We start from the raw sequence: 144,179 nt of genomic DNA, 5'->3' as shown, positions 1-144,179 counted from the left end.
GAAAACTGGCTTGAGAGGATAATAGGAAATGCCTAAGAAAAAATACTAAGTACATAAAATGTCTTCAACTTGTCTTAACAAAGCTTGTGAAGATTTTTGTGCATATTTTGAGTTTTAGATCAAATTTACCTTAATAACCTTGAGGAAAAAAATTGTCTTCCTACTGTTTCTTTTATTTTCCTCAAGAAATGAGTGCTTTTAGGAATGACATCTATATTTTTCTCAAGGAAAGAATAGATGTAGATGACAAAAAATTCCTCTTTTCTCCCTATTTCCGAAAGAAAGCCATTCTCCTTGGTAGTAATTAAGTGAAAAAAGAACAGTCAAAGCAGCATGGTGACATAACTGCTACCATCCCGGTTTCCCTTCTAAACTACCACCAAACGGATGAGCTTCACTGTCTTCATCCTGGAAGTTACTCACAAGAGATGTTGAAATGAGACAAGGTGTCACATTGCATGAATTATTCACATTAACTTGTGATTATGGCAGTAGTAGAAAGACAAGTGTATGCAAGATGAAAAATTCTTTGTGCTTTCAGGCTAAACATGACATATGTATACAAAATCACAATCTTACCTCTGTTGCTTTTCTTTAATACACTCAAGATCCCCTCCCAGCAATTTCTTACTGTTCTGGACCACACAAGAACTGTTCTTATTTACTGTTCTTTCTATTGTGGTAGTATCTGTTGCTATAATATGGGCAGATCCAAGACAACTTCTTATGAATACTGTGGAGTCTTTCTTCTAAAAAAATATTGTTTTTGCTTTATGTGATCAAAAGAACTATATACTCTCTTGTTCACATCTTAATGCCTATTTCTGTTAAACTGAACTGTTTGTCTTTTCCCCATTTCTTTTACTTTTAGTTTTCAGTTTTGACTGAGAATATTTTCTTTTCAACTACTCTGCTTATTGCTAAGACTTCTAAAATCATATTAATCTGAATTTTACTCCTCACCAGCCAGTAACATTTTGAGACCACTCTTATTTTTATCCCTTCAGTGTATTCATGTCCTGGGAAACTTCCTTTACAGAGCTATAACAGAAGTTAAACTGGCTTTTGAATTCTATTACTTATTAACATATTTCTGACTCTGTTTTATCACTTTATACTGAATTAATTGGTCCATCCTACTGGATTATAATCTCTTAAAGGGCAGGTATCTGGTTGGTTTTCTTTCTGTAGAGAAGAGGCATATGATTTTGATGTATTCCACTTTCCTTTTCTGGTGTATGGGTCAGAGGAAATTCAACTAATATTTAATAAATGAATGAATGCTTTATAAATTAGGCTTTTTAAGTCAGATCTTTTAAATATTTACTTCTACCTTGGGTTGCTTTATATCCATCTAGAAACTGACAACTTTGAAAAATTAGCGGGAAATTATTTTTTTTTTTAGAAACTTAACTACAAACCAAAAGTTTAGTGTGTAAATGTGTTATACAATTTAGCTAATTTTCCAATTTTTAAAAGAGTTTGAAAAAATTCTGAATAGTATGCTTATATAATTATTGACCACAATATTTGTTATATAAAATTATATAAACATTTAATTGGTATTCACAGACAATAACTAGATGGTTATGAAAATCATTTTTATGAGGCAGTTTATTCCCATTCTTTTAAAAGTGTGGCTTCCTAAGGCAAACAATTTTCTATAACAATGATAATTTATGTGATTAGATGTTTTCTTATACCAGGTCATGAAATTAATTTTCATCTTAATTAGTGCCCACAGCAATAATTACATTAATAATCCATTTAGCTAATTGCATTTTGCTAAGTTAGTTGTGTTGCATTTTGGGCATTGCTGATATACCAAGGTCAGTATGTCTCCTCATCAGAATCCAATAACTGATGTGAAGTAGTAATTAATAGCATAGCTTATATTTGCAAATCCTAGATTACCTTCCTAGTCAGATTTCCTTTTGTAGCCTATAATTTTGTCCTTAAGGATCTCAATTTCAGGTCCCTTTTTATGATTGAATTGTTTATTTGGCCCTAACAGCCTGTTATAGGCTAACCAAATTCATAAAACACTAACTTGTTAAAGAGAAGGTCAGTAGATTCATTTTCCATGGGAATTATAACTACCTAGCTAATCTTACTTTTGTTTCCCATCAATGTATTTCTTTTTCATTGGAAAAAAACTTTTTAGAAAGCCAAATTAGGGTCATGAAATTGCCTTGAAAAATAAAGTCAGAAATAATGTGATGAAAGAAACTTCAGATAATTTCATAAAATCATAATTCTTCAAGGGCATAAATAGAGTAGGTCTCATTTCTCACTCTAGACCAACTATGCAAGTAGTGCATACATTATTTAAAAGGTCACAGTCTCTATTTTCCTAGAAACAGGAATCAAAGCACCACCCTTTCATTTAGTATCCTCTTATCATGGCTTTGTTACTTCAGGTCCAGGTTATAAATGATCACTTTCAAATGAAAGAATTGAAGTTTTTATATCTTTCCCCACAGGCTATAACTCCCATCTATTTAATCATCTCTGCCAGTTCTCTTCAAAATCCACTATATCTTTTTAACCTCATTTTTTGAATATGGTAGCAAAGAAGGGCCTAGTATTTTAATGCATTTCAGCCTCAAGTGCCTACAGAGAAGTTCTCAAACCTATCCATCCCCACATCTAAATTTGCAGAGGATTATTCACATTGCCTTTAGTGATAAAAACTTGCCAAATTTTGTTCTTTATTATGATTTCTAGGAGTAGAAAAAGATGAAAATAGGATGGTTGACTCAGAGGAGTTAAAGGAAACACAAGTTATTCTAAAATGTTGAAGGAGGGTTGGCAGGAAGGTTAGACAGGCTATATTAAAAGAAAATGGCAAATTTAATTTTTCATGAATGGAGGGAATCTTATTTTTTCTCTTAATTCCTGATTACTAAAGAACATGTATTAATTAATTTGTATGTTAATAGTACAGAAAAATATAAAACATTTAAATTATAACATAACTTTGGATTTTGGTTTTAGCTTCAACATGCAAAAAGTTTGGAAATTATCACTCCCTACCTTAAAACAAGAAAAAGTTGAACATACTGAATACCAACAATTTTTTAAGCCATCAAAAAACTAAGGTCACATGGTGAACTGTCATCCCAAAACTTTTTCCCAAACTGAGGAGAAAAGTATATTCAGAGTCACACCTAAGATCTGCTGACCTGGAGCAGAAGCTACTGGAGTCATAAACTGGTAGATATGGTAAAAACACATAAATGCTGATTTTGATAAACTGTTGGAAGCCAAGTGGGGATTAGTGTGAATGAGAAATTCCTAAAGACCATATAATCTTGGGATGGGGTCGGAAGTGGGGCACACGTTTGTGTGTTTCACCTCTGAGAACCCAATCAAGTTCATACAGTAATATTCCAGAAAAAAAAGTCCTCTCACCTTTGCCAGCAGGGGGAGAGTAAGGGTCTCTTGTGAAGTATCTCAAGACCTTTTCATTATCACCCAGGGCTACTCTCCAAGAGAAAGGATTCTTTTCCCCTTCTGGATCAGATCTTTATCTTTAGATCTTTAACTCAGCTCAGGAAAGAACACTTTTCCTATTTTAGCTCCCTGTAGCCTTCCTGTGTAGACAGATAGGTAGATAGATAGATAGATAGATAGATAGATAGATAGATAGATAGATAGATAGATATTACATATATATATATATATAATATGTCATCAGTAGTCACAAAAGCTTCAAGGCAATAGACTAGGAATGCTTCAGCCAGGGAAAGGAGGAAAAGGAGTAGAAAGTGGAGTGGGGCGGAGAGTGTGTTATATTACTGGAGAAACACTTGTGAAGGTCCCAGCCCTGAGATATTTGTTGAGTAAAAGATTAGATTTAATTGTAAGATTACAGACTGCTCCCCTTTAGTCTTCCAAACCTTGTCACCATACCAGCAGGTCTCCAGTATTATAACAGTGAATTATAACTGAAGGAGCTATAAGATACAGGCTTTCTCTAAAGTCTTTGGAAAGCACAAAGTAAACATAGGACACAAAACACAAGGCTACAAGAGGAAATGTGAAGCCTCTGGCACCTATAGCTGAGCAAACATTAAACACAACCCAATTCCTAGCCAGTTAAACATATGCACTCATATTAAAGGCCTAGTTTCCTCAGTTTCCATTACTCAATAAAACATGTCCAGCTTTCTGACAAAAATAAGGCATGCTAAAATAAACAAACAAGAAAAAAAAAGAAAGAAAAATCTTCTGAAGAAAGTAAGCAATCATCAGAACCAGATCCATATATGAGAAAGATGTTGGAATTATCACAATGAGAATTAAAATATCCACAAGTAATACGTTAAGAACTCTAATGGAGAAAGTAGAACATGCAAGAGAGCAGATGGAAAATGTAAACAGAGGGATACAAATTCTAAGAAAGAATTACAGGGATACTAGAAATCAGAATCAGAATACTGTAACAAAAATGAAGTATAACTGCAGTAGGCTCATCAGTAGACTTGGCATGCCCAGGAAATCAGTGAACCTGAATACAGATCAATAGGATTTTCCACAATTATTATCCTAAGAAAAACATTAAAGAAAAAACAAAAGCAAAACATAGAATAAAACTTCAAGGAATTATGAGATAAGTGAGAACAAAACAGAAGAAATGTTTGATGTATTATACTAATGGCAGGAAACTTTCCAAAATTATTGACACCATACGGCAGATCCAGGAAGCTCAGGCAACAACAAGCATAATGAATACAAGCAAAAGTTAAAACAAACAAATAAACACATAAGCATTTTATATTAAGTTTCCAGAAAACTTAAGATAATATCTTGCAGAACAAAAGTGCTTTATCTATAGAGGTACCAGAATAAAAATTACAATAGACTTCTCATCAAAAATCATACAAACAATATGATAATGGAGGGAAAATTTGAAGTATTGGAAAAGTAAAAATGCCAACATAGAACTCTATATGCAACAAAACTATCTTTCAAAAGTGAAAGAGAAATAAAGTCTTCTTCAATCAAACTATTGTGATAATTCCAACAAAAATTAATGGGATTCATTGTCAGCAAATCTTTTCTGAAAGAAATGTTAACAGAAATTCTTCCACTGAAGGAAAATAAATTAGAAACTTGAATCCACAGAAAGAATGAATAAGCATCGGAGAACAAATAAAGTTAAAGTATTTTATTTTATTATTTTTAATGATAATAAACTATCAATGTTGATTAAACACCAGTGTAGTATTATTTTGTAATGAACACTGTCTGTAAAATGTACTAAAGTAAAACTTTATTAATTCAATATGGTGCGATTATAGCAAGTGGATAATAATGTCTTTCTCAGAGCAGAGTTTTTTTTTTTTGAAGTGGCAGTTTTCTTCAGAAGCTGCCTAGTGTGTCCACGTACGTTTCACACTTTCACTATATCACTTGTATAACAAGTGTCAAATATTACTTCAAAGATTTTGCTATAGCTTCCTTGAAAAACAATTATGTCATATGTGTTTTCATATATTTATCAAATTCACCTAACCCAGATATCTGGTGGACAAGTTTTTCAGGACCCTACTAATTTCCTAGATCTTATTTTCCATATTACAGAATCTAACTTTCAATTCAAAATCTAACTTCAAAATAGAAAGAATCTATTATATTTCCAGTTCAAAGTCCATATAAGTTTGGGTCAGATTCCCACAATACATTATTTTGAGTCATCATTTAGTGCCTTTGCCCTAGTTCCCAAAACCTCAGGGCAGTACTGAGTCCTGCATGCTTATGAAGAATTGATTTGGTTTGTTCTCCCATTTATATCATTTGAATAGTAACCATAAAGTGGTCAGCAGTGAGATCTGTGTCATACTATTCTAGAGCCTCTATATTGACACTGCTTAATCCCTAAATGAGCCAGTATCAGGAAATAAAGTGAGTGTGACACTGATACATTTTGCAATTCAGATCATACCCATCAGAATCACTGCCTTGAGCTATTGTGCTTCAGTTCATTCCAAATCATATCTTATATGGATCTGAGATATTGAAACAAAAGCTTCCTGGACACTAGCAGAAGGCATGAGACACTTGGGTCAGAGACAAAGGGGTTTATTAGTCACAGAATGACAAGCAGCATAAATTTCACATGCTGACTGACTTCCCTGATGCTCCAAACCTCATGAGAGCAACATAGAGTGGTCAGGGTGAATGCTATACACACGTCGGTCGGTGTCACAGATGAACATACCCAAGCTTAGGAAACCCCCATCTTTTATAATGGGCTGAAAGCTAACCTCTTAATGTTGCTCCAGGTGAACACATCATCTTTATTGTACTAGACAGTAAACAAACCTGTCCTTTACTTTACAGAAATCATTGAAAATATGTTAATATTCTGGGACAAAGGTTGTTAGGGCTTCTGCTTGGAAGACATACAGAAATGTAAGAAACCCGTTGAGAACTATCTCCCAACAGCGTACTATATGGCAAAGGAAATGTGTTGAAATTCAGATAAACTACTTATCTGAGTATCCAGGTTTATAATACGCTCATTCGGGATCTCTTCTGATAAGATTGTATTGTTTAACCTTATATCCTTCAACTTTGCAATTGCTGACATATTCAAAACAAAGATTTTAACATTCACCAAATACCTCCCAGTAGGATGGCAGTTCTAGTGTCAGCCTTTCTCAGACTACCAATAGATGTCTGAAAATAGACTGCACTATCTACAAAATGATTGAATAATATAACAGATTTTGAAAATGTCCCTCAGCAGGGTTCCTTCAACTTTTCTATAGTGGAGGGATGTGGCACCTAGCATAAGATCATGAGCAAGGATATTTATACACTGTTAGACGTGTCCTCACACTGTATCTTTCACAACCATCATTGTTCATATTATTATCTATCCAGCTTCCTACTAGATTACCTATTGTGTTTAAAATGCGTAGTTTCTCAGTTTTGCAATGCAGTCCCTCATTGCCATTCTACAAAATATAAAATATGTAAAAACCCCACAGGAAAATTCCCATCAGCCTATGTGGCATTTTTAGTCTAAAAAATCCCCATTAAATACTTCAATAACTCAATCAACCTTATACAAAAATTAATTCAAGATGGATTAAAGACTTCCATGTTAGACCTAAAACCATAAAAACCCTAGAAGAAAACCTAGGCAATAACATTCAGGACATGGGCATGGGCAAGGACTTCATGTCTAAAACACCAAAAGCAATGGCAACAAAAGCCAAAATTCACAAATGGGATCTAGTTAAACTAAAGAGCTTCTGCACAGCAAAAGAAACTACCATCAGAGGGAACAGGCAACCTACAAAATGGGAGAAAATTTTCACAACCTACTCATCTGACAAAGGGCCAATATCCAGAATCTACAATGAACTCAAACAAATTTACAAGAAAAAAACAAACAACCCCATCAAAAAGTAGGCGAAGGACATGAACAGACACTTCTCAAAAGAAGACATTTATGCAGCCAAAAAATGCATGCAAAAATGCTCATCATCACTGGCCATCAGAGAAATGCAAATCAAAACCACAATGAGATACCATCTCACACCAGTTAGAATGGCCATCATTAAAAAGTCAGGAAACAACAGGTGCTGGAGAGGATGTGGAGAAATAGGAACACTTTTACACTGTTGGTGGGACTGTAAACTAGTTCAACCATTGTGGAAGTCAGTGTGGCGATTCCTCAGGGATCTAGAACTAGAAATACCATTTGACCCAGCCATCCCATTACTGGGTATATACCCAAAGGACTATAAATCATGCTGCTATAAAGACACATGCACACGTATGTTTATTGCGGCACTATTCACAATAGCAAAGACTTGGAACCAACCCAAATGTCCAACAACGATAGACTGGATTAAGAAAATGTGGCACATATACACCATGGAATACTATGCAGCCATAAAAAATGATGAGTTCATGTCCTTTGTAGGGACATGGATGAAACTGGAAACCATCATTCTCAGTAAAGTATCGCAAGGACAAAAAACCAAACACCACATGTTCTCATTCATAGGTGGGAACTGAACAATGAGAACACATGGACACAGGAAGGGGAACATCACACTCCGGGGACTGTTGTGGGGTGGGGGGAGGGGGGAGGGACAGCATTAGGAGATATACCTAATGCTAAATGACGAGTTAATGGGTGCAGCACACCAACATGGCACATGGATACATATGTAACAAACCTGCACATTGTGCACATGTACCCTAAAACTTAAAGTATGATAATAAAAAAAAGAAAAAAAAAGAAAAAAAATGCAAAAGAAAAAAAAAATTGTTCAATATTTTTATCAAAGTTTTACTGACATACCAATGACACTCTATTATGAATAATAGGTGATGGAGAGGCCAGGAGTACAGCTGATCAATAACAGTAGCTTATTCAAGTGATCCTAAGATGTGGAGTCTTTCAGTGAGGGTCCTAAGCTTGAATTTTAAGTGTATAGACCACTTGTATAAAAGGGATGAAGAAATAAACAAATGAATACACAGAACATAAGACATTGAACAGAGGAAAGAAGAAATGAGACTAAAAAAATGTGTCTCCATAAGTCCAGCAAGTATCTTTTTCTGTATATTTGCATAAGCTTCTATAAATTACATATTTTGGTTTATCTTCTGGAACTTTCTGAAAAAACATCTTTCTGAAGATTTATTTCTCTTAAAAGAAATTCTGAAGATTTTTTTCTCATGACAGAATATATTAAATTATGCTAATTGATGCTACAGTTCTATAGGCCTTCATTGTTGACCTTTCTTTGGAGGACAGGCTGGGTGCTTTAGAAGAATGTCCACAAAATTACAATACCAAATATGATTCAGGTATGATGATGTAAACTAGACGGAATACAGGTAGACCCTAATAGGGAGATCCAAGGCCTGGTTTAGATGCTGTGTGAACTCTTGTGTGGAATTAGACTACTCAGGATAGGGTCTGTTTAAATGACATATGGCATTTACAATATCTCATTGTAGATTACCCCACTGGCTAAATTTAAAGTAATATGTTAGAAACAGAAATGAATGTTAGAACCCATAAGTAGAGAAAAAATGAGACCAGCTACATACTTCAAGATTCTTAAAAAGGACAACTACAGAAATACTAGTAACCCAATGTAAAATGTAGGAGCAATTATAACTGTAATCTGTCCATTTCATAATGCATGTCAAGTAAATACAACGAGACATTGGGTTGCAGCAGAGAAAGAAGTTTAATTGTAAGACTACTAACTAAATGAGGAGCTGGAAGGAAATCTCAACTCTGTCTCTCCAAGGAGTTTGGAGCTAGGGTTTTTCAGAGTTTTAGCATGACCCAAAGTATTGAGATTTCTGATTAATCAGAGTGCTGGGTAAAGTCATGGGACAGGTGGTGAAGAAATTGAATTCTCCTACTGATTTTGTTTCTCTGTAGAGGTCTTTAACCTAGTTGGCATTAGCTGTTCTGCTGGAATTCAGGATCTGCTTAAGTAATTCTTAAACAAAGGCCTATGATTCTAATGTCAGAGATTCTATTTATAGGAATAATGGGGATACAAATAGTATCTAGTTGATACAGTTTGGATATTTGTCCCCACCCAAATATCGTGTTGAAATGTAGTCCCCAATGTGGAGGTCTACCCTGATGGGAGGTGTTTGGATCCTGGTGGCGAATCCCTCATGAATGGCTTGGGCCATCCCCTTGGTGATCAGTGAGCTCTTGCTCTGAGTTCACAATCTGGTCATTTAAGTTTGTGGTACCTTCCCCAACCCCCTTGCTTCTGCTCCTGCTATGTGAGATGCCTGCTCCCACTTCGCCTTCCGCCATGATTGCAAACTTCCTGAGGTTCTCCACAGAAGCTGAGCAGATGCTGGTGCTATGCTTTCTGTACAGCCTGCAGAATCATGAGCCGATTAAACCTCTTTTCTTATATATTACCCAATCTCAGATATCCCTTTATAGCAATGCAAGAACAGCCTGATACACTAGTTACATGATTTCCCATTATAAGCAAGTGAGTCAAAGTGTAACCTCATTAATATTTAATTATAACTATATATCTGTCCAGAATTCTTATTAATCCTGTGAGGATGGCTTCACAAGGCCCAAGAGGCAACGTTAAAAAGCATGAGGTCAGTATAAGGTTTGAAGCCTAGGAAAACTTAAGCAAAGCAGTTAAGACTGAACGAAGACAAGGAGACATCTCAAAAGTAAATGAGTAGGGATTTAGAAATAGTAAAGCCATGGGGTTTCCCAGAGGGACAGCCTATTCTAAGTGCAAATCATCCTGATTCCAGGAGCAGGCAGAGGCCGTAAAATTCATTAATTTTTGACTAATATATCAAGTCCAGACCACACCTGCATCTCTAGATATCATTTGGAACTTGATAATGCTATGGATATTTTCTTCTGTTCTTCCTCTCCTTCTCTTTTATGTCTAGCCAAATCTTCTATAACCATTTTGAAATTGCTAATGTACTCTTCAGGGAGTGATTCCCTATAGCACTGAACTTTTGAGAGAGTGCTTCTTAGTAATGTTTTGAATTTTCCCTCTTTCAGAGAACCATTCAGTTCTTCTCTCTGATTCTTTGTTTCCTGTTAAGTGCATTAGTCACTTTCTGTGACCCAAATCTAATAATGTTTCCTATTATTTTCCAAAATCATATTCAAAATAGTTAGATCTGACTTAAATTTATGGAGACACTTTTATCCATGTTTAGTTGAGTCTAATTCAACCTGTGAAACCTTGAGTCCCTTTGAACAATAGCCCTCTTTGATTCCTCAAAACGTTGTTTTCCATCATATCTAGAGATGAAAGTGTTTCCTAAATCATAACTGATTCATTATATAAAGTACTAGCTTTTATTATTTAACTATAATTCACACTTTATACATTTTATATAATGTTCTAGTGTACACACACAGACACACACTTGAGCACACACACACACTCAAATAAAAATTTCACTAAATGATTTTCACCAATATTAACTTGTATGAACTCTGATATTTTCTATTGCCTTCTGTTTCTTAAAAAGAATTCTAGAATGCATCCCACTAAGTTGATTTGCAACTGATAATTATATTTCACCTGGCATTTGGCATCTGGCATACCTCATCTGAAACTGATTTAAGTGTCATGCAATTTTTTTCTTCTCTGCCAGGCATATGCACAGTTTCAGTTGCAGCCCAATTCCTAAGAAACTAAGTTGTCAATGCTCCAATACTTTAATAATGTTTTGGCATTTGGATTTTTGCTGCTTTTATGCATATTTTTTTGCCTGAGTAAACATTTTATCTCCAATGTGACATGGACCTTTTACTCCTATTATTTGTATTTTTAGTAAAGCTATCCATGAATGTATGCATAAAATCATATTCTATATTTTCTTAAATAAATGTATAATATGCACCCAGGGTAGAAAAGGAAGGTTTCTGAAGAAATGTGATAGCAGATATACATCTTACTTTATGAAATAGTCCTATTGTGGCCCCTAATGGAAATCAACATTTAAAATCACAATAAGAAAGAAGAAGGGAGGAAAGGAGGAGAGAACAAAGGAAGAAGGAAAGAAGGAAAAAGAAATGAAGGGAAGAAAAGAAAGAATAGACTCTACACCAGGTTCAAAAACACAACAGAAGGAAGATTCTATCTACCAGAATCTTACCTTATGTCTCTCAATAGTCTTTGTGGACGGAGGGATATATTTTTATTTCTTGCCTTATTTCCTTTGTACATTAGTGTAGTCACTTACTGTAATAGGAAAAAGAACTACTTACAAAAAAGTATGTGAATTATATCCTTTTATTCTTAAATAAGTTAAATCAAGTGAGGCTTATAACTGTTTACTACTAAGTCCAGTGAGTTTATAAATTAATGTATTTAATATCACGTAGCTAGAAATATTACCTAAAACAATTGTTGAGAATTAGCTTTGCCTTCTTGGCTTTTAAAATTTTCTTTAAAATTTATTTTTGTCCTGTCCTTAATAATATATGAAGTTATAATACATATAAAGGACAAGAATCATTATGAAAAATCTAATATAAATTTTATTTTAAATAATGCTCTTGGTAATTCAATATTTATAAACTTTCTGGCCAACTTCCTGCCAAAAATGATTAGATTATGAATGGTTTTGATGTATTATGTTACCGATGGCATACGAATACAAAGTAACATGTTAGCTTACCCCTTTTGGTTAGTTTTGGTAATCTTATCAGTATTATCTTTAATGCAATATTTATTTAGAGGATATATAATATTTCAAGTTATTTGTGTACTTTGTAAAAACTAGATTAGGTAGTATTAGCTATTTTAAATCTATATGACTCCTAACCAGGACCACATTTACTGCAGCACGTTGCAATGCACTAAAAATGAGCACAAAAATGCTACTTTCACCACTTCAGTACTTGGGAACTTTGGTGTTTCCTTTGGAGTTCTTCAAATATTGTACTATACACTGCATGTTCTACCACATAGACCAGTGAAGATATAAGATCAGTGTATATATTACATATAAGTGAATATATTTTTCACATGATATAGTCATAATAGAGGTTGTGTCAGTTATCTAGAGCAGCATAGAAAATACAAAGTATCATATTTTAAGACAGTAACAGTCATTTATTTTGTTTGTACATTTTCATCAGGGCTTGGTGGAAATAGTTTGTCTCTGCTCTGTCGACTCTGCTTTGTCTTGGTGGAAATGGTGATGTCAGCTGGGGTAGCTGAATTGGGGCTGGTGGATCAAATTCCAAGAAGGTTCACTCCCAGGCCCTGCAAGTTAGTGCTGCTGCACTGATCCTTTCTATATGAGCCACTCCACAGACATGACACCTACATTCAAGGGTAAACATCCAAGAGAAAGTCAGAAAAAAATGACAGAGGTGGAAAATAATTGGGGTCAGGTTAAAATTGCCACAGAAATTACAACTTTTTTTTTATATGGGATCGTCTTCCACACTCTATTTTAAAAATCAGATAAAAAGAAGGATATACAGTGAGAAAATAGAAAAGTAGGTATTAATTTATTGCTATAGTCCATGCAGAGGAGCAATTGTAACAATGGGGATGGGGATTAGGTGGCAGTAACATGGATATTTAGAAGATAAATTCACAAAATGTGGTAATTCATTGTACAGTAGAGGGAGGATAATTAAGAGATCAAAAGCTAGGTAAAGTGTGATGAATACAGTGACATTCGTTAATCTAGATATATTGTACAAGACAAGGCATTATTTGGGGGGACAAGAAAAGTAGATAATGAGTGAATAATGATGTCGTTTAATTTGAAGTAACTGTGATAAATCTAGATGGAAAATGTCTAAAGAAAAATTGGAGAAGAATAGACTTAGATCTCAAGAACTAAGTATTTACATTTAGAAGCCATTAGTTTTTAGGTTGTAGATAGATTGGTGTGAGCAAGGTTTCTTTAATGATGATATATCATGGAGAGACAATAAGACTGAGACTGAAAAATTGAAAAGTACATCAAGAAAAAAGAATCTACTGACAGAGACTGAGAAGAGATGATGTAAAAGAGAAGAGTGGTGTCAAAATTGCCATGGCTGGAGAAATTCAGAAGAAAGGGCAACTGGCTGTTTATATTAAATTTATTAATTTGGAAAGTGGAAGATGTGTGCCAGCTGACTTAAGACATTCAAACTATGTTTCTAAAGCTGTGAAATGATGGAATAAACATCAACAAGTGGAAGAAGAAAGGAAACCTATGGTTCACCTTTTCTGTCACCATTTAAACTGGATTTAAGAGAGCACTTCTTCCTTCTTAATAATCTGTCCCAATCCTGCAAATAAGATTTTTTCCTTAACGTATTCTAGGTGAGATCAGTGTACACTTTACAAATGTTTGTGGATTGGGTAGAGATAAATAGTTCTAGCCAAAACTAAGCAATTATTTAATCTGACTTTCAGTTTGTGACCCAAAATGAGGCAACTTTCCTGCTACTGCTCTGCTTCTGTGTAGCAGAGAACATTTTATCCCCAATAATAGAAACAGTCTCAAAGATACCCCTCTCCTCAGAGCCTCAGAGGTCTTATACTCCTTTCTAAGGCCCACCTTCTGAGACAGAGTTTCCTATATGAGAACCCACTTAATGAATACAGGGTAGATTGTTATCTCAGGATAACCCCAGGAATAAGCCTACTCAAAATAGCATTGTATTAACCAGTAGTCATTTTGTTGATTTATCCTCAAAAAAATCCCTTATAATAATAACAGGTTCTCTGTGAAACTCAAGATAATGTTAAATACTTTCACAAATGACTTTTAAAAATCAATATATTCCACAATTGTTATAAATATGATGTAAAACTTATGTTATAATAGAGATATATGTATTTCGTCAAATAGAATTTCGGAAGAGAATGGATTAACTACAAGACATAATGAAGTAGCCAGTTGCTCACACCTATAGATAAGATCACCATGATTGTGGTAACTACCAATTCAGACTTGTTCAGATGTGTAATGGGTATGACACATATATTGTCCCATAAGCAATCTTGCTGTTGATAACACAATTTTATGAATGGTGAACAGCTCTTGGAAGCTCTAAGTAAAACCAAAGATAATCTTCCTAAATTTGTATAATTATTATATTCTTTGGGAATTTAGTGTATACTAAAATCATAGACAATTATTTGTGTTTATATGTTTAAAAAAAAGGTCTAGGGTCATAATTTGAAGATATTTTTCACATACACAAATGTCCAGAAGGGTAGTCAAGCTTAGTTTTTGACAATTCAATCATATGAAGCATTATTCTGTCCCCTACAATACCTCAGGTACCCTTCCACTAACTGCCTGTATTATTTCTAAGTCATTGCAACAACAAAAAACACCTCCTAACTTCCCAAAATGCTTTTTAGGGAGTTGAATAATAACATGAGGAATTTATGCCTTGGACCTTCCATTTTTCAAAAAAAACAAGACTCTTGTTGCTAGGAATTTGCCTTTACTCCACAAGTTCTACATAACAACTGTGTCATAATACAGCAAAATGAGCTTAATATTTATCTAAGAGATAAACAAGTACAGTAAATACTGGGAAGATTTTCTTATTGAGTACATGGATGATAGTAGCAAAAAGACATTCAACAATATGGTAAGAAAAAATGGTGTTAGTAGGCTTAGTAATTTTTTTAAAGACCAAGTAATTACAGCCAGCAAAGGTGTATACAACTCATGTATACAGCTTGGTTGCTAAGGAAGGTGAAAGTGTGTAACAGGCATTGTATAACAGAATTTTTCAGATCTATTGGGCGAAGGCAATGTTAGTAGAATTAGGAAATTTAAAATAATGAGAAAAATATTATTGCGAAAAATGTACTTAACCTAAATGTAAAATCCATTAATTTTTTAAATAAAAGGGTAGATCACTAACTCAGTTTTTCTGCTTATACCCAACTATGACTTTAATTCTATTCTTCTGTGCTTCTTCCTGGCTAGTATTTCCATACCCCCTACCTTTTATTTGTCTCTCTAGTTCTAAAAAAATGGCACGATGAATGTATTATTTATTTAAGCATTAGGAAAGGAACTCATTGACAATTTGTCAAATTCGTTTAAAATTTAACTTCACACTTTCAGGGTTATTAACAAACTTGTCTCATTTAGTATAATCTGCAAAACTGATGAGCAAATTTCCAATTGCTTTGTTCAGGTTATTAATAAGTATACAACTCTAAGAATAGATTAATCCTCAGAGTTTATTCTTCTGGAACTGGTCTCTCTAAGGACAAATCATTGATATCTCTTCTGAGTTCATCCTCAGTTCAGTTGTTCACCAAAAAGTAACATTTTCGAGATAAATAATGTCAATGTTATATCGACTAAATAGTAAGTTGTCCATTTACATTATTGGGTCTACTTTAATGGAGAGTTGCACTTAAAGCTAATAGAAAAAGGGTGTCGTGTATTTGTTACTAATATAATGTTAGAGATAGAGGTCAGTAATTTTTTTTGGATTATCTTGTTTATACTCTACAACTCTGTGTGTTGAGTGTCTCTATTTTCCCCATAAGTAAGATTTGAAACCAGAAACACAGTTTGAATTCTGAATCAAAATTACTTTATAAACAAACAAAACCCAAAATATGCCTCTTCAGATACCACTAAAAATTTTTTAAGCTTTTCAACATTTTTCTTAATGCCTCAAAGATAATGTAGAAAATAAAAAAGAGTTACAGCAAAAAGGAAAGAAGATATAATTACTAAGGACCTAATATATTCCAGGTATTTTAAATAGCTATTCAGTTTTCATTTCTTCATTCTTTCTGGGAAACATGTATTCAATGACTGTTTTGTGTCCAGTCTATTCTTAGCCCCAATTATTTAGTAGTAAACAATGGTTTTTTTCATGATGTTTAGTATCTAATGAAAGGTTGACAAATAAGTCATTATGATTTACTGTTAAAAAGTTATGACAAGATAATTTCAACATCATATAGAATCACAGAATAAAGAACCTAACCCAGGCAACGGGGGCAGGAGAGATGTCCTGCAGGCAAGGATGTTTAAACACTAACTTGATGGATGGACTGGAGTCAATCAAATTGTGAAGAATCCTGTTGCTTGGCTAACTAAATAAGTTTTCTTTTTGACACCTAGTATGCACTTCCATATGAAGGTAAGCTGTTTTCCAGTCCTACTTACAGTTAGGGGTCCCTATGAGATTCAGAGGTATTAGATGAAGCAGGCTTTAGTGGGTTGGGACAGAGGGCAACAAGGGTGATGTTATTTTTAGAAAACCTTTTGTCTCCAGTTAAAAGATAAGACTCATAAGAAGAATCTTTTCTATACCTCTTTCAGTGAATAATACATTTATTTTTTCCTCTCTTTTTTGGGAAAGCCTTTGAAAAATGTTTTAATCCACAATTTTTTTTCACTGAACATAAAAATGAGATTCTAAAGGGATATATAAAAATAAAATTTGCCCATGAAGGAAACTGGAAATTAAGAGAATCAGAATGACTTCCCTAATCACATTTTTCCTTTCAATTAATTGTATGTTACACAATTTGTAGGAGAATGACGGAGCTATGTTCTAGCTAGGGAGAAGCTGCAAATGCCCAGTTTCTGTGTCTCTCTCAGTAAAATAAAGAACAGTGGGAGGGTTGGTGTCTATGTGTTGTAAATTCCTTCTATGAAAACAGTAATTTTTAGGGATAGAAGATGATAAATTTAAATGAACCCTTAGTACAAAATAAAGTCACTCCCAAGTGATATGACACAATAATAAAAAGAAAAAAGCAACAACATTAAACTCATTAGATAAAATAGGAAAAGCTAGAAGTATCATATTCTTCCAAGGACATGGAATAAAGAGTAAATAAGAAGACATCTGTTATTTGCAAATTGTGTAAAATATGTTTACTGGTTTACATCCCAATATTATATTCACATTCTTGTATTTGAACATGTGAATTATTCAAAGAATTTAATGATGCTACTTTCAGTAAGATTTAGATGTTCACCTAAATATTTAATCTCTGTAAAGGCATTTTTGCAATAGTTTCTTGTATCTGATTTAAAATTACAGAGTAAGTTGCAGTATATGATAGCTTTTTACTTTATTATCTGTTTTGTGAATTCTGAAAATTTGCTTACCACACAAAAGAATCTCTGAATTGAATGCAATGTAGTGCAATTTTTAAAGCTTCCACAACTTCCTACATCCAATGTTGCAGAAAACATTGTAAAATACTTGAAATCATTAATATAGTTCTAGAATGTATCCAGGTGAATGTATTTTGAACATGAGACATGATGTTGGATCTAGACATAAGGGTGAATGACATGTAATTGTTCTGTTTATTTTTTGGTTTTTGAAACTGTTTTGTACACATACACACACACTTTAGACATAACATATTTTGACATAAATCATGTAGAAAAATTATTAATTTTTTGATCTGCTTTATCATTTAATAAGCCATCACTATCCATGGCTCAATTATTAATTTGGTCACAAGAGTTCATCAGCGAACTAAATGGAATGTATTGAGTTACACTTCCAATTAACTTACTTTAAAAGTGGTCCCATCTGGAAAGTTATTAAATAGAATTTTAGTGCTCAGACATGTTTATTTACAATAAAATCTTAACAATTTATATCAATGCTACCGAACTTCAAATACCCTTTTAAAAAATAGCTACAATGTGTCTTATATTATCACTAAATATGTAACACACGTTTTTAACATAGCTCATCAATGTAATCTTTACATTTAACATCAATGTAAATATTTTGTTAGTCTCCAACCCAAACTATGCCCATTGTCTGATAAGAATTTCTTGTCTCTCAGGCCGGGCGCGGTGGCTCACGCTTGTAATCCCAGCACTTTGGGGGGCCGAGGCGGGCGGATCATGAGGTCAGGCGATCGAGACCACAGTGAAACCCCGTCTCTACTAAAAATACAAAAAATTAGCCGGGCGTGGTGGCGGGCGCCTGTAGTCCCAGCTACTCGGAGAGGCTGAGGCAGGAGAATGGCGTGAACCCAGGAGGCGGAGCTTGCAGTGAGCCGAGATCGCGCCACTGCACTCCAGCCTGGGTGACAGAGCAAGACTCCGTCTCAAAAAAAAAAAAAAAAAAAAGAATTTCTTGTCTCTCTAGCAAATTTTTCTCACCTATTATGTTTTAGAATATTTCCAAAAAGAAAAAATGCAAGAATCACAGTAATCTTCAGCAAGAATAATTTATAGAAAAAATTAAAGTTTTGTTTTAAAATACCTAAAAATGTTTTGTAATAATACATGTGCTTCTAATTATTCATTGTCATGTAAGGAAGTACTCAGTAGGAGAAGATTCAAATTTTTATATTGGTCAAAATTAAGATTGGAACAATTTAAATAAGAATATTTGTACATGGCCAACAAGTATGTGACAAAATGCTCAACATCACCAATCATCGGAGAAATATAAATCAGAAATACAATGAGATATCATCTCACACCAGTCAGAATGGCTATTATTAAAAAGTCAGAAAATATCAGAGGCTGGCAAGGTTGCAGAGAAAAGGGAATGCTTTTATGCTGCTGCTGAGACTGTAAATCAGTTCATTCATTGTGGAAAGCAGTTTCCCAAAGAGTCTAAAACAGATCTACTACTTAACCTAGCAATTTCATTACTGAGCATATAACCAAAGGAACATAAATCATTCTACCAAAAAGATGCATGTTCTTATGTTCATCACAGCACTATTCACAACAGCAAAGACGTAGAATCAACATAGATGCCCATCAAGAGTAGACTGGATAAAGAATATGTGGTAAATATACACCAAGAAATACTATGCAGCCATACAAAAGAACAAAATCATGTTTTTGCAACAACATGGATGTAAGTGAAAGCCATCATCCTAAATAAATTAACACGGAAACAGAAAACCAAATACCACATGTTCTTAATTATAAGGGGGAGCTATAAATTAAGTATGCATGAATGCAAAGAGGGGAAAAATAGACACCAGGACCAACTTGAGGGTGGAGGGTGGGAGGAGGGTGAAGATCAAAAAACTACCTATTGAGTATTATGTTCACTACCTGAGTAATGAAGTCATTTGTACACCAAACCCAAGGGATATGCAATTTACCCATGTAAAAAATCTGTACAGGTACTCACTGAACTTAAAAAAGAAGTTGAAAAGAGTATATCAAGCAACACACTCAGACATGTGAATTATGTTTTTGTCTGATTATTTACTACCATAAACCTTATCATATGGGTCAGAAAGGAAAATATAAAATGCAAGGAAATAAAGTAAGAGCTGTTTTAGCTTTTTCGTTTTTAGTGCATTTTTTCAAATAGTCAAACTTTTTGCGAGAAAAGTTAATTGTGATTCCAATAGGTGGTTAAAATTAAAGAGTTTAACTAACTGTCTAATATAGTTTGGATGTTTGTCCCATTTCGTTCTATTTCACTGATATGGTTTAGCTATATGTCCCCAACCAAATCTCATGTTGAAATGTAATTCCTAATGTTGAGGGAGGGACCAGGTGGGAGGTGATTGGATCACAGGGGTGAATTTCCCTCTTGCTCTTCCTGTGATAGTGAGTTCTCATAAGACCTGATGGTTTAAAAATGTGTGGCACTTCCCCCCTTGCTCTCTCTCTCTCTCCTGCTCTACTACGTAAAGCTTGTGCCTGCTTCTCCTTCCAACATGATTGTAAGTTTCCTGAGGTCTCTCGGCCATGTTTCCTGTATGCCCTGCAGAACTGTGAGTCTATTAAACCTCTTTTATTCATAAATTACCCAGTCTCAAGTAGTTCTTTAAAGCAGTGTGAAAATTGACTGATACAGAATATTGGTACCAGAGAAGTGTGGCATTACTATAAAGATACCTGAAAATGGAGATCAAGACCATCCTGGCTAACACAGTAAAACCCCATCTGTACTAAAAATACAAAACAAAGAAAAAAAGAAAGAAAAAAAATTAGCCAGGCATGGTGGCGGGCGCCTGTAGTCCCAGCTACTCGGGAGGTTGAGGCAGGAGAATGGCGTGAACCCAAAAGGTGGAGCTTGCAGTGAGCCGAGATCACCCCAGTGCACTCCAGCCTGGGCGACAGAGCGAGACTCAGAGACTCAGACTCAAAAAAAAAAAAAAAAAAAATCCCTGAAAATGTGGAAGTAGCTTTGGAACTGGGTAACAGGCAGAGGTTGAAACAGTTTGGAGGGCTCAGAAGAAGGCACGAAATGTGAGAGAAGATGTTGCAGTTCTGCTGTATCACAGATCTAATTCCAAAGGTTGAGTATTTCCTTTAATTTATGGAGACAGAGGAGTACCTGGCTATGAGATGAAGACTGGAAATGAGACCTTAGATATTTGACATTTGGAATCTATGAGTTATTTCTACGTCAGGAATATGATATCTATCTATCTATCTATCTATCTATCTAATCTATCATATCCAAAAAAAAAAAAAAAAACCAAATTGGGAGGAAGAAAACCAACACAGAACATGTGATGTTTTAAGGGTACAGGTTTTTGTGACTATCAATATTTAAAGAAGTTATATGAGCTCATGAATTTATTCCAGGTAGTTATGGCTGTTACTCAGCTAATAAATAGATTGTAGCCAGTAAGGAACATAACAGTCAGTGTCAGCTTTGATTGGTTGTTAAATATTTGTAATATCACCCTTGTCCATAATTTACTAATTTCCCTGAAGGCAACATCTAAATAAAATAGAATAAAATCAACATAGTATTCTTTCTTCCCCAAAAACGTTTTCATTTATAGACCCCAAGTACAATATTTAGTGAAAGAGATATGCCTAAAACCTTTCCTGCCATTCTCATATAATAGACATAGATATGTCCAGGTTGGTAATCTAAAAAGAAAAGACTGGAATGTTTGCTAGGATAACTCTAATCTGTAAGGTTATGCTAAAAATAATTGGCTCCAACCAGGTGGTATCAAACATAATAGTAAACAAATAGGCAAGTTTGAGAGTCCAGAATTTGCAGAAAAACTCTAATAATTTTGAAAGTTAAAAAAACTCCTGTAATAATATGCTTAGAATTTTTAAATTTTGAATTTAAAAATTTCTGCCAAATATTAAAGATAAGCATGTTTGCAGGAGTTTATTGAAATAGCCCATTATGTAGTATTTATTTGTATGTATCTATAAAATATTAAAATGTATGATTGTTTTCCCAGTTGATGGCATAGTCTGCAACATGTCTAGGGAAACTAAAATATTTGTGCTGCAATTTTCTTCAGCAAAAGCCATCTGGTAAACAGAGGGCAGTCAAAGTTTTCTGTTCGTTATCTCTTCAAGCATATGTCTCTAAGTCTTTTGTAGGTACAATTTCTATGCAATCACTGAAAATTCTCTAAATAGACATGTAGAATATTAGTCCTAAAATACATCAATTTTAGAAATACTCTTTGGACTATGAACTTACCAGTTACACATTCTAACTGTCATATTTAAAATAATATAGCATTATGTACATTTTTGGAACTCAGTTTCTCTGGACTCAAATAAAACCATACTTCAACATAGTAATTTACTTGCTATTTGCTTATAGTCAGCAAATCCGCATTTTTCATTAAAACACATTCCATTTCATTGACAATGCCAACTTACAATACATACTAAATAACTATCCACACAGAATCTGAATTCTGAGGTAATAAAACTCAGAACAATTTACCTTGCCTAAGAGTAACCTCAGGTTCTAATAGTTTAATTACCAATAGTAGGTATATTATTACTGGCTGTTCCATATATGAAGATGTATCTTTCACTAATAAACACATTTTTATAAAGTATTTAATATTAGTTACACACTCCCTTTTTATTAAAAATGGGATTTTACATTTTTTAAAATATAATTCCTGTCGCTTACATCTCTGACTTCTTGAGTCCATGGTTAATTATTATAGTACAAATGGGATAAAACTAGCTTAAAGATTATATGGTGATGTTTTTTACAGGAAACTTTGGCCTTACTCTGCAAATCTATTTAAGAAAAAGTAATGAGCTTGCAGAAGGAAGAACTAGCTCAGAAAGAATTAGGACCATGTAAGGAACTGATTTCTTGCAAAGAAAAATAGTTGCATGAAAGAGATTCATGATAAGATTTAAGATGACAAACGTTTATACATAACATTCTAAATGGCTGAAGTCAACTATGTTATAAACCATCTGGCAGATTTAAGTCCTTGCTGAAATTCATATGAATTATTGTCATTTAATAAACTATTAAATGGACCTATGGAAAAAAATGGCAAAACAACAAATTTTCCGTAAAAACAATCAATCTGCCTGAAGACCAAACTTAGAGAATATTTCCTCACTCAACTATGAATAACGTACAGGATCAAATGAAATATTATTTGAATTTCAGAAAATAAGCCGTATTTATAATGTGTAAATAAAAGATATACATGTCAGTGTCAAAGATAACATTTAGCAGTGTGACATAGTGTAATCCAAGTCTATGGTCATCAATCATTAAGATAAATAAAGTCCCCTAGAAAAGAGGAAGATTTTACCTGCATAAGATTTTGGAAATAGCACTAAGATCATCTGAAGCATGGATTTTAAATGTACACAAGATTAACTTGTTAAATAATATTAAATCAATAATTTCATTCAATGATATGATAACATTCAATGAACATTTTAGTCAGTTGTTAATATTGGAATATAATAGAATTCACAGTTGATAAAAAATCCAAAACTCTGTTGTTTTCAGGGATTTTCAATTATTACATTTTCTGCATTATTTTCAAATAATCAAGCAGATGTCAATTATGTTATTGAAGCTGTGTGATTTTTGAGTCATTGATGCAATGATGTTCTTTAATGAGGTGAAATGCTTGTCTCAATTATTTCATGGTGTTTTGTAGCACTATGAACATTGATTTTTTTTTTTTTTTTTTTTTTTTTTGAGACGGAGTCTCGCTCTGTCACCCAGGTTGGAGTGCAGTGGCGCGATCTCGGCTCACTGCAAGCTCCGCCTCCCGGGTTCACGCTATTCTCCTGCCTCAGCCTCTCCGAGTAGCTGGGACTACAGGCGCCCGCCACCACGCCCGGCTAATTTTTCGTATTTTTAGTAGAGACGGGGTTTCACCGTGGTCTCGATCTCCTGACCTCGTGATCTGCCCGCCTCGGCCTCCCAAAGTGCTGGGATTACAAGCGTGAGCCACCGCGCCCGGCCGAACCTTGATTTTTTTTTTAACATGAAGCTAGGTAGAGGGACCCAGAGAAATTAATAAACAGTAATTATTTACATGCAGAAAAAATTGCATTGGCTGAGAGTATAACATGCTATTTTTGTTCTATGAATGCTTCCTGCTGAAGCTGTGAATTTAAAGCCAAAATCTACATATTACTTCATCTAAATAATTCTTCTGAATGTTCATAAATAACTAAATACTTGGAAAAACTAACTAGGATAGGAGCATGCAATGGAAAGGGAGAGTAACAAGCGTAGGTAGGTTTTAATGTCTGCTTGTAACTGATTAGTTGACTTATTAAGAGTTATATTTATGGGAAAAAGTATCATATTCTATTACAAAACACACAACCTAGTTAATAGAACCACCTGTCTAAACATAAACTACATGTGTTTTTGCTTATTTGGAATACGGTGAAAGAGAGTGAGGAAAAAATTGATTCATCAGGTACAGATTTATCACAGCTACGGGCACATTTGAAGTTAATTCAGCATTTATTGCTTATACACAAATGTCAGGGCATTATTTCCATACCCTACAACTGAATTTAGCAAACTATGGTCCCTTGTCTGTTTTTGTAAGTAATGTTTTATTGAAACACAATCAAGCCACAATGGTAGAGTTTAGTAGTTGTAAGAAACTACAAGGCCCTCAGAACCCAAATATTTATAATCTGGTTCTTCGCAGAAAAAGTTTGCTAAAGTCTCTGCTCTTACATAGTATCAGCTCTTTTATATTTCACAATACATCTATTTTTACTATGGCTTGGATTTTTTTTTATTAGCTAAAGTGGAAAGCCATCCTTTAATGCAACAAGCATATATTATTGTTGCCATTATGCCACGTGCTCCCTCTTCTGAGCACCAGAAACACAGCGATGGCAAGGCAAGCAAGGTTCTGATCCCATAAATTCTACCTTCTAATCTGGGGAAGCAAATAATAATAAACAAGTAGACATAATTGAAACAAGATAATTTCAGGCAGTGATTTGTAGAATGAAGACATTTTCAAAAGGACCAAAAGATGAAAACTTTGTGGGTAAGAATGGAGGGGTCATTAGATTAAATCATCAAGAAAATATTTGCGGAAGAGATAGCTGAGTCATTAACTGCATGAAGAGTGTTATCCATGCACACACAGGAGAAGTTTCCTAAGTGGCGGGAACAGCAATATGACAGACCTGAATTTAGGGACAAGCTGGTGAGAAATGCAGTCTGACTGAAGTATAATGAGTGAGAAGTTCATGGTGGTATTTGAGGAGATATAGGCAAGACATAGCAGGCATTTCCTTACTACACTGTTTGAAATATTAAATGAAATAAATGGTAACATACAATACCGGGTAGCATGGCATTAGCAAGAGAAAAATATTAACTGTCCAGACATCTAATTTTTTTAAGCTTCAGGAAATGATAATATAATTATATTAGCTCTTTCTTTTGATTCCTTTCAACTTTTGGCTCCTTTAAGGTAAGAGGTGCTGTCTTGCAGAGAAAGATGAAGGGAGGGTAAGAAAAGGCATGGATGAGCTCTCCAAAGGAGATCGTATTTAACATTCTTTCTATCCCTGTTCCCTTCTTTAAAATTCCCCCAGAGTGTCCAAAGGCCAACATCGACATTCAGCCCACACAATGCACAAGGCTGTACTTAATAAGTAGGCCTTGATCTTTTACAGTGTTTCTGCCAGCATGGTGAAGATCTTTAGTTTGTGCTCTGCATGTTTCCCTTTAATGTGCTCTCTGGTGATTCAGATTTATATTTACGAAGGCACACTATTTTCTCCAAATGAATTATCAGATACCCCAAACTTAATACATTCAGAAGTGATAGTTCTCTACCCAAGGACATTGTATTCCTTCTAGGTTCTCTGTTTACTTTGGGTAGCAGCTTTATTAAGATGTTTCCTTTGTTAAAAGCAGACTCAGCACTTGCAGAAAACTGGTGGCTGAGAATTAAATAGTTCATATTTACCCAACAATTTAAACCTAATAAACTGGCTTTTTTTCTCTATACATTCTATCTACATTCTGGCAGAATTTAATAGCTAACCAGCCTTTTAAATTAGAGAGACCTGAATGTTAGATTTTTAAATTAACTTTCTTTATGCACTTAAGCTAGAAAAATGATTTTCTGGTACTGATTTTGTTTGTATAAAGAACATAAATAACAGTAGTTAATTTGCACTGTACTATTTGGGATTAGAATTAATGATTATAGAAAGCTTGATGAGGTATCTATTACTTACTGGATTAAGAAGGAGAAAATAACAGCCACCACCATTTACTAAACACCTGCAATTTGACAAGCACTTCACTAAACACTTATATAAATATATATATATAATATATATACATATTATATATAATATTTATACCCTCACTTCTTTCTCTGTAAGGCAGCACCTATTACCTTAAAGGTGCCAAAAGTTGAAAGGAGTCAAAAGAAAGAGATAATATAATTGTATTATCATTTCTTGAAGCTTAAAAAAAATTAAATGTCAGGACAGTTAATATTTTTCTCTTGCTAATTATGTAATATATAATATAACCTAAATATTATATTATATAAATGTATTATATTATGTAATATATATTATATAATATAAATATTATATATAATACATTTTATGTAACATATAATGTATATTATAATATATAATATATACATATAAATAATGTATAGTTATATATAATGTATATGTATATATAATATATATTTATATATGTCTACTATAGATTATAATTGTATATTATATGTAATATGTTATATAATTATGCAATAATAATTATAACATATTATAATTATAATACTCATAATTATATGCATGATACATGCATAACTACATATATTATATATAATTATATATAGTATACATTACATATTAAAGCAATAATATATATTATCATTGGCCCAAATTACTAATGAGAAACTTAAGTTTTAGAGAAATTTAGAAGAAGTTGACAATTCTCTACTATATTCTGTATCCATGATTTATATACAGTTTGTAGTAATACGCTCCGTTATCTCTGTTTCTATGATTTGCATTACTCCTTTGCCTCATGCCTTTGATCTTGCAAATATATCTGTCTTCCGGTCAAGACATTGGCTCCTCCCCACTGTAATTTGACCCCTCTTGTTCATTAACACATCTACATGCCTCGTTCCCACCTGGATAGCTCCTGTCTTATATGATGAACCTGAATATTCTCTCTCTGCTAATGACAATACCATGGATCCCACACTGTCTTCAGTTATGAGACATCTGATGTATCATTCTCTTATGTATCACAGAAGCTGGGCATTGCCAATATTTTCCCAGCTGGACTGAACCTTCCTTTTCAGCCTCATCATACTTCATATAATTGCTTTTCTTGTCTAACAGATCTCACTTTTTCTCAAATACATAATTAATAGTCATGTCACCATGCTTTTTTCATCTTTCTCCTGGAAATATCTTAATTTTTCCCTCCTATAACTCATGAAGATCTACATTCCTCAAGACACAGAAAAAAAAAGGATTTTATTTCCCCCACTCCACTTCCCAGATCAAGATTATGGTCCCATATTCAGGTTTCTCTCAACATGTCATATGCAATTCTATTACAGAACTTTACTGTAAGTATTTGTCCTGTTTTATGCCTTGCAAATTACTTGAACACATGGATTTAATCTATATAACTTTTATATATTCAGTGTAAATCAGTGTGCTTAGTATTCATAAAAACTTGTGGTATAAATACATGATGTCATGTAAGTACATGCTTTGTTCGACTTTTACGTAGACGGCCCACAATGAACGACGCCTCCTTTGTAGAGTCCTTCTTACAACTCTGAGTTTGGTCATGAGACTTCATTTGACCTATGAGACATTATCAAGAATGATGTTAACAGAGGCTGGATAGACACTTACACACTGGGGCTTGTCTCCTTGGAATGCTACCTTCTTAAAAACCAGTGTATATTATGTAATAAAACTCAGTCTAGAATAATGAGAGATGAGAGACCATGTGAAGAGAGGCCATAGAAGACATGAGGCCATTGTGTAGATTCCAGCTGTAGCTGAGCTCTCAGCTGTTAAAACCAGATAACTTAACCTCAGTTACACCATATGGAGCAGAACTGCCCAACTGAGCCCTGTCAACTGACAGTCATGACAAATAATAAGTTAATGTGGCTTTAAGCCACCCTAAACAACAAGAAACACTGAGACAGTCCTCCAAAATCCTGCCTAAGGAATGCCTAATTTCTAATATCATTTTTTGGCTTCATCTTTCCTTTTAAAATTTAGTAGAGATAATACATATTTCTACAGCTTGGGGAAATTCTTATCACACTGAATAGAACAAGCATTTTGAAATGGCTCCAGCTATATTGGTCCAAAAATGTTCTAGAAAATGCCTTTCATTTTAAAGAAAAAGCTAAAATCAAATAAATAAGTGTCAGCAGCAATAATATAACCAATGAAGTAAGGTATTCTGGGATTCACTATATATTTCCACATTTTCCCTAGCAGAACATATAATTGTTTCTGATTTGTTTGTCTCTTTGTTTCCTAAATACATCTTCTCTATTTCTTGTCATTATTTCTTACTCTGCTGGATACCTTTTGCTTGCCCCTTAGTTTCTATCTGAATTTCCACATTCTGTACCCTGCTCTGTTCCCCGGGAGGATGACCAATACAGAATGCATCAATAAGCTACCCTGCTCTCTTACAGAAAGCAGAGCACAGCAGGACATCGGGTGAAGGCTGGGGATTTATACCCACACACACTTTCTTCCTCTAGGCATCACTTGAACAAAATTCTGTCATTCTCAGTAGCCTTCTCTCTTCATGTTTTGGGGACTGTTCTAGCCCATTGCTCCTTTAAGCCAAATGGTGCTGACAGTATTTTACTGTTAGTAGCCTTGGGATATTGCACAATCCTTTGAGCTTCAGGAGAGGTTGCCCACAACTTTTTAAATACTACTAACAGCAAATGGTCAAGTTGGCCAAATTTGGACATGCTGTGTATTTCCTTCCAAAACTCTGATTTATTCCTTAAGTGTATATTCCTAAAGGTCATTCACAAAATATTTCCATTTCATTTGCAATTTAGCCATCCCTAAGTGGACACGACAGCTGAGGTTCCAAATAATATCAGCCAGGGGTATGATAATTATACTCTTTCCTGAATCAACAACACATTGCGCTACAAATATCCTAGTAATGTGTAGGTGTTCAGTATTTTACATGTTATACAGACTTATATATTCATGTTCACTCATAGAAAAAGCAAAAATTAGGAATGCTGCAGAGGCGATTAATAAATAATCCTTTGAAAAAGTATTTTTGTTTTCCTTTATTTTCCTATTTTTCTTATTTAGAAGAAAAGTAGAGAGTTCACTCACATGTCTCAGAAATCATGTTAATGTCTTTGAGAGTGTTTTTAGAACATGTTTTGAATCTGCTAGAATGGCTTAACTGAACAACGCTTTATGCATTTGTAGATACCACTTACTTGACAAATTTCTATTTTTGATTATCTTTGAAAGGAATTGTCAAATGAAGTGTATATTCATCCATATTAAAATATTTTGTTATGTGGCATAAAGATTCCATATGAATATATAACCTATATATGTCTTAGCAAGAGCATGAGGTGAGCATGTCAAAGTCACAGCTTTTAAGAACCTGAAAGTTTCAAGGGAATACAGAGAAACTTCTGGAATTGTCATTATGAGAAACCTCTGAACTCTTCTTTGTTCATCACCCTAGAGTATTACTAAATAAGACACATTTAAGAATATATTACTGATCCCATAACGGTGGCGTGTCATTTATTCTCTTCTCTACAGACCTATATGTTTAGATCTTGTCTATAGATAATGGCTTTAAAAAAATATAGCAGTATCTATTACTATCTACTAGTGGAAATTTTTCTGTGCTTTTAAGAAGTGGCTATCAACTAAGTTGTTAAAAGAATAATGCAAACAACAGTAAATGTAGAATGCCCCTGAGGTTTTAATTTTCTTTTTTTTCCATTTTTTAAAAAATGTCCAACTTTAAAAGTTCAGGGGTACATGTGCAGCACGTGCAGGCTTGTTACACAGGTAAACGTGTGCCATGGTCATTTGCTGCACAGATTATTCCATCACCCAAGTATTCAGTTTAGCATCCATTAGTTATTCTTCCCGATCATCTCCCTCCTGCCACCCTCCACCTGATGACGGGCACCAGTGTGCATTGTTCCTCACCCATGTTTCCATGTGTTCTCGTCATTTAGCTTCTACTTATAAGTGAGAAGAGGTGTTAATTTGCTTTTCTGTTCCCGTATTAATTTGTTAATTGCCTCTAGCTCTATCCACATCCCTGCAAAGGACATGATTTCATTCCTTTATATGGCTGCATAGTATTCCATGATGTATATGTACCACATTTTCTTTATCCAGTCTATCAGTGATTTGCATTTAGGTTGATTGATGGGCATTTAGGTCTTTACCATTGTGGGTAGTGCTGCAATGAACATATTGTGCATATGTCTTTATAAAATAACAATTTATATTTCTTTGTGCATATACCCAGTAATGAGATTGCTGGGTTGAAAGGCATTTCTGCTTCTAGGTCTTTGAGGAATCACCATGCTGTCTTCCACATGTTATATGGTTTAACTAATATACACTCTCATTAACAGTGTAAAAGTGTTCTGTTTTCTCCACTGCCTTGCCAGCATCTGTTAGTTTTTGACTTTTTAATAATAGCCATTCTGACTGGTGTGAGATGGTATCTCATTGTGTTTTGATTTGCATTTCTCTAATGATCAGTGATGTTGAGCTTTTTCACATGGGTTTGTGGGCTACAGGTATGCTTTCTTTTGAGAAGTGTCTGTTTATGTCATTTGACCACTTTTTAATGGGATTGTGTGTTTTCTTCTTGTAAATGTAAGTTCCTTATAGATGCTGATATTAGATCTTTGTCAGATAGAGAGATTGCAAAATTTTTCTCCCATTCTTTTAGGTTGTCTGTTTACTCTGTTGATAGTTTATTTTGCTGTGCAGAAGCTCTTTAATTTAATTATATCATATTTGTCAATTTTTGGTTTTACTGCAATTGCTTTTGCAATCTAGTCATGAAATTTTTGCCTGTGCCTATGTCCTGAATGGTATTGCCTAAGTTTTTTTTTTTTTTTTTTCCCTAGGTTTTATAGTTTTGAGTTTTACATTTAAGTCTTTAATCCATCTTGAGTTGATTTTTGTATATGGTGTAAGGAAGGGGTCCAGTTTCAACTTTCTGCATATGGCTATCCAATTCTCCCAACACCATTTATTAAATAGGGAATTATTTCCCCATTGTTAGTTTTTGCTAGCTTTTGCTAGCTTTGTCAAAGATCAGATGGTTGTAGGTGTGCGGTCTTATTTCTGGGTTCCCTATTCTGTTCCATGCATCTATGTGTCTGATCTTTTAACAGTACTATGCTTTTTTGGTTACTGTAGCACTGTAGTATAGTTTGAAGTTGGGTAGCATTATGCTCCCAGCTTTGTTCTTTTTGCTTAGGAGTTTTTGGCTATGCGGGCACTTTTTTGGTTCCAAATGAATTTAAAATTTTTTTTTTCTAATTCTGTGAAGAATGTCCATGGTAGTTTGATGGGAACAAACTATAAATTGAATTGATAAATTGCTTTGGGCAATATAACCATTTTCATAATATTGATTCTTCCTATCTGTGAGCATAGAATGCTTTTCCATTTTTTTTGTGTGTCATCTATGATTTCTTGAGCAGTGGTTTAGTGTTCTCCTTGAATAGTTCCTTCACTTCTCTTGTTAGGTGTATTCATAGGTATTTTATTCATTTTGTGGCAGTTGTAAATAAGAGGTCATTCGTGATTAGGTTCTTGGCTTGCCTGTTGTTGGTGTGAAGGAATGCTAATGATTTTTGCACATTGATACTGTATCTTGAGACTTTGCTAAAGTTGTTTATCAGCTTAAGAAGCTTTTTGGCTGAGACAATGGGGTTTTCTAGATATAGGATTATGTTATTTGCAAACACAGATAGTTTTACTTCCTCTTTTCCTATCTGAATACACTTTATTTTTTTCTCTTGCCTGATTGCCCTGGCCAGAACTTCCAATACTGTGTTGAATAAGAGTTATGAGGGAGTGCAACCTTGTCTTGTGAAGGTTTTCAAGGAGAATGCTTCCAACTTTTGGCCATTCAGTATGATAGTGACTGTGGGTTTGTCACAGGTGGCTCTTATTATTTTGATATATGTTCCTTCAATACCTAGTTTACTGAGAGTTTTTAACATGAAAGGATGTTGAATTTCATTGAAAGACTTTTCTGCACCCATTGAGATAATCATGTGATTTTTGTCTTTAGTTCTGTTTATGGGATAAATCATATTTATTGATTTGTGTATGTTGAACTAGCCTTGTAACCCAGGGATGAAGGCCACTTAATTGTGGTGAGTAAGTTTGTTGATGTTCTGCTGGATTTGGTTTGATAGTATTTTTCTGAGAATTTCTGCATTGACACTCATCAAATACATTGGCCTGAAGTTCTCTTTTTTGTTGTTGTATCTCTGCAAGGTTTTGGTATCAAGGATGATGTTGGCCTCATAGAATGTGATAAGGAGAAATCTATCCTTTTCAGTTTTTTGAAATAGTTCCAGGAGGAGTGGTACCAGCTCTTCTTTGTACCTCTGATAGAATTCAGCTGTGAATCCATCTGGTCCTAGGCTTTCTATGATTGGTAGGCTATTCACTACTGCCTCAATTTCAAAACTTGTTATTGGTCTGTTCATGGATTCAATTTCTTCCTGGTTCAGTTTTGGGAGGATATATGTGTCCAGGAATTTATCCATTTCTTTTAGATTTTCTAGTTTATGTGCCTAGAGGTGTTTACAATATTCTCTGATGATTGTTTGTATTTCTGTGGGGTCAATGGTAATATTCCCCTTATCATTTCTGATTGTGTTTTTTTGAATCTTCTCTTTTTTCTTCTTTATTAGTCTAGCTACTGGTCTATTTTATTAATTTTTTAAATAAAACAACTCCTGGCTTAATTAATTGTTGAAGTTTCTCATGTCTCTATCTCCTTCAGTTCAACTCTGATCTTGGTTATTTCTTGTCTTCTGCTAGCTTTGGGGTTTGTTTGCTCTTGGTTCTCTAGTTCTTTTAGTTGTGATGTTGGGTTGTTAACTTGAGATCTTTCCAGCTTTTTGATATAGGCGTTTAGTGGTGTAAATTTCCCTTTTAACACTGCTTTAGCTGCATCCCAGAGATTCTGGTGTGTTATATCTTTGTTCTATTTAATTTCAGTGAACTTCCTGATTTTTGTCTTAATTTCATTATTTACCCAAAAGTCATTCAGCAGTAGGTTGTTCAATTTCCATGTAGTTGTATGGTTTTGAGTAAATGTCTTAATCTTGAGTTCTAATTTGATTGTGCTGTGGTCTGAGAGACTGTTTGTTATGATTTCAGTTATTTTACATTTGCTGAGGATTTGATTACGTGGTCAATTTTACAGTAAGTGCTGTGTGGTGATGAGAATAATGCATATTCTGTTGTTTGGGGTGTGGAGTTCTGTAGATAACTGTCAGGTCCACTTGATCTAGAGCTCAGGTCCTGAATATCTTTGTTAATTTTCTGTCTTGATGATATGTCTAATATTGTCAGTTGGGTGTTAAATTCTCCCACTATTATTGTCTGAGAGTCTAAGTCTCTTTGAAGGTCTCTAAGAACTTGCTTTATGAATCTAGATGCTCTTGTATTGAGTGCATATATATATTTAGGATAGTTAGCTCTTCTTGTTGAAATGAACATTTTACTATTATGTAATGTTCTTCTTTGTGTTTTTAAAATTTTTGTTGGTTTAAAGTTTGTTTTGTCAGAAACTAGGATTGCAACCTCTGCTTTTTCCTGTTTTCCATTTGCTTAGTAAATTTTCCTCCATCCCTTTATTTTGAGCCTATGGGTGTCATTGCATGTGAGATGGGTCTCTTCAAGCACACTAGTGCGTCTTGGTTCTTTAACCAGCTTGCCATTCTGTGTCTTTTAATTGGGACATTTATCCCATTTACATTTAAGGTTAGTATTGTTACATGTAGATTTGATCCTGTCATTATGATGCTAGCTGGTTATTTGGCAGACCTGATTATGTGGCTGCTTCATAGTGTCACTGGTCTGTGTACTGGTGATAATGAATTCCCTCAGCATTTGCTTATCTGAAAAAGATCTTATTTCTCCTTCGCTTATGAAGCTTAGTTTGGCCAGATACAAAATTCTGGGTTGGAAATTATTTTCTTTAAGAATGTTGAATATTGGCTCTCGGTCCCTTCTTGTGTAGGGTTTCTACTGAGAAGTCGACTGTTAGTATGATGTGCTTCCCTTTGTAGGTGATCTGGGCTTTCTCTCTGGCTGCCCTTATATTTTTTCTTTCATTTTGACCTTGGAGAATCTGAAGACTGTGTGTTTTGGAGATGATCTTCTCATGGAGTATCTTACTGCAGTTCTCTGGATTTCCCAGATTTGAATGTTGGCTTGTCGTGCTAGGTTGGGGAAGCTCTATTGGATGATATCTTGAAATACGTTTTCCAAATTGGTTCCATTCTCCCTGTCTCTTTCAGGTACCCCAATCAGTTGTACATTCAGTCTCTTTACATAATCCCACATTTCTCAAAGGTTTTGTTCATTCCTTTTCATTCTTTTTTTCTCTATTCTTGTCTGCCTGTCTTATTTCAGAAAGATAGTCAGATTCTTTCCTTCACTTGGCCTATTCTGCTATTAATACTTGTGATTGCATTGTGAAGTTTTTGTACTGTTTTTCAGCTCTATCAGGTCAGTTATGTTTCTCTCTATATTAGCTATTTTTGGCTGTAAGCTCCTGCATTGTTTTACCATGATTCTTAGCTTCTTTGCATCGGGTTACAATATGCCCCTTTAGCTCAACAAAGTTCATTTTTATCTACATTCTCAAGCCACTTCTGTCATTTCAGCCATATCAACTTCAGCAAAGTTCTGAACGTTTGCTGGAAAGGTGTTGAGGTCATTTGTAAGAAAGGAGGCTGTCTGGCTTTTTGAGTTTGCAGCATTTTTTATTTGATTCTCATTTTTGTGGGCTATCTCCCTTTGATCTTTGAAGATGCTGACCTTTAGATAGGGTTTTTATTTTTTTGTTGTTGTTATTATTGTTTCTGTTTGTTTGGTTTTCTTTCAACAGTCTGGACATTTTTCATACGGCTACTGTGCTAGATCCTAGATGCCTCGGATTTTCTAGTACTTGGAGGTATCACAAGTGAAGGCTGTGAAACAGTAAATATGGCAGCCAATAATTAGTACATTTCATTTAGGTTTGGCCGAGGGCCATCACCATGGCTGTAGGTGCATGGATATTAGCATAGGATTGCAACTGATTATATGAGAAGGCTTGACTTTCACATCTACATAGCATCTAGAGTTATTTTTCAAAATATAAGCCAATAGTGACAATAAACTGTTCAAACTTCTTCAAAATTTAGCATTTCTTTAGCATGAAAACCACAGTCCCTACAGAAGCCTAGGTCTTTAATCAAATACTCAAGTCCCAACCACAGCCACCATTTGGCCTCCTATCTCCTTTCAAACATGGATCAGATTACTCCAGTTGTAATGGTTTTATATTTATATTTTTTTAATTCAAAATGCTTCCAAGAGTTCTCTCAAATAAGGAATTTTGTACTTCAGTACCTGTCAGTTTTTTTGCCTGTAGCACTATTTTCCAAGATATTTGAAGTCCTGTTCCATGTCATTATAGACTTCCATACAACTTTACACAAAACAGCAACCACATTGGCCAGTATCTTATACCATCCAACATTATTACATATGGTATTTTATATATGGTATAATATATATTACCATATATGGTATCATATACCATCCAACATTATTGCTCTCCTCACCCCACAAGGGGACGAAATTTGGTTTGTTTACTCCCGTATTTTTTGTCCCTTAGAACAATGAGTTACTCTTACTACTTCGAGATGGAGTGTTCTAAGTCTTGACTTAGAAGAGTCTTATCTTTTCTTACATACAGTACCTAGCTCATTGCAACATTTATTGTGATCTTCATATTGACCTGGGTTTTTACTGTTGCTGTTGCAATAAAAGAATAAACATGGCCCTTTCTGGCCTTAGGGGTTTACTTATTTAGGCCAATCATAATGAGAAAAGGCAGTCAACACAATACACTTGAGGTAGAAGAAAATATAACTTGGAAGAATGTGGGAGCATCTGAAATATTGTAGTTTATGGAGGCTTGCTTGAGGAAATAATCATTGAGCTTAGTCCTGGATGAACAGAGTTACGGAGGAAAAGTAATGTGTCAAAATAATCCAGGAAGACAGAACAGAATAAATAAAATATTGAAGTAGGAAATATCATGGTTTGGGAGGGTGGTTTAACTAGGAGATGTTTTAGGCCTCATAAAATGTGGTAGGGGATATCTTTTTACTTTATAACACTCTCAAATAGATTTCCCAAAATGACATCTACAGACTCAAAGATGTTCCCATTTTCACGTTACTCTAGGCAACTGTCAAAAAGGCTGTTGGCCCCATAATAAAGCCTAATTATTTTAAGTTCCCATATTCTTGCTTCTTAAATTTCTTACATCGATCCTGACATTGAAATATAAAAATCCTTTGTTGGGGCCAGGTGCGGTGGCTCACAACCTATAATCTCAGCACTTTGGGAGGCCAAGGTGGGCAGATCGCCTAAGGTCGGGAGTTTGAGACTAGCCTGGCCAACATGGTGAAACCTGGTCTCTACTAAAAATACAAAAATAAGCCGGGTGTGGTGGCAGATGCCTGTAATCCCAGCTACTCAGGAGGCTGAGGCATGAGAATTGCCTGAAGCTGCAAGGCAGAGGTTGCAGTGAGCCAAGATCATGCCATTGCACTCCAGCCTGGGTGACAAGAGCAAAACTCTGTCTCAAAAAAAAAAAAAAAAAAAAATTTGTTGGACTTGTAATCTTTTTTTTTATGTTTTTATCTTTTTATTTTATTTTATTTTTATTATTATTATACTTTAGGTTTTAGGGTACATGTGCACAATGTGCAGGTTTGTTACATATGTATCCATGTGCCATGTTGTTTTGCTGCACCCATTAACTCGTCATTTAGCATTAGGTATATCTCCTAATGCTGTCCCTCCCCCCTCCCCCCACCCCACAACAGTCCCCGGAGTGTGATGTTCCCCTTCCTGTGTCCATGAGTTCTCATTGTTCAATTCCCACCTATGAGTGAGAACATGTGGTGTTTGGTTTTTTGTCCTTGTGATACTTTACTGAGAATGATGGTTTCCAGTTTCATCCATGTCCCTACAAAGGACATGAACTCATCATTTTTTATGGCTGCATAGTATTCCATGGTGTATATGTGCCACATTTTCTTAATCCAGTCTATCGTTGTTGGACATTTGGGTTGGTTCCAAGTCTTTGCTATTGTGAATAGTGCCGCAATAAACATACGTGTGCATGTGTCTTTATAGCAGCATGATTTATAGTCCTTTGGGTATATACCCAGTAATGGGATGGCTGGGTCAAATGGTATTTCTAGTTCGAGATCCCTGAGGAATCGCCACACTGACTTCCACAATGGTTGAACTAGTTTAAAGTCCCACCAACAGTGTAAAAGTGTTCCTATTTCTCCACATCCTCTCCAGCACCTGTTGTTTCCTGACTTTTTAATGATGGCCATTCTAACTGGTGTGAGATGGTATCTCACTATGGTTTTGATTTGCATTTCTCTGATGGCCAGTGATGATGAGCATTTTTTCATGTGTTTTTTGGCTGCATAAATGTCTTCTTTTGAGAAGTGTCTGTTCATGTCCTTTGCCCACTTTTTGATGGGGTTGTTTGTTTTTTTCTTGTAAATTTGTTTGAGTTCATTGTAGATTCTGGATATTAGCCCCTTGTCAGATGAGTAGGTTGCAAAAATTTTCTCCCATTCTGTAGGTTGCCTGTTCACTCTGATGGTAGTTTCTTTTGCTGTGCAGAAGCTCTTTAGTTTAATGAGATCCCATTTGTCAATTTTGGCTTTTGTTGCCATTGCTTTTCGTGTTTTAGACATGAAGTCCTTGCCCACGCCTATGTCCTGAATGGTATTGCCTAGGTTTTCTTGTAGGATTTTAATGGTTTTAGGTCTAACATGTAAGTCTTTAATCCATCTTGAATTAATTTTTGTAAAAGGTGTAAGGAAGGGATCCAGTTTCAGCTTTCTACATATGGCTAGCCAGTTTTCCCAGCACCATTTATTAAATAGGGAATCCTTTCCCCATTTCTTGTTTTTGTCAGGTTTGTCAAAGATCAGATAGTTGCAGAAATGTGGCATCATATCTGAGGGCTCTGTTCTGTTCCATTGATCTATGTCTCTGTTGTGGTACCAGTACCATGCTGTTTTGGTAACTGTAGCCTTGTAGTATAGTTTGAAATCAGGTAGCGTGATGCCTCCAGCTTTGTTCTTTTGGCTTAGGATTGACTTGGCGATGCGGGCTCTTTTTTGGTTCCTTGTAATCTTTAATTTTTTTTTCAGTCTCTCACTTAACTTGGTGATGCCTCATGCCAGAAGTCTTGAATCTATTAAAGTGTATGACTATAAAAACTGGTAATCCTGTCTGTTTGGCTGAATTTCTAAAGTAAATGTCATTTTCATGTGTTAAGCAGCCATCAAAAGGAATGTTCCTTTGTTGTTGAATACACGGGACCAGGAGTTTAGAAAATTCAGGTACAGAAAATAAACATATTGGAGTCTTTATTAAAGGAAATATATTGTTAGAGTAAATGAGCTCATGAGTTTTAAAGATGAAAGTATTCAATTTATATTCCAAGGAGATTTAATACGTATTATTAGGATTATGTGTACTCAATTAAAAATTAGAGGAGATGGAGTGAAGGGAGTTGAAGGTGTCAGGGAATAAAATTGATCACTAGATGAAAAAGTCTGACTTTTTCATAGGCCCTATAAAACAATACCAGAATTTTTTTCAGCTTAGTTATCCTTATTTTTTTAAATGCCTTTTTTTTTTTTTTTTTTTTTTTTTGAGACAGGGTCTCACTCTGTCACCCAGGCTGGAGTTCAGTGGCTTGATCTCTGCTCACTGCAAGCTCTGCCTCCCTGGTTCATGCCATCATCCTGCCTCAGTCTCCTGAGTAGCTGGGACTACAGGCACCCGCCACCACGCCCAACTAATTTTTTTGTATTTTTAGTAGAGACGGGGTTTCATCATGTTAGCCAGGATGGTATTGATCTCCTGACCTTGTGATCTGCCCTCGCAGGCTCCCAAAGTGCTGGGATTACAGGCGTGAGCCAGCATGCCCCGCCCTAAATGCCTTTTATTCACCCCACTCGTATTAGACAAAAAGATATATTGACTTTTTCCATATGTTATGTAGCTTCTTCAAATCATACTGGAAAATGTTCTGTTAGTGCTTTTCTAGAATCTGTGTAGGTTGACTTAGAGACTCTTTCACAGAGACACTAATTTATATTTTAATTATTTCTATTCAAATTTATAAGATTTTTTCAAATTTAATTTTGTGACTCAATTTTCAGTGAAAATTTAGCAAATGTACAAAAATACCCATTTGCCAAAATATTTAAGGTATGTTGTGAACATAAACACATCTTTATACTATATGCTCTTGATAGTCCAAGTAATAACTTTTTTGTAATTTTTAATTGTTTTAAGTCCCTGAGAAATATGAAATATAGTTGTATCCTTGGAAGCTGGTTTACTGCAGCTCTTAAATGGCAACTAAATACTCTTTTATTATGGCCTATATACCCCAAGCTAAGAGCGAAGCTTTAGATGTAAATTGATAAATGACTTGTCTTTATTTGCTGATCCTAGTCCCCTTATCTTTTATAAAAGTTTTTTTCAAAGGCTCCATAACACTGGATGTTCCCTCCCATTTATTTAATGTACAAGTGAATGGTATGCTAAAGGAAACCAGAGCTGGGCAGAAGTTAAAGTAGTGAAAACAAGTTTAATTCAGGACTATTTCATTAAGGGAAGAGAAGCCACAGAGTAAGAATGGGTTCCGTTCTGACTACACCAGGGACAATGGCAACTTATAGCCAAGAAGCAGGAGTCTGTGGATGGAAAATTTCTATGAGAAGACATGGTTTTGTGGGGAGTTCTGGCTGAATCAACCAAACAGGATTTCTGCTGAAGGCAGGCCAGGGTGATCAGGTGTCAGGCACAGGGTATGAAAAATCCTGGTCAGATATTGAGAGTGATCTGTTATTGAGGGAGGGGGAGATTCCCTAAACTGCCCTGGCAGTGTTATTTGCTGAAATGGGATTTTACAAGGTAGTGCACAGATGAGTCTAGGGGCAGGTTCAAAAGAAGCCTGACTACAGTTTAGTTGAGCAAAGAATTTTAACATTTAATAGGTCCTACTTACATTAAATTTGTGTATATAATTTCTAAAATATAGGTTGTTTAGATTTTTTGACTACATGCTGCACATTGCTCACAATATCAGCATAACCAATTTTCTCCTGATTCATGAATACATCTGTTTAGAACTATAAGTCTGATTCAGACTGAATTCCCACTCAGTGATTTTATTTTCACATTAAATTGCATGTTTTAGGAAAATGTTATTATTCCTAACAGCCACGTAAGTCCTCAGACTATAGGTAGTAAGAGCTGATTATAACTCAATATTAGTAATAATTAATGACATGGAGAAATAGATCAGGATAAAATGAAGAAAATGGCAAAACAGCAGTTCTCAAAGTCTGAGAACAACCCAGGCCTATGAAAATACATGATCTTCTAATGATAAGAAATTCACAACTCATGGAGGTATTAGAATGAAGGAAAATTGTCAACTGATTAACAATGTATTATGTATTTATCAATGGATCAGAGACAAGACCTAGCTATTACTTTCTTTCTGCTGTTTATCTACCTGTCTGTCTACCTTTCAACCAAATGCAAATTTGTAACAATGTTTCAGTAGATGAGGAGTAAATGGAATGTCTCTCTGTCCTCTTGCTTAACAGAGAGGATTACTAAGAGTTCCTTGTGGTGTGATTATAAATATTTAAGTGCATGTAGCTATATGTACTTTTGTATGTACATATGTATTTTTATTTCTAAGTGGTTTCTATAGCAGTAGAGACAGATTGATCCAAGGTAACAGGGATGGTGAGGTAGAGAGAAGATTGTGGGGGAAAATGAAGTAGATTAGCAGCTTAGACTTTTTGAATTTAGAAAAGTAACTTAACTTATATATTAACTTTGGGAATAAATAGAGCCTTCTGAAAAACCATGAACATTTAGATAGAACACACGGTTTTAGGATCATTGATTTATTTTCATCTTTATCCTATGGAAAACTGGCATTTTGGCAGAAAAGAGTTAAGAGAATTCTAAAATAAAAATACGGAGCAGAGTTAAATTTGAATTTAAGATAATGAATAATGTTTTAGTATAAATATGTCCCAAATTATTTATTGTTTATCTGAAATTCAAATTTAACTAAGTGTGCTATATTTTACATGGCAACTGTACTCCCTCATTTCATGAGATTCTTGATTTGTGCATTTTACTTTCTAAATGTCTACCACACCATTAACTTCAAATAAATAACTGCTACACATTCATCTGCTCTCCCAGCTGTGCAACTGTATTCTTGTTCTTCATTTAGGTTCTGAGAGCTGGTTCTAGTCACATGGATTGACAACTCCTATCTGGAACCAGGGATACCTTAACCCAGAGTTAATAAACCTTATTTTTTTCATATTATCGCCCATTAAGGAGCCTTGTTAAACTTTTTTTCTTCCTAATCACTCCCCCAACTTCCACGAAGTTTTACTATCATAGATATACCATATGTATGTTTATTTAGGGTGGTTCTTTGGAAAACCACAGCCATTGTAATAAATAAGATTTGTTTATATTCCAAGAACTAGTTATGCTCCCCTGGAGCAATACTTCCTCCCTTGAGAATGCATGCATTAGTTCCTCAAGGCAGGTCTTCCTCTTTGCTGTGGAATGGATCTGTCCCAATACCAAAGAGTTCAGATCTCTACTGCTGAGAAAAAAAATAAAGTAATCTCAGGCATTACCCATATTGGCATCAAAAAAGAGAAACATTATACTTTACATTTCTGGGGCAAATTTTACAAATGCCAAATACTAGAGGCCTCCATGAGAGGTCATTCCTGAAGGACACAAAGGCCCATTAAAGGAAGAGAGTCTTCTAATGTCATGATTCAGAATATGCTTATTTGAATATCCTAATCATTAAATTATAAACTTCATTGGAATTTTTTGAAATTTAAGGCTCTTACATTTTTACTTATCTTTTGATCAAAAAATTAAAAAATGAAGTTGGAAAGAAAGACTTACATTTTAAAAATAAACAGTTTATGTGCATAACATTTTCTTATGGTTCATTATTACTAATGACACACATGTTAATCAGCTTGCCATATGTTGGCACAGCTGTGATTGGTTTGTCCAAATCTCTACAGATTTTTCCTTTGATGCTCTGAGATATTTTTCATCATGGGAGCAGAGTGCCATCGTGCTCTATGTTAAAACATGGTATAGAGTCAGCATATGCTCTCCAGTACTTCTTGGCAAGACTGGTAGTTCGTATTTATTTATTTATGAGTTCTTTCAAATAGTTCTCCTTTTTTTTTTCTTACATTGTGGCAGGTTTAAATGGTCTTTTTAAAATGGGCATGGCAAATATTCTTGTAATGTTTTTTACATCTTTATAATCAAATTTATTTATATAGAAATATGTTTAATTTTATAAATATATGAGGTGTACATTTTTAAATATAAATATGTAAATATATATTTAGATTAGATTTTTTGTATATTATACACTGTAGAAGAACATATTTCTTGAAGAACAAGAATACAATGTAATATATATATATATATATATATTGGTTTGTTTGTTTCAGACGTGGTCTTGCTCTGTTGCCCAGGCTGGAATGCAGTGCCCTGATCTTGGCTCACTGCAGCCTCAATCTCCTGGCCTCAAGCTCTCTTTCCCACCTCAGTCTCCCAAGTAGCTTGGACCACAGGTGTGCACCATGATGCCTGGCTAATTTCTTTCTTGTAGTCAGAAAGTCTTGCTATATTGCCCAGGCTCGTCTCGAAAACCCAGGCTCAAATGATCCTCTTACCTTGACCTCCCAAAATGCTGAGGTTACAGGTGTGAGCCACTGTGCCCAGCCAATCAAATTTAGTAACATTATATTTTCTATCTTATAGATACATATGATATTCTTCTTTACCTCTTGCTGACTTCTTGCCCACTTACAATCACTTCTTTACCACTTACTTCCCTTTTACTGAGGCTGAAATCTTTTACACTGCTTCTCACATGCTTACTTCAATGTGACACAATTCATGAGAAACTCCTTAGTTTCCAGAATCAAGTCAGATGGGCAGTATGAGGAATTATGTGTCATGTAACTGGGGATGAGAAAAAAACCTAGGTAATTCTGTAGCAATAACAAATGTGATAGCTTGGTTTCAGTCTTGTAAAGCCTGCAGAAGAGCAAAGAAAAGCCAGTGAAGACTCAGTGGGGTGGCAAGTGGCATGTCTCGGCTGCTGAACATTTTTCTCAATGAAAAATAGACTTACAGTATCACTAGAAGAAAGTCTGCATTTTCTTCTTAAGGTGTACATAGTAACATTGTGATTTTCTTGCATTATTTACTTGAACAAAATAGAAATGCTTTATGGTTGTTATTCGTATTTTGGTTTTGTTTTCTTTTTAATTTTTCTTCTTTTGGGAGGGATAGTCATCAATCAAGCAGCCTAGGGTGTGTCTGAAGATAGCAACAAAACAGACTCCTAGAGAGAAGCATATAAAGACACAAGGAGATATAAAAGGCCAGTAGGCAAATAAGTAATAATACGCTGAACACAGGAAACAGTCAGAATGCTGTTCACACCAGCACCACAGAGGAACAACTTCAAGTATTAGGCAGATGATTTCAATCAGATGAGTTTTTTTTTAATAAATCTTAGATAGCTTAGTATCGGAGCTAGGAATCCATTTCTTGGGAGTTAGTTGCCAGGAGGCTTGCAAAACCTAGGCTAGAAACCAGAGCATCTAGTGCTGAGCAAATGATTCATTCATTCATCAATATGTTTGGATGGCTACTACATTCAAGGAATTGGGTTTGTTGCTGAAGACATAATAATGGGCTTTACGTACATAACAGACACAGATCTTAACTGCATGGAACTTATGAAACAGAGTCTTGAGAAAAGAGAATAAGACAGAAACCTTATTTTTTAGACAGGAGTACAAGGCCTGAGAAACAAAGAATTGGTATTTAAACTGTGACACAAGGTCAGGAAGCATAACATTTGCTAAATCCCTTAAGTGTAATTTGGAATTTACAAGTCTGGTTCTACAAAGAACCTGATTCTTCCTATTATAGTGTAGAATAATATTAATTATTTTCCTTCTCCTCACCCACAAGGTCAACCCTTTTAAATTTTACCCCATTAGCCATATAAAATTAAGAAATTAGCCTAATGCTGACAGGTGTGTGCATTGGTAATGGACTCTCAAAAAAAAAAAATTGGACGATAAAAAGCTCAGATTTTTAGCCTTTGCAAATTTTGGTGTTGTAAATACTCCTATCACTGTCTATTTTAAGCCACCAATGTTAAACAACCTGCTGGCAAAATTCCTGAAATAATAGTAATCAGCTCTCAGAAACCCATACAAACAGGTTCCAGCAAAATAATGAATGTTGACCTCTTAATGCCTGCCTGATCTCTCGACTATTAAAGAGCTAGACAAATCTTTGAAATTAAGCCTTGAAAAATGTTTGTATTAAAATATTCGCCTCACTCCCAGTGGCTGGTTAGTTCCAAAAGAAAAAAGAATGTAGACATGTTTAGAGTTATGTTATTTTCTTTAAACCTATTAGCTTTACTTTAGGGTTTATCTTATAATTGGACTTGAGATATTTTACTCCAGATAGTCAACTGACTTAAACAACAAAAAGAAAAATATTTGAGGAGTACAGATCCAGATATACCCAAATTTCTAATACTGTGTAAAGGGGACAAATCTACCTATATAATACATGTATGGTGAATAGTCATGATTATTTGTATGAATACATAAGTCCATATTATTATACATAACAATGAATGAACAATGGAATCATAATTGGAACAATCTCATTTATTATTTATAATCTCCATGCCTTTACAGGGACATAGAAATTTCAGATAACACCTTGTAAATTTAGCTATTCTTTATCAAATATCAGACGTATACTAACATATGCCTGTCCAATTTCAATTTGTTACTTAATTAAGGATGCTTAGAAGGCAAGAGAATGTGGAGGGCAAATAAAGGTTGCATGCAAAAACAATAAAAACTAATGGTTTTTAGAAGTGTGAGAAAAATCTGTAGATTTTGTTTATCTCTACATTTCACGTCTTCATTACAATGGATAATCAAGAGTTGACTACATTGTAATTAGAACTGAAGTTGAAGAACACATCCAACAATTCACAATTTATATTATAACTCATTAACCCACTAAAATATATATTAATAGGGCATTCAAAATCATGCATTTGGCATTTCAAAGGAAGTTTCCCACATCCGGAGTGATTTGGGACATATTATTTAGTGCCCTCTCTTTATTTCAGCTATTTTGGTAAGTTCTATTTTGCATAATATTACAATCAGACCTTGACTATAAAATGGTAATGGAGGGGAGGTGGATAATCTTCATCTCTGGATAATTCTGGAGAAAATAATACAATCAAAAAAAGGATAGCGAAACCAAATTTTAAGGTAATTAGTCACAAGTATAAATGACTGTTGATGTTTTGAGATTATTTAAAAATTATAGGTTTTTAATTAACATTTGATTTTGAAATTTTCACTTTTTAAAAGTGGAATTTCACTGAACTTGCCTCATGAAATTGTAATTAGTTATAAAATTTGTCTCCCATAATATTATACTATTAATAGGTAAATATAATAGTATTTCTATGTATTTGTTCTTTGGTACCGCAAAATATTCTCTGATTCATCTGAGTTTATGAGTAACATTAATTGTTATGTACTTCAGATATATAAGACTGTTAGAAGCTGGGAGTTATGTACATTTGTTTTAATTTTATGAAGTAGTAAGTAAGACAAGTTCGGGACACTGTTAAGTTTGATGCTAAGTCCCAGCAATGTTTGAAAACACATTAATAGACATTATTTGGAAATATTTTGTGAAATCAAGTCACAGTTCAGAACAAAACGTATTGTTATGACAAGCATTGACAACTAAAGACAAGTATTGACAATTCATTTTATTTTTTTATACTGTCACAGGGTACTTGAGGTGTTGCTTTTCTGCTGTAAACCTCTGAGGCCAGTGGCGCCTTTGCCTGAGTTTTGCTGGGGCCTCCTGTACTCTCATCCCGCCCTTGGCCTGGCAGGCTGCACTCAGCTCACAGTACCGGCCTGGATCCCATGCCCGCCAAGGGCAAACCAAGAGCAGAGCTGTGAGGGGTGTATCTGTGAGCAATCGTTGGATCTGGTCACCGCACATGACCAGGCATGCTGGCTTCAGTTTGGTGGGCAGTTCCAGGCACTGGCATGGGTGATGGCTCCCTGTGAGGCTGCAGCTGGACCAGGTGTACTGGAAGCTGCTTTCATGGCTGGCACTGGGACATGCAGTGGTGCCTGGAAGCTTGGAGACACCAGGAATCACAGAGCCCCAAAGAGAGTGTCACAGCCCTGACTCAGGGAGCTCCTAGGTCTGGGCTCCTTGAAGGGCCACAGCTCTTCTCTCATTCTTTCTTCTCTCCTTGTTGTTGCCCATAATGTGGCAAGCAAGGAGTGTGTTTTCAGCCCTGTTTGTGTTACAGTTCTTTCAGCCCTGCCATTTGGCAGGTCTTGAATTTTTGTCCCATGTCCAGATTGAATGAGGAATGTGGTCAAGAGGGAGGTGTGCACAGCAAAGATGTGCTTTATTGAGCGACAGAACAGCTCAGAGGAGACCCACAGTGGGTAGCTCCTCTCTGCAGGCAGGTTGTCCCATCATCTGCCAGAGTCTGGCTTAGTTGGGATTTTTTTTTTTTTTTTTTTTTGAGACGGAGTCTCGCTCTGTGGCCCAGGCTGGAGTGCAGTGGCACAATCTCCACTCACTGCAAGCTCCACCTCCCGAGTTCACGTCATTCTTCTGCCTCAGCCTCCCGAGTAGCTGGGACTACAGGCGCCTGCAACCACGCCCAGCTAATTTTTTATTTTTTTATTTTTATTTTTTTTTTCATTTTTAGTAGAGATGGGGTTTCACCGTGTTAGCCAGGATGGTCTCGATCTCCTGACCTCGTGATCCGCTGGCCTCAGCCTCCCAAAGTGCTGGGATTACAGGCGTGAGCCACTGCGCCCGCCCAACCAGAGTCCGGGATTTTCATGGGCTTCAGAGAGGAAGAAGTGCATGCTGATTGGTCCATGGCTGGCAATGGGTAGGCCTGAAGAAAGCACCATATGTTCTCACTCTGGTCCATGGATATGGCAGCCCAGCCCCCAGGCTTCAAGCAGTCCCTGGCTTGAAGGTGGAGTTTCACGGGGTACCTGCTCCTTTCCACCCAGGAGCCTGTCTGCCTCCTGCCACCATTAACTTGCTATCCACGGTGTCCACAGCACTCAGGCTGTTCATGCTGAAGGGTGCCTGCAGGCTGGTGGAGAGCCACCCTTAGTCTTCCTCAGCCTCCCTCCCATGCTTATTGGTGCCCAAAGTCCAGAGGGGAATGCAGCAGCAGGGAGCTGGCATGTCGGCACTGCCCCGAGGGCACACACACCTAGCCAGGTCTTGACAGTGCATGGGCTAAGTCGCAACTTTGCTTAAAAATCAGAGTGAGCACTGGGAGCAGGGAGAGACCAGGCAGTGGATGCAGGCATTCTGAGCCTGAGGGAGCTGGGGGGCTACCTGGGCCTCCAAGAGTGCACAGATGCCAATGTCTGCAGCCGAGACTCGGTGGCTGCAGCTGCACCCAAGAGGGGAGGGCTCCCAAACCTACAATTTGAAAGGGGTTGGGGTTCCCACCTGATCCTGGCTCCAGCTGGATCCATGGAACATGAAATCCTGTCTGCACTTCCCCAGTTGCAACCAGCATCATGAAAGAGGCCACTTCAGATGGACTGTCACTGCCATCAATATGGTGCCAGAAAAATCAAGTGAATTTGATAGATGAATAAAGACAGAAAGTAGAAAATGGAAGTAGATGTTAGAGACATTGTATTTTTATTTTAACAAGGTATGTAAAATATTTCTTATAATTATTGTTGAGAGAAATGTGAACTCACTTAAATTGTGATCATAGAAGCTAATATTAGTTGTTTATATTCCCTACCAAGGTTACTTTAGTTTTAGTTTTAGTTGTGTGTGTGTGTGTGTGTGTGTGTGTGTCATTTTATACATACAAATTTCCTAGGATGTAAAATGTTTTAATCTATTCTCATTTTAAAAATAGAAAACACGTTTAGAGTTATAAAGTAACCCATTAAAGGTCAATTAGCTATCAAATTAAGGATTCTAGTTTAAAATGCTATAGTGGGGTCTATCATCAGGGGCTATACTTCTAACTAGAAGATTGTTCTGTGAGAGGAAAACAATAGAAACGCCATTTTTACATCCTTGAAGGGCTAGTTATGAATGGTGGAGAAAACATCACATATTTTTTACTCCAGAAATCACAACAAAAATAAATACATAAAAATAATAAAAATAAATTCATTGAAGATATCAAATATATTTTTCCCATGCTAGATCTATTCAACAATAAAATGAGCTCCCTTACAAAAAATGAACTCCTTATTCTAAGAATTACTGGGGCAGGCATGGTGGCTAATGCCTGTAATCCCAGCACTTTGGAAGGCCGAGGCTGGCGGATCATGCGGTGAGGAGATTGAGACCATCCTGGCTAACACGATGAAACCCTATCTCTACTAAAAATACAAAAAATTTGCCAGGCATTGTGGTGGGTGCGTGTAGTCCCAGCTACTCGGGAGGCTGAAGGAGAAGAATGGCGTGAACCCGGGAGGCAGAGCTTGCAGTGAGCTGAGATCACACCACTGCACTCCAGCCTGGGTGATGATAGTGCAAGACTGTCTCAAAAAAAAAAAAGTTATTGAGAAGTACTTTTTTACTATTAAAAATATTGTGGATATTCTCATATTCTCTCTACATTGGAAGGAATGCTCATTTATTTTTCTTTGGGAAAAAAAAATTATCAATTGAGGGCCTAAACTTACAAAAACATGACCAATACTAAAGCAATAATAAATCCATTTCCATTTTTCCAAGGGCCAATAACATTCATCAAACTTAAATATGAATATATGTACACATATAAAGTAGAAAAGGCCAAGTTTACTACCAATTAGTTGATTTAAATAATTCTAAGCAAGAAATAACAGCACATATTTCTTCCCAGCTACATTTTTTTTGCCTTAAAAATAGCAAGTTACTTATTCTACTGAGTATATTGATTTATTTCATTTATCATTGTATCTATGTAGATATCGTGATTTATCTCTAGTTTCATCATGAAATATTGATAGTAGATGAATTATGTAACCCAGAAGACATAAAGTATATAAACAATGTAAATTAGTACAAAATATCACAAAATTATTTTGAATCATTTTGCTTTCACTTATGCTGACTTTTGGTTCAAAGACTAATATGTAAATCTGTTGTCACTTAAACATGTCTCTAAAATATAGTATAACTTAATAAACTGGAACTGTTCTATTTCTTAATCTCACTAGAGAATTCCACTGTTGATATGTTTTTATCTATTGGTATATACTCGTATGTTATTTTATCTAACTAGTTCCCAAAGGTACTACTTGACAATGTATGTTTCTCCTAGGTTTGAAACTTAAATACATTCATTTTACAGACTCTGACTTCCTTCTACTACTACAAGGTGATTTTAGGAAATGCTGTCATTTATCTTTCAAGAGGACAGCTTCTGTTTCTTCTTTTTATAAGAGACTAGCTATCAAGTGTGACCTACCAAGAGTACATATATATGCTCTGAAACTTTCTCTGTTGTGGTCGATGCTGTAAACAAACAAGAAAGCAGCAACAAATATAGAGCTTGATCATGCAAAATTGTTGAAAATGTTGGAAATGATAGACTATATAGACCCATCAAAGCGCATCTTCATTTTTAAATATATCTAATACTTAACAGAATTAAATAGGCAAGGATACATGTGAGGTCATTTACTAACATTTTTTACTTATATTTCATTCAGCAAAGCTGTGTATTTTCTCAAAAATATACCAAGCTTAGGTATGTGTTTCCTGGCAATGGTAAGTTACAGTTAAAGGGAGGATGGTTTATGAACATAAACAACTTTTTAAATATATTTTTAAATGCTCATTTATTTCTCAAATATATTTTGATAGAAATCCTTACTTTTCACATCAGTAAAGATCTGTACCATATTTCTTGTACAGAAAATTTAGAAATCTTTTATAGGTTATTAAAGCATGTCTTAGTCTAACTGTATCATAGTCATTCTGGATGTTATTTTAAAAAAATGCAGATTTTAGAGTTCATCACTTATCTGTTTAATCCATGTTTCTGGGGTAGAGGCAACACAAACTATGATTTGCAAAAGCATGCCAGGTAGTTTTTTTTACATTCTAAAATTCTGGATCCATAATGTTTTAAAAAACACATTCCAGTGTTGCATAGGTAGTAACACTTTCTATGAAACTAAAATTCTAGTTCATGTTTATCTCATTATATTCTACTTCGCAAAATGAGTACCTTCCAAAGAATGTTTATGTCTCACCTTGGGGTCAGGTTAAGTGGCTCTACTTGTGATGTGTTACTCTGGCTTCCCCCTTGAAAATTACTGTGCCATCTGACTTTAAAAAATAATGTCTAAAATATCTCTTTCTGCTGAAAATGGATTAAAACCTCAAGAGGACTTGAGATTTTAATATAGAAAATGCCTATCATTTATCTATATGTTACACAAAAACATTTTAGTATGAGTTTAGGTTAATGTAAAGAAGAAATTCACAAAGTCAACGATAAACAACAGCATTTTTTCTTGGTTTGATTTCTCAGTAATGTATCTGAAAACTTCCATTGACTTTTTATCCAGCATTAAAAGTGCACATTATAGACAGCTTTGTTAAATAATTGGCAACATCAAAAATGCATGTTCTACAACATAAGCCTGATATAATGTAGTGATTGTGCCCTAAGAATTTTTTAAAAATTCATATGTTACATTTACATGGATGATAAAGGCATACACATACACACACACACACACACATATATACATACAAACATATATATAATTGCTAGAGGGAGCAATGCACTGCAATGTTTGCAAATGCAAGCATATGTAGATTACAGTTTTTATTGTTATTTTTTCTTGTGGATAATAGCATATGAATGCTCTTTTAATGACAGAAAAATAATTTACAGATATATAATATAAGTGAAAACATGAGTTATTTCATAGCCTAAAACATGAATCCATTTTTCCGATGATCAAAAGCAAAATTTTATAAATTCTTGTTACATTAGTGGGGAAGGCATTTCATCTCACCTGCCAACTTTCTTATTCCAACCAATGAGGAGGGATGCCTAGACTGTGTTGCAATTGAAAATGATTCATCTTTGTTAGGCAGGGTGGCATGAATGTGTACACAGTAATTATGACAATAAATTTTAAACTATGAATCTTCCTAGAGCATGTAGAAACTATTTGTTTTTCCTATTCAGCTCCATGTTTCCTCAAGCCTTTTTCAATCTTTCTTATCTTATTATTTTAGGTTAAATTCCTATTACATAAAATATTTTTATTCATAGAATAAAAGATAAAATAAATGAATAAATGTATTCAAAGAATAAATGGTCAAAGGGAACAAACTTTCAGTTGTAAGATGAATAAGTTCTGGAGACCTAATGTACAGCATGGTAACTATACTTAGCAATAATGGATTGTATAGTTGAAATTTGTTAACAGAATAGATCTTAAGTGTTCTCACCACACACACACACACACACACACACACACACACAGAAAGAGAAAGAAAGAGAGAGAGAGAGAAAATTTGGCCTTTGTCCCTGATGCCTGAGAGGAAAACTAAATTCTTGTACCTACACCCTGACAATAGGAATGTCTTTGTTATTTTTTTTTGAATGTAGAAGAATGTTTATTGTGGCACTGTTAATACCTAGCAGAAGATCAGAAGCAAGTGAAATGTTCATCGATAGAGGATTAATTACATAAATTATAATTTGTTATTTATTAGTCTGTTGGCTCACACCTGAGTGTATGCTAAACAGATACCTCATAATGGGGGCTGGTCATCAGAAAGATCAACCCTGTGATTAGAGAATTAGGGCTTTGAGCCAGCCCCACCTCCAGGGAAAGTAGAGAGGTAGGACACTGAGTTCAGCCTTGTAGCCAATGATTAAATCAAACATACCTACATAGCAAAAGCCCATTAAAAATTCTGGATATGGAAGCTCAGTGGAACTTCCTGGCTGGTAAACAAAATCAAAATGACAGTGATGCCTCCTAATTCCACAAGTGATACAGGAGATAGAAAGAAATTATGTAGGCAGATAGTTAGGATGAAAGAGTCCCTGGCAAAAACTTTCCTTCTAACAAGAAGCAGCTCAGAAATTACTTTCTTTCTAACCACACGCAGTTCAAAGAAATCACTTCTAACAAAGAACAGTCTGGAAGATCGGGCTGTAAAACATAGGCAACTCCAGCACAAAGGGAGAGTTTACTGGGTAACCACAAAACTTCACATATATATGATGGGTCCCAATAAAAACACTGGGTCTTAATGAGCATATTATTTTCTCTTTTTTGGGCACACTAAAATAGGGACGCTGAAAGCTTGCAGGGTGATGAAGGCATGCCTGCAGCTGCAAGGAGGTACCTGGGACCAGGCATAGAAACTCCCCCTCCCCTTTTTAGCACATGCACGGTGGAAGGATAAGCAGCATGGAGTAGCCCAAGCTAAGAGCCCACCTGCACGATAAAAGAGTGAGGTCAAGGGTGCCAGAAACAGAGACTCTGCTCTATGCTGATGGCACACCTGTTCCTAACCAGGTTTTTGCACCCTATGTAGATAAGATACCCCCTCCCCACTAGCTCATTTATATAAACCCTTACATTTTACTGCAGCATGGCAACCCATTCGGGACCTCTCTCTGTGACAGAGAGCTATTCTTTTCCATTCACCTATTGAACTTCTGCTGTAACCTCGCCCTTTGCGTTCACATCTTTGATTTCCATGACCATGAGAAAAAGAACCTCAGGTGATATCCCAGACAGCGAGGCTGCTACACAGAAGAAGGCATGGGAGCTCTGCATATAAAGCCCTCCCAGACTTAACCTTCACCCTGTGTGCCTCTTCATTTGGCTGGTCCTGTTTTGTATCCTTTATAATAAAACTGTAATCATACTTTTCTGTGTTCTGTGACTCTTCCTAGCAAATTATGAAATTGCAAGAAAATGTGGGAAACACGGAATTCATGGCCCATTGGTAGTAAGTGCAGGTGGCCTGGGGAACCTCAAAATGCACCTAACATTTGAAGTGAGGGCAGTTATGTTGGGGACTGTGCTCTTTAGCTTGTGAGGTCTATGCTAACTGCAGGTAGTTAGTGTCAGAACTGTACTGCAGCAGACTAGTTGGTTCACAATAATGGGCCTTTTGTGATGCTCCATCTCACAAAAAAAAAAAAAAAAAAAACAGTAACATCATAGGCAGACATACCACCAGCTCCTAGATCTCTCTTCTAGCTCTGCACTAATGCAAATATTTGTCAATGTGTGCTTACTGAGAAGAGGCCACAAGACATAAGAGTCAAACTTAATACTAATGACCTGGTAAAAAAAATTGGAGGTTGGAGTAGAGAAAATGCTTTCATCTTGTGAAAAGCAAAAAGGATATTGTTGCCTAATATAGGATGATGAGAAACAAATGCAAAAGGAATACAAGTCAAACTTACTATGACTCCTCTCTCATCCATGACATCACACCACAATATATGAGCATGAAGTGAGATTATAAAGTTCTTTGGATATGTGGTTTGTACAAGAATTAGTCAGGTATATATCCCCCCAGTCATTTTGGTGGAGAAAATTACTCCCCATAAGCAGATGAGAGAAAAAAAGATTCAAGGAATTGTCATTTGAATCAGTTGGCACATATTCTATTAAAAGGAAATAAAACTTCAAAATCCTACAATCTTTGTACAACTTGAGCTTATTGAATAAAAAAATACTGTGGTCTGGGCCCCTTTACCTCAGTACTCCCAGTTGATACCTATTAACAACTATAAAATGGCCATCTCAAAAATATTTTAATGCTTTTAATGCTTGGATAATTTTACTAAGTTCAGGTTTTTTTATACTGCTATACTTACTAACACCCATCATACTTACTAATATAGACACAACCCCTAAAATTATACTGGCACTTTTTTCAGAGTTAAAATTAATACTGTTAATTTATTGTAAAGAAACCAAATTAATCCTTCTTCAATATATGATATATGGATCCCATAAACTGGTATATAGGATATTGGTAATTTGTATATTAGGATAGCACACACATATATACACACAAAAATACACAAATATAATGGAAGTTCTCACTTAACCTTGTTGATAGGTTCTTGGAAACTACAACTTTAAGAAAAATAATGTATGCTAAAACCATTTTTTGTCATAAACATTATAGCAAAACAACATTGAACTAAACAATGTTATTTGAGGGCCTTCTCTGTCGTTTTGCTTATAGTTGCAGTTTCCAAGAACCTATTGATGATGTTAAGTGAGGATTTTTTGAACATATACATACAAATACATATATGTATGTGGGCATATATATCTTCTGTTTTTAAGAGCACATCTATTAAATATCAGTGTTGCATTTTCTCACGTAAAACATCACAAAACTGGCTTACACCTGTAATCTCAGCATTTTGGGTGGCCAAGGCAGAAGGATCACCTGAGCCCAGGAATTCAAGAACCTGCCTAGGCCCTCTTCTAACAAGAACAACAAAAAATTATCCAGGTGTGGTGGTACACCTGTGGTTCCAGCTACTTGGGAGACTGACATGAGAGGATTGCTTGAGAGGAGATGAAGGCTGCAGTGAGCCGTGATCGCACCACTGAACTCCAGCCTGGGCGACAGAGCAAGACTTTGTCTCAAAGAAAGAAAGAAAAAAATCAAACTGTTAAATGCAGCTTGAACTCTAAAGAGTGGGCAAAAGTGTTGCTGTTTGCTGTTCTTGGCTGCCTTCAAAGTGCTTTATGCTTCTTTACCCATTTCGCCAACCCTCAGTGTATTTTCTTTTTTCTTCTCAAAGGAAGTCACCCACAAGTATATTTTCTGTGTAGAATACTCATGTATCTACCACCACAGAATCCTAACGCTTTATGCCTGAAGGAATAATAATTTATGTGTGCTATTAACTACTTGAAGACAGTGAGCTCTCCTCTCTTGATAAAGTAAAAGCCTTTATAAAAAGTTGTCCTGTTATCAATATTAGAAGATCTTTTTTTTGAAAGGTAACAAATCTTGTTTAACACAGTGAGCTACAATGGTTTCTACAAAAAAAACCTGAGTATTGAAATTGGTTGTTTAAAAAATGCCAGTCATCAGAGCCAAATACAATATGAACTCAAGACTAAATGTAAAAACATAAATAAGACTAAATGTAAAATGTATTATTGAATACAATTACCAGAAAATTATGCTTTTCAGATTGTTTTTTTGAAAGTTATTATTGCTACCTGGTAATTGTTTATCATTCTATGTGTGTCCTCTCTTTGTTAGTAGGCTCTAAGCTCCTTTAGAATAAAAATTATATTATATAATTTTATAATCACCATTTTTACATTGTATTTTGACACTCAAAACACTTGAGAATTTCCTATCTATATTTATTTTTTTAAAAGCACTCTCATGATTCTACATCCTCCTCCACCTACGTTTCCTCTTCCTAGCTGCTAAGTAACTTCCAAGGTATGGTTCAAAGGTCTGTATTATCCTGTATATAATTTGTTAACCAGCCTTTTGGATTTAAATCCTATCTATATTCAAGTGAGTCCTTTTTGCAACTTGGATCTCTTCAGTCAAGTTCAATCTTATGAAGCCAGTTGTTTACTTGACACCTTTTCTGGAATAGAGATCTCCATCCAATAGAGATCTCCATCTAAAACCTGTTCTCTTCTGCGGAGAGTGAAAAGGAAAAAATATCTCACTTATTTTTTTCAAATAAGCTTTCACATGTAATCACATATATTTGTTTCAATCAATATTCAATGTAAGTTCAGGTAGTAAAACAGATCCCACTCTACCTAGAGCCAAACCACAGTGAATGCACGCTAGGTTTAAATTTGTTTTACTCTGAAAGCACATCAAAATGTGTCAGCTAGAATAACATGCTTAATCTCTGTGACATATTCTTCATAGTCCTGTGATGAGAATTTTCTCCAGAATAATTCAAGCAGAAGTGTTTCCAGTATTAACTGATTTAATTTTTAAAATTCATTATCGAACGCATGATAAAATGCTATTTAATTATTTTTAAATTATGAAATAAAACACATCTATGTTAAATACTAGAGTTTGTAAAATTAATATATTTAACCTTTGCTGGCACATGATCTTATATTTGTTGACATCTCCATATAGTAATTATACTACAAATCTAGTGTATATTATATTCATTATTGCAATTGATATTTAACACTAAACTGTCTGAGAACAAATCCTGGCTTTGCTACCTACTGGTTATGAAATACCAGATAAATGACAACCTTTCTCAGTTTTCTGCTTTTTTAAAATGATGATAATCCTTTTATTCATTTCCTATGGATGCTATAAAAATGAAAAAAAGATGAAAACATACAAAGCTTATAAGAGTGTCTAAACCATAGAAAGTGTTCAATAAAGCATAGCTAGAATTTTGGCCAGGCACAATGGCTCACGCTTGTAATCCCAGCACTTTGGGAGGCCGAGACGAGCGGATCACGAGGTCAGGAGATCGAGACCATCCTGGCTAAGACGGTGAAACCCCGTCTCTACTAAAAATACAAAAAATTGGCCGGGCGTGGTGGCGGGCGCCTGTAGTCCCAGCTACTCTGGAGGCTGAGGCAGGAGAATGGCGTGAACCCGGGAGGCGGAGCTTGCAGTGAGCCGAGATCGCGCCACTGCACTCCAGTCTGGGTGACAGAGCGAGACTCCGTCTCAAAAAAAAAAAAAAAAAAAAAGCATAGCTAGAATTTTGTGACCTACTATAGAGGTGGTGAAGTAATACCAGAGAATGGGACACTATTGATCATAAGTTCAGGGAACTTACCTTCTGCTGAGAAGATAATTTTTAAAATACAAATAAATGAACAAACTAATTGTGCCTCCATGTATCATAATAAGAGTATATTATCAATGGATTAAGCAAGAGTTGAGGGCTTAGCATGAATGATCCATGAGATTGGAGTTTAGTGAGTGAAGATAAGTGACACCATTAGAAATATCCACAGAGCAGAAATAACATTAAACCTTGTTAAATGTTGATTAGGCATTTGATTTAAAATGTTTTATCCAAAACATTTTGGTTATAAATCAGTAAACTAATAAATATTACTTGATGCATAATATTATTTAAAACATTTGGACATATGTCAGAATTTTCCTAATTAATAAATCATGCTTGTTATTTAAATTACTGTAATTATTTACATAGGAAGTTTGACTTCTGAATGGTAAATTTAAATGTTATATTCTGTTTTAGAAAGGCTATGTATTAAAATTTAGAATTGTACTTAACAGTACATTATAACTTTCAAAACAGAGTTTTAAAAGTTAGGACTTATTGCTTTTGTACTTAAACTGGTTTATTTTCATATTTTAAAGTTCTATTTTTAAGACATGTTAAGAAGCTTCCTTTATATATTTTTTATGCGTTAGACCCTAATGTGGGATAGGAATTTACCAATTTCTAATAAAAAAGAAAGATTAAACCTAATAATTACCATACTTTTTGATGACCTTTACAGAGCTAGAAATCACATTGTCCTTTTTAAATGTTTTGTTTAGATTAATTCAATTTAGAAAACTTATACATACAAAAATACTTAAATAAACAGCTTAAAGAATTATGATAAGCTACCCTTAGATATTCACAATTTTCATTGGGAATTGCCTGTCTTTCCCTCCTTATTTTTGGTCACCTAGAGTTTATCAGATGTTCCTTGGAGAACCTTGCCTTCAGTCTTCTTTTCCTGAGTCAATACTGAGACTCTTCAGGGTTTCATCTTAACTGACTGAGGTCCTTTAACAAAAGGTCTTGAAAGCCATATCCTAGCTTATTTTTTGTCCCAAGCCTGAAAATAAACAACCTTTGTTGCTCAAACACCTTTTCAATGTAATCACTTAGTAGTTACAAATGAGAATCAATGAGACAGGAAATGTCATTCTCCCACAAACACAGGTCCCATAGGGAGGGTCAGGAAGTCTGTGGACAGCAGCCACTTCTTACAGCAAAATGGTGGTGGGGGGGAATATTATACATATTACTAATAAAAGTTACAAATTAATTGGAAAAATTTAGCATTACATATTAATAGAGAAAAATTTTAATTTTTACATTTTCCCTATTTTTACCTAAAACAAATGTATACTAATAGCCCACTAAAATGAAGTAAACATAATAAAAATTAATTTGAGCAGCTTTAATAACACATGATAAAGAAACAAAAACAATAATTGTATTAGAGAATTCTTAGTCAAAGAGTCAATTTGAATCAACATTACTACCAAACTCCACAAATAAAACTTAGTTACACTGTTCCCTGAAGATGTAAGTTAATTTGTGTAGGATGTAAAGTACATCTTTGCAAAATTTATATACAAAAAAGTTTGCCAAACAGATTAAATGTTTATAAGGTGTAGGAGATAAGTTTTTATCTTCTCTAAAAATAACTTGACTATATATTACATTTGTGAAGAAATCCTATTAATGGCACACTGTTTTTGTTAAAGTATTAAAGTAGGATCTCTAGGGAATTCTATCAGCAACACGTTTATGAACTCAGCCCAAATCAGTGCATGGAGCTAAGGTATAATAAAAATATGTGTGTTTAGAATTACCAAATATTAGTGCTGTGAGACAGTAGATATCACTGTTAGGTGGCTCATGCTTGCAATCCCAGCACTTTGAGAGGCTGAGGTGGGCTAATTGCTTGAGCCCAAGAGTTCCAGACTGTTAGTGGTGGAAGAGATCCAAGTCACCATCCCCCAATCCATACACATCTGCAGCAATTTCAATTCTTGCCTCCTCAGAAGAAAGAATTTGACTGAGGGGCATAAAGCAGAAAAAGAGACCCAGGTGAGTTCCAGAGCAGGAGTGAAAGTTAATTTTAATTAACTTCCTTTTTAAAGCTTCTTAAAGCTTCAGAACAATCAAAAAATAAAAGAATCCTTGGAAGAGATACAAGTGGGTGCCTGAAGGTCAAAGAGAGAAAACAGGAGTGACCTTATAGGCTAGAACTTTATAGGCTTCATCCTGGAACTTTATAGGAACTTTATCCTGGAACTTTATAGGCTCACTTTTTTCCCATCATTCTTCTCTTAGGGTGGGCTTCTGCATGCAGTGTCTTTCTTACCCTTGGGAATTGAGCACATGCAATGTATTTAAGAGGTCATAGGCATGCCCTTCTGAGGCCTTCTTCCCTTTTCTGGTAGAATGTATGTAAGCAAAATGGATGTGCTGTGATCAAGAATAGGCCGAGGCAGGCATCTGGTGCAGCATGACTCAGAGAGTTTGGAGCGCAGGCGCACAACTCTACCCATTATGTAACCTGTTTGTGTAAGCTCATCACTTGGCTCTGAGCCACTATTGTCTGTGAGATGCATAGATGCATCACCAATACTGTGAGAGCACAGGCATAATGGAGCCAAGCTGGAACCAGCCACCTTGCAGGCAGACAGCAGGGAGCCAAGAATTGGTGAGTGTTCCAGGGAGTGCAGCTGCAGGCATTGGGGTGGCAGGAGCCACAAAGCTGGCTGCTGAGAGGGGGTGTGGCGAGAGCAAGTAGCAGAGATAAAGGCTGATGAAAAAGAGAGAGCCAGCCACCCTGCAGGTGGACAAGAGAGAGAGACTGCACAAGGCTTGTGTCCAGAGAGAGAATAAAGCCATGTCAAAACTCTCTGTGATCCTTTGAGTGTTCTTTTGGCTGCCCCCACTCATCCACTCACTCCCCTCGGTCCTCAGCTTGGGCCAGAACCTGAAACTTGGCATGGCATTTGGTGTAGTCGGCAGGATACTGAGGTGAGTGAGCCTTCAGTCCCCACTGATTCTGGGTCAGCCATGTGGCTGCAACATGGGTTATAGTACCCATTGGCAGCTATGCTGCTCAGATGGGCTTTGGTGGAAACCTGGGCAGTGATAGATTAATCCCCCGTGAGCATGGAGAAGGTGCTGAAGCAGCTGGAAGCTGCAAGCCTTTGCTGGCAGAGTTGGATGGGTGTTTTGACTGTGCTATGAGAAGTACACACTTAGTCCCTGAGGGATGCAGCCCAGGTAAGAGACCACCAGGTTCAGGCAGGGCACTGGGAGACCCAGCTATGCAGCTCAGCAAAAGAATTAGAGGCTGCCGTACATGGGGACCTCCAGGCACAGACAGGGAACCTGGAGGCCTGGCTACAGAGCTTGGAAAAGGAATTAAAGGCTGCGGTGAATGCAAACCTGGGTCTGCCATCTCAGCCTCAGAACCCCACTTGGTCTGATACTAAGGGGGAAGGACCCCTGTTGAAGGCTCACCCAGTGGTCCATCAGAAAGTACATCATGAACAACCATTGGGACTCCAATGGCAGGCTCAGGGATCCCCCCAGCGTAACGCGACACACTTCATATACTGACTATACACCAACTGAGTTGCAGGAATTAGGCAAGCAGTGCCGCTGGCATCCAAGGGAACCTCTGCCTGCCTGGATGCTTCATCTGTGAGACGAGGGTGCAGATAGAATATCCTGTTTGCCTCTGAGATGGAAAAGCTGGCCTCTATCATGACTCACCCCTCCCTCCATCAGTTGCTATAAGTGAGTAGGCAGCTGGCACAAAGGGAAGGTGAACACATCCTGATTGAGTGGCTATGGGCAGCCATACAGACTGTGTGGAATGACACTGGTGAAATACCGGAAACTGTGAGTAAATGGCAGTTGTATGCCAATTTGGTGCAAGTCGTCTGAGAAATGGATATGTGGCAGGCTATGCTTGACCTAAATACCCGAGAGCCAGATGATGAACTTTTCACCTCCCACATGAGGAATCTCGTATTGCATTCTGCACCCCCAAGTGCCTTTGGCTCCCTTGCTGCTGTCTTCATCCGGTACGTAGGTTGCTGCATACATAAAGCAGTAGGTTGTTGGTGGGACCAAGATATCCATGCCGTAAAGAAGGGGAAGGTGCCCCACCCACAGGAGGCTCCCCCATAGCAGCAAAGAGGGCCCCAATGAGTGACATGTTCACATATGTGGATAGATTTGATATTGGCTGGTGTTGACAGAGAAAATTGACAAGCAGCCCAAGGAAGTACACTTAATTTTGTGGAAGCAATTGTCTCCAGAGCAGCAATTCTAGAAAATGCCGAAGGGGGAGAATGACATTGCTGCATGACCTGGTCCCAGCCAGGTGCTTCAGCTCAAAGACTATTTGCTGCAGCCAGGTGGAAATTTCTGTTTGATTAGGGAACTGGCTGAAGTGTCTTGCTTAGGGGGACACCAGACAACCAGAGACTGCATGTGGAATTAGCAATCAACTAATCCCTCACAAAGTACGGTGAGTGCTGGTGCTGGTAGATACTGGCGAAGATTGTAGCCTTGTTTATGGGAACCTGGATAAGTTTCTAGGCAAAGCTGCACACATTGACAGTTGTGGAGTCCAATCAGTGAAAGTGAAACCTGTATCTCTGTACCTTGGCATCAGTCACTTGAATCCTCGTTTATATACTGTGTATGTCTTTCCCATACTGGAATACATTCTGAGGGTGGACATTTTCTATGGTCTGGTGTTACAAACCACAGCCAGGGAATTCAGACTCCGAGTGAATGTGACGAAGCCGGTGCTACAGGGACATACACATCACCAGCCTCAGGTCCTGCCACAACCTTGATGGTTTACTTCCACCTGTCAGTACCATTTTCTGGGTGGGCATATGAACATAACTGAGACAATTAAAAAGCTGGAGGTGCAGATAGTGCATGGCACCCACATCCCATACAATTCTCCAGTGTGGCCAGTTAGAAAGCCTGATGGAACTTGGTGGATGATAGTGGACTATCAGGAACTGAATAAAGTAACACCCTCTTTGCATGCAGCTGTACCATCAGTCATGGATTTGATGGACCATATGACAACAGAACTGGGACAGTGCCACTATGTAGTGGACTTGGCCAATGCATTTTTCTCCATAGACATTCTCCACAGAGCCAGGAACAGTTCGCCTTCACATGGGAAGGGCGACAATGGACTTTTACAGTGTTGCCACAGGGCTATGTGCATAGCAACCATAAGTCATAGTTTTGTTGCCATGGATTTAGCCACCTGGTAATGTCCAGAAAGATTCCATCTATTCCATTATATTGATGATATTATGTTAACCTTTGATGCTCTTGCAGATTTAGAGGTGGCAGTGCCCCTCTTGCAGCAACATTTGGCAGCATGCATTTGGGCCATCAATGAATCTAAGGTCCAAGGGCCTGGATTATCTGCCAGATTATTGAGAGTTATCTGGTTGGGTAAGACAAAGGCCATTCCAGAGACTATCATTGATAAAATTCAAGCATATCCCTGGCCCACCATGGTGAAGCAGTTACAGACTTTTATAGGCCTTTTGGGATATTGGCGAGGATTTTTGCCTCATTTAGCTCAAATGATAAAACCATTGTATTGGTTGACAAAGAAGAGAGTTACCTGGTACTGGGTTGATGTTGCTGAAACTGCCTTCCTGGCAGCCAAGCAGACTATTCAGCAGGTACAAGTCCTACGAGTAGTTGACCAGGGGCACCTGTTTGAGCTGGATGTGCATATGAACACAGATGGTTTCTGCTGGAGCCTGTGGCAGCACACTGAGCACTTGAGAATGCCAGTAGGCTTTTGGTCCCAACTATTGAAAGAAGCCAAGCTCTAGTATTTCTTGATAGAGAAACAGCTAACAGCTGTATATGCCACCCTTCAGGCTTGTGAGAGTGTGACAGGACAGGCTGCAGTAGTCGTGAGGATGACTTATCTGATAGCAGGATGGGAGCGTTCATGGGTAATGACTACCCAGACTGGGACAGCACAGGTATCCACTTTAGCAAAGTGGGACACCTACTTAGAGCAGCAGAGTACTCTGAGTATGAGTCCCTTAGCAGGAGAGCTTCAAGAGGTCTTGGGACCTGTATTCCTAATGCAAGAGAAGGCCATGGGGCCTGAGGCACCCCCAGACTCCGAGCCATCACTGTTTAAGGAATGGGGTCCCCCCATTCCTGATGGGGCATGGTACACAGATGGGTCTAGCCAAGGTGCTACTGCTGCCTGGACCGCTGTTGTGGTCCAACCTAGTACTGACACTATGTGGTTTGATACTGGGTATAGATAAAGTAGCCAAAGGGCTGAACCCAGAGCCATGTGAGTGGTAATCACCAAGGAGGTGACATTTATGGTAATCTGCACCAAGAGCCAGGCAGTTTATCAAGGCTTAAACTTATGGTTAACTACCTGGAAGTTACAAATTGGCTAGTTGGTCACAGGTCCATGTAGGGTCAAGCCATGTGGCAAGACATATAAGGGGAAGGATTACCTCCTCCAACCAGGTATAGGGACGAATGGTAACCTGTTGTTGCCTGCCCTAATGATCCTAAAGGCAGGGAAATAAAAACCTGTCTTAATATATAAAGCAACATTGGGGTAACATCACCGTGGGGTGGTTGACTGCCATAACCTGAAGTTGTTGCTCCCTCTATTACTGCTGTGACTTGTGTGTCTAAGAATTATGTCTCCCTCGGCCTAGGGGGTGGGGTGTAAGGAAAACAGATGTGCTGCAGTCAAGAATACACCGAGGCAGACATCCAGTCGAGCATTACTCAGCAAGTTTGGAGTGCAGGTGCATAACTCCACTCATTATGTAACCTGTTTGTGTAAGCTCATCACTTGGTCACCTGGCTCTGAGCCACTATTGTCTGTGAGGTGCATAAATGTATCACTGATACTGTGAGAGCACATGCATAATGGAGCTGAGCTGAAGCCAGACACCTTGCAGGCAGACAGGGGGAGCCTAGAAGTGGTGAGCACGTCAGGAAGTGGAGCTGCAGGCGTGGGGGCGGCAGTAGTCCCAGAGCCAGCTGTTGAGAGGGGCTGCAGCTGGAGCAGGAAGCCAAGATAGAGGCTGATAGAGAGAGAGAGAGAGAGAGAGAGAGAGACAACCACCTTGGAGGCAGATGAGGGGAAAGAGAGATTGCACACCACGTGTGCCCAGAGAGACAGAATAAAGCCATGTTGAAACTCCTTATGATTACTAGAGTGTTCTTTCAGCTGCCTGCCACATGTCCACCCACACCACTCATTCCTCAGCTTAGGCTAGAACCTGACACTTGGAGTGACAGTGTACCTAGAAGATCATACTTTGCCATTTTTGTCTCTTAATGTGCATGCCCAGGAAGTTGCTTCTTCCTGGGGCCTGAAATCAATTAACATTTTAACGTTAATGGGTGTGGACCATCAGTAAATGGCCTCCCCTGACCCAGCTGCCAATTTAGCACTTTTAGAGAGGCAATGTGATCGCTTAACCATCACCTGACATTTCTAGTGGGTGGGGAGAAGAGCCCTCTCCTTTCTCACTCATGCCTAACTACCTGTAACAAGACCAGCCTGGGTGACATGGCAAAACTCTGTCTCTACTGAAAATACAAAAACTAGCTGGGCATGGTGCTGCACAGCTGTAGTCCCAGCTACTCAGGTGGCTGAGGTGGGAGAATTGCTTGAGATCAAGGCCGCAGTGAGCAGTGATCTCACCATCGTACTCCATCTAGCCTGGGCAACAGTGCAAGACCCTATCTCAAAAAAAATAAATACATAAAATAAAGAGAGAGAGAGAGAGAGAGATCACCTGATTTAACATATTTCAAATTACATTCATGCTTTACTTAAAGAGGAATATACTTTCTGAGAAATGTGACATAAGGCGATTTTGTTCATTGTGTGAACATCATAGAATGTACTTACACAAACCTCCTATATGGTATAGTCTACTACATACCTAGGCTACAAATCTGTGCATCATGTTACTTTAGTGAATACTGTAGACAATTGTAACACAATGGTAAGTACTTACGTATCTAAATATATCTAAATATAGAAAAGGTAAGGTCTTGCTTGTGCTACTATGTTGCCAGGGCTACTACAATGTCACTAGGTAATAGGAATTTTTTTAGCTCCATTATAATCTTACGGAAATGCTGTGCTCCTATGTCGACCAAAATACCCTTATGTGGTACATAACTGTGTAATTATCAATTAGTTAATAGCTCATGCATTTTAGATTCTGACTAGCACTAAAAGAAAAATTAAACAGAATAAGTAGGTTAGAGAGAATCATATGTTATAATGTTATTTTGGGTAAAAATTATATATAAAAAATATATAATTCATACATATAGTTATATCTTCTACCTTCAAACTTATATATGTATATATATTTGTATTATATATGTACATATAATTTTTATATATACATATATATAAAAATTTCAAGGTAGCATGCAAAATGTTTTTGGTGACAATGAAAAATCTTTTAAAGTCTCTGAGTTAAATTATGACTTTGATTTTTTTTTCTAGTAAAGAAAGAAAGTTCTTACAAATTTAAAAGATTTTCCCTAAAGTCTCATAGTGAATCGGGACTGAGCCATGACTATTATAATCTACTGTCATGATTTTCAGTCTACTGTTTTTTTCAATACTCAATAAACACATTATTACCAAGAAGAAAATACCTTTCTAAAAACTAGAAACCTTACTTTAAATAGTCCTCAGGATTGAAAGAACACTTTAGAAGGAAGAATTTTTAGTTATTTTCCAGTATGCAAAAAAAAATGAAAGATAGCTTTGGTTATTGTGCTTTTATTTTCTGACATCCCCCTTTCTTATTTTTTAACTAATAGAGACTAATTTTTCACCTTACTAAATCAAAACTAAAATGATTATATGTTTATTGTTACTGATATGAATAATATCTTGCTGACAAGATTAAAAATATTATTTCTTTTTTTTTGCTTTAATTAAGTGAATATGAGCTATTCTAAGCAGAATCTATATAAAATACAACAATGTCAAATAATTGTAATTACTCAATAACTTTTGAATTAAAATGTGCAAGCTGTTATTATTAGGTCTTCAGAAACAAACACACTAAACGAGTATTCTTTTGCTCCTTTTAAAGCAATCAGATCTTTTCTAAAAGTCTTTGTATGCATTTATCCACATACTTTGTATGCAGATAGGCTAGAGGCATGTTTTACTGTACAAAAGATGTTTTAAGATAAATATCCAGTAATAATAGTAGTTATCTTCTATAATTAATGTTTAAATATGGTAATATTTTCACCTTACAGAAATAAAAATTTTCTGTTATTTACAAACTGTAAATAAGTGACTTCTATTTTGAATATTTGCTAGTTCATACATTTTGTATTTCTTCCTTGTATTTATATAAAATTTATAGTGTCAGATATAATGAAAAATTCAATTGCAAATTGTTAAAGTATAGCATTTTAAAGATTAAAAATTATATATAAAATCATGTAGAAGTTTTATAACTCTTTGCTTATGTAAAATTTACTGGAATCATTCTAATACTCTCTAGAATAAATTTAAAATAAAAGTAAAATTTATGCTAAATAATTAACTATTTAATGATTAATGTAAAGATGGATGAATGGTTAGGTTAGGTTACATATATCAGACTCTTCCCCAGAGTACAGTAGTTCAGTTTGACTTCAATTTACTCCATTTTGTGCAAAGCTCTTCCAGAATATTTTGATAAAGAAGAGCAAGTAAAAATTAAATAAAGCAAACAAACAGGAATGGAACACATATGTATATAACACATGTTTGTATGTATCATTATATTTATGTTTCTATGCATATATGCAAATGTGTGTATGTATTTATGTGTGTGTGTGTGTGTATAAGTATTTACTTCTCCAAATTCAGTGAAAAACACTAATCTATCAATACTGAAAAAATAGTGAATCTCAAGCATGATGAATAAAAAGAAAACTACATTGAGGCATATCATAGTAAATCTGCTACAAACTAAAAATGAATAAAGTATCTTGAAGGAAGCTGAAGAATAAGGATATATCATACAGGTTACAAAAATAAAAATGACAGATAATTTTTTTACCATAAACAATTAAGACTTAAAAAAAATAGAATGCCATCTCTTAAGTGCTCAAAGAAAGAAAAACTACCAACCAAAACTTAAATATCCAGCAAAAATATTTTTCAAATGTAAGAGTGAAATAGAAACATTTTCAGATAAACAAAAGTATAATGAATTTGATGCCAGAAGACCTACATACAAAAAGATATTTTTAAATCTCAAGTTTAAGTAAAATGATACAATGTGGGAACTTGATTCTATAAGAAGAAATGAAAGACCCCAGAAATGGTAAAAAATACAGATAAATATCAAAGAATATTATATATTTTTTTCTAATTTCTTTAAAAGAAATTTTTCAAATAAAAGCTAATATTGATGCTTTTGCAGTTTACCAAAATAATATTTTTTCAGAATAGATGCATGGTAGATAGAATTGTATTATTCTAAAAACTAGTATATTTTAACTGAAATAATTCAATATAAATTATAAGTAGACTAATTAGTTAAGGAGCCATATTATAGCCCCTGGAGCAAAATCTAATAAAGTAATGCAAAAATACATAGTAAAAATTTGAATCAATTGAAATAAAAATTAAAAAAATAAGTATTGACTTAAAAGAAGGAAGAGAAAGAAAAGGACAGAAACAAAATAAAAAATGGATTGGACAAATAAAAATAAATAAATATCAAAATCAACTTAAATGCCATAATATTAGTAATTTATTAAATAGAAATAGACTAAATACAACAAATAGAAGACAGAGATTGTGAGACTGGATTAAACAAAGAGAACAAAACAAAAAATAGACAAAATAAATTATGTCTAAGACTCAAAATATGAAACATGATATATTCTGAAAACATTATTCAAATAGAATCAGATGTGGCTCTATCAATGTCAAAGTAGATTTCAAAGATAACTTGTATTACCAAAGAAAAAGAAATACATTTTACAATGACAGAAGTTCCTACTCATCAGAAGACATGAAGATTACAACGCCATATTCCTCTAATAATAGATTTTCTAAATTCAGATTACAAATTCCTGAACAGAACTAAAGGTAGAAATAGAAACACGTTAAGACTTTTAAAAACACCTCTTTCAACATGTGGGAGAAGAAGTAGAAATGTAGACAGAAGTTATCATGGTTTGAACAACAATATAAAACAAATTGATATTTATAAAATGCCCAATTGTCAGATAAACATAATTTTCAAGTCTTTATAAAACATTCACCAAGAAAAGGCATATGCTTGACCATAAAATAAATTTCAGTACTGTGAGTCAATAAAACCTCTTTTCTTTATAAGTTACCCAGTCTCAGGTATGCCTTTATTAGCAGCTTGAAAACAGACTAATACAGTCCTCTAACCATGTCTCATGAAAGGTAGGCACAAATATATATCACAAGCACCTGCAGGTGGGAATTGTAAATAATCCTGGAGTGGGTTGGGGAGTGCTTGGCCTTGGTTCTATGGTATTATATAGATATTTCAGAGATCTGCAGCCAAGAAAATGACATTTGAGCAAAGAATTAAAAGAAGAAGAAATTAACTTTATGACATGGGTTTTTAGCAGTAAAATAGCTTCCAGCAGAAATAATAATAGTAATAATAATAATAAGACTACAAAAGTTCTAATTGGGGAATACAACTGATGTTTCCAAAGAAGAGCAAAGAGTCCTGTGTGTGTGGACCAGGGTTACCAATAGTACAATAGTAAACAGTGAGGTCAGAGTGATGATGGGTTCCTATTTGCTGCATTTTTTTTTTTTTTTTTTTTTTGAGACGGAGTCTTGCTCTGTCACCCAGGCTGGAGTGCAGTTGTGAGATCTCAGCTCACTGCAAGCTCCACCTCCCGGGTTCACGCCATTCTCCTGCCTCTGCCTCCTAAGTAGCTGGGGACTACACGCACCCGCCACCACGCCCGGCTAATTTTTTTTTTTTTTTTTTTTTTGAGACAGAGTCTTGCTCTGTCGCCCAGGCTGGAGTGCAGTGGAGCAATCTCTGCGCACTGTAAGCTCCGCCTCCCAGGTTCAAGCTATTCTCCTCTCTCAGCCTCCTCAGTAGCTGAGATTACAGGCGCCTGCCACCACGCCCGGCTAAGTTTGTTTTTTTTTTGTGTGTGTGTTTTTATTAGAGACGGGGTTTCACAGTGTTAGCCAGGATGGTCTCGATCTCCTGACTTCGTGATTCCCCCGCCTCGGCCTCCCAAAGTGCTGGGATTAAAAGCGTGAGCCACCACGCCCAGCCTCTGCTGCATTTTTTAGGCCTCTGTAAAGATCTACCCAGCCAGTTGGAATGGTGGCTTAGATGAAGGAAGGTGCAGTGGTGGTATTGAGAAATGTTAATATTGGGAATATTATGACATATTCATGGGTTATTATGACATACTTACATTCAATCAATTGAATGAGAAATGTGAGAGAAAGAAAAGTCAAAGATTACATCAAGATCTTTGGCCTGACCAATGGGAAGACTGTATTTGCAATTAAATGAGATGTTGTTTGGAAGCCACATTTGGGAGGTATGAATTTGAAAATACTACTCAAAACGTGGAAGTTGGGTACAAGGGAGACAATTGAGCTACAGTTAAAAATTGGGGTCATCAATGTAGAGGATGGTATTTAAAGCCATGAAACTGGATAACGAAGAATAATATATACTATTATACTACTGAATCTATATAAAATAGATTAAAAAACTGAGCTTCAGCGGCCTAACTGTAAGACATCAGCACATAAGAGACACTACATAAAGAGATTATGATGGAATAGCCAGTGAAATAGGAGGAAATTCAGAGTGTATCACAGAACCCAAGAAAGTGTTTCTAAGAAGATGGTGTGGTCAAGTCGTTCAAGGAGGATGAGGACTGAGAATTGACCTCTGATCAATATTTACTGTTTAACAAATACTAATGCCTTTCTATTCAATACAGTGATATGTTACCAATCTTAGCAATTCTTGAGGGTTTTGTTTCTTTGCACTTCACAGTTTTCTCCTTTCTTAGCCCCATAGTCCTTTAGAGAAGGGGAATAAGCAATAATCATTGTTTTGACTTTGCATTAGTAATTTATATAATTCAAGGAGTCCACCTATGTAGGCTGAAGTGCATTGCAAAGTATATGTAAATTAGATTTAATTTCATGAGAATATACTATTTTTCACTAAGTACATTAATAGTTGACCATTTCATGAATTACATACTGAAAATCCTTGCTAAGAAAAAAATATGGAATATTCTTCTGAACGCTTTGTGATATCCCAATGCTTCTAGTGTTTTATAATTATATTTGGCTTTAGGCCTGAAGTTACTTGGCCCAATGATGCAATTTGTCACTTTTATGTGTTACTTCCAAATGATTTTAATGTGTTTTATGCATGTAAAAACGGCAGGACAAGTCCCTGAAGACTATGAGAACAGATTTTTGAATTACATGGTTAATTTTTATTTCTAAAATATTGACTTTTCTACTCAGGAAATAATATTGAATGCCCTGTGGATAAGCTATGTAAAATGAATACAAAAGTGGACTGAGGATTGCTGAATTGGAGCTAACTGCTTTATTCACTCAGAGGCAATCACAGGAGTAATCTAGGCCCTTTGTTTTCTTACAGCGTGTCTGATGCTCCTGTATAATAAAGTAAGCAGCTTAAATTGTTGCTTTAATCAACAAGCCCTTGATCAATCAGTGACTCACTGAAGATCTATTTATGAAGTATATACTATTTATATTGAGATATATGCCATAGGGAATAATGAGAAAACTTTACTTCCTGTTCTCCAGGAACCTGGTTATGGAGACATGGCTATGGCATGCTAAATAAAGAGAGAAAAAACAAAGTATATTTTAATTCTCAATTCTTTAGTATATCTTTAAAAGCTAGAGGATTCAAGCAAAGGGAAAAATCAGTGTAATGTAGAGTATTAAAGAAAGATATTAAGGGAGGAGTATACTTTGGATGTTCTTCTACATGGACATGGAAAATCCAATTTAGAAGAGGGAAGGTGAATCCTGTACTTCATCTTTGCTCCTCCAAACTTGGCCTAACATTGTTTGGTAGATACTTGCTGGAAAATATTTATGTGACTTTGAATGACATGGCTATCCAAAGAGAAGAGAAGTGATCTAGTGATCTGGTGATCTAAGCAGGCAGAAGAGCATCACTAATGAACAAAGTGTCAATGAGTTCAACCTGTTTAGGGCAAATATGGTAATAATCTTCCTTAGAATGAAAGTTCAGTGGTAAAAAAAAATCAGAAAATAGGATTTCACCTGCAAATAATCTTTTGATAATATATTAATAATATGTTATCAAACAATTGTTTGACTTTTCAAACAATTAATAAATCTCAAATGTTTATTTAGTTTTTTATAATTACCATATAAACAAATAGCTATCAAGTTTTAGTATAGATTACTTGGAAAAAATATGATGGAATTGTTAAAAGTACTGCTAATCAAGACATATGCATTACCTAATTAAAATTTTACTAGACATGTAAACTGTTTCAGCTGATCTGATTAGGAAAAAAAGTTGTTCCTAATATTTACTATTATTCTTTTAAATTCCTAATTCCTGTGGCCACTTCTTTACCCATTTTCAAGCCTCTTTTCCTGAATATAGTCTGTATTTTCCCGAATATAATCTCTCATAGTAAGAGTAGGCTTGGTGTGATGGTTAATTTTAGTTGTCGACTGGACTGGGTTAAGGGATACTCAGATCGATGGTAAAGCTTTATTTCTGAGCATGTCTGTGAGAGTGTTTCTGGAAGAGATTGGCATTTGAGTCAGTAGACTGAGGAAGAAAGATCTGCCTTCACCCAGTGTGTTCAGGCACCATCTAATTGGTTGAGGGCTGGATATTACAAAAAGGCAGAGGAAAAACACATTTGCCCTCTGTTCTGGAGCTGAGACACCCATTTTCTCCTGCCCTTAAACATCAGAGCTCAGGGTTCTCTCTGGGCTTCGGTCAGGGGACACCAGTGGCCCCAGTTTCTCTGGCCTTCAGTCTCATACTGAGAGTTACGCCATTGGCAACCTTGGTTCTCAGGCTTTCAGATTTGGATTGAGTTATACTATTGGCTTTTCTGCGTCTCCGGCTTGCAAATGCCATATTGTGGGACTTCTCAGCTTCAGTAATCAAGTGAATCAACTCCTTTAATAAATCCTTGTCATGCCTTGTGCCCTTGCACTCTCTCGCTCTCTCTCGCTCTCTCTCGCTCTCTCTCTGTATATATACATGAACACACACACACACACACACACACACACACACCTCTCCTATTGGCTCTATTTCTCTGGGAAACCCTAACTAATACACACTTTGGTAGAAACTATGTTTGGTCTAGGTTACCACAAAGGGTCTAGAAGAGGAAAAAACATTAGAAACTTGGAAAGGCCAAGATTCACTAACTGCAAGTTATAGTCTGGGCAATTTATTCAGCTGCAAAGGCTGGGCTTGATGAACAGTGGTCCAAGATGAACAGAAAATGGAAAGCTAAGACACGGTATAAAAAATAAGATCAAAGGCAACAGTTTCATCTGCATTGTAGTTCTGATAGAGGCCCGGTTTTTGACAGAAGCCCACCCAGTGACTGGGTACATGGTCAGTAGAACTGAGAAAAGGAACTACCAAGAGTTGGTTAAGGTATCAGAACTGCAGCCTAAAAGGCTGAGATTTGGGAGTCTGAGATAAAAACCAAGATAAGAGAAACATAAGAAGGAATCAGAGAGTATTACAAGTTAAGCAATAAATGTTTGCTAAATTTTCCTTTGGTGAACAAATTCAAGGCTTGATTGAAAGTAAAGAGTGTTACAGTTGGTGTCTTGGGATGTCTGTATCTATGCAACATGGAGGCACCAAAATAATATTGTTCCATGAAAATGGGAGAACAATACCTATATTCATATAGTTTGTGTTTCCAGAAATAAATAGAAATTCCTGCAATATAAACTATCATAACAATTTTTTGAACATCTAAATGAAGAAATGAAAAAGTGAATAAATAATGGTCTTGTCCTTTGAGGCAAGGGCAGTTGACAATCCAAATTCCACCAGATGCTGGAGCTGATCCTACATTAGGTCTTGAGTCAAGCATGAAGATTTTTTACAGACTCAGCAAAACACAAGGCACAGTTAGTAAATACTTGCTATTTCTTGCTCTAGTTGGCTTTGGGAACCGAGACTGTGTCAATGTGTCTTAAAGTTTTGCCTGGGAAAGATAAGACTGTAAACCAACAAATCACTCTTTGCTTCAGAAAATTCCTAGAGATCAATTTACAAAGATAAAAATATTCTCATGTGAGCAAATATCACTTGTTAAGTAACAGTATACTTACTTAAACACCATCCCTGTACTGTATCCACCAGTCCTAAACTATATTATATCATGAACTTTGCTCAAAACCAATCATTTTCCCTCCTTGAAAGATTTACTTTACGAGACTTCAGGTCAGACCCTAAAGGCCTCTTCTGAACCCTGCTTCCTTCTGGATCACTTCTAAGCGTTGCTCACTCTGTTCTGCAGTAAGCTCTAATTAGTTTATTTTTGCATTTTTAATAAGTTGTCTGTTAATAGTTTGGTAAATTCAACACTTTTTATAAACTTGTTGCCTTTTGTTATGAATAACCATAACAAACTTGATTTCAAGGTACCAAAATTAGCACTATAGCCGAGAAGAAAAAAAAGTCTCTCATAAGGGGATATATTTACTAGTCAATAGGCTAGCTATTGGTGTTATCATAGATTATTCTAAACACAGAAACGTAAGGCACTAAGTACTAAGCAAACTTCTGTGATTATGTATAAAATCATCCAGTAGGCCTCTCAAACAAGTAAGATTATACAGTGTTATAAAGGGCTGAAAGGTAAATGTGGATTTTATTGTGCAAAGGATCAAAATTCTAAATGATGTACTACATGCATAATAAATAGAAAGAAACCAAGCAACTAAAGTATTATTAGTTATCATGAATAATTCACCAACTAAAGCATCATCAATACTAGCAAGAAGCAAATTTGTGATTTTAATTAATGTTTAACAAACCAGAACTATTCTGCCTTATAGAACATGATAAATGACAAGGATAAAAAGCACAATATTTTTATCATTTAACACCATTATTAGAAATCAGCTTTTTAAAATGCTTTTTGGAGCTTCTTACCCAACTCATTATTTGCAAAATTCAGATAAGCAAACTAAATTTCAGCACTTTTTAAAACTGAATTGCTCAAGTACTATTTATGGAACATCATGTATGTCATAGAATCCATCTTTAATTCAATAAAATGTGAAAAATAATGTAGTAGTTTTTATAATGTTAAACAAATTACAATATTAGATGAAAGTTTGTTATATAATTTTTTAAAAAGAGAGGAATGCTAAATTAGCTTATCTCATCTTCTCAACACATAATTTTCTAGGGCCAAGAAGTAGTGGAATTCTAAGCTTTACCTGTGAGAATTGAAATCATCTATAGCCACGGCTTTATTCTCTAAATTAATATGACTTAATTAGCCTAGGAAATTCTTGCCCAGGAAATGAGGTTGCAGATAACTTTATTGTTTCTTTCAGAAACTTTTAATCTACTTGTCTCAAAGTAGACTATTCAGCATGCTTTCATCTGGGTTCCTTCTCAGAGCAATAGGTCACTCAATTAGATTCATCAAATATGTGTGTACTTTTCTATCACCTGCTTTACAAACCTTGCCTATGTCCACCAATACTAACTACTATATCACCAACTTTGTCCAAGTCTAATCAGCATTCCCCCAACTACCCTACTAAAATTAGATGAGAAAACCCCCTCCACCTTATATTAGATGACAAAAACCAAATAAATACTCCCTTCCTAGGCACTATGAAGTACACTGGCCTTCCTTACTGTGGTTGGGCATAATTTCGACTTTTCTTGTTCATCAGGTCATATTGGTAATTCTTTGGTAAGTCAAAGGTTGATACCTAACAAATGTAAAATTCAGAATCAATGAACAAGGGAAAGGGGCAGGAAATTAACTTTAATATTATACATGTAATAATATACTATGTTACTATAGTATGTATATTGTATTATTATAGTATATAATATTCTAGTGTATTACATATGTACATATAGTATATATTATATATGTTTATAGTACACATACATATAATCTCAATGAACTTAAATGAAATGAATTCTTTTGTATGAATATTATAATGTCCCTCCAAAAAGTAATATTTTTGAAATAAACCCAAAAAGACACCTTTCGGGATATTTATATAAAGGAGAGTATTAAAAAGTGTTCATTTTCGTGTTTCCAATCTTTTTCACTCTTACAAAAAGACCCAATTGGGAATTCAGAAGATTTAGTTGGAAATGAGATAGTTGCTGCCAATTGGAATTAAGTTACACATTCATGACAATTGGAGATTAAAATGAATTTATGGGGGGAGTAATTTTAAAACTGCCTTCTGTAAAGCGCTATTTACAGGAGATGTTAAAACATGCATGTAATTTTTTTTTCTGTAGTCAAATATAGTTTGAAAAGCCTGCATACTCTAACCCCTTCTGGGGGTCACAATGCTCATTAGCATCTTTAAGGTCTAAGATGTTAACTCCCAGGGTTTTCTAAAGTAATTTGACTATATAACCCTTTATTAGAGTAACAGCTGTTAGCCTCCTTCAAATGCAATCCAAGGTGGTAATCATTAGATATTGCAATTTCAGAAACTCTGACCCAGTGCTTAAGTGTCTTTTAAAAATATGAATCATGTAATTTTAACATTGGATATTGTGTAATTCTCTAACCAACTGCTGTGTGCTCACATTCAAGACACATGATTATTATGCATCCTCTGCTTAAAAACTCCATTGACTGAACAATTTATGATCCCTATTACTTCTTCTTTGCCTTCTGGTAACATAGTATGCCATAAATACCTTTACCCACGGTTAGAATACTCCTTTATCAAAATTCTTTTTATGGATATTCCAGAGTCACACAAATATAAATCCATATGATAGTTTCTATAGTCAGAATGTTTGCATCCTCCCCCAAAATTTGCACATTAAACTCCTAACTTCCAATGTAATACTATTAGGAAGTGGGATCTTTTGAGAGGTGATAGGTCTTGAGGACAGAGCCCTAATGAATGAGTTCAGTGTCCTTAGAAAGAAGGCCCAAGGGAGCTCATTTGTTCCCTCTACTACGTGAGGCCACAGCTAGCAGACCCCAACTACGAACCAGAAAGTGAGCCCACACAAGACACTGAATCTGCTGTCACCTTGATCTTGGACCTCCCAGTCTCCAGAACTATAAGAAATACATTTCTGTTGTTTATAAGCTGCCTGGTGTGTAGTATTTTGTTATAGAAGTCTGAATGTACTAAGATGACAGTTTTTCAGTTTGATCGCAGCAGTCCCATGAACATTTCATTTCTCCACTAAAACAGACTCATTCCAGTTAACCATTTTGTAGATGTGATTTGGGGTTCCATTTGTTCAATAAATAAGGTCTATCTTTCAAATTCCCATTTTGAATATGTTGTCAAAAATTGAGTACAGTTTGTCAGGCATAGACTTATAAATTCAGAGTAGATTGGCACCATAATTTCCTATATTAGATACTGCATTTCTATTAGAATTATAAAAACAATTTATCAAGTCTTTTATAAATAGAATATTTTTCTCATTTACTGTTGTTTAGTAATGTAAAAAAAAATCTAAAGTACTTTAGAAATGAAACCCCAAATCATGTCTACAAAATGCATAAAGACGCAATTCATGAATTTGGAAACACCAAACCAAAAGAGGTTAGTGTGCCCATGACGAAACATCTGAGGCAATTATTTATAGGATGAATGCCTATAAATATACTGGAAGCAAAATAAAGAAATTATTTAATTGGCTGCAGTTACAAAATTGCCTTTTTTGGTTTGTCTTGCTGGAACGTCCCTAGTCGCCTAATCATATGATAGCTGGCTGCCGGCTGAGCTTCAGTTCTGCTTGTTTAGCAGACACACCAGAAATGACCTAAGTTTCACTTGGCAGTTTAAGCAAGATTAAGGCTACAAGGCTGTATTAAGGCCTCATTAGTTTTGTTCACTTAGGATTTTTAAATGTTTAGTGTTCATTTTAATTTTGCTTTGACAATAATGAATTCTCAATTAATTTCACCTACTGTTGGTTTGTGAGAGACTCCTAGTTGCTTCTCAACATTAATTTCCTCTATTCTCTTGAATCATTGAGCCCAATCTCTAGCTGAGCACATTGCCAACTAGAAGATTGTATATTTCAGTCTGCCCTGTAATCAGGTGTAACTATGACTAAGTAAATGCAAATAAGATATTAAGAGAAGTCCCATGAGGAAACTTTGAGATGTTTCCCTTTAAGGTAGGAGTATGTCTTTCTCCATCCCTTCTCCCTGTGGCAGGAATGCAGTGTAGCTATTTTGTACCATTAACCAGTCAAGGTTAAGGAATCTTTTTAGAAATGGAGCTTCGTCATAGCTGGTTTTGTGAAATACATGATAGAAAAATAATCTGTTTTATGTTTATTTCTTATTAAACTGAGACTCTTTAAGAAACTATATTTAAGTAGCATAGCTCAGAATTACAGAATTATATTATGTTTAGAAGTCAATAAGTAAATCTCTAAATTAAATTGACCAAAATGTGTGACAAAACTGAAAAGTTAGCTGGGCACAGTGATAATCCTAGCATTCAAGGAGGTCGAGGAAGGAGGATCCTTTCATGCCAGGAGGTCAAGACCAGCCTGCACAACATAGCAAGACCCTGCATCTACAAGAAATTAAAAAAAAAAAATAGCTGGGCATGGTGGTGGATACCTCTAGTCTCAGCTACTGAAGAGGCTGAGGAAGGAGAATTGCTTGAGCTCAGGAATTTAAGGCTATAGTGAGCTATGATCGCACCACTGCATTCCAGCCTGGGCAACAAAGTGAGACCACGTTTCTATAAAACAAAAGAAAACAAAACTGAAAACTTAAGCAACACCTCAGTAAAAATTTACTGTAGCTATTAATAATCATTCTGTAATGAATTGCTATTATGTGAGCTGATGAACACTGACTTGTTTCTTGATTTGTCTATTTAAAACATAATATCCTAATTTAGGGTGAATTTTGAGAATGTTCATTATTTCTATTTGGCACATACTTATAAGGTATAGACATACAGATCTCTTGTACAATATTCAAAAACTTTGAGACAATAACTTTTGTGGACTATATAATTTTTAAGTTTTAAAAAAAGGAAAGTGCTGCAGATACCAAACACTATGTAACTCCTCCAGTGGGGTCTCTTTATCAACTTATAATAGAACACATTAATATTTCGGCATTGGAGAATCCTTGAATATTCATGCTAAGTGGCATGAATCAAGACTATAAATAGCCTCATGTCAGTTTTTTAGGTTTTACTGTCAAATGATTTCATTAAGAAAATAATGGCTTTGAGCACTTTTTTATGAATAGTAGATAATGAATTATAAACTAATAGCACAGGCTGACTTTATTTCATCTGTCTTTTTACCCTAAATTCTGTAGGCTGCAAGAGGGTAAGCTCCTTTTCAAAGAGGATTAATTACTAGTTACATCCATATGAATAGACGAGATTTTATAAATTCTGGAGAGGCTGGGTCTTTCTCTTGCGAGCAGAAAAGATACAGCTCTTCTGAGTGGACCGGACATGGATTCACCACAGCAGCTCAAACTGGTGGCCATGCCAGGGAGTTCACTACTGATCTCATTATCTCTTTCTCATTAAAGGTAGTCATGGAAGTTTGCTCCAGGAAGCCTAGTAACATGGAGAGTAACATAGTCTTCAAGTTGGCTGTCAAGCATCTCAAAGGTAAAAGACATTCAGGGACTGAGACTCTAGTCAAAATTAATGTACTAATTGTGTGAAATTGGCTATGAAGCAATAGCAGATTTATATTCAAACTTAGCATTAGTACCTGTAATCAAACTGCTGTATTATTACAAAATGACCTATTCAAGCTTTATATTTAAAGCATAAAGGCTTTCAGTAACTTACGGTTAACCAAGAGTGTCTTATTACAAACTTGTTTTGCTTTGAAACTCCAAGACATCAATAAGTGTATGGCCGCCAAAGCTTTAAAAGATCGTTCTTTCCTGCTTATGATACTAAAAATAATAACTGATGACATTATAGCAATGATGAGAGTTTTGTTATAGGTTTCTGATGTGAGTAATTTTTATTGTAGAAATTTAAGGAGTCAGTATTTGGTTTTTCATGTTCTCTTTTTTTCTAAGTCTTCATGATCATAAAATCATATGTTAAGATGTCTATATAATCAATCTGCATTTCAGAGTGACCTCGAAGAGCAGAGCACTTTATTGACTCTTGACTGAAATGTAACATGCGTAAAAAACTTCACTCATATACTCATTGAGATTTTCAAGGCGCTTCTTACTGCAGCATAACCCAGCCTATGCTGACAGCATAGACACTTGAATTAGAAATAATGTGTACCATAACAAAAATGCTCAAATATGTGCCACTGACTTTTTGTTTAAGTGATAGAAAGCATGAAAACTGTTTTTGGAAGCTGAGCAAAGTCAATCCATATAATATATGGTGAAACGTGATGAAACTATTACAAATCATAAATTAGATTGTTGTTACCTAATGAGTTTCTTGCTTGGGAAAATAAGTGGAGAAACTGAATGTTAGTAGCATGAGTTAGTTATTATTGGTAGCATTTCAAAAGCTACTATAAAAAAGTTATAAGCCCAGAAAAGTATTAACTGGTTTGCAAGCAGGAATTAAAGAGAATAAAGATATTTCAGAAATTTGGGGACTTTCAGAATTGAAAGCTTCAATTGTTTCTCAACATCAACATAAAACATAAAACATAAAAAAAGACTAAGAAGATAAATGGCAAGATTAAAATTCAAGTTCTTGTCAAGGATTATTGTAATATCCACTGTTTAAAACCAGTGAATGAATGGATATTGCACTCAGTAAATTGCATCTGTTGACCAAAATGGCTTAGGAAGAAAGGCTAAAAGGTGAGTCTTTTCCAAGGGTGGTTGAGAATCTTTGTAGAGGGACTGGAGAGGAAAATATGTATTGAAACAAATTCTTGATAATAATTTTAGTTTGTCTATTAACAAAAGGATAAGTGTGAAAATAAAGAAATATGAAGTCAATTAAGATTTGAGAGTTATCCAAAAAGATTCACCAACGTAGGGAAAAAGCTTTGAATGTTTGATACTTGAAATATTCCTTTTGTATCCAATCTTCTAAGGACAGGAAGTGAATTGGGAGACTAACTCATTCCTTGTTTGCAACAGATACTTTGTAGTATCCCCTATCAAGAAGTGGAGTTCATTTGTCTTTCACTAGAATATTGTCTGGCCTTATTTAAAGTTACATAATTTAACCAATTATGTAATTATTTAAATTATTAATTATTGCACCGGGATGGTTAACAATTATTATTAGTAATATAACATTAAATATCAAATATTATTAACCAACAATATTTGTTACATTATTAATTACCAATATTATAACATTAATTAATTATCAATAATGTAACAAACATTAATTGTTACAAACAATCTTACTTTAAAATAAAGGCATAATTAAATTTGTGAATTATGGAAAAGGAATCTGATTAAATTAACTATTATTATTGAGACAATATTCTTTCTATTTTTTTCTCTCAAGTTTTCTAAAACTATATAGTTCTTCTAAATTTATATCAGGATGTTAATGAAAACTATAATTCACTGAAAATAATTTAAGAGGAAGATGCAATTCATTAAAGAGCTCTTGTTTGTAATACTGCAAGGGCAAAAAGGGAAAAACAGCATAAAATTTTAAAAAAGTGTTGACAAAGTAAAATTACTAAATAAATTACATTAAACAATGAGTATGAAAGCAAATAATATTTTGTTTGAATTCAATATTTCTATATATATCTATTTTACTAATTCTGTCCATTATAAGCTTCTCTGAGGAATTTTAATGGCTGGGAAAACAACATATTTTTTAAGAGTACATGTTAAATGTGTATGCATTTTTTTCAGACATTGATTTAGCACTACATTGATGAGCATTAAATCAATGAGCATTAAATAGATGCTAACTTTAAATCCCTTGAGCTAAGGAGTTATAGACCACCCTGGGCATCATAGTGAGACTCTGTCTCTACTGAAAATCCAAAAAATTTGCTGGCCATGGTGAAAAATACTTGTACTCCCAGCTACCTGAGAGCCTTAGGTGGGAGGACCACTTAAGCTTGGAAGATGGAGGTTGCAGTAATCTCTGTTTTCTCAACTGTGAAGTCAGTTTTCCCTTCATACTATAACAAACATATAATATTAACTATCTCTTTCATTAACACAACTAGAATATATATAATTTTTAGTATTATAGTTAATATACACATACATACACAGTATACAAACATACACACATACAAATAATGTATATACAGACACTATATATTTATATAATAATGCATATTTAATACCTAATACCTAATAGTTAATATTTAATACCGAATACCTAATATTTAATATTTAATACCTAATATTTAATATAATTATTATATTGGATAATGCTATATTATATTTATTCATATTATGTTATATAATTATAATTGTTATAATTATATTTAACATAATTAATGTATAATTTCTTGAGTAATACCCCACAAGCTCAGGCAACCAAAGGAAATATGGGTAAATGGGATCACATCAAGTTAACAAGCTCCTGCACAGCAAAAGAAACAATCAGAAAATTAAAGAGAACAGTCACAAAACGGGAGAACATATTGCAAACTACCTTTCTGACAGTCAATAACTAGAACATATAAGAAACTCAAACAATTCTATGGGAAAAAATCTAATAATCCAATCAAAAAATGGGCAAAAGATTTTAATTAACATTTCTCAAAAAAAGACAAATTGGAAAACAGGCATATGAAAAGATGCTCATCCTCACTGATTATCAGAGAGATGCAAATCAAAACTACAATGAGATATCATCTCACCCCAGTTTAAATGGCTTTTATTCAAAAGCCAGACAATAGCAAATGCTGGTGAGGATGTTGAGAAAAGGGAATCTTTATACGATGTTGGTGGGAATGTAAATTAATACAACCACTGTGAAGAACAGCATGGAGGTTCCTCAAAAAACTAAAGATAGAGCTCCCATACAGTCCAGCAATCCCATTGCTGGGCGTATATCCAAAAGAAAGGAAATCAGTATATCAACGAGATAGATCTGTATTCCCATGTTTGTTGCAGCACTGCTCATGGTAGCCAAAATTTGAAAGCAGCTTAAGTGTCCATCAATAGATGAAAGGATAAAGAGTATGTGGTATACTCAATAGAGTACTATTCAGGCATAAAAAGAATGAGATTCTGTCATTTACAAAAACATGGATGGAACTAGAAGTTATTGTGTTAACTGAAATAAGCTAGGCACAGAAAGCAAAGATTGCAGGTTCTCATTTGTGGGATCTAAAAATCAAAACAATTGAACTCACTGAGATAGAAAATAGAAGGATAGTTACTAGAGACTGAGAAGGGCAGTAGCGGGGTGCTGGAGGGAGGTGAGAATGGTTAATGGGTACAAAAAAATTAGACAGTATGAATAAGATCTAGTATCTGATAGCACAACAGGGGGACTACAGTAAATAATAATTTAATTTCATAATTCATAATAACTAAAATGTATAATTGAACTCTTTGTAACACAAAGGACAAAGACTCAAGGGGATAGATACTCAGTTTTCCATGACGTGATTATTATGCATTGCATGCCTCTACCAAAGTATCTCATGAACCCCACAAATATATACACCTACTATCTACACACAAAAATGAAATAAAAACTGAAATAATCATTAAATACATAAATACAGATAGATAAAAGACAGAGTTTGGAAATGTTATGTCAGGAGAATAAACCAAGCAATAAAAAATGTGCAGGTCTACATTAATGTCTGATAAAGTAGACTTCAAGACAAGAATTATCACCGTAAATAAGAGAGACATTCTATTAAAATAATAAAGTCCGTTGGGCGCGGTGGCTCATGCTTGTAATCCCAGCACTTTGGGAGGCTGAGGTGGGCGGTTCACAAGGTCAGGAGTCTGAGATCAGACTGGCCAACATGGTGTACTAAAAATACAAAAATTAGCCGGGTGTGGTTGCAGGTGCCTCTAATGCCAGCTACTCAGAAGGCTGAGGCAGGAGGCTCCATCTCTAAATAAATAAGTAAATAAATAAATAAGTAGTCATAAAGAATTTTATTTTATTTTTATTACTTATTTTTATTTATTTTTTTATTTATTTACTTTTGAGGCAGGATCTCACACTGTCTCCCAGGCTGCATGGCTGACTGCAGCCTCGACCTCCTGGGCTCATGTAAACCTCTCACCTCAGCCTCCTGAGTAGCTGGAACGACAGGCACATGCCACTATACCCAGCTAAACATTATTTTTATTTCTATGTTTTATGGAAACAGGGTTCCACTTTGTCGCACAGGCTGCTCTCCAAGTCTTAGGCTCAAGCTATCCCCCAACTTGTCCTCCCAACGTATTGAGATTACAGTCATGAGTCACTGCAGTCAGCCAATAACTCGGTTTGTATATATGCAATAAGATAGCTTTAAATCCACATGAAACAAATGCAGATAAACATGATGGGAGAAATGAACAAATCCACAATCATGGTCAAATTTTGTACACTGCTCTTTCAGTATTTATCTTTTTACCCAAAAATGATTATTAAGAATCTAGAATATTTGAAAAATATTATAAAACAATTTGAGTTTATTGACATAGATCTAACAATTATACAACACACATCTTTTTCAAGTACACACACTTAAGATATATCATACAGTAGGCAACAAAATACATTTTAATACAGTTAAAATTACAGAAATATTGACTATATTATCTGAAGACAATAGAACTAAATAAGAAGTTAGTAATAATCTAGAAAATCTCCAGATAAATGAAAATTTCATAGCAAACTGAAATAATCCATGTGTCAAGAAATCACTAAGGAAACGTGAAAATATGTCAAAGTAAATATTAATAAAAACATAGCATATATCAACGTTTTCAGAATATGGATAATTCAGTACATAGAGAGAAAGATATATCACTACATTTTATATTTAAAAAATTTTAAAATTACTTAAATTTCAACTGCTTGAAAGCTAAAACACAAAGCAAATTAAAACAAGTAAGTGGAAGGAAGAAAAAAATCCATTAGCTAGAGTAAAAAGTTGAAATAAAATTAACAAAGAAGAAAGTTTTATCTGAAAAGGTGAACAAAATTAATTAACTCCTCTCAAGACTGTTTATATTAGGAAAGATTAGAAAAATACATTTTATACACATCATCTAAAATAGTATCCAAAACTATATAATTTTGAGTGACATACTTTTAGAAAGATATGAAGAAAACCCTTTACATTGAAATGCATAAACCAGACTGAGATAAATTAAAGCACACCTCAGTAAATTAACACGGAATTTTTATGGATTTTATAATCAGTGTTGTAAAGATACCACTTTTTCTAAATTAACCTATAAATTAAAAGCCATACCAATAAACATGCTTAGTGTCTCTTTTTGCAAAAATTGATGTTTTTCCCCTAAAATATATCTATGCAAACCCAAAAAACCTAGAAAAAAATTTGGAAAGCACAAACCATATTACTTCTATCCTTCCTATAAAACTGTAATGAAGTATTTACTTGAGGATAAACAAATAAATCAATGGAGCTGAAAGGAAGCCTAGAAAAACAGACATGCACACATAACAGATGCACGCACACACATACACATAATTGTTTTGACAAAGGTGTCAAAAAAATGAAAGTCTTCAAAAAGTAATGCTGGATTCTGTGCAATAGATTGCTAAAGCTTATTCCTCCTGTCTAGCTGCAACTGTGTACCCTCTGATGCACATCTTCTTTATCCATCCTCACCACCCAGCCTCAGCCTCAGCCTCTGACAGCCATCATTTTTACTACTCTCAGGAGTTCAATTTATTTACATTCTACATATAGTAAGATAACAAAGTATTTGTTTTTCTATGCCTGGGTTGTTTCACTTAGCATAATATTCTCAAGTTTATAGTGCATCGTATATTTTTAAATTGCTGAAAGACTAGATTTTGAATGTTCTCAGCACAAAAATTTTAAGTATGTGAGGTAATGAATATTTTAATTACCTTGATTTAATTATTCCAAAAGGTAAACATGTATCAAAACATCACACAGTGTCCTATAAATACATATAATTATTGTCAATTAAAAATAAAATAAAATATTTTTAGTGATGCTGAAACAATTGTATAAATTTAAATAAATAATAAAAAACACATATGCAAAAATTAATTCAATGTGAATAGATCCAAATGTAAAAAAAATGCTGCTACAAATCTTTTTATAAAAAAGGAAAACATCAGATTATGTATTTTAACTGAATTGTACAAAGATTTTACTGGAAGAACAACAACAACAAAAACCCATTAAGAGAATATTTAATAAACTAGACTATTTCAAAATTTTAAAATTTCTGCTTTTTAAAAGATACTGTTATGAATATTAAAAGGCCAGGCACAGACTAGAAGAATATATTCATACTATAAATCTGTTAAGATGGATCTTACCCAGTGCATATCAAAAACTCTGCCAGTTAACAATAAAAAGACAAACTACCTAGTCAAAAAAAAAAAAAAAATGGGCAAAATGTTGAAACAGCCATTTTAGGAAAAAAGAAAAGAAAAAACAGAAAGACGTGTATATAGTTAACATCATTACTCTCAAGAAATTGCAAATTAAAGCAACAATGAGATTTCTTCCGCATCACACTCACTAGACTGATTACAATTTAAAAGACTGCAGCAAATGTGAACAAGTTGTAGAGCAATTGGAACTACATTGCTGGTGAGTATCTACAGTGATAAAAACCACTTTGGAAAAATGTTTAACAGTTTCTTCATAAAGGTTCATGTATATCTCTCCTCTGACTCCAAATTTCTACTCCTAGACGTTTGCTCAAGACCAATAATATATGTCCACAGCAACACTTCTACAAGAATATTCCTGGCAATTTAAAACAGAATAGCCACAACTTGAAGGAACCCAAAAGTCAATTAATAGGACAATGCATAAACAAATTGTGAAATACTCATACAAATGGAAAATAAGCAAAGAAAGAAAGAATATTTATGCAGTCAACAAAAAGATGTTAAGGAGAAAAAGAAGCCATATATAAAATAACACAAAATGTATGATCCCTTTTTATGAAGTTCAAGAACATGCCAAACAATATATGATAATATAAATCAGAATAATCATTTTTCATATCGTATGAGAATGGACTGGAAAGAGGCCTAAGGGACCATTCTAAGGTGATGGAAATATTCTGTGTTGGTTAAGACATGTTATATTTGTTACATGAAGGAACAAACTCATGAAATTATATAATTATAATCCATAAATTCCATTATCTATTAATTTTGTTTCTGTTTTAAAAATGGGTATTTTCTGATTTCTTTTGTACATTAATTCCAGTATCTCCTTTTAGTTCCCTCTCCAATATCCCTTTCCTTTGCTCTTCTAAAATCCTTAATTTTTTTTTATTTTTTGGTAGCACATTCTGGTTTACAGCAGTGACACTTGAAAGACTAGAAGACAGTGTATTAAGCCAATTACAATTTACCGTATTTCTTTTCCAGTGACTTAAAAATATTGTTCATTATTAATTAATGTTTACTTATATATCATAATTATCCACATTTATGGGGTACAGTTTGAGATTTCAATGCATGCATGCATTGCATAATGGTTAAATCAAGGAAATTACCATAGCCATTTTAAATATTTATCATTTCTTTGTCATGATAACATTAAAAAGGTTCTTTTCCAGCTATTTTGAAATATATACTGCATTGTTATTTGCTATAGTCACCCAGCTGTGTCATAAACACCCAAACTTCATATTCTTGTCTAACTGTAACTGTGTACCCATTGACCAGCATTGTCTGGTACCCCTCTTCAGCCTCTGGTAACAACTATTCTACTCTCTACTTTTATGAAATTATCTTTTGTAGATTCCACATATGCGTAAGATTATGTGATATCTTCTTTCTGTGCCTAGCTTATTTCACGTAACATGATGTCCTCCATGTTTATACGTGTTACCACAATGCCTATGCCCATCTACAGTTGAATGGATAAAAAAAAAAAAAAAAAAATATATATATATATATATATATATATATATATATATATATATGGTGTGTGTATACGCACACACACAATAGAATACTATTCAGCCATAAAACAGAATGAAACACTGTCATACATGACAACCAATGACTGTTTTTTATATTGGTGGATATAATATAATTTTGTTAAGATGCTAAGTCAGTTGACAGTCTATTGGGAAAAAGTTCTCTTACTCTCAAGGGACATATAGTTTCATTTTTTTAAAAAAATTGTCCTATTTCTATGAACTGGTATGTGTTTTGTGGCCATTAGTGATGCAAGACTTAAGAAAACCTAATAGCAAGGACAAAGTGGAAAGGTGGAAAAAAGTGGTCTTCTCTGATGCCATTTATTCAGCATATGAACCTATTCAGGGACCAATCTGTGGATAACTTTTTGGGTGAGAAATACAAGTTACATATCATTAAAGCTACTTTAACTTGTTTTCTTCTTAACTTGCAGCCAAAAGTTTTCTTACTAAAATACCCATCCAGAAATTTACCTTACCAGGTTAAAAATCAATAGAACTAGAATTAAAAAAATATATAAAATGTAAATAGGTTGCCCCAAAACACAATGAAGAGGAAAATTGTATCACCAATGACTTGTCAAAAAATAAAATATATATACGTTAATGTAGTAGTCACTGTTATAATTCAATTGTCAGAGACTTTGAAAACTTGCTAAATCACCTAGGGCAAAACATGATTTACTTGTTCCTGCATCCCTTGTATGACAAATAATTATAATATGTTGTAGTACATTCATCAATAATGTAAGAAACAAAAAAGCAATTTTCCAAGTTCCACAATTCTCATGAAGATACACAGTGTAACATCTTTTTTGATTTCCATGTGATATTAACTTATTACATTTATTCTGAGTAAGCTAATATGTTTCCCAAGTAATTTGTTATACACTAATGCTGTTCATTATCATATTTTATTACCAACATTATTAACAAATAAATAATTACCGACACCACCCCGTAATAACTTGACATGATAGAACTTTCACATCGCAAAATATGTAGCTGAAGTCTAAAAATGTATGAAAATAAATTTTATCAGAATGATTCTTAATGACATACTAATTTAATCTATTTGTAAGAAGTCAGCTTTATAGAAAGAGCTCTCAATTATTCAGAGACCAAAACAATTTTTTCTTTCGAAAAGAACTGATTGGAAACTTACAAAATATTCACAGTAGAGTTTAGACAATGAATACAGAGTAGGCAGTTTCACTTTAATTTCTTCTGGTCAGTTTTGATTTTTAGCTCTCAGGCAAAGGTACCTAAGGTACCAACAGAATATTTGAACACCACAGAGAACCATTTCAACTTGTTTAAGGTCCTAATATGATTTACATTAGTTTTGTATTTTATAAAATCTTAAGATACATATTTAACGATTACATTTTGTACAGTGTATTTTTTTAAAAAATTCAAAAATTACCTTAATAGATTATAAAAATGTGCTATAGAAAGATCATAAGAAAGCAGAATATTTGAACCGAATATATTTTATTTGGGCTTGACACATTTTTTCAGTAAGTAAAAGACACTGAATGCTAAATCACTAATACATTATTACTAGGGCTGAGCAAATTAACTTAGCCAATTGACCCTCCTGGAAATAAAATCCTTATTGAGGTCTATAAATGTTCTATTAATTTTCCTTTCATTACCTTTCCTTTCATTCACATACACCCTTGAACTTATGTGTTCAGAACAACTATAAAAAAAAAAAAACTGTAGGAGAAAACCACAAGAAGTGTTTTGTCTGTAGCTTATAAAAGTTCAGTTTTTAAGCTTTGTTTAACCTTCTGATACAAATTCAATTGAACAAGTCTGTTTAGTGTTTGTGTCCTGAAAAATGTAGCTTCCTATATTTATGTAGCTTCCTATATTTATGTATTTCCATGATTTCCCAGAGCATAATTTTTTAACAATAAAGCATCGTTAAAATACTGATAGATTTTTCCTTTTTTCTGTCTGTGGGCGAAAGAGAGAGAGGGCGAGTGGGAGAGAGAAAGGAAAAATAAAGAACAGAATACAAAAATTCATATATAAATTCATTTCTCACATACTACAGATCAGCAGTGAACTAATGTCACATATATTCTGTGAACATGAGAGCTTTACAATGCATCAAATAGGTCAATGTTTGGGGAGTTTTGGGGAGGTTTAGAATCTTGTGATACCTAACTGCATGATGTTATAAGGGATAACATCCCCATTGTGAATCTAAGATTCGCGCTGGAGATATTTTTAAGACCTTGTACTTGATGAATCAGCTGGGCCACCCAATGGATAAACTGACTCATTTGGTCTCATGGTCCCCACCTAGGAACTGACTCAGCTCAGTGAGACAGCATAGACTCCCTATGATTTCATCTCCAACCTGACCAATCAGCGCTCTTTACTCCATGGACCTGTACCCACCAAATTATTCTAAAAAAATAACCCAGTCTCCAAATTTTCAGGGAGACTGATTTGATTAATAAACGCTGGTCTCCAGTTCAGCCAGCTCTGCATGAATTCAACCCTTTCTTTATTGCAATTCTTCTGTCTTGATAAATAGGGTCAATCTGGAGAACAGGCAAAATGAACACGTTGGGTGGGTACATATTCAAGAAGAATGTTTGCATTTCAGCAAAATGATGGAATTACTTCCTCTAGATACTCAACAAATAAATTTACAACTTTCTCAGATTGCAGTGTCTCTAAATTTAAGGATGATGAGTATGATCTTTCCTCTAGAGGAAACATCAGCTTTACAATGAAACACTTCATGGTTGCCGAGGATATCTTTTTATAGTTCCATATGACTTGCATTTAGGTCAATGTCTGGTATTTTAGGAATGCTTCTAACACAGGGTTTGATAAAAGAATAAATTCTATGTAATACCCGTCAGCAGCTCTTTCATATTTGAATTATGTTGGGCATAAGACAGGAAGATTGCAGTATTTTAAAAGTAAATAGTATGTAAGAATTCCCACTAGCAGTTATTTTTAAAGCCACTTATACTTTCAAAGCACACGAATATAGATAATTATATCATAAAACCATAAAATCACACACTGAAATCAATTATAGAAATGGCTTCAGATATAGTAAAGTCTTTGATTTAAAAAAATACCTGGAGAATAAATCTGTAAACTTCTGTTCTTGTTTTCTGAAATGACTTACGAGTGTCTTAGACCTTGGGAATTTATTTAATTTTTCTCTATTTTGTCAAGACTGTTGTAAGATTTAGACAAAGTAATGTTTGTGTAGAAAATTTTAAAATAGTAAAATATATACAAGTAAAAAGTATTACTATTACTACCATAAAGAATGAGTTTATTACTCACCTAACTGTTACATTTAACTTTCTGCTTCACGAACATGACACTATTATTCCTATTCAATAATAGAGAAATGCAAGTTTATTAAAGCAAATGAAAAATTCTGACTTGAAATTAAAAAAACAAAATTTATATTATAAAAAGACAAGTTATATTATCAAATACAATTTTGTAAATATACCAAAATTATTTCAAGATACTTCGAATTAAAAATTTTTATATCATTTAAATAAAAAATTATTAAACTATACATTTTTCAGGTATTTCTGTAAAAAATTATATATATATGTATATATAATCTAGGCACATTACTTTCTTTTGTTTCACATTTTTGTGTTTTTTTTCTGATTACAAAAATATTTGTTATTAAAAGAAGTCAAATCAGAAGTAGGTAAAATAGAAAGTGGTTCTGCAATTCCAGCCCCAAGAACAACAAGGACAAAGAATTACATTACATATTTTCCCATGTTTTTCTTTGTGTATGTATAAATTAACAATAGAGTATGACAACAATAACAAATTTTGCTTCTCCGTGACATATTTTTTCAACTGATATAATATTGGCAGTGATTTTTTAAGCTTACTATATGGTATACTCTTCCATTTCTGTATATAAAAGATTAAGGAATTTTTTTTAAAGAATTGCACAATACCCCATTAGGTGAATATACATTTTCCTGTTAATGGGCCTTTGTGTTTTTTCCAATATGTGCCATAAAATACAGCACTATACTCATTATTCTTGTAAATATAATTCTGAGCATTTATTAGAATGTTTTGTAAGTTAATTTCCAAGGATTATTATGAAATATCATTCAGAATTATATTTAGATAAATCTTTATGATATCCCTATCACTTTCAAATAATTAGTAACCTTTTGGGGAGATCACAATAACAAAAATTTGTAGTTCACTTCTGTTTAAAGCACTTGCATTTTGTTAACAGTTATTTTTAGATATCACTATATAAGTTACATAGTGACTTTAAAAAAATTTTAGGAATCCCAGTTATTATAATTCACAATGGGCCTCTCAGATAGTCATAGGAAAACAGTGCTTAAGCCCGAGAGTAAAATTTTTGCAAGTTTTTGTCATAGTACTCGTATAAGTCTTAACCAGACACCTAATACTGTTCAACATAATTTATGGGTAGGTGATTTAAGTCTTAGTAAAAAATACGGATTTTCTATTTTTCCAGAAAAAAATTATAATTTCTCCAGAAAGATGGTGAGATGGTTTTTACTTAGAAATGAACCAAATTGATAAGGCCTGAGTCATTCAGATAATACCAAGCAGCTCAAAACTTGATGTCTGTTGTTAATTGGGAAATGACTAACCAGACTATTAAGGCATCTATCAAAAACATTTTTACAAAAATATAAATAATAAATGTTTCCAAAGCTTTGCACATTTGAAATTGATGCAATCAAAAGTCACATCTTTTATGAAGTAAGAATATTAAAGACTATTATTAAGGTTATAGTTGTACATTTTTGCAATATTTGGCCTTTTCTATTTACTTCTGTGCAGAAAAGAGTTTTTAGTCTGTGAACAGTATGTATTATATAAACAGTGGTATTCATTAAGACTCTCTTCCAATATTTCTGGTTCTTTTTTTGAATACACTGTAAAAATACATTCTCTGTTCCCCATGCAATTAAATTAGGTAACGTCATGAAACTTATCAGCAAAAGTCAAGCAAAAGTAATATACACAATTTCGTGGAGAAAAAAAATTAAAAGCTGGTAATTTTCATCTCCCTCTCCCATCTCTTGTAAAATTAGTGCTTTTTAAAAATAGTGGAGTGTTCATTAGCTTGGATCCTGCTGTGAGGACGACATAGGACAGAAAAAAGTTCCTTCTGTATGAACACTCAAGGGATGTGCAACTTGAGCAAGGATGTGTAAAAAGTGCAATTCTGATGTCACTTATTACTGCAGCATATGTCTAATCTAATAGATATATCTCTTTAAAGTAAAAATAATTTTTCATTTGATATTTGGAGAGTTGCTGGTTTATCACAAATAGAGTTAGCCAGAATTTATTCCTTGTGATAAAAATCATATCTTCTAATCCACAGTTATTATTGGCTTTACAGTGCCAGCCATAAAGAAAAGAAGAATTCAGAAGAATTCAGCTAGAAAATAATAGTATATATTTTTCAAAAGTATGTAGAGGTTCTATAATTGAAATAAATCCCATGAAGTTAGGAAGCACGCTGGTCTTATTCAAACCGTGTATCTCCTGAGCCTGGTATGCTTCCTGTAACACAGTAAAGGCTTAATAAATATTTGCCAAATATTAAACATCACATGGTCATGAGTAAAAAAAAGGTAATCAACTTTTTAATGGTAGATCAATAATCCCAATATTTTCCCACAATCAACCTTACTGTTTGTTGAGGCTGACTGAAGTTTTATAATTTCAATGAAAACACGGTTTATGTTTCTAGGAAATTTGATTTGAATGCACAATATGACATTTATCGAGAAGTTTTCTTTCATTATGACCCGATAACAGTATTAAAAAAAAAAGACTGGTAAAAAATGGTTTAAAGCTATATAAATTACTGCCACAGATGTCTTACCACCAGAACATACCAACCACAAGGAAAGAATGAAGAAAGCTAGCACTAATTCTGTACCTATTGTGAAAGTTGATCATATGAATTGGGTTATTCTTGCCATACCCAACTAAAACAGAGTTGAGAAACCAGGAGGTAAAAGCACTAAGGCACAAAACATTGCTCCAAAATGTAACTCTCTGCAAGCTTGGCAGCTGAAACTGTGGTAACCTGGAACGAGTTTTACCTAATGACCACTGACACAACCTGATGCAGTTCTCAGACTAGTTTTGCCAACCTGTGTCACCAATCAGAGCTTGGTGACACAGGTTGGCAAAACTAGTCTTTAGCTCAAAACCCTACTAGCACCAGTGAAATTTCTCAAATAGGAATGCATTACATTTCTGCTTTTTATAGAACCCCTAGCCTTATCTTTGTTCTTCAGAAAGAACACTTTTGATTCATGCAGGAGACTCTCTCCAGTTTGCAAACTGATATTGCCAATAAAACTCTCTTTTATACTATCTAGTCATCCTTCTTGGTCCTTTGGACAACATTTACACTATCAATTGTTAGCTACTTTTGTGAATAGTTAAGAAGTTATTTAACAAGCACATATTCTTTGTTTACTATGTGCCAGGCTTCCTTCCCTGCAAGTTTCCATATATTATCTGAACCAAAACAGCCACCTAACGAGATAAACATTACCAGCATCCTTTTACATAAAATAGATACTGGGGAAAAATAAATTTTTCAACTCACAGAAATATTAAGTTTAAAAAATGAGAATTTAAATCAAGTGTACCCAACTTATTAGGAATTACTTGTTCTCAAATTCCTTGCTTTTCCACTATTCTGTCCTGTCATTGAAGAAATTCATCAACTAATCTCTAAAGGCATTTTCTAAGGAGGACATCTCCTATAAGGGTGAGCAATTGCGACTGCATGTGACCTCACTTCATTCAATTTTATTTCAAAAGTAATCGATGATAGCAATAAAAAGGAATAAAATATGGACTGTCCCCTAAGTGGCTGAGACTTTAGACATTGCATCCATGTAATTGGGTACTAGAATTATACGTTAAGAAATAAAATGAGACTCTGTTGTGTCTTACTAAAAATAAAAGGGTACGAGTATCATATTTATTGTGTCATAATAGAAGTTCTATAATAATAAAACCTATCCTATAAAATAAAACCTTTGTTGTGGTTGGGAATTCACTATTTTCAGGAAAGATGTAAAGTGTCTTCATGATATCACCCCTAGTCCACAGAGAAATGTTCATGTCATATCTGATAATCTCCAATTTTGCAAAAGAGAGAACTGAATATCAGAGATGTTAACTTGCCCTAAGACACAAAGTCATGCAGCTGATGTTACAACTATATAAATTTAATATGAATACGTTTGTTTCTATTATGTCACACATGATAAAGGAGCACCTATAGGACTGAAAAAGTTTATTTTCTGCCACAATAATTGAGGTCTTTAGGTTAGTGTAGTCCATAGGTCTATCAGTGGAATCTGAAAGTGGAATTGCTATTTAAAGGTACTCTGATGGAAATGACTTGAAAAAAATTGGATCACTTTTTAAAAGCCATACAGCATTGGTTATTTGCTATATAGAGGATGCCACAGAATACTAAGAAAGGAGAAAGAGAGTTTAAAATTCCGTGTTCCAGACATACAGAATTGTAGAGACAATGGGTTTTTCTCCACCCAGTATTTAACTGAGGCAGTGTCACAAGCACAACTTTTCTGATTAAGAAAAAAAAGTTGTATAAATTAGGTGTTATTATAATTAAAATGTTAAACAAGGGAGTTAATAAGGATTATCATTCGTCATCTTGTGCATTTTAGCTCATTTAAAGTTCATTTAACCCTATCTTAAAAGGTTGAAGAAAGACTGGATTAGAGTAATATATTTTGTTTTGTTTCTCAACTAATATCCTATACATTTATACAATAATCTAAAGTAATGCCAACTAAATTTATTTATTTTCTAGGTATTTGTAAAAATTGATTTAAAATGTTGCTGAAGTTTATATTTCATTTAAATTATAGCATACATAAAATCACCTTTTATAGAAGGATCTAAATTGATTTTGGAATAAATTGTCATTTTTATTGGTTACTTTTTTGATTTAAATATATCTTTAAAAAGTAGATTGTAATTTAAATATCCTTTCAAAATTCAGGAATATTTTTCTTTTCACTCAGGTATCAAGACAAGGCATTTACTGTGCATAAACTTGTGAATTTCCTTATAGAAAACGCATTAAAGAGAAGCTTGACCCTCTAATCAAGCAAGATGTTCTTGAATCAATCACATGTGTCCTGCTCAGTTTCATCAATTATTTCAACTTAATGCTTAAATGGTATTACAGAGGAATGTCAGATTTTTAGTGCATGTATTGCTTTCTGCATGTGACTATTAGCCCCCATTTTTTAATCTCTGAAGTATAAATTTGGAATTTACCAATTAATTGAGTAAGATAGCAGAATTACAAGTGGTATTATTTTCTTTTTAGAAATATTGTATTTTTATAGATAAATTTATTTTTAAAAAGAACAATAAAGATACTCAGGGTGGTCTCTACATATTCTTTTCTGAGTACAATTTTATGAGAGCCCCTGCATGGAGAGGGAGCAAGACGCAAACAAGGGATCCACTTCAAAGGCTGTGGGCTTTTCTCAGATGATGTGCCAGGGGAGATGTGACGGTGGCTTTCACTAGTGTGACAGCACTGGGGGTTCTAAGAAGTGGTTAGTTTTAGGTATATTTTATGTATAAATGGTGCCAACAGGACTGGCTAGTGAACTGAATATAGGGTGTGAGAAAATAAAAAGAATGAAGAATGTATTATGTTTCTGTATGCATTAACTTACCATATCTGTTAGAATAATTAAAATTGATAGGTTTTCTTTTCCCAAGAATGTAGATCAAAGGAATCAGTACTAGGGGAGATGACACTAAACACATACAAAAATATTGTTGCAATCTATAGATTGATTTAATTGCTTTACATACATTATCATGTTTAATCTTCAGGCCATCCTATAACGTAGAAAATTTTATTATTCTTGTTTAAGATTAGGAAAACGAGGGACGGGACAGTTAGTAGCTTGCACAAGGTTTCTGTACAAGTGGCAGAAATTAAAACCAGACACTCTGTCTCCAAATCCAGGCTCTTAACCACTAGTTGGTAATGTCTCCCAAATATGTCTTACTTATACCGGTATTTGTCAATCAGAGAGAAGAGAGATTATTATAAATTTAATCCTAAGGTAGCATTTCTAAAGTCAGATCAAGATAGTAAATTAAACAAATTGAATTAAAATAGTATAAAATTAAGGGACATTTATGAGTCACTTAAAACTCAATATTCTCTCTAATATTCATAGACTATGACTTTTGGAGAGGAAAACATACAAATTTGACAGAGGCTTTTTAATTTTTACTTCTAGCCTATGTTTAACTTTGTTCAGTGAAATGCATTGCTATTTGAAGGTTTATTTTTCTATGTGCCAAAACTTCTATGTATGTTTTATTTATTTATATTTATTTAATAAATTTCCATCTTATTGTTAAAATCTACTCTATTTTCATCTATCTCAAAAACTTACCCTCTTTTTTCCCCTCATTTTGTTACTGTATAAGAAAAAAAGCTATATTTGTGATTCAGAAGAAAAGTATGAGAGATGATCTATAGGTGATGCCAAGAAGACTGTAAAAGCATTGATAATGGGCCTCCCTTTTAGGGGCTGTGACTGCATAATACAATGGGTCAAACAGCCAGTACAATTTTAATTATTAATACAAGGATGAGTTGAGTGTGCCCATAAACTGGTGTGCCTTAGGAAAACTTGACTCACACATTTACTTCTAAACAAGGTCATAGCTTTCGATTTTAGGGTTATAAAATCTAACCTTTCTCACAAGTTCACAACTTGACAATTTGAGTACCCTAAATTGGATTCAATCACCTAAATTTAAATCAAATCACCTTCAGCTAATTATCATTTGTGTCATGTTTAGCAGGACAACCTTCTTAAGCTACAATTATCTATTAAATTCTGAAAAAAATAAAAAACAGTACCTACCTCATATGGTTATAAGGTTTTGATGAGAGAGTAGTTATTCTACAAGATTATTCATTTACACGATAATGGTTGTCGTTATTCTTTTACTACAGATCTGTTAATATTGCTGCTCGTTTGTAATTGCTAGTATGATCTAATTACATATGTTATAATTCCCAGATCAATTTTAATAATGAGGAATAGTAATGAAAGTGTACCTCTGTATTTTTCCTTGACTTTAATAATTTTTAAATTATTTCATCATGGAGTAATTATTATATCATATTGTTATATATGGAACTCTCCAACTATATCTAATAAAGTTTCAACCTACAATGAAAGTTGCATTTAGACAAAGACTACATTAATATCTAAAGATTCTATTATATTTTTGTCCTTGACCTACTAATATGGTGAACTATATTAATACATTTCTGAAGTTTAAAGCATTCATAGACGTAATTCACTTATGTGTGTTGGGCCTTTCTTTTTAGCGCTGCTAGATTTGATTTGGTGATACCGAGTTGGAGTAAGGAGTGGAGAAATGAATGAGTTACAGTTGAAGATTGAGAGACAGGCTGAGACTACATCAAATAGTAACTGGATTTTAGGAATTTAATATCCATTTAGAAGGAATTTTGCATGGAATTTATATTTTAAGTGTGTACATTTTTAGAACATCTATTTTCTTTAATACATTATCCTCTCTCTTCTTTTTGGCCTAGTGAACTTGCTTAGTTGACTGAGATAAGCAATTAGAAAATTTCATAATGATCCCATTCTAAATCTAAGACCTCTCTACCCTGTACTCTGCCTTCTTCATGTAAAAATTAATAAAAATTCTCTGCTGCTGTCTAAGGAAACTAGTGCTCTCAAGAGAAACATATTTTATTACCTATTTCTTCAGGGAATTTGTTATTGCAACCAAATTCTTCATCCCTCACACCTCACAGCATTTTTTTTTTTTTTTTACTTTCTACTGGAAGATTTCCAAATGGCCACTACTCCAAATAAACCACTCTTTAAACCACAATTCTCCCAATATTGTGAGATCCAATGGCTATCAGTTTTGATTCCTTGAAATCTCAGCAGCATTCAAAACAATTGATATCCTTTTATTTCTTGAACAAATTCATTTACTTGGCTTCCAGAAAACCATGTTTTTCTACCTACCAAACTTGTTCCTTTTCTAACTTTATATTCTCTCTTTACTCTCTGTTTGGCCCCTAAATGTAGCATTCTAGAGCTCAGTCCTTGGAAGTGTTCTCTTCTCCCTTGGTCTCAGAACTTTAAACACTACCCATGAGCTAATGCTGAGATTTTCCACTGAAGCTTCAGATTCATGATGCTAACTGCCACTTTAGCATGTCTGCATGGATGTCTAATTTAATGTATCATAAAATATGTATCGTAAACACAGCATGCCCAAAATCCAACTCTTGATTTCTACTTCTGTGCCCCAAGCAAACTAGCTCCTTATCCAGTCTAACCATCCCAGGGAAGGGCAAAACTATTCAGGCCTAAAACCCAAGGGGCATTCTTGGCTCCTTTTCACATCTCACATTCAGTTCATTATTCAGTGTTGTTGATAGCATTTACACTTAAAATCTAAAACTAATCTTCACATCCCACTATCCCTCGCACCACCCTGGCATCACTGAGCCACTGAACCACTGTACTTCCTGTCAAGTGAAAAAAATAAAACAACTTGTATTAAACCAATATCCCTGTGCTACCCTAGTCAAAGATACCACTGTCTGTCTTCTGGAACACTGCCATGCCTCTAAATGGACCCTTTGTTTTCACTCTTGATCCATCTCTATGCAGAGAGTTCTCTCTTTGGTACTCACATTGTGTAATACTATAAATTCATTTATTTTACATCTCTGTTCCCCTCAATGCTTTATTTTTTATTTTTATTTTTATTTTTTATTTTTGAGACAGGGCTTTGCTTTGTTGCCCAGGCTGTAGTGCAATGGCATAATCTCAGTTCACTGCAACCTCCACCTCCCAGCCTCCAGTGATCCTCTTGCCTCAGCCTCCTGAGTAGCTGGGACTACAGGTGTGTGCCACCACACTCGGCTAAGTTTTTCATTTTTTGTAGACAAGGGGTTTCCCCATGTCGCCCAGGCTGGTTTTAAACTCCTGAGCTCAAATGATCCTTCCATCTCGGCCTCCCAAAGTGCTGGAATTACAGGCATGAGCCATTGCACCAGGCCCCTTCAATGTTTCCTAAACACATTTAGAATAAAATTCAAAGTCCTTATCAAATGTATGTATTCCAATTCCTGGATATCCTTTGGAACTTTCCTTTTCTGACAACATTCATCTTTGATCAAGCTGCCATAGCCATGCTAACTTCCACAATGGGCCTTAAATACCCACATTTGCTCCCACCTCAGGGTCTTTATACTTACTTTCTTCTGCATAAACACTCTTCTTTCAGATTGTTGCATGACACTCTCTTACTCTCTCAATTTACTTAAATATCTATTAAAATATCAGTGACAGGGAGATCTTTCTTAATGCTGTAAAAAGCAGATCGTCCCTAATTTGTTTTATTGAATTCTCCATCCTCAATTCCTGGAACAACTTCTGATGTTTCAAAAGTACATGTTTCTGAAAGGATTAATAAATATTTGAAACAAGAAAAAATGTACAAGGGCCAGTTTTGCATATTATTTAAGTGTCTAGAGAGGCGTAGGGAGTAAAGAAGTTGGAGAGAGGTTAGAAGAGTACCTTAGAAGTAATTCCTTCTCTTAGAAATAAGGAGTGGATAAAATGTAAAATGTAATCCTCTTTTATGCCAGAGAAAATACAAATTGTAATATGTATAAATTATTTTGTTTTGTTTACAAAAGAGAAGATTAAAAAAACATATCCACTGCACTTGGTAACATTGCATTAGTAAGCTATGTATGATGCTCTTTTCGATTTGCCTGACACTTACTTATTAAGAATAGGTGAGTCACATTTTCAAAAGATTTTTAACTTTGCCAGATTTCATTTCAGAATTCATTTAAATAAAGAGCAACACCTGCAAATTTGAAGTCTGATGTTTTTAACCAATTAGTATATACAAATTTCAGGAATATGGAAGCATCATATACATGAATAAAAGTATGACTTTTTAAATGACTATAGAGTTTTTAACATGATGTATTACGAAGTACAATAAGCAAATGACTAAAAGTCAAGAATAACTTTATTTCAACCCTGTATGTACTGTGAGAGTCAAGTCATTTGAAATCTCTAAATCTTAATTTTGTCATGTGTACAAAGTAGAAATATAATAACATTTGGTCTGTTTAGTATTTTTTGAGATCAAATAAACCAAGGTAATGTATGTGCTTTAGTTAAAAAATGCTAAGTATTTCATATAAATGAAAAGTCATTTTTACACAAAATTCAGTGGATCCATTTATGAAAATGAGATTTTGTCACATAGCAAAATGTATAAGCAAATACATAATTGGAAGTGAGTTTTTCGCCAAAATAGTCTACTTAACTATGTTTTGAGAAAATGTGCAATTTTTGTAAGAGGAAAATTCTGCATTCTCATAGTCACCTGAAAAATGGGAAACTTGACTCAGAGCATGTAAAGCTTTATTTGTTTGCACAATGTTCAGCAAACAAAGAAACGTCGGTCATTCCCTTTTAAAGATCTCATTTTTTACCTGTCAAATGGGACAGAGTTCAATACACAATTGTTTTTCCACTAGGGCAGTTTCTTGGTTGAGGTGAGTAAGCATGCCAGGCAGAGTTGGACAGTTAAAGAATTAAAATGTCCTAAGTAGCATAGCAGAAAAGATTTGATATGTGGCTCCTTGAGAATTTAAACAGTGTAAAAACAAACAGGTATTATTATTTTTAAAAATATTTACTTGGCTCAGAGTGGGGGTGATCGTGGAGATATAAACGGAACTACCAGAGGAAAGAAAGAATTGGTGAATTCTCCCTTGAATTAAGCAAAGTATAGCTTAAGAAATGAAAAGGTCTGGAAGCGGCCTTGTGTTAGCAGCTTAAGCAGTCAGTTAGTTGGAGAAGAGGAAGGGAGTTAGCAGTCAGTAAATACTCAAATATTTCTGAAATAGGCTCTATCGAAAAATCTCAGAAACCAGCTGTGCCAGCAAGAAGCATTGGAAACCCGAGAGAATTCCACTTTGTTTTAGTTTCTTTTGTGAAATGCCAATCAACAAAACATTATTAAAAGGCCTAAGAAATGGAAAGACAAATAAGGGTTCTTTTTTCTACAACCTACAAATCCTGATGGAACAAGATTTTTTTTTTTAACCACCTAAGCAGACAGAGACAATTCAAGTACTAGGCTGAATTTTAGTTTCAGCTGTGTTTGGAAAAGTATTACATGGAATCTAACACTGTATCAACTGACAAATGATTTCTCCCTTATTCAATAATATTCCTAAAAACTTAGCTTGATTGATTAATGGTAAGGTTAAGATGACCTCTTAATTATCTATTTCATGTTTAAGAATGAGAAAGTGAAATAAGGAACCAACATAAAGCATTGATTTACATTTCTTTGCATGATGATAATGTTAAATTTTTTATGTTTCTTATTATAACAACTTGAGTTAAAACTTTATTTATGGGTTATCATTAAACTTCCAAAAATGGGAATTTCTAAAGAATATTCTTGATATGGAAATAATAAATGGAAGTATCTCTCCTTGTACAAATATTGGGATCACCCTTCTTCCTTCTTTGACGATTTCTTAACAATTTTAATAACCACTTGGAATATCTTCCCAATCCCCTGACCAAATATTTCCATTTCTTCATATCTTCACAAATCTTCTCCTGTATGTAAATTCAGCCATCTACTATTATGGTTATGCCTTAGATCTTGTCATCACCAATAGCTGCACACCCACTGTAATCTCTACCTCAGGTATTCCTCTCTCTAAATAACAGCTCCAATCCTTTTCTTCTCTTCCTCAAATTCACCCGCATTCACACTATTTGATTTTCTGAATCTAACAATAATTCACCCTACCATGACCTGTTACCTATTGACACTACCATTTTTTTACTCTCAATTATCCCCCTTCACTTATTATTTTGCCTACCCTAGATAACACTGTTCAACTTCATTAGTATACTGATTTTCCTAATAAGGACATTAAAATAAGATATTTAATCCCTCTGAGCTTCAATTTCTCTATTATGAAAATCAGTATACCAATACAAAATTTGGATAAACCAAAAATCTGGACTCTTTGCTTTTTAACCATTCCAACACAGTTCAAGAATGGCAAGTAGTATGTACATCCAGCATAGGTGCACATTAGAACTACCTGGGAGCTTTTAAGTGTACCTTGCTCTAATGTCTTGGCTCCATTCCTCCTGATGAGCATCTTTGTCCCCATGACTACTTCCAGATGTTTTTTGGAAGTTGTTAAATTTACTGTTGATTTAAGGACTTTTGGAAAACCTGATGAATTCTACAAACCTCTTCTACAGACCTTGCTCATGGACACAAACTGTTGCTTACAACTTCAAAAAACATTTCAGCCATCCGAATCTTATACAGTGAATAAAGGTTAAGAACTTATGGATCATTACCAGAGATTAACTGAAGTCTTGTGGGTTCCCGAACATTATACAATATTAGGAACCAATCTTAAATAATTCAAAATTACAAACACAAAATAACAGGACCTTAGAAGAGCCTAGTGTATGTGAAAGGCCCTGAAGCCTAAACTTCCTTAGCTTCACAGTTATTCCATTTCTGACTATAAATATGCTGTCTTCCAAATACTACCTTTCACACAAACGCAAAAAAAAAAAAAAAAAAAAAACCTCTGTGATTTGGATAAACTAAGAATCTTCATTGTTTAGCCTAAAGAGAACTGTGGCTTAGAGTTTTTTGTAGGCTAAATTTGGAGAAGATTTCTAAGTGCCCATTTTTATTGTATTTTGATCACCCAATCTCATATTTCTTTATGTATTAAAAAGTTCTAATTTGCTTTTTAAGTGGTTCCAAAAAAGGTAAATATTTAATTGATAAATCTAAACAGTATTCAAACTAAAATGATGAAATATATTTTTAAACAATCAATCCCTTTAGAGTTTTCTTTCATGAAAAAATGACTCAGTAATTACTACACACAAAATGCTTCCATCTCTGGCCCAGTAGGTTATCAGGAATCTAATATCAATTTTTTTAAGTCCTATCTATGATGTAGCTGCTGAATATCTCACAACTATCCCTTATAATTTATTTCACATACTACTATTGTAGCTCAGACCCTTGCCTAGAAACAAGCAATAACCTTATTATTACTCTAGTTCCAGTTTTTTTTCTCTCAGTATTCCATATTTCATCATCTAAATGATTTATTTAAAAGTTGGCCTATTCATTCGGAAGCACAGCTTTGATATTACCATCATCTGTTCAGCCTTTTCTTTATTTGCTATACAAGTTGAGACTCTTATCTGAAATGCTTGGTACCAGAAGTGTTATTTCAGGTTCTTTTTATTCTGGAATATTTGCATATACACAATGAGATGTTGGGATGGGACCCAGGTCTAAATACAAACTCATCTATGTTTCATATACACCTTACACACCTAGCCTGAAGGTAATTTTATGTGATTTTTTTATAATTGTGGACGTGAAACAGTTTGTGTATATTAAACAATAAAAAATCAAAGGTATCAGATGTGGAATTTTTCAATGGTGGTATCATGTTAGCACCCAAAAGTCTTTGGATTTTGGAGCATTTTCAGTTTTGGTTTTCAAATTAGAGATGCTCAACCTGAATTAAAATATTTAACTCTAGTATGTATTAAATGTGTACCATATGCTTGACATTTGTCATGTATGTTTTAGTTTATCGATTTTGTCAGAATTATAAAATAAATGCTTTTACCACTCTTCTTTTACAATGAGGAAACTGTATCTTAGAAGCCACTTGACTTCAACTTTGTGGCAGCAGTATGTGCAAGTGCTGGGCATTAAACAAGTTTATCTTACTTTCAAGATCTTGTGCTTAATTGTTATGTTATGTATTGAAAACAACCTTCCCAAACTTATTTCTTACAGAAAAATACCATAGTGCTTCCCGTGATGCCAAATTGAACTACTCCATGCTCACCATCCTTATCCTAGCCTTCTCCATGTTCAGAATTTGGCCCATCTTTATACCGGAATCTCTATTATTCCTTCCCCTCATAGTTAAATCCTATGTATTCCTGAGTTCTCACCACAAATTCCACGTGCTTCATAAGCTGTATTCTTTCTCCACTTAAAGTAATGCCTCCTTCCTCTAAACTACCTTAGCATTTTAATTTATTCTATGTACATGACCTGTATCACTTTTTCATCTTACGTTACAACTTTGATTCTGTATTAAACTTTGCTTGTCTGTATCTCATTGGAGACCCTAAAAGACACAATTTTTATCTGACTTATCTGTGCCTCCAATGACATTGTGTCTTTTCCCTAGTAGATGCTTAATAAATGTTATTGAATGAATGGACCAAGCATAGACAAATGCTTCTTCTACTCTGTAAATCTTAATACATTAATTTCTACTGGCTTAGATGTAACTTGTATTCAATATTTTTATGGGTTCTCACATCCAAGTGCTATAATCATTCCTTATTCAAAGTCCCATGGAACAATAGTCATAATTTCCAGTCTCTTAGAAGTATTCCACAATGCATGGTACTACCTACTATCACTAGCAGTCACCGCTAACTGAAGCACAATACAAAAAAAGCCAGGCCTCAGTGCAATATAAGTAAATTTACCACAGTTTAGAGATTGCTTTCAGGTAATCGTCTGTCATTATAGAGACACTGGGAATTTCAAGAATTGATTCTAGATTCTAATTAGGTTAGAGGAAAAAATACAAACAATAAAAAATGAAATAAAATGATAATACAGAAATAATAATCATAGAAGTGCCCTTTTATATTCTTTGTCTAACATGGATTAATTAGAGGTGTATGGTACTGGCTCTCCTCTTCCTTCTGGCATTTGAACTTAAAATTATGACTTATGTATTTATGTATTTAGTGGGAAATGGTAGGTAACACTATTCATGTAAATATAGGACCTCCTAGCCTCCAGTGGGCTCTGAATTCTCTAAATGTTCTGAGAGTCAGCAATATGTTATGTTAGCTCTGGATCGAATGTGCTTTCCAAGGCTTCTGTTAGCCTTAACTTCATACCTCACAGCAGATTTTAGAGCTTGCCAGGCTGAAACCAAAGCTCTAACTCAGCTTTTGCAAAGTTCTTGATCGGTTTTAAGCTTGGAATTATTGTAATCTTTACACTTGCTCCCACAAGATAGAAAAAAATTTTTTGCCTCTCCTAAACTTAAATTTTAGCCAGATTTTGCAACATATCTGAACAGTGAGCTCCATTTGGTATTTTAAACATAATTCAAAACAAATCTACCTTCTGAATTTGGCTACTGAAACAGAATTGTTTTTGTTTATCATTTTTATGTTATAGTGTCATCAGTAATTTTCAAAATTATGTGTAGTCACAAAGCAGTACTATAGGCCATATGCAGTCAAATATAATACCGGATGTTACAGCAACAAATGTAATAAAAATTGGTTTATATTAACTATTTTAGTTTTTGATAAAAATAGAATCATATTTAGCATATTATCAATACAAAATGTCATATTGTATCATATAATTGATTACTTATTCCTGAAAATAGCAAATCATGAGCTGAAATTAATATATTGTAGGACTATAGCTAAGTCCTTAAATTAAAAAATTAAAATGCCCAACTTATACTGTTAAATGTTATTATTTTTTACATTAAGATTTGTTCTGATGTTTGACATCCTTCAATTGAAGTAAATAGTAAGTAAATATTTACAACTTGCAAGCTAAGTTGAGGGCATATCTCATCTTAGATTCAGTGACTAGTTGTAACAACCAAATAAGAATTTCATTAAAAATTGGACGCAATGCCAGCAATACTAACATAACCCCTAAAGTCATTGGTGAAAGAATGATTTTGTGAGAATAAAAGAATCTCATCACTACGCTGCCAGCATCCAACAAGTTTATCCTCTCTAATTTATAAAGCACTTACATACAAAGGTTATATACCAAAGGGGATGGTAATTGCTAGCAATGAAGTAATAATAATTCTATGTTATATGCAGTATTTTAATGTTTATCCTATGTTAATTACTTAATCCCCCATAACTCTATATAGGTATTATCATTAGTTCCCATTTCACAGGTGAGGAAATGAAGATTCAGTAGTCAGATTAAGCAACATGTTCCAAATTACACAGGCTATTAGTTTGGAGCTGGGATTTAAACCCATGTAATTTATTTTGAGAGGCCTTGTTTGCTTCCTGTATATCCCAGAGGGAAGAGCAATGTCCAAATACTAGGGGACAACTGGCTTCAGTATTAGTCATATTAGTCAGTGTTCTACAGAAAACTAGAATGAATAGTATATACAGAGATCTATAAAAGTAGATTTGATATAGGAATTAGCTCATGTGATTTTGGAGGCCAAGAAGTCCCACCATCGGCTGTCTACTAACTAGATAATCAAGAAAATTGGTGGCATAATTCAGTCTGAGGTTGAAGACCCAAGGCAGGAGAGTTGCTAGTATAATAAGTCCTAGAGTCCAAAAGGCCCAAGAATCAGAAACTTTGATGTCCGCGGGCAGAAGAAGATAGATATCAAGAAGAAATAAATTTGTCTTTCCTCCCTCATTCTATTTAGGCCCTCAAGAGATTGTATGACACCCACCCTCACTCGGGAGGGTGGATCTTCTTCTTCTTTTTTTCCTTTTCTTTTCTTTTTTTTTTTTTTTTTTTTTGAGACAGAGTCTCATTCTGTCACCAGGCTGGAGTGCAGTGGTGTAATCTTGACTCACCTCAACCTCTACCTACCAGGTTCAAGTGATTCTCCTGCCTCAGCCTCCCAAGTAGCTGGAACTGGCCAACATGGTGAAACCTCATCTCTACTAAAAATACAAAAACTAGCAGGGCATGCTGGCACGTGCCTGTAGTCCCAGCTACCTGGGAGGCTGAGGCAGGAGAATCACTGCAACCCGAGAAGCAAAGACTGCAGTGAGCCGAGATTGCACCACTGCACTCCAGCCTGGGCAGCACAGTGAGACTCCATATCAAAAAAAAAAAAAAAAGAAAGAAAAAGAAATTACAATTTAGGGGTCATGCAGCCTCTGGCTCCAAGAGTCTGAACCTCCCCAATTTGCTCCTGGGGGTAACATGACTATTGTAAAACCTAAGATCAGTGCTTGAGATATGTTGCAGACCCTGTACTCTATGGATCAGCTAACACCACCCAGACCTGTAATCTGGCCCAACCAGTTCTGACATCGCACCCAGGAACAGAAGATATTAAGAAAAACCAACTTCAACTCCCTACTATTTCATCTCCAGCCTGACCAATCAGCACTCCCCACTTCTCAAGCCCCTAGCTGCCAAATTGTCTTTGAAAACTCTGATCCTCAAATGCTCAGGGAGACTGATTTGAATAATAAAAAAACTCCGGTCTCCCGCACAGCTGTCTCTGCCTGAATTACTCTTTCTCTATTGCAATCCCCTGTCTTGATATATCTACTCTGTCTAGGCAGTGAGCAAGGTGAACCCATTAGGCCGTTAAAGTACCATAGTGCCCCATGACCTCAAGGACAAAGTGCAGTGCCTGGCACAGAGTAAATGCTCGAAAACAGGTATTGGAGAAGAACAGTACCCAAGCATATTAGATTAAGAATAAGGTTGTCGGCTCTTTCTGTACTTTAAAGTTCTGTCCACAACTCACAGCTCTTTTGTTGGTTTCTTACTTGTTCTGTACAGGTCAATTCACCAAACAGATTATTAATTTCCTTATAAAATTCCCAGTATATTAAGCTCTGAAGGACCAGAAACAAAAATTCTATGTTTACTATGTCTTAATTCTAAATTAAGTGTGCCTGATTTTAATGCTTTAATAACATGGCTTTGTTTTGTTTTTCCTAACCTATCTCCAAATTCTAGCTATAGGAATTCATATATGACTCCCCTATTAGGCTGTTAGCCTCCTTTTTGTAGTAAATGAGATATTAAATTATTTTTATTTTGATTGTTAATATAAGTGACGTGAACTAAATAATATAACATATTATCTATATTCTTATACATGATATCCTGAATAACATATTTTGATGTTTTTGGTTCATTTAAAGAATATGCATTATAGGAAAGAATAAACCATATATTAATAATTTTATAATTTTCATTGCATTGCTACATATTCTCATAAATCTAAATTGTCAGAAATTTTAAAGAAGCAATAAAGACCCATGCATCTCTTGTACCAAAACCCACAAATGTATAGAAAGGTGCAGATTGTATGTATCTCTGAGATGCAGATTGAAAGTATTTCTAGCAGAAGGGCAGAAGAGCAATCATTATGTTGCTTCCTTTCTTTTCTCTGTAAAATAGGATTACTCCCTCTGGTATAGTTTCTAGTGCTTCTTTGTTTCTGGTCCAGTTTTACATGACTTAAGCAGTAAGGCTAGTGTAACTGCCCTAGAGAGATAATTTCCTACAGTTTAATAGATTTCTTTATTAGAATGCTTTTCCCTGTTGATCAGCCATTATATATATATATATATATATATATATTCATTACTTAATTTCCTTCCATTACATATGGTCATTATGTAAGAAGAAAATGTGCAAAGTTCTAATTCATAATGTTTATGATAAAAAGTAATAAATTATCATTAGTGGTAGCAATATTATTATTATTCAGAAATACCCTAAGTAAATGCAATGGGCTTGGCTTTACATGAATACTCTGTACTAATGCTACTTTTCTTCTTCTTAAATACACAGTGGTGGGAGAACATTAATGATTTTGATTCAAAAAGTAATTGAATTGCTTCATAGAGTTATGGGGATTAAGTTGAATACTTCAAAAATAATGAAATGTTAACAAATACTAACATCTAAATAACAAACGCTAAGGAATAATCAACTTAATTAGAAATAGTACTTTATAATTTTATTTTGCCCATCTAGTCTGTATTCTTTTGAAATTTATTTGTTAACTGACTCCTTTGAGCAGAACAAAATTAGAATTATGGATTTATGACATAATGGCGAATCACAATCACAAGCATGACCACAACTAACAAGTTTTCCATTCACTGCACTGCATTTAATATCAATCCAATAGAACTTTGCCTGAAACACAAATAAGCATCTCCTTGTTCAGCAGAATATAAAGCTGATTGTATACAATGATTTTGATCAGTGAGAGAGGGTAGCAAAGGGCTGAGAAACAGAGATGTTAGATAGCAGGAATGCCATTGATTTATGATCAGTTTAAGTACTTTTGTTTTGTTTTGTTTTTTTGAGACGGGGTATCTCTCTGTTGCCCAGGGTGGAGTGCAGCGTCGCGATCTTGGCTCACTTCAACCTCCATCTCCTGGGTTCAAGCGATTCTCCTTCCTCAGCCTCATGAGCAGTGGGGATTACAGGCACCCACCACCTTGCCCGGCTAATTTTTGTATATTTAGTAGAGAAAGGGGTCAGGGGCGTCTCATCATGCTGGATAGGCTGGTCTCGAACTCTTGATCTCAAGTGATCCACCTGCCTCAGCCTCCCAAAGTGCTGGAATTACAGGTGTGAACCAGTGCGCCCAGTGTAAATACTTTTAATAATGGACTAGCTCACCTTTACAATTGGTTTAGCCACACTGAAATGGGATTAAGAACACAAAATTGGATTAAGAACACAAAATTGGAATAGACTCTCAGATACAACATGATTTTTTACAGTTGTACAACTTAGATAGACAATGTCATACATATATAATTTAACCATCTTTTGCAAATACCTAGATATGCAAAATTGTTATATTCTCAATATAAATTGTATTTTACTTCTGTTATATTTCAGTGTTTTAGGAGACAATTTTAAAAAGTACATTAGTTACTTTTATTAGGGTACATAATAGCAATAATTATAATTGCAAAGGCTTTAGTCATGGCTAGAAAACAGGTTCTGACAATTTCTTAATCATCTTTGTAAACCCCTGCCACATACTTAGTGAGAAATTATCCTTTGAACTGTTTTATCATAGGGCTGTGCTCCAAATTATAATTACTTTGATCAAAACTGTTCTTTAATTTGCAGCTGGATAGTAATTACCATCAGGAGGTCCTATAGATGATATAATGGAAATTTGAATCTAAGATTGCAGAAAATTCTAAGAAAAGCAACCTAAAAGGATAAGTTGTCTTTACCGGAAGTAGCTAGTTGAGGTTAACAATTTTGGCCTCTCATCAACAACTGCTGAACAATTTTGAAATAGTATAAAGTAAAATTGTCAAGATGCTAAAATTTGAGCTAATGCCAGCCTTCTAAACATATTTTACAAAAGTCTTTGGGAAATAAACATTTCATGGTAAAACACCAAGACAAACTCTTTCAGTTTGGAATTTACTAACTCAGTGGAGAATGTACAGAGAAAACATAAAGGTATTCTTCAATTCCTTCAGTTATAAGCTCTTCATGGATAGATTATCAACTAGATTTTGCCTCTCCCTAGACATTAAAATATGATCTGAAAAACAACTAAGTAAACAAAAACATTAAGTTGTGGAGAATCCTCGTCTTCACACATTCTACTTTTTATGGGACTTCAGGTTATCATAAACAATTTATTACGTAGAATATGTTATCTAGACCAGTCATAAAATTAAATCATATATGTTTTATCAAATTATGTCACAGCATTGTATTGTTTGATATTTATTGTGTTCTAGAGTAAATATTTTTACAATTTAAACAGTTTGTCAGCCAACATGTATTTATTGAACATATCTTTGCCTGGTTATGTGCTAGGTCCTGGACATTCATTGACAAACAAAACAGATTTGGTCTCTGACTTCATGGAGTTTATGGTATAGTTGGTAAATAATGCAATAAAGAAATAATCACAGTTAATTTGAAGTGTGTAAAATGATACAAGAAAAGAAAAGAAGGGCATAGTGTTACAATAATTGAAGAAAATAAAGCTTAGCATGATTGCTTTATTTCCCCAAAGAAATATATCCACAAAGTGTTGATCCAGAGCTCAAACTTCACAACACAATTTTAGTATCTTATATTCCACATAACACCTAGAATCTCTGCACCATCTCCCAGTAGTATGCTGTCATTTCAGCACAGAACATAAACAATTATGGGGGATTATGGAAAAATCATTTAGCCACTTCCACCAGTCTCTCCATACAGTTGCCACCACAATTGTAATCCATGGGTTTTTCTAAACTATATGTTGCTCATATATCATTACTCTCTTTGGAAAAGAGTATCAATGCTAGTCTTTGGATATACCCTGGCATATTAGAAAATTTGTGTACAAGGAAAACAATTTTCCTTATACCTGTTATGTAACCATAAACAGTTAAGTTTTATAAAAATAGGAGCAATGCATTTATTGTCCACTGATGTTAATTCCAGTTCTTCAAGAAGTATGTTGTGAATTGTATACATGACAATTCTGACATCTGAATGAAAGAATCGAGTATTAAAAAAAGGAAAAAAAAAGCAGAGGATAAAGAATTGCATGCTAAATGAAGGAGAAAGTTGAAAAAGGTTTGAGCAGAATGGTTATGCAATACTCTGGTAACCCATTAATGTAACGCTCATATATGTTAATATTGTTAAGGAGAAGGATTTTTGGTGTTTTCTTCATTCCATATCAGAATAATAACCTAATATCACCAGCACACTCTTACAATAACTGCAAATTTAACATACAATAAATATTACAGGTAAAAAGCAAAGTCCAACATTAAGTTTGAACAGTCCCTGAGAAGCAGCATTTTCTGATAAGCAGGGAGCTTTTTCCCCTACTTATGGCATGGAGGGAAAGACAAGGAGAAAGAGAGGAAAAAAAGGAAGCATAGAAGCTAGAATACTTGAATAATCGGAGACAGTCTTTCAAGTTATGCTTTGTTAGGATTTTTAAATTATTATTATTTATACTTACAACCTATTAAGTTCCACCATTTATTACAATAGCTATAGGTTGCCCCAAACCATTTTCAAGAACTGAAAACAGCTTTATACTGATAATTTATGAAAATAACAGGTCATATTTTTCTTAGAAGAGAGTGATAAGATTGGCAGAAATAAAGTACTATGCAGATTTTTTGAAATATAATCATATCTTGTTTAAAAGAACACGTTTGTCAATGAAAATTAAGTCTGATGATCTTTTGAATAAATATTAAGACTGGCAAACTCGTCATTTCCTTTCAAGCCAGGGCTTCATAAAGCTTACGTAATGACTTCTTTTCATGGAAATAGCTGCTTAAAACTAAAATTCTTTCTGAAAAATGCAGAATTCTAACAATGCTCATAACCCTTGAGCATTGCTCAGAATCCTTGCTGTCCTCTTTGAGTGCAGGTGAAAAATCTGTGAATATTGAGAAATATTTCTTCTATCATTATGTTACGCTCTATGTCAGAAAAAGAGATTATCTGAGTTGTCACAACCTCTTCACAGGAGAACATAAGAAGACAAAATTTTTCTTTAGTTAGTGGCACAAAGAGATGTTAGAGAAATTTTAAGCACCAGAATTTCAGAGGCCCTTGTTGTCTTGAATTTGGAGGGAGACTGTTCCCCAGTGAGCAGGTATAGGCAGACCTACTCCCAAATGCCAAGGGGGCTGAGATGCCAAAGAGGTTGACAAATCCAATTCCTCAGCAGAAAATATTGATAGGAAATTACAGGCAGAAGCCATGTTCAGGTGGTTGTAAGATGGTGGATCCCAGCACCCACCCTCCAGAAAATGTCCTTTAGCAAGTTTTTGGGGTAAAATCTGTGGAGCTGATAAAACATGTGAAGCTAGTCTCAGACTTTCTTGCAAAATCCTGACCACTGTAGAGGTTAGATAAGAATCTTTATGAGGGGTTATCTATGCTATGCTACTAGCAGTATTTCTTTAAGAGGGGTTATCTATTATATAGAAACACCTTGGCATATGGAGTCAAACGTGGATTAGTATAGCAGTTTTGTTTCAAGTTAGCATCAATCTTGCCATAAAACAGGCTGTTTACCTACAAGACTTCATGCAAGGATCAGACATTAGCCTCTGGGAGTTAATTCCCAGCTGACAGCCATAGAAAAAAATGGAGTGTACGCACATACATACTCACACATATATACATACTCATACGATCATGGAATTTTCCCAAAATAATTAAGCTCTAAATTTGAATTATATAAAATAGAAGGCTTCTCCAGAAATCTACCTTTATTTAGTATTATTTCTATAAGTAAATATGCTATAACCTCGAAAAAAAAAACACCTTTAGATCTAGGCATTATTTCTTAAATTTAATCTTTCCTGCTTTTTTTTAAAGGTAATTTCTTTCTAGACTACAATCAATAGAAGTACAATAATGCCTTTTACTAGTCTTATCAGGTTAGCATAATCACAGAATAACTTCTTATTTTATTCCTACTAATCCGACACTTGACTGACCTCTCACTACTTTTAATCAAGCGGTTGGTAACACCAGAAAACTAGCACTCAGAAAAACAGCAGAAATACCTATTTATATTTGTATCACATCTTACAAATTCTAAAGAACTTCATACGCAATCTACTTTGCAATTAAAAGAAATAAAATTAAACTAGCAAAGCACTTTTACATATTATACTTCATTTATTATTGAAATAATCTTGTGTAATATGTTCTTAGTACCTTCATTTTACAGAAGAAAATTGAAACTAAAACCTGAAGAGCATTGAAAGCTTATATAAATGATTTTTATGAGTCAAGCATTAGCATATTGAAGAGGAGAAATGGGATTATAGCATAAAATTAAAACTTACTCTGGAGTATCTTACAGTTGGAAAACTTCTAGGTTTCAGACAAGGTGGGTTAGCCATATTTCTTCACCTACTATATTCTCCAACCCTTGAAATATTAAGCATTGCCTTCCTTTATATATTTCTTTAAAAAAATTAAACAAATCTGTGGTTGTGTCTTTAATATTTTTGACTACTTATCATGAAAAATTTACTGGGTCTCCTACTTCACAATCAGTTGCAGTGACGATGTAGATAATAGATTTAATTACATTTCTCAGTGATATATGTTAATGTTTTATGTGATATATGTAATTATGATGTTATTATATTTTGATATAACTGTCAGTATTATATGTGATAATGTGTATAATATATGCTTAATTTTTTTAGTCATTTCATTATAAAAATAATTCCTAAATTTACACAAGTATTATTTAAAGGTAACAAATGATTACTCTCTTTAATGCTCCTGTGATACTACCCACTAAGGTTAATATTAGAGTGAGAGATATCGTATTGTAATAGACAAAATTTAAGACTGTAAAATACTATTCAGGGTTTTGAAGTTCAATAAAGCTGTGATCATATCAACAAAGTGGAAATAATACTACCTCCCCCAATTTGGTAGTTATAAGGATTGTAAAAGATGGTCCAAGTAGAATGTTGGCACATTGTGAGAGTATAATTAATACTGGTTTTTGCTTTGATGATTATTGTGGGGTGGTGGTGGTGGTTTTTTATCAATTACACCTATTTGTATCAATTACATCTATGTTTATACACATACATGAATGTGTATCAATTATTTTTAGTATATAGTTTAACTCTTATACAAAAAAATTTAAAAACTTCAGAGAAAAGATGTGACAAAATGCAAGGTACTTTTATCAGAATTAAATTGTGTAAACCAAACCAAAGTGTGTATGTTAACAGGCACACACAGAAATTCTTCATAGGGGTTTGCCTTCCAGCACTTGCGGGAACTGGATAAGCAATCTCCATAATGCTGTTGTCCCGAGTCTTATGCTGGAGCTTGGCACCCAGTGGCAGGCAGTTGTTAAGAGGAGATGAATGTAAAATAGCACAAGGACAATCTGACACCTACAAGTATGAGTTAGAACCTACGAGGTTTGATTGAAACCTGTGTCAGTACTCACTATCTCCGATATTGAAACATGTGAGTTTGAAAACAAAACAGAAAGCCTGGCACCTTTCATTAGGCGGCAAAAGGCACACCTTGTGCAGGAGTCAGGAAGGCTGAAGGGAAATTCGGTAGAATATACAATATGGAGCAGTTATAGCCTTGACCAATGCCCCATACCAAAATGAGGCGACCCAGCAGAGAAGCCACAAGTTGTGAGCCACAAAATGGTTGCTGTCTTGCTTCTCCCTTTAATATCTCACACAAAAATCTTCTGTAGTTCACTGTACTTAGAAACATACATGGAAGGGAATTCAGTGAAATGTAGTTCAACCCAGTCAAACTGACATATTACACGGCCACCACACTAGTAAATATTAAAGTAAAAAAGATAAGACATTCCTTAGATTGCTAGAAAAAACTAAATTTCCTTTTCCAAAAGTCAAAAGTGACATTTTGTCTTATAAAAAGTAGATGGAGCAGTCAGAGATCAATTAATTCCGTGAGTCACCAAACCTAGCTCATGTTTGTTTGTTTGCTTTTTTTCCAAAAGAAGTGAGATAAAAGGGAGAAAGCAAAAAAACAGTCTTAACATTCCAGAGTATGATTTTGAATTCTTTATGATTTCAGATTTTTAAGTTAGTATTAAAATAATTCTATTACCATCAAATTCATGAATAAGCAGCAGTTTGACAAAGTTCTTCATGAATACCAACTAAATATCCTATTGAATGTATATAATCAAAATTAGAATATTAAAATTTGACTTACAATCAGATAAATTGAGCCAATAATTATGCTTTATTTTTAACCCAGATTTGTTTTTGTATTCTCAATATTATTCTTTTATTATCACAAAATCTAAAGATGTATCACATATGGAATGCTATTTTTTTATACTGGAAATAAACTATTCTTGAGACTAAGCAATTTAAAAAATCTCTTCGTTTTCTTCTAATTTCAAATAGACTCCAATTTAATCTTCCTCAACAGATTGGCAGAAAGCATTAAGCAGACACATTCTTAAGAATATTCAGCCCAAGTCATGTTTTTTTTTTAATGTGATAATTACAACCGGTTATATCAAGAGAATAGTTAGCTTGAGGCTTGAGCAAATAAACTGACTCATATTCTACTCTCTTAGTAATAACGCTGTTATTTGATTCGCTTTTTTTGCAGTGGCTTCACTAATAACAAGCTATATTATTTGTCTCATAATGTGTTTTATCTTCAAGACTAAATTTGCTATTAGAGAACATTTGCCAATTAAAAAAATATTATTTCCATAAAACAGCCAAAGCTTACAGTGAAACACAGAGATTCTGTATCATACTCCCCAGAAATAATGAAACTTAATTATACCGAACATGAAATCACCTTGCATTTAAGAGTGTACTGAAGTTGGCTACTAGTAGTGTGAACGAAAGCTATGGATACACCTCAGTAAGGAAGAGAGATAGAACAGGGCAAAATGATGAAGCAAAAGTCTCAAAGTAGAGATTAAATCACTAATCTGCTACTTAAAAACTCGAGGGTTAATTTATTCAGGATAATTAATGGGACAATGGTTTGGGCACTAGAGAACAAAATCTTTACTAGAATAAATAACTCCATATAAATTAACAAAATAGTCAAACTTTGTTGCTTCTTTTTTTTTGTCTTCAAGCTCCAGTAATAATTAAAGCTGACTATTACAAAACGGACAACTCTCTAGCAGTCAATGGTCTTGATGAATTTTAAAATACATGGGCAGAGCTTCTTAGTGGTATGAATTTTATTTCTATTACTTAACCAGATTTCTTGGTAGAATTCTGAAATTAAGAAATGTACTTTATTGCACAATTGTAGCCCAAGATGATATTGCTTTAAATGTATGATTTAGTCCAGTGCAAACTAGTTTTCTCCAATAAAACCCATTTATTTAACTATGAAATAATCTACTAAATTTTATCTATCATAATTGATACAAAAACTTGCTTTGTGTGCAATAAAGATTTTCATAGCTTGCTTTATGAGGAGTAAGGATGACTTATATTTTTACTATTAAGATGCCTTAAAAATTTTCTGATATCCTTGTTATACTTCAGTTTACATAAATGTTATAGTTGTGCTTATAAAAAGCAGCAACTTTTGATAAAATCAGAATGATATTTACATTATTAAATCCAAAGAATTAAAAATATGAGACATTTACGACTTGTTTCTTGGTTATTGCCTAGTTAATAACAAGGGAAGGAGAAGATGCCATCTTGGTTTTAGGGAAAACAGGAAACTGGATAATTCTCAGAAGCAGAATTTTGAGTACAAAGCACAGTTCTAAAGAGAATAAATATAGTATGATATCTTTTTTGAAGCTTAGATTTATGCAAGAGACCTTATATTGTTTAATTATGACAACAATGTAGTGAACTAGAATTATAAACATAAAATCAAAGTAGAATTGAAATGAGGTTGGAAAAAGTAGTTAGAAGATTCAATATTATTTAATAGTAAATCAGTTTTTACTATATTATACATTTTTTTAGATTTAAGAAATTTTTAATCGTTTTTTGTTGTTTTTTTCCTCTATTTTCTAAATAGACATCTGCAATATGTATTTCTAATTATTTAATTAGAAATACACAACGTGACTCTCACTTCTGTCATCAACCACAAATTCAAGAGATTCACAAAACCTCTTAGGCTTGATAATTCACCAGCCAAACTCACAAAACTCACTGAAAGCTGTTACATTAAAATTGGCCAAGGCAAAAAGCATATAGGGCAGAACCCAAGAAAAATACCAATGCCATGCTTTCATTATTCTTTCTCTGAAAAGTCATGACTGTGTTACTTTCAAGCAGCAATGCATGACAATACCTATGGAATTATAACAACCAGGAAAGCTCACATGGGTCTGGGTATCCAGGGTACTTATTAAGACTCCATCTCACAGGCCCAACTGACTGCCCACCTGGCTGCTCTCAATTTCCAGCACCTCAGGAGAGCTAACTGGTGCCACAAGATCCAAAAATCTCACCATAAATCTCACTGTTACCTCACTGGCTGTCCCAAGGTTGCCAGACAAAGACACTCCCATAGGGCATGAAATTACAAGGGCTTAGACACTACTTCCCAGAAGCCTACGGCAAAGGTTGGAACTTTCTTTAGGCAAGGTTAAATTCTTTACTATACATCTCAAGAAAACAACACAAAATTTATAAATTATCTGGAATGTGGACTATGGGTGAGTTTAACTTTCTGTAATGTTTTGATGTTTATAATTAACATTTTTTTTCTGTGGTAGAGAAAAAAGACCCTTCTCACAAAAAAGAGAAGCTTACATAATTCTGAGATTGGCCATCTGTTGTCATCCTGGGAAAAACACTAGTCTAAAGGTTTTGGCCTTGGCTTTCATACCAGTGTAAATACTCAAACACTTTACTATTCAATATATTTTCTACATGAAATACCTCCAGAATTAACTCTTGTAACTGACACTTCATGATTTCGGTACTGGCTTTATATAAATAGATGTATCTACTTGAGCAGGGGACAATTTAACTTTGATTTGAGAAGCTATGCATAACCATTAATTTTTAATTTTTTCATCAACCATATTTCTCCAAAAATGTTAATCAGATACTTCTATAGGGAAGGTGCTATTTTTCACCTGCTTTTTCCTCTATTTTTGTTTATTTATTTTTCTAACTATTCCTTCTACCCCCAACCCCACCACCTGGTGTGTATGTGAGCAGGTGGTTGTGTGTCTAATTCAAATACATTAGTTTTTATAGTACGAAAAGTAATGTCTCAAGGGCTGATCTGTTGCTCCACTCTTAGTAAATTCTGATCTTAGAGAATCCATTCATTGTCCTTCTGTGCCAAGAATACAATAGGAAAAAAAATTAGAAAAATAAAAATAATGTGTAATGACTGATAGACCAGAATCACTTAGTTTGGAATTTGAGAAATTATATAAACAGTATTTTCTTGGAATCAAGTAAATTCATAAAAGCTACATATTTGTAGACCAAAGAAAAATCAAAGATATACTTTGAAGATACATCCTACGTTCATTTTGTTGTTGTTGCTGTTTTGTTTTGACTGAATCACATCAAATATTAATAGATTTGTCATATCATAATGAAAAAAAGTTTATTGCCATCCTCAGTTTTACATTGCTATTTGATTCTTATTGTGTATCTTCGTACGTGAATAAAAGGAGAGCAATCTCCTCTTCCCTTTCCCAGACATTAGAAAAATAAAATAAGAAATTTCAATTGCAGCCTGAAAAATTTACCCTCAACAAATTTGTTAAATATTGAACTGAAATGTTAGGACATCTTTCTCTTCAGTACTTAAAAACCCATGATAAATTTAAATGACTTGAAATATTTGTAAGTCTCTGGATAAAAGAAGTTCTAAAGACTTCTCAAGGTATCTTCTATAATCTTTTTTCTTTGGAGAATCTATGACGTATTAGGAAAAGTGAAGTAAAAAGGACAATTGATAGACAACAAGAACACCAGATTTAAGCTAGTAGATTTCAACAGACAATTTAACACTGTGCTGATAAATTCTTGTCAGCATTTGTCACTCATCAGGGATTTTATAAGAAAAAAAGCCCTTGTGTGTTCTTTGTGGGTTCTTGATTCAACACAAATCTCTTTTAGATTGTGGAGCCCAAGGTGAGAAGGATACAAGTGCATTGACATTGATCCTGGATCTTTGTGCAGAAGAAAGAAAAATACCGGAGCAGATGTCACTATCTTTTAAGAGTTACCCAGTAAATATCTGTCAAATAGAATAAAATTGAATTGAACTATTACTTGTGAAGTCATTTTAATTGCCGTATATTGAGGAATAAGTAAAATTGTCTTCTTGACTTTTGAATATTTCTAATGATTTCTACAAATTGTAGGATATACTATGTATCATAGTTGATGCTAAGCATATTTGCTTTTTTAGAAATAACATTAATCGCATCAGTTAAAGTATAGGTAGAAAAAACACAAAACAATATAAAATTAATAAGTGTACCTTAAGATATTTTATTAAAGCTGAAAACAATGCCAAAATTAAAAACTGCCAGGCTATAAATTTTGTTCTTAGATATTTAATGTAGATCCAACTGATTATAGATAGATACTACGTCACTCTTGAATTGAACTACTCAGCTTAGTAAAGTTCATCTCATGTTAGGAACAGGTTAACTAGAATGAAAGGATAATAAGTTTTATGAGTGCATCTACTATATTTTCCATTGTTATAATTTAATTTTAAAGAACAAAATGTAAAAGAGAAATGCATTAGGCAATTTGTTAAATGTTTCAGAACAATTTTATTTTCAAAACTTTTTTGAGTATTATGCCCATTTTATTTTATTTTATCGTATTATATTTTTTCAACTTTTATTTTAGAATTAGGGGTACATGTGCAGGTTTGTTACAAAGATATATTCCATAATGCTGAGGTTTAGAATAAGATTAGTACTCAGTAGGTAGGTTTTCAGTCCTTGTCCCCTTCCTCCCTCCCTGCTCTAATAGTCCCCAGTGTTTATTGCTCCCATCTTTATGTCCATATTTACCCAATGTTTAGCTCCCACTTATAAGTGAGAACATGCAATATTTGGTCTTCTATTTCTGTGTTAATTCATTTAGGATAATGGCCTCTAGCTAAATCCATGTTGATAATCATTATTTTATAATAAAAGTAAACTTCCTTCAAACTCAACAATTACATATTTCACCTATGCCTGCCAATTTGCTCTGGCACTTTTAAGGCTCCTGGGCCTTCTGGGCTTAGTGAGTTTTATCTTTTATTCACACAATAATATAAGAATCTGTCCTTGGGATTACCAAGGGAAATGAGAGACAATTTGTCCCTTATCATGAAGCTTACATTTGAGAGCCGCAAACTCTGAGCACAAAAAACTCTGTCCAGCTCCCTCATCCCTACTCCCCCACCACACACACACACACGAACACTAACAGACCAATCTCTAGCATAGATATGTGTGTGGGCTGTGTCCCTAAAATAACCTCAGCTCTTCTCTTAAAATGCCTGTCGGAGAAAGCTCAATGTTGCCAAAATAATTTGTTTGCTCCAGCCAAAACTTGACTGCAGGCCACTGACCTCTCTTTTCTTAGAGCATTTACTTTAAAGAACTTGCAATTATAAATCTTTTCATTTCCCCTTAGAGATGTAAATCTTTTTTTTTTTTTTTTTATTATGCTTTAGGGTTTTAGGGTACATGTGCACAATGTGCAGATTTGTTACATATGTATCCATGTGCCATGTTGATTTCCTGCACCCATTAACTCGTCATTTAGCATTAGGTGTATCTCCTAATGCTGTCCCTCCCCCCTCCCCCCACCCCACAACAGTCCCCAGAGTGTGATGTTCCCCTTCCTGTGTCCATGAGTTCTCATTGTTCAATTCCCACCTATGAGTGAGAACATGCGGTGTTTGGTTTTTTGTCCTTGCGATAGTTTACTGAGAATGATGTTTTACAGTTTCATCCATGTCCCTACAAAGGACACGAACTCATCATTTTTTATGGCTGCATAGTATTCCATGGTGTATATGTGCCACATTTTCTTAATCCAGTCTATCGTTGTTGGACATTTGGGTTGGTTCCAACTCTTTGCTATTGTGAATAGTGCTGCAATAAACATACGTGTGCATGTGTCTTTATAGCAGCATGATTTACAGTCCTTTGGGTATATACCCAGTAATGGGATGGCTGGGTCAAATGGTATTTCTAGTTCGAGATCCCTGAGGAATCGCCACACTGACTTCCACAATGGTTGAACTAGTTTACAGTCCCACCAACAGTGTAAAAGTGTTCCTATTTCTCCACATCCTCTCCAGCACCTGTTGTTTCCTGATTTTTTAATGATGGCCATTCTAACTGGTGTGAGATGGTATCTCACTGTGGTTTTGATTTGCATTTCTCTGATGGCCAGTGATGATGAGCATTTCTTCATGTGTTTTTTGGCTGCATAAATGTCTTCTTTTGAGAAGTGTCTGTTCATGTCCTCTGCCCACTTTTTGATGTGGTTGTTTGTTTTTTTCTTGTAAATTTGTTTGAGTTCATTGTAGATTCTGGATATTAGCCCTTTGTCAGATGAGTAGGTTGCAAAAATTTTCTCCCATTCTGTAGGTTGTCTGTTCACTCTGATGATAGTTTCTTTTGCTGTGCAGAAGCTCTTTAGTTTAATGAGATCCCATTTGTCGATTTTGGCTTTTGTTGCCATTGCTTTTGGTGTTTTAGACATGAAGTCCAAGGTAATTTATAGATTCAATGCCATCCCCATCAAGCTACCAGTGACTTTCTTCACAGAATTGGAAAAAAACTACTTTAAAGTTCATATGGAACCAAAAAAGAGCCCACATCGCCAAGTCAATCCTAAGCCAAAAGAACAAAGCTGGAGGCATCACGCTACCTGACTTTAAACTATACTACAAGGCTACAGTAGCCAAAACAGCATGGTACTGGTACCACAACAGAGACATAGATCAATGGAACAGAACAGAGCCCTCAGAAATGATGCCGCATAGCTACAACTATCTGATCTTTGACAAACCTGACAAAAACAAGAAATGGGGAAAGGATTCCCTATTTAATAAATGGTGCTGGGAAAACTGGCTAGCCATATGTAGAAAGCTGAAACTGGATCCCTTCCTTACACCTTATACAAAAATTAATTCAAGATGGATTAAATACTTATATGTTAGACCTAAAACCATTAAAATCCTACAAGAAAACCTAGGCAATACCATTCAGGACATAGGCGTGGGCAAGGAGATGTAAATCTTCTACAGTCCAGAAATGTCTTTCTCAAGGACCTGGAAGTCACCCCTTTGAAATGTAATCATCAGGAAGGATAGGCCCCTCCTGTCTTCTAGTCTCTGTGAGACTCTAGAGGCCAATCTTCAGTAAGGGACAATTAGCAAACACAGATGGCCTAATCAGACTGATCAATCTCCCTCCTCCCTAATGTCTTTCAATACCTTAACTTCCACACACCTTAATGTTTACAAAGCTTTCTGGCCTTTGTTTTAGTGGAGTTGAGCTTTATATGGGAGTTTATATGGAAGTCTCTGTCCTCTACTGAAGCAGTCCGAATAAAATGTCTTGCCATATTTAATAAATGTCTGGCTTTGTTACTCTTTGTCGTATGGCAGCAGAATAAATAGGCATTAATCAAATAAACAGATATATAACACCATAACTACAAGTGGTAATTGATGCTAATCATGAAAATAGCAGGGTACTATGGTGAAGAGTAAAAGCAGTTCTCTTCAGTGTTGGATTGATCAGAAAGGTAATGCATGAGTTGAAGCATTAAGAAGGAGAAAAATCATATAAGTAGGCACATACATATTTTTCCAGGCATAGAAACATAAAATGAAAAATACAAAAAATAAGAAAGAGGCTTGGGTATGCTAGGAATGACACATGATCTTGAGCTTTGAACACAGACAGAAATAAGGCATAGTATAGCTGGATAGTTAAGTGGGGTGCATACAATGAAGTACCATCTTGGTCATTGAAAAAGTCTGTTTTATTATGAATGCTTTGGAAACCACTGAGGGAAAGAACTGAAGAGATAATTTATTTTTTTTCAAATTTTCATAGTATGCCCTATATGTAAAATGGATGGGAAAAGAGCAAATGTGTAAGTAAGAAGAGGTGCTAGGTTAATTGGGCGGTCTAGGTGATTAGAATGATGGTAGTTAATAACAGATAGCTTTGATACACGTTTTTTAGCCAAGAACCATCAATTGGATATTTGGGATAAAGGAAAGGCAACACTTAAGATATTTCCAAGGCTTCTGGCTTTCATAACTAGAAAAATAATTATTCCAGTTCTTGAGAGAGGGAGAAAGATTGGCTCTTAAGCGAAAAAAAAAATAAAGCATTCAGTTTTGGATGGGCTAAGTTTAGAAATCTGTGAGCTATCCAAGTGGAAATATCAACAGCTCAGTGAAAATATCGTGACTGGAGCACTACACGTGAAAGTGTATGGACAGTGTTTAAGTGAATAAGATCATTCTTAAGTTATAACAAAGGAAAAAATGTTCCGTGTATCTGAGTCATTCAGAGAAGACAGATGCTAGAAAAGACGAAGAAGGGTGATCAGTGAAACAGTGATACCTGGAAAGGAAACCTCTGCAAATGGCAGGAACAAATGTCTAAGAGTGAGGGTACTACCAATCCTGTCAAATGCCACTACTGAGTGAAATACAAGAATCTTAAAACATGCATTAGGCTTGAGTAAAGGAGAATTCATCACTGACCTTGATTAAAGCAGTTTCACTGGAGTTGTGAAACCTCCAGATTGCAATGATTTGGAGAATAATTGGAGAGTGTGTTGTAGCAATATATCATTCCAGGATGTTATAACATGAAAACCTCATACTACCAATATCTAGGAGTACTAGATAATTGCTACTTTTAAATAATTTATTGCTGTTGCAGCAGAAAGTAAAATGCCAGGAAAAAAAATATAGAACAGAAAACCAGAGAGAAGAGTCCATGAACTGGTGACATGGTGGGGTCTAACGTTAAGAAAGGAAAGATACCACATTAGTAACTTGGGTATTGCCTTTTTTTTTTTTTTTTTTTTTTTGAGACGGAGTCTCGCTCTGTCGCCCAGGCTGGAGTGCAGTGGCGCAATCTCGGCTCACTGCAAGCTCCGCCTCCCGGGTTCATGCCATTCTCCTGCCTCAGCCTCTCCGAGTAGCTGGGACTACAGGCGCCCGCCACCACGCCCGGCTAATTTTTTTGTATTTTCAGTAGAGACGGGGTTTCACCGTGGTCTCGATCTCCTGACCTCGTGATCCGCCCGCCTCGGCCTCCCAAAGTGCTGGGACTACAAGCGTGAGCCACCGCGCCCGGCCGGGTATTGCCTTTTAATGTCATATTGGAACACACCTGCCATTTATCTGCATGATTATAGAGCACATTCTTATCTTTTCTAGTACCTCGCTTTTTTTACTTCCAGAAAGAGTTTGTGTGGGCTGGGTGTGATGGCTTACACCTGTAATCCCAGCACTTTGGGAGTCTGAGGTGGGAGGATTGCTGAAAGTTAGGAGTTTGACACCAGCGTGAGCAACAAAGTGAGACTCTGTAGCTACAAATAAAAATTATTTTCAAACATAGCCAGGCATGGTGGCATGCACCTGTATTTCCAGCTACTCAGGAAGCTCAGGTGGGAGATCACTGGAGCCCAGAAGTTCAAGGCTGTAGTAAGCTATGATTGCAATTTGTGTGAAATTATGAATAGCTTCCAGGACTCTGTGTTATTTTCCTAGTTAACAAAGTCACTAATTATTGCCTGGACAACAGTGATAATCTCCTAACTACATATATCTCACTCTCATTACAAAATGCTCATCATTATACACTTTCTTTTTCTTAATTTTAATTTTTGTGGGTACATAATAGGTGTATATATTTATGAGTTACATGAAATATTTTGATACAGGTATGCAATACATAATCACATCAGGGTAAATGGGGTGTTTGTCACCTCAAGCATTTATCCTTTGTGTCACAGACTAATTATACACTTTCAGTTATTTTAAAATATACAATTGAATTATGTCTGATTACTGTTACCCTACTGTGCTGGCAAATACTAGGTCTTATTCATTCTTTCTAATTTTTTTGTACCCATTAACCTTCCCCACTTCCCCTCACATCCCACTACCCTTCCTAGCCTCTGGTAACCTTTCTACTCTCTGTCTCCATGACTTTAGTTGTTTTAATTTTTAGCTCCCACAAATAAGTGAGAATATGTGAAGTATGTCTTTCTCTGCCTGGTTTATTAAACTTGACATAATGACCTCTGGTTCCATCCATGTTGTTGCAAATGACAAAATCTCATTGTTTTTTATGGCTGAAGAGTGCTCCATTATGTATATGTGCCACATTTTCTTTATACATTCATCTGTTAATTGACACTTAGGTTGTTTCCAAATATTGGCTATTGTGAATAGTGATGCAATAAACATGGGAGTGCAGAAATATCTTCCATATACTGATTTCCTTTACTTTGGGTATATACCTAGGAGTGCAATTGCTGAATTGTAAGGTAGCTTTAATTTTTGTTTTCTGAGGAATCTCCAAACTGTTTTCTAAAGTGGTTGTGCTAATTTACATTCCCATCAACAGTGTATGAAGATTCCTTTTTCTCCATATACTCACCAGCGTTTGTATTTTGCCTGTATTTTGGATACAAGCCATTTTAACTGGGGTGAGATGATATCTCATAGTAGTTTTGATTTGTATTTCTTTGATAATCCATGATGTTGAGCATCCTTTTATATACCTGTTTACCATTTGTATGCCTTTTTTTTGAGAAAAGTCTACTCAGATCTTTTGCTCATTTTTAAAACTGGAATATAGATTTTTTATAGAGTTGTATGAGATTCTTATATATTCTGGTTATTAATCCCTTATAAGATGAATAGTTTTCAAATATTTTCTCCCATTCTGTGGGTTGTCTCTTCACTTTTATTGTTTCTTTTGCTGTGCAGAAGCTTTTTAACTTGTGATCCAATTTGTCCGGTTTTGCTTTGGTTGCCTGTGCTTGTGAGATATTACTCAAGAAATCTGTGGCCAGTTCAACGTTCTGGAGAGTTTTCCCAATGTTTTGTTATAGTAGTTTCATAGGTCCTAGATTTAAGACTTTAATCCATTTTGATTTTACTTTTGTATATGGTGAGAGATAAGCATCTAGTTTCATTTTTTCATATAGATATCCAGTTTTTCCCACATCATCTATTAAAAAGTTTTTTTCCCAATGCATGTTCTTTGCACTTTTGTCAAAAGTGAGTTCACTGCAGATGCATGGATTTATCCTTGCATGCTCTATTCTGCTCCACTGATCTATGCATTTGTTTTTATGTCAGTATCAAGCCAGTTTGGTTACTATAACTCTGTAGTATAATTTAAAGTCAGGTAATGTGATTCCTCCAGTTTTGTTCTTTTAGCTTAGGATAGCTTTGGGTATTCTTGGTCTTTTGTGGTTCCATATAAATTTTAGATTTTTAAAAACATTTCTATGAAGAATGTCATTTGAATTTTGATAGAGAATGAATTAAATCTGTAGATTGCTTTGGGTAGTATAAACACTTTAACAATATTACTATGAAGAATGTCATTTGAATTTTGATAGGGAATGCATTAAATCTGTAGATTGCTTTGGGTAGTATAAACACTTTAACAATATTAGTTCTTCCAATTCATGAAAATGAAATATCATTCCATTTATTGTATATGTCTTTAATTTCTTGCATCAATGTTTTATAGTTTGAATTGTAGACATCTTTCACCATTTTGGTTAATTCCTAGGAATTTTATTTTATTTGTAGCTATTATAGCTGGAATTTCTTCTTTGATTTTTTTTTTAGATTGTACAATGTTGGCATATAAAAATGCTACTGATTTTTGTATGTTGATTTTGTATCCTGCAACTTTATTGAATTTGTTGATCATTTCTAATAGTTTTTTGGTGAAGTCTTTAGCCTTTTCCAAACATAAGATTATATCTACAAACAGGGAAAATTTGGCTGCTTCTTCTCTTCCTATTTGGGTGCCCTTTACTTCTTTCTCTTGTCTGATTGCTCTAGCTAAGACTTCGAGCAATATGTTGTATAACAGCAGTGACAGTGGGTATCCTTCAGGAGTTCCAGATCTTAGAGGAAAAGCTTTCAGTTTTTCCCCATTCAGTATGATACTGGCTATGAGTCTGTAATATATGGATTTTATTTTGTTGACATATGTTCCTTTGATCCCCAGTTTTTTGAGTTATTATTATTAATGGGTGTTGAACTTTACCAAACGCTTTTTCAGCATGAATTAAAATGATCATATGGTCTTTATCCTTCATTTTGTAAATATGATGTATCATATTAATTGATTTGCTTATGTTGAACCATCCTTGCATCCCTGGGATAAATTCTGCTTGGTCTTGATGAATGATCTTTTAAATGTGTTGTTGAATTCAGCTTGCTAGAATGTGGCTGAGGATTTTTGCAACAATATTTATCACTAATATTTGGCTATAGTTTTCTTTTTTCGATGTGTCTTTGATTTTCATATCAGGGTAACACTGACCTCGTAGAATGAGTTTGAAAACATTCTTTCCTCCTCTACTTTTCAAAATAGTTTGAGTAGGAGTGGTATTAGGTCTTTAAATGTTTGATAGAAATCAGCATCAAAGCCATTGTGTCCTAAGTTTCCTTTACTAGGATACTTTTGGTTACATCTAGCTCTGCTCTTTTTTGATTTCCGTTGACATAAAATATCTTTTTTCATCCTTTTGTTTTTAGACTATGTATATCTTTCTAGTTGAGGTGTTTTTCTTGTAGGCAACAGATCATTTATTGGTTTTTATCTTTTTATCCTTTCAGCCACTCTATGTCTTTCGATTGGTGATTTTAGTTCATTGGTGATTCTAGTTCACTAGACATACTATTCTAGGATAAAAGTGTTTTGTTTTTTTCTTTCAGTACTTTAAATATGTCTTGACACTCTCTCTGGTCTGTAAGGTTTCCACTGAAAAATCTGCTGTCAGACATATTAGGCTTCTTTGGGTTAAATCTGCTTGGTGTTCTGTAACCTTCTTGTATTTGAATATTGATAACTTTATCTCGGTTTGGGAAGTTCTCTGTTATAATCCCTTTGAATAAATTTCCTACCCTTGTATCTTTCTTTTTCTCATCTTTAAGGCCCATAACTCTTAGATTTTCCCTTTTGAGGCTATTTTCTATATCTTGTATATGTGCTTTATTCTTTTTTATTTTTTTTCCTTTGTCTCCTTTGACCGTGTGTTTTCAAATAGCCTGTCTTCAAGCTCGCGAATCCATCCTTCTGCTGGATCAATTCTATGAAAAACTCTGATACATTCTTCAGAATGTCAATTCCATTTTTTCAACTCCAGAATTCATGCTTTTTAATAATTATTTTAATCTCTTCGTTACATTTATCAGATAGAATTCTGAATTCCTTCTCTCTATTATATTTAATTTATTTGAGTTTTTCTCAAAACAGCTATTCTGAATTATCTGTCTGAAAGGTCACATATCTCTGTGTCTCCAGAATTGATCCCTGGTGACTTATTTAGTTCATTTGGTGAGGTCATATTTTCTTGGGGTAATCTTGATGCTTATGGATGTTCTTCTATGTCTGAGCATTAAAGAGTTAGGCATTTACTGTAGTCTTCACACTGTGTGCTTGTGTTTTCCCATCCTTCTTGGAAAGGCTTTCTAGGTATTTGAAAAGACTTGTGTGAGGTGATCAAAATTTTTGATCACTGCAGCTCTGTCTGGACTGGGGGGAACCCCAAGCCCAGTAACACTCTGGTTCTTACAGACTTGTAGAGATAATGCCTTGGTGGTCTTGGATAAGATCTGAACGAATTCTCTAGATTACCAGGTAGAGGCTCTTGTTCTCTCCCCTTACCTTCTCCTAAATAAATAATGTTTCTCTGTGCTGAGCAACCTGGAGCCGGAGGTGGGGTGACACAAACACCCCTGTGGCCACCACCACTGGGAATGCACTGGGTCACACCTGAAACCAGAACTGCACTGGGTCTTACCTAAGGCCTGCTATAAACACTACCTGGCTACTGCCTATGTTCGCTCAAGGTTCTGGGGCTCTACAATCAGCAAATGATAAAGGCAACCAGGCTTGTGTCCTTCCCTTCAGTGATGTGAGTTCACCCAGTCCTAAGCAGGTCGAGAGGTACCATCATGGAGTCATGGACTGCAGTCAGACATCTTGAAAGTCTATTTGGTATTCTATTGCTCTGCAGCTGAGTTGGCACTCAAACCATGAGATGCAGTCCTTCCCACTCTTCTGTCCCATTTCCACAGGCAGAGGTGCCTTATCTCATGGCCATCACCCCCACAGGCCTACAGGGAGTACCGCTAAGCTACCACCTGTTTCCTTAAGGCCCAGGGGCTCTTCAGTCAGCTTGTAGTGAATGCTGCCTAGCCTGGGACTCACCTTCCGGGCAGTGGGCTCCCCTCTGGCCCAGGGCAGATTCACAAATACCATCCAAGAGCAAATGTCTGGAATCAGGGACTCTAAGAGTCTACTTAGAGCCCTATCCGCTGTGGCAGAGCTGGTACCTAGGTGCAAGACAAAGACCTCTTTTCTTTTCTCAAGCAGAAGGAGTCTCTCCCAATAGCCACCACAACTGAGAATGTTCTGATACTAACATGAAGCCAGCAAGTCTCAGAATCTCACCTAAGGTTTACAGTATACTACCTGAATATCGCTCCTGGTTATTCAGGGTCCAAGTCCTCTTTAGTCAGAAGGTAATGAGTCCTTCCAGGACTCGGTCCTTTCCTTCAAAGCAATGGGGTTCCTTCTGGCCCACAGCATGTCTAGAAATGTTGTCTGGGAGCTAGGTCTTGGAAAGGGGGCCTCACAACTGACTGGTGCCCTATCCCACTGTGGCTGAGCTGGTATCCAAGATGCAAGACAATGTCTTCTTTATTCTTTTATCTCCTCTTCTCTAGCAGAAGGAAGGAGTCTCAGTTGGAGCCTCCATCTGTGCAGCCTGAGGTTGGGAGACGGGAGGCATAAGTACTCCCTTAGCCACCATGGCTGGTATTTCAGTAGGTCACATGCCCTCCCCCAGTCCACTGGCTCTTGAGTGTAGTTCAGCTCTAGGGCTCACCTAGGAATTGCAGTCTTAGTGGCCTACACTGCCTTTCAAGTTTATTTGGAGCCCCAGAGCACTTTTTCTTGCAGTGACAGTGAATTCAAGTTTCTGCTGCTGAAATGGGTGATTCCCCTCTGGCTAGGGATGGTTTAAATACTCCCTCAATGGGCAATTGTCAGCTGAGTTCAGCCTAGTTTTGCTTTCTGCCATGGCAAGGCAGCACTGAGGGCAATGCAACGACTCACAAGTCTATACTCACCCTCTCCCAAGTACTCAGATTCTGTCTCTGTGCCACAAGGCCACTGCTGGGCTATGGGGCAGGGGTGGCATTGGTAATTCAAGACTATTTCCTATCCTCTTCAATGCCCTTTTTAGTTATACAAAGTTAAAACTAGGTACATTCATTGCACTTAAATGTCAAATTGGTCTCAGTTGAAATCATTTCTTACAGTTATTCCTGAGTCTATATTTGTTTTAATTAACCCTTAAAAGTATTTCTGCTTTCTTATAGCATTTCAATGCACTTGCAAATTACATCACTTTGGAAACATTTGGTTGATGTCAGAGAAATCCCACATTAAGTAGCTTTAAACAATAAGGAGAATCAACTGAAAAAAAAAAAAAAAAACAGCAAAGCATTTAGAATTCTGAAAAGTAATGTGCATTAGTGTTATTGGATCTAATTATTCAAGATAAAATATATTACCCAATATTTTTGTAAGATTTCATTGATATGAATTGAGTCACATTTCAGTCCTTGTTTCCAGGAGCCATATAAAGCAATAATTGGCTTAGGCCTGGTTTATCAACAAAGGGCTTAAAAGGGAGATTGGCTTACAATCATGAGTGACAAACTTTGCACCTGAATTCTGATCCCTGATGGTTCTAAGGTAATTCCTTTATTTTAAACAATGGGAGAACTTGAGGATGTTATTAAAGAGGTAAAACAATCTTTACAGCATCTGTGACTCTTATATCTAAATACTTAAAAGTATACATTAGGGCATGTGTATTTGGGTTTTTAAACACACACTTAAAACTTATCAAAGATTAATGTGTACCTGGGTTGTTAAAAACAATGCTGTTTTTGAACACAACTGATGCTTGTTATTTCTTTCTGAGGTTACCATTAAAGAAAAATGATATTTACTAAACATAGAAAAAGAATTTAACTGTATGTGGTTTTATCACAGATGATTAATATTCAAAATTCATTTTCGTAACATACAAACATCTTCTTTTTTCACACAAAATATCTAATTTGAACAAATACATTCTCCAGTTTGGTGTAAATAGTTAACACATTACCAATGTAAATTTGGCAATGAACTAACATTGAGAAGAAAGTGGCAACAAAGCAAGACATGTGCTTGCTTTGGATGACTGATTATTGCAAAAGTTTGATTATTTATTGCATATAAATTAATACAAGTGAATTAAGGTTTACTATTTTTCTTTTATTTCTACATTTTTCTCTCTCAAACAGTAATGACGGGATTCTTTTTATACTTTATTTGAAAATAAAAGAGTGTTAAAAATTCAAAAGCCAAACAGTATAAAGATTAGATCAATAACATACATTAAATTGTGTTTTTATCTGAGACATTTTGGTAATTTCTCTGCCAAGTAAGTTTGTTTGTTGCGTTAGTAGCAAAGGTAAGTTATTATTAAACAGTTATTTTGCAGAAAATAAACTTTCCGAATAAACTCTGAAGCACCCCCCCAAAAAAAATCAATCTGTGCTAACAAAATATTAATGTTTTTACACTGATTTATAATTTACAAAGCACATTCATAAATAGGGTCTCATTTTTATTTCTTATAAAATTCCAGTAAAAGAGATATTGCTATTCATATTTATGAATGAGAAAACTGAGAATCATAGTGATTAAATTACGCATATGAGATAACACTAGCAGAAAGTAAAGCTGGAACCTGAATTTAGACTATTAATCAAATGTCTAAAGCACCTTTCTCTACCATTGCATACCTTTATGCCTCCAACTTGTATCTTTGAAGAGGACTCACTGCATTTTCACAAACAAGATTACTACGCAAATTTTGGGAAACACTAATACAAATAAGATGCTAGCTACTTTAACAGTGGTATAAGGAAGAATAAGATAAAAAATGCAAAATATCAGAAGTATGAAGGAAAGGGAGTAAAGATTATTGCAGGTGGATCGAGGGAGTTCAGAGCAATTAAGCCTGTAACTCCCACATGCTTAATAATAAATTCTGTCACTAGGGAACCCATGCTAGCTCAGCAGAGAATAAAAGAAGTAATGTAACTTCTATGGAGTTTCCCTATAACTTGGCTTTCTGCTGGATGTGAGTTTTATAAAAAATTAGGATTTTATGAGACTTTCACCAAGACAACACAAAACTATCACAATTTCTGACATAAAATGGTCAAAAGAGAAAGTACCCTAAGTACCTGCAATCAGAGTAGAATATTTAATGTTTCTAAACATTAAAGAATTCCATAGGGAATTCTTTGTTATCTAGATATTTCTAATGGGAAAGTGATTGTTCCTTCCAGATGTAGTAAAGGTAAATGTCATAGATATGGCAGTGGTGGAAATATGCCCCTGAAAGAATATAAACATATTTAAACAGTGAAGATAGTTTTGAATATGAAGTTACACATATACATTTTTTAGTTAAAAAATGTAAGTAAAAGCAGACACTTTGCTTCTCCTGGTTGTAAATAACTGACCATAGTATTTCTAGAACAAAAAATCAAGAGGCAGCCTAGTAAGTTTCCATTAGAGTCATGTAAGGAGGAAAACATTCAGGTACAATGGAACAGGATCATGATTGGAGAAAATATAATAGTTAGAATTCCTCAGCCAAATCCAGTTTCCAAGTCAGTTCACACACTCTGATCCCCTGTAATAACATGGAGGTTGAGCATTCTTTAAGAATAAATTTATAGTTATTTGACGAGTAGCCTCTGTGAATCTCACTCCTGGCCTTCTATTAAGAGACATCACACCATTTAAGAAGAAAACAGTACCATAGTTTTATTTTCTCTGTATCTTCATGGGCATTTTTTAAAATTAAAGCCATTCTAACAGGTGTGATGTAATACCTAATTGTGGTTTCATTTTGCATTTCCCTAATGATTACTGATACTGAGCATTTATTCATGTTTATGTCGGCTATTTGTATGTCTTCTTTTGAGAAATGTCTGTTGAGGCCCTTTGCCCATTTTTTAATTGCATTGTTTGATTTCTTGCTATTGAGTTGTTTGAGTTATTTACATATTTTTGATATTAACTCCTTATTTGATGTATGGTTTGCAAATATTTTCTTCTGTGTTGTGGGTCCTTTCTTCACTTTGTTTCCTTTGATGTGCGGAAGCTTTTTAGTTTGCTGTCATCTATTTTTGCTTTGTTGTCTGTGCTTTTGGAGTCATAGCCAGAAAATCATTGCCCAGACCAATGTCATGGAGCTTTTATCCTATTTTTTTTCCAAGTTGTTTTACAGTTTCAGGTCTATATTTAAGCCTTTAAACCATTTTGAGTTGACTTTTGTAGATGGTCTGAGATTCAATTTCATACTTCTGCATGTGGATAACCAATTTTCTCCACATCATATGTTGAAGAGACTGTCCTTTTCCCACTGTTTGTCATTAGCAGATTGTTGATGGAAATGTAAGTTAGTGTAGACATTATGGAAAACTTTATGAAATATCCTCAAAAAAACTAAAAAATATAACTACCATGATTCAGTAATACCTCTTCTGGGTACACATCATGAGATATTGAAATCAATGTGTCAAAGGGATATCTATACTTCTATGTTTATTACAGCATTATTTACAATATCCAAGATAGAGAATCAACCTAAGTTTCCATCATAAGGTGAATGAGTATAAAGAAACTGTTAGATATATATATATATATATATATATCTCATGCTATATTACCATAATCACTATAATCTATCTATGTATCTATATCTATATATCTCCCTAATATATTTACTATGTCTATATACTCCTTGTATGTAGACAATGTTTTCCACATAGAAAGCATTCAATAAAAACATGTTGAATAAATAAATAAATGGAGAATACACTCATATTTCTTCACAATTTACATTACAGGTTAGATATATATAGTTATTAATTCAGAATGATAGTTCATGTATTCTCAGTGAACATCTTTGTTGTGGCTATAAATCAAGAGATACGCATGCATGCAATGGAATACTATTATTCTGATAACAGAAAGAAATCCTCTCATTTGCAACAACATGGATGAACCAGGAGGACATTATGCTTAGTGAAACAAGCCAGTCACAGAAAGACAAATATTGCCTGATCTCATTTATATGTGAAATCTAAAAGAGTTGAACTCACAGTAGAGAGTAGAAAGGTGGTTACCAGAGGCTGGAGTGGTAGGAGAGGGAGAGAAGTAATGGGGAGTTGTTGAACAAAATGTGCAAAGTGTCAAATAGACATTATGAATACATTTTGAGATATATTGCCAGGAGTAACTATGGTTAATAATAAAGTTTATATATTTAAAAATAACTAAGTAAATTTCAAATGTCTTACCATAAGAAACAATAGGAAGGCAAGATGATAAATATGTTAACTAGCCTGATTTCATCACTTCCCATTGCATACATATAACAAAACCTCACATTTGTACCCCATAAATGTATACAATTATGATTTCTTAATTAAAATATTAATTAAAAATTGTTAAAAAGATAACAGTAAACTCACAGGGTAAAAATTCAAATAATTTATATATTATTGAACATTGATTCTAACCTTAATTCCTAGATCTCTGATTGGATTCATGGAACTCAGATACTTCTTGGGAGAAAAAAGAGGAATTTCTTGAGCTCCATGTCTTGATGTCTGTGATCATATACATTGTTCCATATATGATCTTTTTTCTGGAGCAATTTCATGTGGTACTTTTACATCATATGTAGGATAGTTATCTGGATAATTATTTCTTACACCTGAAAATAAATGTTTGCTTTTATGTGGCAAGAAGAATAGCATATTTTGGGGGTCCTAGCTCTCAAAAACTTCAATTCTGCTGTAATGGACAACATTCAGACTGAATAGTCTATGGGACTTTTTTGTTTATTACAATGATTATTTCATATTTGTGTATAGTATAGGAAGTGTAAATATCTCAGATTGCTTTAAAATATACATATTTGGATAGAATATAAATTAAGTTTTGAGAAAATAAAAGGTCCATTTAATTAATGTGTCAGTTATAGTGATCTAAAGAATGTCAGGATATTTACCCCAAGAGAAAGAGAAAGTTATTTTCCCTTTTACCTCTACAAATCAAATGAATTTTAATTATCAGATCTCTAGACTTTGGAGAAAATATATATGACATTTGGGTTTCTGCTTCAACCCACAACCAGGGGAACTCAACTCACAGGTTGCCTGCTTTGATTGAGGTACAAAGCAAAACAAGTTTTACTTGTTAGTCCAGGCTAGAGGATTCACAAGACTGCCACTTGGATTTTATGACCCTGCTGATGCTTGGCTTAAAGCTTCTAGGGAGGTTATAAATTCTACACATATTTGATAGATAACCACTATAATCTATCTATCTGTCTACATATCTATATCTATATATCTCCCTAATATATTTACTATGTCTAAATACTCTTTTATGTACACAATGTTTTCCACAGAGAAAGCATTCAATAAAAACATGTTGAATAAATAAATAAATGGAGAATACACTCATATTTCTTCTCAATTTACATTACAGGTTAGATATATATAGTTATCAATTCAGAATGACAGTTCATGTATTTTCAGTGAACATCTTTGTTGTGGCTATAAATCTAGAGGTCAAGATTTCATTTGTTTTAATTTATGTAGATAGAACTTACCTGTCTATTAAAGTCAAGTTGATAGTAACCATGGCTTAAAAAAAAAAAAAAAAAAAAAAACTATTAACTAAGACCAATTACAAAATGTGTGAACTCCAGAGGAGCTCAAATCTCTCCCTTCTTCTGTTTCTTCGAGATGAGCAGCAGTGTTAATCAGATCCCCTGGACCATGTGCTAGATGAAATAATGGAAATTAATGCTGCTTGTAGTGGATTTCTCTCAAGCTGCCTTTGCAGGTCTTTGGAGGGAGGGCATCTCTTAGTTAATTTTTCTATGTGGGTTTTTTCTTCTTTCCTTGGAATCTCTCAAATAGTCAAAAAGATTGGAGAGGGCCCAGCACTCCTTATGAAAGAAAGCAGCTATTCCATTACCTTTAAAAACAACTATTTATCAGGTGGGCCCAAAACATGTTATCTGGGATAGGTATTTTAGGTCTGCTTGTGTTTAAGTAATCAGGAAAGTTAACTTATTTATGAATCAAACTAGCCCACCAGGCAAACCTCACAGGCCGCTGGTAAAATGAAGCACATTAATTTATTGCCATAGCCTTTCCATTTGAATTTTTAATAATTATAGGCAACTTAGGAGTGTCTAGTCCTAACAACCTTAGTCATGTATGTTTCAGTGATGAGTGATAAATAAGGTTTGTTGTCACACCTCCAACTCAATATGAAAGCATATTTTTTCCTTTATAAAGCATTTACTAACAAACAATTGTTGTAAATTAAGAAGATAATAAGAGTACAGTAGGCCAAAAGACATAACTACCCATTGGAAAACAATGCAACTATCAAGCAAAGAAAATTAAAAATGCAGTATGAACCCAAATTTTGATACAGACAAGAGACAGGGAAATACTGAATAGAAGAAGGTGCTTCCCCGACAAAGGCCTTGCCCTCAAGCCTGGAACCACGGCCCTAAATGAGAACAGTTATCCCTGCTTTCCTGCCCAAATGTTACCATTTTCATCTACCCCACCCCCCTATGCTGTGCCCATATAAACCCCAGACCTCAGCTGGCAGAGGCACAAGCAGCTGAAAGTTGAGAGGAAAAGAAGCAACTGAGCATTGGAGTCTATGAATAGATACAGCTTAACTTCAGATGGCACAAATTTGTAGAGGAGCCTTGTCAGAGACAGCCAGGCTTCGAGGAAAGGTTACCTTCTTCCCACACCATCCCCTTTCCAGCTCCCCTCTGCTGAGAGCCACTTCTGCTGCTTAATAAAAATCCTCTGCATTCATCGCCTTTCAAATTGTTCATGTGACCTGATTCTTCCTGGATGCCAGACAAGAATTTGGGACACACTGGGTGTGGCAACCCAAAAAGGCTGTCACATTGACTCTTCACTGAGCTGTTTAACACTTAGGCATCCACAGACAGCAAAGCTAAACAATGCATTAATTGTAACACACCCCTAGACACTGCCATGAGGCTGGAACCCAAAAGTGCTCACCAGGCCATGGCACCCACTGACCTGCTTGCTTGCCCTCCTGCAAGGGGTTTGAGCACTGCAGCCAAGTAAATGAGCCACACTCCTCTCACAAGTCCCATGAAGGGGTCAAGGGAACTTAGCTGTCTCTCTTCCTACTACCTGTAATTTCATCCTGTGTCTATTATCTCCATATGCCTTCTCTCCCATCTTCTTCCCTTCCTTTCTCACTCTTATATGTTTCCTCCTTAACCATTTATTTTTTTCTCTCTTCTACTTTTAAAAAGTTACATTTCCTTTCCTACTTTTCAAGGGAGGAAGAGTATGAGCTATTTGAGGACAGAGTACCAAGAAGAAAACATTTAACCTCTCCTCACCTAAAAATAATTGAAAATCTTCAAGAAATGACAGCATTTGAATTGTATTCTATATTGAGGTTTATGTTAAGGTCAGAAATCTGGGCTGAAATTTTTCTAGCTTAAATCAGGAGAATAAAAATGCCAATCTGCTTCAGGTCTTTTCTTTGAATGTAATCTTAACTTGCTTGCTTTTAGGATATTTCAATGTCTAATATAACTTTCTAATTAAAATGTTCCAACTGTGATACAGTTTTGATTGTGTAAAATCATTTTCATTTTCTGGCATTAAATGTTTAAAAATATCTCTGCCTGTAAGTGCCACCTCATCCCTTCCTAAAATAGACAACATATTTGATTATTATCCTGGGACATTTTCCCTAATGTGAAAGCAAAATTGATGATTGTGTCAACATCTACTCTGTTGCATTTAAATTCTGAAGCCTTTCCAGGCAGCTGTTTTAGAACATAAATTTGGGGGACCCTCTGTATTTTAATGGTTTGATCACTGCTTCTATTCACTAGTGTATTAGTCCATTTTCATGCTGCTGATAAAGACATACTTGAAACTGGGAAGAAAAAGAGGTTTAATGAACTTATAGTTTTACAGGGCTGGGGAGGCCTCACAATCATGGCGGAAGGCAAAGAGGAGCTAGTCGTGTCTTACATGGACGGCAGCAGGAAAAGAGAGAACTTGTGCAGGGAAACTCCTGTTTATAAAACCATTAGATCTTGTGAGACTCATTCACTATCACGAGAACAGTGCAGGAAGGACCTGCCACTATAATTCAATCACCTCCCACCAAGTTCCTCCCAAGACACACGGGCATTGAAGGAGTTACACTTCAAGATGTGATTTGAGTAGGAACACGGCCAAACCGTATCATTCCACCCCTGGCCTCTCCCAAATCTCATGTCCTCACATTTCAAAACCAATCATGCCTTCTCAACAGTCCTCCAAAGTCTTAACTCATTTCAGCATTAACTCAAAAGTCCACAGTCCACAGTCCAAAGTCTCCTTCAAGACAAGACAAGTCTCTTCCACCTATGAGACTATAAAATCAAAAGCCAGTTAGTTACTTCCTAGATACAATGGGGGTACAGGCAGTGGGTAAATACAGCCATTTCAAATGGGGGAAATTGATCAAAACAAACTGGCTACAGGCCACATGGAAGTCTGAAATCCAACAGGCAGTCAAATCTTAAAGCTCCAAAATGATATCCTTTTACTCCATGTCTTGCATCCAGGTCACGCTGATGCCAAGCGATGGGTTCCCATGGTCTTGGGCAGCTCCACTCCTGTGGCTTTGCAGGGTACAGCCTCCCTCCCAGCTGCTTTCACTGACTGGCATTGAGTGTCTGTGGCTCTTCCAGGCACACAGTGCAAGCTGTCGGTGGATTTACCATTCTGGGTTCTGGAAAATGGTGGCCCTCTTCTCACAGCTCCACTAGGCATTGCCCCAGTAGAGTCTCTGTGTGGGAACTCTGACCCCACATGTCCCTTCTGCACTGCCCTAGCAAAGGTTCTTCATGAAAGCCCTGCCCCTGCAGCAAACTTCTGCCTGGACATGCAGGCATTTCCATACATCCGCTGAAATCAAGGCGGAGGTTCCCAAACCTCAATTCTTGACTCCTGCGCACCTGCAGGCTCAACACAATGTGGAAGCAGCCAAGGCATGGAGCTTGCACCCTCTGAAGCCGTGACCCGAGCTGTACCATGGCCCCTTTTAAGCATGGTTGGAGTGGCTGGGATTCAGGGCACCAAATTCCTAGAATGCACACAGCATGGGGACCCTGGGCCCGGCCCACAGAACTAATTTTTCCTCCTAGGTTTCCAGGCCTGTGATGGGAACAGCTTCCATGAAGACCTCTGACATGCCATGGGGACATGGACATTTTCCCCACTTTCTTGGGGGTTAACATTCAGCTCCTTACTACTTATGCAAATTTCTGCAGCCTGCTTGTATTTCTCCTCAGAAAATGAGATTTTCTTTTCTATTGCATTGTCAGGCTGCAAATTTTCTGAACTTTTATGCTCTGCTTTCCTTATAAAGCCGAGTGCCTATCTCCTAACCTCTGAGGAAAAAAGACAGGATGAAGGTTTAGTTGATCACTAATAGCCAATAATTTGATCAGTCATGACTTTGTAATAAAATCTCCATTAAAACCAAAAAGGACATGGCTTGGAGAGCTTCCAGAAGGCTGAACTTGTAGAGGTTCCTGGAGGGTGGTGTTTCCAGAAAAGAAACATGGAAGCTCCTTATCCCTACCCCACCCCTTGACCTATGCATTTCTTCATTTGTATCTTTTGCCATATCTTTTATAATAAACCAGTACACACAAGTAAGTTTTTCCTGAGTTCTGTGAGCTGCACTAGCAAATAAACCCAATCCAAAGAGGGGTCTTGGGATCCTCCATTTGTGGCCATTCAGTAAGAAGCACAGATAAAATAACCAAGAGCTTGAGACTGGCATTTAAGGAAGAAGAGACAGTCTTGTGGGACTGAGTCTGAGCCCTCAACCTGTGGGATCTGATGCCATCTCTAGGAAGATAGTGTCAGAATTCGACTGCATTAGAGGACACCCAGCTGGTGTCCTCTGCAGAATTGCTTGCCTGCTTGGTGTGTGCAGAAATAGTCCTCACACATCTGGTCACAATAAGTCTTCTGTGTTGATTGTTGTGGTTCTGTAACCGCCCAATGGGTGCTTCCTGTCTGCTGCCCATATAGAGCCAATTTATCAAGGCAGAGAAACCAAAAGCACCATTGCAAAATTATAACTGAGACAGTGAAAGATATCTGACCTAACCACCTCCATCTTGCTTCTACCTTCCAAGCTATCCTTGTTCATTCCCAAGCATGGGCTGACCCAGCTGCGGGACAGACTTAGTTTATAGTTTAAAACAAAGACACTGGCAAACCTTTCCCCAAACAAACCTTCTTGTCTGGGGACTAGACTCCCTTTGTAGGACTAACAAATTAGCCATAAGACTAGAAATTATAGTTTAGGAGTCATGCAGCTGGATGCTACAAGATTCTCACCCCCCCTAAACTGCTCCTAAGATCAGTGCTTGGGACATTTTTCAGACCCTGCACTTGAGATCAGCTGGCACCACCCAGATTGATAAACTGGCTCATCTGATCTTGTGGCCCCCACCCAGGAACTGACTCAGCACAAGAAGACAGCTTCAATTTCCTATAATTTCATCTTCAACCCAACCAATCAGCATTCCTGGCTCACTGGCTTACCGTCACCCACCAAGCTGTCCTTCAAAGCTCTGCTCCCCGAATACTTAGATTTGAGTAATACTCACACTCCGGTCTCCCACACAGTCAGCTCTGCATGGAATTACTCTCTATTGCAATTCCCCTGTCTTCATAAATCAACTCTGTCTAGGAAGTGGGCAAGGTAAACCCACTGGGTGGTTAAATTTTGCAATAGAGAAAGAGTTTTACACATACAGAGTCTGTTAAATGGAAAACCAGAGTTTTATTATTCCTCAAATTAGCCTTTCGGAAAATTCAGATGCTAAGATTTTTCAAGGATAGTTGGGGGGATGTTGGGGGTGGCTACGCAATGGATGCTTTCTGCTGATTGTTTGGGGGTGCAATCACAGGGGTATGGCAAATGGTCCTCAAGTGCACTGAGCTGCTTCCAGGTGGGGCCACAGGAGTGGTTCGTGGGTCCAGGTAGAGACATTGGGTCCAGGTCAGACATGCATACAAAAAAACCTGAATATATATGTCAAAAGCCCAATCTTAGGTTTTTCAATAGTGATGTTATCTGCAGGAGTAATTGGGAAGTTCCATATGTTGTGACCTCCACAATAATGGCTGGCAATTATTTATGTCTACACCTTAGCAGAATTCAGGCCTCTCTCATCCTCCTAGCCTAGTGGTTTCTTATTAGCTTTACAAAGGTGGTTGTGTTTTGGAGAAGGGCTACTATCACTTAAACTACAAACTAAATGTCTCTCAAAGTTAGCTTGGCCCAAGCCCAGGAATAATTAAGGGCAGGCTGAAGGCTAAAGGTAAGATGAGGATTGGCTGGACCAGACCTCCCCTACTGCCATAATTTTCTCACTGTTATAATTTTTGCAAAGGTGGTTTCAGTGTGAGAGTGGAGGAAAATTGGTTTGTCTTTTTTCTTATAATCTCTTTCTGCAAAATAACTAATTAGATTTCCAAATGTATATTCCTAATATATAATTCTAATATACAACCTGCTTCACATCCACATTTATAGTTTCACACTTAAAATTACCACATGAATGTCCTGACAGCACATAAACACTCAACATAACCACATTCAGTTCATAATCTTCCTTCCAAACCTACTCTCTTCGTAAATGAAATGGCCATTGATATAAAACATTCTGGTCTTCCATTCCAACACCTGTTCTCCTGATCCCCTTTAAAACCAGAACCCAGATTTAAGCAGAGCTCATTCTTGTTCTCAGTAAAAGTTTACATTTTTCTAGGCTTTTTTTTCAGCTAGCTTGGCAGTGTAAGTCAATTTTAGTGAATTAGGTGTAAGCAACAGTGTAATATGGACCAGCCTGCTTAAAGTGAACCAACTCAGTCTGCATTCTTGCTATTGTTTCATTTATAGCAATGCAGATGCTATAAATGAAATTCTTGAATCATCTCCTTGAACTATGAAGTGGACGCTTAAAGATGGAAGCATTGTACTAAGATGGTGGAATAGAAAGATGAAAACTCTAGTTTACTTATGATACTATAGAACTGCCGTATCAGTTTTGGACTGCCTACCTCCTAATTTATTTGTTGTGTTAGAAAAATATACCATTCTCTTGTTCAAAAATTTTTATTTTAGATTTTTATGTTATAATAAGCTGAACTTGTTTAGAAATTGAATCACTCTTTTACTGGTCCACAGTTAGAATAATCTTTTATTCTGCCTTATTTTTTTCCATCTACTTCTAATAACTAGCTGCCATGTTAAAAGGGAAACAATCAGTGACACTTTCTGCTTCCAGGCACATTCCAGATGCAGATAAAGGAGCAGGGTAAAAAAGAAATCTCAAGAAGATGATGGTAGTTTTTCTGACTGAGTTGAGACAGACATCAAAGATCAGGAAGTCTGAAGGGGTTAGAAATTTCCAAGCTTGTGAAAAGTCTGGACACAAATAGTAAAAAACAGCCCAGAAATCAGCATAATGGGTTGCTGCTCTCTGCTGAATACTAATACATAAATATATGTGTAAATTTCATAATGCTAAGCATAGGGGGGAGAAAGAATTGTGAGACATAGGACTGGGAAGTATTTAAGATCCTAACAGCCATAGTGATACAATTTTTTGATTACTTATGGCATTTAATAGAAAAGTAAAAAGGGAAG

At 35.0% G+C, this 144,179-nt stretch overlaps 1 long non-coding RNA gene across 1 annotated transcript; it reads left to right on the top strand.

Moving 5' to 3' along the window:
* Positions 1 to 59,712: 59,712 nt before the first annotated feature.
* Positions 59,713 to 120,276, top strand: LOC129458839 (uncharacterized). The gene is made up of 4 exons (XR_008649743.2): positions 59,713 to 59,774; positions 78,965 to 79,046; positions 117,141 to 117,239; positions 120,130 to 120,276. It is a non-coding gene; the product is annotated as an uncharacterized lncRNA (long non-coding RNA).
* The last annotated feature ends 23,903 nt before the right edge of the window (positions 120,277 to 144,179 follow it).

The sequence above is a fragment of the Symphalangus syndactylus genome, chromosome 19 (assembly GCF_028878055.3).
Source record: "Symphalangus syndactylus isolate Jambi chromosome 19, NHGRI_mSymSyn1-v2.1_pri, whole genome shotgun sequence".
Taxonomy (NCBI): domain Eukaryota; kingdom Metazoa; phylum Chordata; class Mammalia; order Primates; family Hylobatidae; genus Symphalangus; species Symphalangus syndactylus.
The sequence above is the reverse complement of the archived record's forward strand: the minus strand, read 5'-3'. Positions and strand labels throughout refer to the sequence as shown.